Raw genomic sequence first — 107,316 nt, 5'->3', positions numbered from 1 at the left:
CCAAAGCACACTGTGCGGAAGGTTTTAATATATTATCAATGATGGCACCTAGATCCCTTTCTTGGTTGGTGAACCTTGCATTACGTAGCTATAATTCAGGTTCCTCTTTCCCACATGCATCACTTTGCATTTGCTCACATTAAACGACATCTGCCATTTAGACGCCCAGTCTCCCAGTCTTGTACGGTCCCCTTGCAATTTAACAACTTTGAATAACTTTGAGGTCAGCAAATTTAATTACCTCACTAGTTATTCCCATCTCTAGGTCATTTATAAATATGTTAAAAAGCAGCGGTCCCAGCACAGACCCCTGGGGAACCCCACTAACTACCCTTTCTCCATTGAGAATACTGACCATTTAACCCTACTCTCTGTTTTCTATCTTTTAACCTGTTTTTAATCCACAATAGGACACTACCTTCTATCCCATGACTCTCCAATTTCCTCTGGAGTCTTTCATGAGGTACTTTGTCAAACGCCTTTTGAAAATCCAGATACACAATATCAACTGGCTCACCTTTATCCACATGTTTGTTCACCCCTTCAAAGAAATGTAGTAGATTGGTGAGGCACAATTTCTCTTCACTAAATCTATGTTGGCTTTGTCTCATTAATCCATGCTTTTGAATAAGCTCGTAAACAGCCAGTCTCGAGACCTCAAAGGCACTGAAGCAGCACCATCTTCCCACAGCACAAGCACTCTCAAAAAGAACCGCAGTGGCAGGAGAAAAATTGAGAAGGGAAAACTGAGATAAAGACGTAGAAAGTAGCAACGGGGGAGCAGGGGAGGGACCTAGACCAAGCGAATGCTACATACCTGTAGAAGGTATTCTCCGAGGACAGCAGGCTGATTGTTCTCACTGATGGGTGACGTCCACGGCAGCCCCTCCAATCGGAATCTTCCTAGCAAAGTCCTTTGCTAGCCCGCGCGCACCGCGCAATGCGCGGCCGTCTCTCCCGCCCGAAACCGGCTCAAGCCGGCCAGTCTCGTATTGTAGCAAAAGAGAAACAAGGGAAGACTCAACTCCAAAGGGGAGGCGGGCGGTTTGTGAGAACAATCAGCCTGCTGTCCTCGGAGAATACCTTCTACAGGTATGTAGCATTCGCTTTCCTCCGAGGACAAGCAGGCTGCTTGTTCTCACTGATGGGGTATCCCTACCCCCAGGCTCACTCAAAACAACAACCATGGTCAATTGGGCCTCGCAACGGCGAGGACATAACTGAGATTGACCTAAAAATTTACCAACTAACTGAGAGTGCAGCCTGGAACAGAACAAACAGGGCCCTCGGGGGGTGGAGTTTGGATCCTAAAGCCCAAACAGGTTCTGAAGAACTGACTGCCCGAACCGGCCTGTCGCGTCGGGTATCCTGCTGCAGGCAGTAATGAGATGTGAATGTGTGGGACAGATGATCCACGTCGCAGCTTTGCAAATTTCTTCAATGGAGGCTGACTTCAAGTGGGCTACCGACGCAGCCATGGCTCTAACATTATGAGCCGTGACATGACCCTCAAGAGCCAGCCCCGCCTGGGCGTAAGTGAAGGAAATGCAATCTGCTAGCCAATTGGATATGGTGCGTTTCCCTACAGCCACTCCCCCTCCTATTGGGATCAAAAGAAACAAACAATTGGGCGGACTGTCTGTGGGGCTGTGTCCGCTCCAGGTAGAAGGCCAATGCTCTCTTGCAGTCCAATGTGTGCAGCTGACGTTCAGCAGGGCAGGAATGAGGACGGGGAAAGAATGTTGGCAAGACAATTGACTGGTTCAGATGGAACTCCGACACTGACCTTTGGCAAGAACTTAGGGTGAGTGCGGAGGACTACTCTGTTATGATGAAATTTGGTGTAAGGGGCCTGGGCTACCAGGGCCTGAAGCTCACTGACCCTATGAGCTGAAGTAACTGCCACCAAGAAAATGACCTTCCAGGTCAAGTACTTCAGATGGCAGGAATTCAGTGGCTCAAAAGGAGGTTTCATCAGCTGGGTGAGAACGACATTGAGATCCCATGACATTGTAGGAGGCTTGACAGGGGGGCTTTGACAAAAGCAAACCTCTCATGAAGCGAACAACTAAAGGCTGTCCTGAGATCGGCTTACCTTCCACATGGTAATGGTATGCACTGATTGCGCTAAGGTGAACTCTTACAGAGTTTGGTCTTGAGACCAGACTCAGACAAGTGCAGAAGGTATTCAAGCAGGGTCTGTGTAGGACAAGAGCGAGGAGCTAGGGCCTTGCTGTCACACCAGACGGCAAACCTCCTCCACAGAAAGAAGTAACTCCTCTTAGTGGAATCTTTCCTGGAAAGCAAGACGCGGAGACACCCTCTGACAGACCCAAAGAGGCAAAGTCTACGCTCTCAACATCCAGGCCGTGAGAGCCAGGGACCGTAGGCTGGGATGCAGAAGAGCCCCTTCGTCCTGCGTGATGAGGGTCGGAAAAACACTCCAATCTCCACGGTTCTTCGGAGGATAACTCCAGAAGAAGAGGGAACCAGATCTGATGCGGCCAAAAAGGAGGCAATCAGAATCATGGTGCCCGGTCTTGCTTGAGTTTCAACAAAGTCTTTCCCCACCAGAGGAATGGGAGGATAAGCATCAGCAGGCCCTCCCCCCAATCCAGGAGGAAGGCATCCGATGCCAGCTGCCGGGGGCCTGAAGCCTGGAACAGAACTGAGGGACTTGGGTGGATCTCTTCGCATCTCGAGTGAAACCACAAAGGGGGGTGCCCCACGCTTGGAAGATCTGGCGCACCACTCTGGAGTTGAGCGACCCACTCGTGAGGTTGCATAATCCGCTCAGTCCTGTCGGCCAGAACTGTTGTTTACGCCTGCCAGATATGTGGCTTGGAGCACCATGCCGAGACGGCGAGCCCAGAGCCACATGCTGACGGCTTCCTGACACAGGGGGCGAGGATCCGGTGCCCCCCTGCTTGTTGACATAGTACATGGCAACCTGGTTGTCTGTTTGAATTTGGATAATTTGATGGGACAGCCGATCTCTGAAAGCCTTCAGAGCGTTCCAGATCGCTCGCAATTCCAGGAGATTGATCTGTAGACCGCGTTCCTGGAGGGACCAGCTTCCTTGGGTGTGAAGCCCATCGACATGAGCTCCCCATCCCAGGAGAGACGCATCCGTTGTCAGCACTTTTTGTGGCTGAGGAATTTGGAAAGGACGTCCCAGAGTCAAATTGGACCAGATTGTCCACCAATACAGGGATTTGAGAAAACTCGTGGACAGGTGGATCACGTCTTCTAGACCCCCAGCAGCCTGATACCACTGGGAGGCTAGGGTCCATTGAGCAGATCTCATGTGAAGACGGGCCATGGGAGTCACATGAACTGTGGAGGCCATTGGCCCAGCAATCTCAACATCTGCCGAGCTGTGATCTGCTGGGACGCTCGCACCCGCGAGACGAGGGACAACAAGTTGTTGGCCCGTGTCTCTGGGAGATAGGCGCGAGCCGTCCGAGAATCCAGCAGAGCTCCTATGAATTCGAGTTTCTGCACTGGGAGAAGATGGGACTTTGGATAATTTATCACAAACCCCAGTAGCTCCAGGAGGCGAATAGTCATCTGCATGGACTGCAGGGCTCCTGCCCCGGATGTGTTCTTCACCAGCCAATCGTCGAGATATGGGAACACATGCACCCCCAGCCTGCGCAGTGCCGCTGCTACTACAGCTAGGCACTTTGTGAACACCCTGGGCGCAGAGGCGAGCCCAAAGGGTAGCACACAGTACTGGAAGTGGCGTGTGCCCAACTGAAATCGCAGATACTGTCTGTGAGCTGGCAGTATCGGGATGTGTGTGTAGGCATCCTTCAAGTCCAGAGAGCATAGCCAATCGTTTTGCTGAATCATGGGGAGAAGGGTGCCCAGGGAAAGCATCCTGAACTTTTCTTTTACGAGATATTTGTTCAGGGCCCTTAGGTCTAGGATGGGACGCATCCCCCCTGTTTTCTTTTCCACAAGGAAGTACCTGGAATAGAATCCCAGCCCTTCTTGCCCGGATGGCACGGGCTCGACCGCATTGGCGCTGAGAAGGGCGGAGAGTTCCTCTGCAAGTACCTGCTTGTGCTGGAAGCTGTAGGATTGAGCTCCCGGTGGACAATTTGGAGGTTTTGAGGCCAAATTGAGGGTGTATTTGCAGGGTGTATTTGCCGGACTATTTGCAGAACCCACTGATCGGAGGTTATGAGAGGCCACCTTTGGTGAAAAGCTTTCAACCTCCCCCCGACCGGCAAGTCGCCCGGCACTGACACTTGGATGTCGGCTATGCTCTGCTGGAGCCAGTCAAAAGCTCGCCCCTTGCTTTTGCTGGGGAGCCGCGGGGCCTTGCTGAGGCGCACGCTGCTGACGAGAGCGAGCGCGCTGGGGCTTAGCCTGGGCCGCAGGCTGTCGAGAAGGAGGGTTGTACCTACGCTTGCCAGAAGAGTAGGGAACAGTCCTCCTTCCCCCAAAAAATCTTCTACCTGTAGAGGTAGATGCTGAAGGCTGCCGGCGGGAGAACTTGTCGAATGCGGTATCCCGCTGGTTGAGATGCTCTACCACCTGCTCGACTTTCTCTCCAAAAATATTGTCCGCACGGCAAGGCGAGTCCGCAATCCGCTGCTGGAGTCTATTTTCCAGGTCGGAGGCACGCAGCCATGAGAGCCTGCGCATCACCACACCTTGAGCAGCGGCCCTGGACGCAACATCAAAGGTGTCATACATCCCTCTGGCCAGGAATTTTCTGCACGCCTTCAGCTGCCTGACCACCTCCTGAAAAGGCTTGGCTTGCTCAGGGGGGGAGAGCATCAACCAAGCCCGCCAACTGCCGCACATTGTTCCGCATGTGTATGCTCGTGTAGAGCTGGTAAGACTGGATTTTGGCCACGAGCATAGAGGAATGGTAGGCCTTCCTCCCAAAGGAGTCTAAGGTTCTAGAGTCTTTGCCCGGGGGCGCCGAAGCATGCTCCCTAGAACTCTTAGCCTTCTTTAGGGCCAGATCCACAACTCCAGAGTCGTGAGGCAACTGAGTGCGCATCAGCTCTGGGTCCCCATGGATCCGGTACTGGGACTCGATCTTCTTGGGGATGTGGGGGTTACTTAATGGCTTGGTCCAGTTTGCAAGCAATGTCTTTTTCAGGACATGGTGCAAGGGAACAGTGGACGCTTCCTTAGGTGGAGGATAGTCCAGGAGCTCAAACATTTCAGCCCTGGGCTCGTCCTCCACAACCACCGGGAAGGGGATGGCCGTAGACATCTCCCGGACAAAGGAAGCAAAAGACAGACTCTCGGGAGGAGAAAGCTGTCTTTCAGGAGAGGGAGTGGGATCGGAAGGAAGACCCTCAGACTCCTCGTCAGAGAAATATCTGGGGTCTTCTTCTTCTTCCCACGAGGCCTCACCCTCGGTGTCAGACACAAGTTCACGGACCTGTGTCTGCAACCTCGCCCGGCTCGACTCGGTGGAGCCACGTCCACGATGGGGGCGTCGAGAGGTAGACTCCCTTGCCCGCATCGGCGAAGCTCCCTCCGCCGACGTAGTCGGGGAGCCCTCCTGGGAGGTGGCCGCAGTCGGCACCTCACCCCGGGCGATGGGCCAGCCGGCGCCACGCTCGACGGTACCGGAGGCGCAAGCACCGCCGGTACCGGAGGGGTAGGGCGCAACAGCTCTCCCAGAATCTCTGGGAGAACGGCCCGGAGGCTCTCGTTCAGAGCGGCTGCAGAGAAAGGCAAGGAGGTCGATGCAGGCGTCGACGTCAGAACCTGTTCCGGGCGTGGAGGCTGGTCCGGGCTGTCCAGAGTGGAGCGCATCGACACCTCCTGAACAGAGGGTGAGCGGTCCTCTCGGTGCCGATGCCTGCTGGGTGCCGACTCCCTCGGCGACCCAGAGCTCTCGGTGCCGACGCGGGGAGGAGACCGGTGTCGATGCTTCTTCGACTTCTTCCGAAGCATGTCACCGGAGCTCCCCGGCACCGACGAGGAGGACGTAGAATCCATCCGTCGCTTCCTCAGGGCCGAGGTCGAAGCAGGTCGATCCCGGGGGGGCTGTACCGCAGGAGCCCTCAGGGTAGGGGGAGACCCACCCGAAGGCTCACCGCCACCAGCAGGGGAATGGACAGCCCTCACCTGCACTCCACCCGATGCACCACCGTCTGACGACATCAGGAGACGAGGTCCCGGTACCACCGACGTCGATGCAGCTATCCGATGTCTCGGCGCCGATGCAGAGGGCCGATGCCTCGATGCACTCGATGCACTGGCGGCCAAGGATGAAGGTCTGGACGCTGATGACGTCGATGCACACGATGACCCCGGTGCCGATGCCGACAAAGAGCCCGAGAACAAAACGTTCCACTGGGCCAATCTCGCTACCTGAGTCCGCCTTTGTAACAGGGAACACAGACTACAGTTCTGAGGACGGTGCTCGGCCCCCAGACACTGAAGACACGAAGAGTGCCTATCAGTGAGCGAGATTACCCGGGCGCACTGGGTGCACTTCTTGAAGCTGCTGGAAGGCTTCGATGTCATGGGCGGAAAAATCACGCCGGCGAAATCAAAATCCGAAATGACGAATTTGGAGCACCAAAACTTTAAGGGAGAAAAATCTCGACCGAGGCCGAAAAGAGGCCTACCCCGACGACGAAAGAAAACTTACCGGGGCGAAAACTGGAAACACGGGAAGGGGCAAACGAAACCCAAGGGGGTTTCCGGAGCACTTCCCGAACAAAGTTAGAACTTTTCCGAAGAAAAAAAACACGTCTATTTTAAAACGGACGCGCGAGGTCGACTCTCCGGGGCTCGACACGACAAAAACACAGCCGTACCGAGTGCGGACGAAAGAAGACTGGCCGGCTTGAGCCGGTTTCGGGCGGGAAGACGGCCGCGCATGCGCGGTGCACGCGGGCGCGCGAGGGCTAGCAAAGGACTTTGCTAGGAAGATTCCGATTGGAGGGGCTGCCATGGACGTCACCCATCAGTGAGAACAAGCAGCCTGCTTGTCCTCGGAGAACTAGGTTTACACCCGAGGCACAGGATATTCTCAACTTCAAACTCAACTGAACCTGCAAGCACATAGGACAGGAAGCCACACAGAAGTCACCACATTGCACAGGAGCTGCTATCCTGTCTGCTGGAGATCGAGAATACTGGCTTGGTTGCTAAGCGCAGGAGCTTACAGAGCTGGTGGATGGTCACAACCCATTTGTCTGGACTGATCCTTGGGATGTAACGGAATGAGCCTCTATATGTACTTGTTATTTCTTAGTCCTGATGAAGCAGCACTAATATAATCAGAGAACACAAGCATGGACCCAGTTCTAATTGCATCAACATATTTTTGGCACGTAGTAAAGGCTACAAGAATATGCCTGTGATTTCATGGTTTGTTTGTTTTTTAACACAAGGAGGAGAGGGTCAAAGTACACAGCACACGCATCAAAAACCAGCACAAAGGGCTTTCAAGACCAAAGCAGACAATGTAACTTTAATTCAAAGACCTTCAAGTTACATTGTCTGCTCCAGTCTTGAAAGCCCTTTGTGCTGTTTTTTGCTGCATGGTTTTTTTTATACAATGATTACTATATAGACAACAGATTCTCACCAGTCATCTGGTTTGACAGCGGTGACATCAGGAATCTTGGCTCTTTCATCCCATTCCTCAGGCTTCTTATCAAATGGATCACTGATCTCGCTAGCTGGATTTACAGGAGGAACCATATCTTCCAAAAGATTTCCCTTGCTGACGACGGTCTGGTCAACTAATACTTCAAATGTGTTATCTGGCTGCAATACTAACCAAACAGAAAAGTAGATTTAGAGTGCTCTTAATAAGGGTTTTGTATAAACAGCTGGGATGTTCATTTGTTAGTCCATATTCACATTTTAGGCATTTTAAAAATGAGTGTACAATCAACTTAATATGCATTAACCTACAAAATAATGGGCGTAAACTCAAATTACATGTGTTCATATTTTGAAAGAAATTATGAAACTAATGAGTAAAATGTTCCAAAATTGGATAAAAGTTTAAAAACAAACTAAAATGATCCAAAAATGATTTCTATACATATTTCTAGTGTACAATTATGGAGAAATTACATCTTATCTGATAATTTTGTCTCCTTTAGTCCTACCAGATCGGTCCAGAATGAATAGATATGTCCATCTATCAACAGAAGACAGAGAAAAAAATGATAAAGGGGATGGGATGACTTCCCTATGAGGAAAGGCTAAAGCGGCTAGGGCTCTTCAGCTTGAAGAAAAGGCAGCTGAGGGGAGATATGATAGAGGTCTAGTAGTAGTAGGTCTATAAAATAATGAGTGGAGTTGAACGGGTAGATATGAAGCGTCTGTTTACGCTTTCCAAAAATACTAGGACTAGGGCGCATGCGATGAAGCTACAATGTAGTACATTTAAAACAAATTGGAGAAACTTTTTCTTCACTAAACATGTAATTAAACTCTGGAATTCGTTGCCAGAGAATGTGGTACAGGCAGAGTTTAAAAAAAGGTTTGGACGGGACAAGGGGTGGCACTGGAAAGAGCCAGGACTTATGCGGGAGCCAGCAATATTTAGCAGAGGCCAGCATAAGGTAAGCGGGTGAAGTCAGCACAGCTCAAAAACGTTCACAGCCACAGGCTGAATATTGGGGGGAGAGAGATGTTTTATCTTCAATCTGTTCTCTGCTCACATCTTATGCAGCTTTGCTCTGTATTTCTTTTGCTATAAATTTTCATTGTACAGGCACTGATAAAAATGCATCAGTGTTGGGTTTACCTCTATCCGTATCATTTATTATCGTGACAGAGTTTCTGGTCTCTTTTATTCCTAGAAAATTTTGGTAACAATGCGGGCTGGAGGGATACTGAGGTACTACCGGTAAGATTGTCATTGTATATGTTGTTGGTTTATGTTTATTAATAGTACTAGATATACCACAATTACCAACAAAGGAACATAATGATTGGTGAGATTAAGGGGGAGGATTCATCAAGGTGCTGTAAAAGTTTGCCCTTTACCGTATTTTGATCCCCCGCAGGATTCAGCAACCAGCGGGACCCAGGTACCACAGGTTGCTGAATCCAACCTTAGGAATAATGCTGTTCACGAGCCACCTCACGAGAAGCGTTATTTCAGCAGCCCGATGCTCCCTAGCCACTGAGCAAAAGCACCCCCCACCCATGCCATACCCCCTCCCCGGCAAAGACTTCCCACCCCCACTCAAAGACACCCACGACCCCCATCCTGTACTAGCACACTGTCAGGAGGGGTAAGGGTCTTTGAGGGGGGGAGAGTCTCTACCAGGAGTCGACCCTCTGCTCAGTGGCCCAGGAGCATCAGCCTGTTGTTTTGCGGCTGGATGCTCCCAGATGGTAAAATAACCCCAGCTTTTTACCGTGGAGCTGAGGCTCTAATGCAACTTGCAGTGCTTGATAATTCCCCCCTAGGTGTTCTCTTCTGGCCATTTTGGTGTATTGATTTTGTTATGTGTCATTCACTTGTACAATAAAGTATATCACGAAAGATTTGCAGTTCTTGGAATTGCAACAGCTAGTGTTTAACATACAAGGTGTGATGGGGAGAATAATTCATTATGTTAAGAACAGAAATGGATTTTTACTTTGAATACAGTTCACCCTCTTAGTTTGAATCAGAAGATAGACTAGGGCTTCTTTTTCTATTTTCTGTAAAATCAGGTTCTATTTTAAGACCAGGATCTTGAAAGCAATATTTTTTTCAATGAGTTGTTTGTTGATTGAAAATAATGCCATTATGTGGTTTAAAATAATTGGTTCTTGAGAACAAACCTCAGAAACGGTAGGTCCAACAGTGCACAAGAGACCACTGTGAATGCCTAGAAATGTTTTCTAGGACACTCTGAAAACACTGCCTGCACCGACATCAGATACAACCTCTCTATGTAGCAGTGTGGCTCTGTTGTGTCTTACTTATCATCAAAGAATAAAGGGTAAAGCTTTGCAGTGGTTTAAAAACAAAATGCAAATAAATATTGCCTTTGAAACAAACTGGATCTTTTTCCACAATTTTAAAACCATCAACTCTTAAAAAAAATTATATAAAGGATACCCAAGGTATAAAGATGAGTCCTCATATCTGTGAAAAACGTTTTTAAGTCAACTTCAGGGCGCTTGGCATGTTTTTCCTCATAGACTCCACTTTTAGGGTTCTTATGTCTGAAGATGAAATGAAGTTTGTAATCCTCCCCACATTTATCTGGTCCAAACATAATTGTATATGGTGTTTTGTCAAAAAATTGTTCCTGTAAGAGGAAAGATATGTTGGAATTGAATACATCATAAATTAAATGAACTTCTAATTATATCCCTGACAAATGTGTTTGGCAAGCGCCGTTATTTTTGCTAGACAGTTCTAGATCCTGACCGACATCCAGTTGATACAAATGTTTACAATCACTCATTTTTTTAAATTAGTACCAAAAGAAGAGCACACAAAGCCGTTCTAGCCATGAATGGGCTGTGTCAGCATTAGTGTGTAGATTAGTAAACAGGGGGTGGGGGAAGGGGGTAGGTACATTTTCTTTACAGCACAATTTATTTTTAAAAATCTTCTATCCCACGCTATCTAAAAGCCTGGGTGGTAAGTTCAACATAAAAGTCTTCAAAAACAATTTAAAAATGCAAAGAAAAAAAACAAAAACAATGCTGCCACAATATACAACAAATTGCAATCAAATACAACCAACATAATCAAACAGAGAGCTTCAATGCTGTAAATAACACCACAATATTTAAGGCAATACATAACTCTCCCATCTTTTATCTACATGCTTAATAATCGAATCACCAACTACATTTCAATCTTGCTCAGCAGTTGACAGTGATAGTCTGCAATCTTGAAAATCTGTCTGCTTTTTATTATAAGGAAGCCTGCAGGCTCATTTTCAAAAGAGAAAAACGTCCAAAAAGAGACATAAGTCTGCATTTGGACATCTATCTCACAAAAACGTCCAAATCAGTATTTTCAAAACCTCTTTTTAGACGTTATTCTCTGAAGTCCGTCTGAATCTCAAGGGTGCATGCCAGGGGCGTGTTCAAGGCAGGACCTGGGCATTCCTAAGACGTAGATGTTTTTCAGCCATAATGGAACAAAACAAAAATGTCCAAAACTAAAACTTAAGACGTTTTGAGCTAGACCTTTTGAGCTAGACCTGTTTTTATAATGAATAGCTGCAGTGGGAATTGAACCCACTTCCCCAGGATCAAAGGGATTGAACACACTTCCCCTGCTGCACTAACCACTAGGCTACTCCTCTACTCCACACATGAGGTGCCCCAAATGACCAGATGACCATTGGAAGGAATCGGGGATCACCTCCCTTTATTCCCCCAGTGGTCACTATACCCCTCCACCCAAAAAAATGTGATTAAAAATATTACATGCCAGTCTCAGATGTTATACTCGGGTCCATTAGAATAGCATTGATCCAAGATGGTGACTGGAGCAGACGTTACCTCATGAAGCTCCTGAATACCTTAGTAGTTTGACTGGAACTTTCCCGCTGTTAACATGGGGAAAAGGAAACCAAGGATACTAACCTCCTCGAGCCCTGTGGAGACCCCATCTGTCAAACTACCCTGGAAAATTTCGGAATTTGGAGGCAAGGGGAGCCGGTGTCCGCTTCGACGGAATCCGTGACCTCGGAAGCAGACTGTAGCGTTGAGGGTGTTTCTCTTAGTCCTCCCTCTTGCACAGCACCTCCAATGCTGGGTAGTGGACGTATGCCGATGGGGACGCAGTGTGCAGCCTGTTCCCACCCTTGTTAAGCTGGAGCCCATCATTCCGGAATAGGCCCTCCCCAGAATGTGTGGCGAATCAACTGAAAAGATTTTACTGCATACTAAGCTGGAGAAACTTTCCCATGCAGGCTCAGTCGATGTCATCACCAATTCTGTGGGAACTTGCTGTTCACCTTATCTTGCTGCAGTAATCCAAGGAAAGACAACCACTACCTGCATCATTTGTTGCAGTGAAACACAACGGAATCTGTTTAACCTGTGAAAGTTGTTATCAATCGCTTTCCAAGCTATTTGTAACAGCCAATCCTCGCCAGGGAGGTCAGACTCAAAGATCACTTGACCTACACATGGTATTTCAAAAGGGTAATTTTACCTCACATACATAAATGTCATCATGAGGAAGATGTTTGCTTTATTCACTCACCCATAAAAGTTTGTTGAGCACATTTTCAGATGGCTACTACCCAAACAAAATGGATCTAAAAAAACAGCTGCCCAAAACTTGAAAGTCACACCCACAATACTCTGAATTGGAACAAATAATTGAATGTTTTCTGTAAAGGAAAAATGAGTAGCCCCAATTCCTCCGACTACTGGTCCCAAAAAGCATAAAAGTGTTGAAAGAAATAAAAGGGATATTGCGGAGCCCTGCGGAACACAGCACAGGACATTAGCCAGGTTTTATATATATTTCAAGCATTAATTTACATATTTTTCATCACATTCTGTCCATGAAATAAGGTTTCCTAATGTAGAAGATGCTCAAATACTGAAAAAGGACATACCAGATCCAAATTGTCAGTGTTAGATAGAAGTTTAACGTATGCGCCACCACAATCAATACCATCTTGAAAATTGACTTCATATCTGCATAGAGGAAAAATTAAATACTACTCATAAGAATTTATGAAATTAAAACCCAACTTAAATTCTAGCCTTTACTTCAACTTTTAGATTATGAAACACATTTAGCTGTAGAAGCAAGTTCATCTGACGTTACAGCTTCAAAATACATTCCAGTAATTATTTTCAATAATACAAAACTGCTTTCAATGGGAAAATTTAAGATAAACATTTGAGGTTGCTTTAAAGTCTTGTATATTCCTTCCTAGGCTAGGCCTGTTACAAAAGCCTTTACACATTGCTCTGTTTGGCTCTCATAAATTAGCCTAATAGGTTAGCATCTTTGTAAACATACAGTGCTTTCTCAGGACTGAGGTATGACACTTCAAGGATGCAAATTTGGCTGGAGCTGAGCAGGCCTTTCATATAAGCTGGATATAACCTTGGGACGTGGTGAGAGACTGAAGATACAGTGAGCATAACATGTCTAGAATGTTTCAGTCTTGGGGGGGGGGGGGGGGGGGGGAGAGGACACAAGGCAATTGTTTTAGTTTGCACGCAGAACTAATAGCTAATTAGCCAACGGCCACAGACTGTGCACGTGCACACATATCAGGAGAGACTGATAGAATACAGGAACATCCATATATGGCATAGGCTACCTAATGATTCTAGTTTAGGAGAAATCACATGATTTAGGAGAAACGAAACTTATGAAGGGTATATATATGTGATAGCTGGGACAGTGTTAGCTGAGCAGTCTTTGTTATTCAGGATTTACGTCTTGCTTTGCTGTATGACAACTTGCTCCAGAGAGAACAATTATTTTGTATTTTGGCTTAGTGATTATACCAATAAAGATTTTTACTGGTTGCGCCTATATCTAAGTCTGATTGTCTCTCTTATTTTTTTTCAGCCCACGGGGCTGAAGTGTTCCCCCCTCCCAAGGGGCCAGGGGTAACACATCAGTCTGCCTACCAGACATAGCCATGTAACGACATATGTAATAACTGGCACAGGTTGGAACATGGAATACACTTTGAATCAGTCAAGTAAATCAGGAAAATAGAGGGAAATTGAATGCCCAAATGTTATCTATCCATACCTATAAAAATTCTATGAATACAGAGATCACTAAACTGAAAACTAAAGAATATGACATACGGCACATTTCTATGCATGACACTTTGAAGATGAAATATATTTTGAAGTGTGTATTTTTTCTGAAAGATTGTTATCAATAATGAGGACTCTTCAAAGAAAGAAAGAAAAAAATCAGACACAAAACTGAGTATCATCCAATGGAGATACTCAGAGCTCAGAAAAAAACGAAGGTTTTCTAAGGGCCCTGTTTACAAAGGTGCGCTAGCATTTTTAGAATGTGCTAACGCTAGAAACACCCATAGAAAATATATGAGTGTCTCTAGCATTAGCGTGCACTAGCACTCTTACAGCACAGCTTAGTAAACAGGGCCCTAAATAAGCACAAGCACCCCAGCTAGTGGTGAGAAATACTTCACTCTCATAGCTAACTTGCAGCAATTGTCTGGAGAAGGCAGGAGGGGTTGTGTGGCTGATTTCTCCTGTTGCCTATGCAAATCTCCCACTGCAGGTAAATAACTGTGATCTCTTAATCGACAAGCAGGATATAAACCAGCCACACAAATGTGGGACTCCCAAGCTGAGAAGTACGACACAGTACTAATACTTATTACAAGTCAGAAGTAGCCACACTGCAGGATGAATGGGAATTTGAATCTATTAAGAAGAATTCTGAAGGACTGATATTGATTCTTGGTCTACACCAGTATTTCCCAAATCTGATCCTGGAGTACCCCTTGCCAGTCAGGTTTCCAGGATATCCTTTGAAGGGGTGAACAAACATGTATATAAAAATGAGCTGGTTGATAATGTGTATCTGGATTTTCATAAGGCGTTTAACAAAGTACCTCATGAAAGACTCCAGAGGAAACTGGAGAGTCAAGGGATTGGAGGTAGGAAGACACAAGACATAAGCATTGCCACACTGGGACAGACCAAAGGTCCATTGAGCCCAGCACCCCGCCTCCGACAGTGACCAATCCAGGTCACAATCACCCAACAAGATCCACTGAGCAAAGCATTTTGTACTGCTTGTCCCAGGAATAATGGATTTTTCCCTACGTCCATTTAATAACGTTCTATGGCCTTTTCCTTCAGGAAGCCGTCCAAACCTTTCTTAAACTCTGCTAAGCTAACCGCCTTAACCACATTCTCCGGTAACGAATTCCAGAGTCGAATTACGCGCTGAGTAAAGAAAACTTTTCTCTTATTTCTTTTAAACTTACTGCACTGCAGCTTCATCACATGCCCCCTTGTCCTAGTATTTTTGGAAAGCGTAAACAGACGCTCCATATCTATCTTTTCCACTCCACTCATTATTTTATATACCTCTATCATATCACCCCTCAGCCACCTTTTCTCCAAGCTGAAGAGCCCTAGCCGCTTTAGCCTTTCCTCATAGGAAAGTCGTCCCATCCCCTTAATCATCTTTGTCGCCCTTCTCTGCACCTTTTCTAATTCCACTATATCTTTTTTTGAGGTGCGGCGACCAGAATTGAACACAATACTCTAGGTGCGGTTGCACCATGGACCGATATAATGGCATTATAATATCCTCATTTTTGTTTTCCATCCCTTTCCTAATAATACCTAACATTCTGGCTTTCTTAGCTGCAGCAGCAAACTGAGCAGAAGATTTCAACATATCATCAATGATGACTCCCAGGTACCTTTCTCGTTCCGTGACTCCTAACGCTGAACCTTGCATGATGTAGCTATAGTTTGGGTTCTACTATGCAGGGCCGTGCCAAGGGTCTCTGGTGCCCCCCTGCAGACTATCGGTTGGCGCGCCCCCCCCACCCCCCCTGTGTGGCACAAGATGCAAAAGAAATAGGAGCTGAAAGATGGAGTGCATCTTTTTGGGATTGCTCAACAAATAGAGGGTTTACAACCACTTAGCTTTTCGTGCTTTCATGTTCTCGAAATTAGTAATTAAATCTTAGATATCTAACTGGGCACATATATCATTCTCAATAGCAATCATGGCAAGGCTTACAAGCCTTTCTTGCAAAATACTTGATCGCAAATAATTTTTTATGATTTTTAACCGTGAAAATGATCGCTCACCACTTGCCACACTGACTTTCCCAGGTCTAGAACCTGAATATAGAACAGAATTTTCTGATGCAATGCATTGGCTGTTTACATTACCAGAACAAAATTCCTTTAGGGCTATCGTTATCTACAAGAATAAAAGCAGATTTCAACATACTACTCTGTAGTTCTTTCCAAAGAAACCCCAAGAAGTGCCAATGATGTGATGCTTTACATAACATATTACCAGAAATGATTTAAAAAAATGATTGTGCTGTAGAAGACACAACTCTCTTCTTACAAAACGAACTGCATTCCTTTCCTCTGTGTTTAAGATGGCATTGCTCGTTATTGTTGAACCAGGCAAAACAATGAAAAAGCAGCCCAAAGTCTGATTGGACAACCCAGCGGATAATGAGCCATCCTATTTCATCATGACATCATTCCAAACAATGCAAAAAAATTAAAAAGGGAAGAGTATGGTTTGTGCTCCAAATGCTGTTTCCATTTGCTCTTAGTCAGTGCTGGATATGCAAAGAATTCTCACAGTCTTCCATGTTCTATTTTAAGCAAAGGACATTTTTAAAAACATAGAAAAAAAACTTGACTAAGTTCAAATTTGTCCTCTCTATGGGACACTTTCAAAAACAAACAAAATCTAGGACCCTTTAAAGCCTTGAGAAGTTCAACATAACACTCCAGAAAGAAACTGTTGCAGAAGTGGAGAGACTTCTGCTCCATGATGCAATGGGCTCTGTTTAGCATTAATGTTATCTATTTGTTTTACAACCGAAAGAAAAGTTACACTTGCTCTTACCTCTAACTGCTTAAGATGCACCAGTGGTCACTGGAGATCCCCCAGCACTGACAAATTAAACTGGGAGACACTCAGAATACTGCTGATCCCCCAGCACTGACAAATTCAACTGGGAGACACTCAGAATACTGCCATTAATTTTACAACTAACTCCAGCTCACCAGAACAGGCTAAGCCGATCCTGTCTTTTATCCTCCTATATCTAAAGACTTCTAGTATCAGCCCCTCTTCAAAAAGCGCCTAGGAACAGTGGGAAGAGCTGGGCATGCCAAAGAGCGAGCACTGCGCGCGGGAAGGCTGCAGCAGCGCATGCACATAGGTGCCGATGCGGTACGTTTTTTTTTTATACAGTTGGTCCGGACAGCGTGGCGCCCTTGAAGGCAGGCGCCCCCCTGCCGTGCTTACCCCGCTTACCGGGTTTGCACGGCCCTGCTACTATGGATTAAAAAACTGGTTAAAAGATAGAAAACAGAGAAGGGTTAAACGGTCAGTATTCTCAATGGAGAAGGGTAGATACTGGGGTTCCTCAGGGGTCTGTGCTGGGACCACTGCTTTTTAACATATTTATAAATGATTTAGAGATGTGAGTAAAAGTGAGGTAAGTTATTCAAAGTTGTTAAATCTCAAGAGGATTGTGAAAAATTACAAGAGGACCTTATGAGTCTGGGAAACTGGGTATCCATATGGCAGATGACGTTTAATGTGAGCAAGTGCAAAGTGATGCATGTAGAAAACAGAAACCCAAACTATAGCTAAGTAATGCAAGGTTCCATGTTAGGAATCGCCAACCGGGAAAGGAATCCAGGTGTCATTATTAATGATACGTTGAAACCCTCTTTGGCAGCAGCTAATAAAGCAAATAGAATGTTAGGTACTGTCATGAAACACCTAGCCACCCGCTTGGGATTACCACACAGCCACTTAGAGGGTCTATCCCCAGCACAGCCCAGGCCCGCCTGCACCTGCTGCTTATGCTCTCACTAGCATCCTCCTCTCACCCACTGGGTCACAACCACCTCTGGGCAGGTCACCCACTCTCAAATTATTCCCAGTGATTTCTAGGTTACTGGGACCACACTCCCAGTGGTGCCACAGTTCCCAGAAAGCACTCACAGAAACCACCAAGATTCTTTATCAGTCCAGACAGGCGAAGCCAATAAACAATTGTTTTAAAAATATATTGAACAATGAACAAAAAATGTGCAATCAGCAAATAATAACAGGCAACTGAAATATGGATCAATTATAACACTAACTAAACATTTGTTTACAATCTAAAAAGTACCTGAGGAGATCAGGACATATTGCTGCTCACCAGTTATCAAATATAACTGTTTTTTACAGGGCTTCCGCAAAGAGCTTTCTCTCTCTCTCTTCTCCTGGGCTGAAACCAGGGAAAAAGCCAGTAAAGTCCAAAAGAAAAAATGAGTTCAGAGCCCAGAAGACAAGTTTCAGAAAAAAAAACAAAACACCTTATTATATCACTAAAGGCATTTCATTTATCTGTGTGCTAACTAAAAGAACAAGAGGTCAGTCCTCTCTAATAGCATTAAGCATAAACACGCACCACCTGCTGGCCAAACTAGAGAAATACACTTCCAAATTAATTTAGGCACTTTATAGGCTGAAAACACACTGTTCTGTCACAGGTATTATTAGGAAAAGAATGGAAAACAAAAATAAGGACGTTATAATGCCTTTGTATCGCTCCATGGTGCAACCGAACCTCGAATATTGGCGGCTCTGAGAACCATCTTGTTCTGGACGGTCCATGAGATAGCAAAAGAGAGTTAAAAAGTACATAAATACAAACAAAAAAAGAAGGACAAATGAGCCTTCAAGACTGGAATAGAGGTCCTTTAATTGATCTATTAAAGAACTCTATATTGTTTCAGTCTTGAAGGCCCTTTTGTCCTTCTTTTTTTGTTTGTATTTATGTACTTTTTAACTTTCTTTATGTTTCTTTTTTTTTTTTTTTGCTGGATGGCCCATTGCCACATTTAGACAGTCTCCTGACACAGACAGTATGATCCGGTACCCCCTTACATGTTGGTATAATACATTCTAATCTGATTGTCTGTTTGAATGAGAACAGTTTGGTTCAACAGCCAATCTCTGAAAGCATTTAGAGCATTCCAGATTGCCTGTTGCACTAGAAGGTTGATATGAAGATTTCTTTCCTGAGCTGATCAAGCACCCTGAGTGTGAAGCCCATCCAAGTGATCTCCCCACCACAGGCGGGATGCATCTGTCGTCAGCACCTTTGGGGCTGAGGAATTTGGAATGGAAGTCCAACGGTTTGGATTGAAGTGTCATCAAAAGGAAGGACTGAACAAACTCCAGTGTTATCCGAATGACACCTGCTAGATCCCCATAGGACTGACACTACTGGGAAGCTAGGGTCCATTGGATGGTTCTCATATGAAGACGTGTCAAGAGAGTGACATGCACAGTGGAGGCCAGTGGCCAAGCAACCTCAACATCTGCCAAGCTGTGATCTGCTGGCTAGCTGTAACCTGAGTGGTGTGTGCAAATTCAGTGTCCACCCTCACCATAGGGAAAAAGGTTCACACCTGCTGCGTAAGCAGGACTCCAATGAACTCCATTTCCTGATAAAAGCTGGGAAACACTCAGGTGGAGTGATATTCCTGGTGCCGACAGTTCTCAGGGGCCAGATCACTCTGTGCTACCAGCACCATGCGTTGAAGGGGATTGATGCTTGTGTTTCTTGGACTTTGCCTGATGCCGACCATCAACATCCCTTGGTGATGACAAACATGATACTACTACTACTTATCGTTTCTATAGCACTACTAGATGTACGCAGCGCTGTACACTTGAACATGAAGAGACAGTCCCTGCTCGACAGAGCTTACAATCTAATTAAAACAGAAAACCAGGCCAAATAAGAGATAATGCATATGCCGTTGCATATGTCAATCGTCAAGGGGGCACGAAAAGTCGGGCGGTCGCTAATGTGTTGGGCGGAAGTTCATCTGCAGCGTATCTCAGCAGGTCATGTGGCCAGCGTGGACAAAGTGAGCGCGGATTTTCTGAGCAGACACACATTGGACCCCGGAGAGTGGTCGCTTCATCGTCCGCTGTTTCATTGTCTGGTGATAGAGTGGGGTCTGCCTATGATGGACCTCATGGCAACATCCGCCAATGCTCAGGTGCCCCGGTTTTTCACTCATCGTCGGGATCCGCAGTCCGAGGGGATCGACGCCTGTACATGCTTCCTCCTTGGGCCCTGGCAGGTCGTGTAGTTCAGAGAACAGAGCGGCACTTAGGCACGGTGATTCTGGTAGCTCCGAATTGGCCTAGTCGGCCGTGGTGCGGAGATCTAGTGCGTCTGGCAGTTCGGGGTCTGCTGTCTCTGGAGGAGTTAGTGTTGTTAGTGCAAGGCCCCACAGTGATGCCTGATCGTTCTCGCTTACGGCTTGGCTCTTGAGAGGAACAGGTTGCGGAAGAAGATAACCTATGCATCCAGCTTTTCTTATATAGGTACAAAACTATGGAATGCGTTACCTAAAACCGTCAGATCAATTCATAACCATATCAACTTTAGGAAGTCAGTGAAAACCACACTGTTTAAGAAGGCATACCCCTCAGACCACTACTACTACTACTACTTAACATTTCTAGAGCGCTACTAGGGTTACACAGCGCTGTACAAATTAACGAATAAAGACGGTCCCTGCTCAGAAGAGCTTACAATCTAAAGGACGAAATGTCAAGTTGGGGTATATGAGAAGAGATGTAGTGATTAGGTGCCGAAGGCGACATTGAAGAGGTGGGCTTTGAGCAATGATTTGAAGATGGGTAGGGAGGGGGCCCGACGTATGGGCTCGGGGAGTTTGTGCCAAGCATGGGGAGAGGCGAGGCAGAAGGGGCGAAGCCTAGAGTTGGCGGTGGTGGAGAAGGGTACTGAAAGGAGGGATTTGTCTTGAGAGCGGAGGTTACGGGTAGGAACGTAAGGGGAGATGAGGGTAGAGAGGTAAGGAGGGGCTGCAGATCGAGTGCATTTGTAGGTGAGTAGGAGAAGCTTGAACTGTATTCGGTATCTGATCGGAAGCCAGTGAAGTGACTTGAGGAGAGGGGTGATATGAGTGTATCGGTTAAGGCGGAAGATAAGACGTGCGGCAGAGTTCTGAATGGACTGAAGGGGGGATAGATGGCTAAGTGGGAGGCCAGTGAGGAGTAGGTTGCAGTAGTCAAGGCGAGAGGTAATGAGAGAGTGGATGAGAGTTCGGGTGGTGTGCTCGGAGAGGAAGGGGCGAATTTTGCTAATGTTATAGAGGAAGAAGCGACAGGTCTTGGCTATCTGCTGGATATGCGCAGAGAAGGAGAGGGAGGAGTCGAAGATGACACCGAGGTTGCGGGCAGATGAGACGGGGAGGATGAGGGTGTTATCAACTGAGATAGAGAGTGAAGGGAGAGGAGAAGTGGGTTTGGGTGGGAAAACAATAAGTTCAGTCTTGGCCATGTTCAGTTTCAGGTGGCGGTTGGACATCCAGGCAGCAATGTCGGATAAGCAGGTCGATACCTTGGCCTGAGTTTCCGCAGTGATTTCTGGTGTGGAGAGATAAAGCTGGGTGTCGTCAGCATAAAGATGATAGTGGAAACCACGAGAAGAGATCAGGGAGCCTAAGGAAGAGGTGTAGATTGAAAAAAGAAGGGGCCCAAGGACAGATCCCTGAGGAACTCCAACAGACAGCGGGATAGGGGAGGAGGACGAACCATGAGAGTGTACTCTGAAGATACGATGGGAGAGATAAGAGGAGAACCAGGAGAGGACAGAGCCCTGGAACCCAAAGGAGGACAGTGTGTCAAGAAGTAGGTTGTGATTGACAGTGTCAAAAGCGGCGGATAGGTCGAGGAGGATGAGGATGGAGTAGTGACCTTTGGATTTGGCGAGGAACAGGTCATTGCAGACCTTAGATAGTGCCTTTTCTGTCGAGTGTAGGGGGCAAAAGCCGGACTGAAGCGGATCGAGGATGGCATGAGTGGAGAGAAAATCAATGCAGCGGCTGTGGATGGCGCGTTCAAGTATCTTGGAGAGAAAGGGTAGGAGGGAAATGGGGCGGTAGTTGGAGGGACAGGTAGGGTCAAGTGATGGTTTTTTGAGGAGTGGTGTGACCACAGCATGCTTGAAGGTGTCCGGGACAGTTGCAGTGGAGAGAGAGAGAGGTTGAGGATATGACAGATGGTGGGGGTGATAGTAGGAGTGATGGTGATAAGTAGGTTGGTGGGGATGGGGTCTGAGGAACAGGTGGTGGATTTCGAGATGGAGAGGAGATGGGCGGTTTCCTCTTCGGTGATAGCAGGAAAAGAGGAGAAGGAGGCCTGGGTAGGTTGGTTGACAGAGTGGGTTATAGGATGAAGAGGAGGAGAAGGTTTGGTGGTGAATTCGAGGTTGATCTTCTGGACCTTGTCACGGAAGTAGTCGGCCAGAGATTGAGGAGAGAGTGAGGGGGGGGGGGGTGGGAGTGGAGGGCACTTTGAGGAGGGAGTTGAGGGTGGCGAAGAGACGACGTGGGTTAGAGCTGAGGGAATTAGTTAGTTGGGTGTAATAGTCCTGTTTAGCGAGGAATAGGGAGGATTGGAAGGAGGATAGCATGAATTTGAAGTGAATGAAGTCAGTATGGGCGCGAGATTTCCTCCAGAGGCGTTCAGCCGAGCGGGCGCAGGAGCAAAGGTAACGGGTGCAAGGGGTCAGCCAGGGCTGGGGATTGGTACGCCTTGTGGGACGGGAGATGAACGGTGCAAGGGTGTCTAGGGCAGAGGAGAGAGTGGCATTGTAAGTGGAGACAGCTATGTCGACAGATTTGGAGGACATGATGGAAGGGAGGAGATCAGAGATACTAGAGGATAAGGTGGGGGGGGTCAACAGCCTGGAGATTTCTGGACGTAGTAGTTAGTGTTGGGCGAGATTGAGGGGGAGGGTGCTGAAGTGTGAATGTGATTAGGTGATGGTCAGAGATAGGAAGAGCTGAAACGTAGAAATTGGAGGGTGAGCAAGTAGAAGAGAGGACGAGATCAAGACAGTGGCCAGATTTGTGAGTAGGGGTGGTGGGGCTCAGTTGGAGGTTGAAGGAGGAGGTAAGAGTGAGGAACTGAGAAACATATGAGTCGGATGGGTTATCAGTGTGAATGTTGAAGTCACCAAGAATGAGGGATGGGGATGAGGGCTCAAGAAAAACGGAGAGCCAGGCATCGAAGTCGGTAAGGAAGGAAGGGAGGGATTTATCAGGGGGGCGGGTAGATGACTGCAACTCTGAGTGGCAGTGGGTGGAATAGACGGATGGAGTGAACTTCAAAGGATGAGAAGCAGTGAGACTGAGGTAGGTGGAGAGGTTGAAAACTGCAGGAGGGTGAAAGTAGTAGCCCGACGCCGCCACCGCGGCCAGTTGGGCGGGGCGAATGGGAGAAGAGATAACCTCCGTGGCATAGGGCTGCGATTGAGGCAGAGTCGTCAGGGGGTGAGCAGTTGAAGAGAATGGGAGATGAAGAGATCATGGGTGAAGGGAAGTTTGTTGCAGATCGAGTGGGCGTTCCACAAGGCGCACGAGAAGGGGAGGGAAAAGGGGGGGAGGAGGGGAATAGAGATGAGATTGGAGATATCGCGGGGACGTTTGCATAGATGAGATGAGGACGAGGACAGGTGTGGGGGACCTGGGTTGGGATTGATGTCACCCGCGGATAGCAGGAGAAGGAGCAAGAGAGTGCGGAGAAGGGTGGGTGAGGAAGGGCGACGAAGGCGACGAAGACAGAATGCGCTGAGGAGGAAAGGGGAAGGGTTCATGGTAGGAAGGAGGTATTGAAGGTTGAGAGCTAGGAAGGAGGAGGACGACAGTAGGGATGGTGAGGTGGTGGGGTACAGGGGTAGGTAGGGTATTGCAGTAGTGAGCGGGACGGAGGACAGGGATGGGTAGTGAGATCGTGTGGTATACAGCGGTGGGAGGGGGAAAAGATTAGGGAGGGACAGGGCAAGGAATAGGATGTGAATGGGGGCCATGAGTAGTGACTGAGGTGTTCACAGGGCAGGTGGGTGGGCTGGGAGACAGGAAGGTGAGGGTGAGCAGTTGGGCAGGGGAGTGATGAGTTGGTAGGAAGATGGGCTGGGAAGCAGGCAGGTTTCAGGGTGGGTGGTAGTCAGTCAGTCAGGTGATTGGCTAGTAGGCAGGTTGAGTGGCAGGAGCAGGTGAGTGCAGTGGAGAGCACAGTTGGGTGAGAGCACAGTAGCAGTACTGGAACAAGCTGGAATGGTTTGAAGCAGGAGCTGGCGGACTAGAACAAGCTGAAGCAAACAGACTGGAACAGGCTGGATCAAGCTGAAGCAGACGGACTGGAACAGGCTGAGTCAGGCAGTCTGGAGCAAGCTGGCTGGAGCAGAAGGCCTGGAGTAAGCAGGGAGAAGCTGGATCAGGCGGACTGGAACAAGCTGGAGCAGAATGACTGGAGCAAGCAGGGAGAAGCTGGATCAAGCGGACTGGAACAGGTTGGAGCAGATGGACTGGAGCAAGCAGGGAGAGCAGGATCGGGTGGACTGGAACAAGCTGGATCAGGTGGACTGGAACAAGCAGGACGAAGCTGGAACAGGCGGACTGGAGCATGCAGGATGACGCTGGGACAGGTGGACTGGAGCAAGCAGGACGACGCTGGATCATGCAGACTGGAGCAAGCAGGGTGGACTGGAGCAAGCAGGGAGAGCAGGATCGGGCAGACTGGAGCAAGCTGGATCAGGCGGACTGGAACAAGCAGGAAGAAGCTGGAACAGGCGGACTGGAGCAAGCAGGAAGAAGCTGGATCAGGCGGACTGGAGCAAGCAGGAAGCTGGATGAGGCGGACTGGAACAAGCAGGAAGAAGCTGGATCAGGCGGACTGGAACAAGCAGGAAGAGGCTGGATCAGGCGGACTGGAATATGCAGGAAGAAGCTGGATCAGGCGGACTGGAGCAAGCAGGGAGAAGCTGGATCAAGCGGACTGGAGCAAGCAGGGAGAAGCTGGATCAGGCGGACTGGAGCAAGCAGGGAGAAGCTGGATAAGGCGGACTGGAGCAGGCAGGGAGAATCAGGATCAGGCAGACTGGAACAAGCAGGAAGAAGCTGGATCAGGCGGACTGGAACAAGCAGGAAGAAGCTGGATCAGGCGGACTGGAACAAACAGGAAGAAGCTGGATCAGGCGGACTGGAACAAACAGGAAGAAGCTGGATCAGGCGGACTGGAACATGCGGGCAGAAGCCGGATCAGACGGACTGGAACAAGCAGGGAGAGCCGGATCAGGTGGACTTGAACAAGCAGGAAGAAGCTGGATCAGGCGGACTGGAGCAACAGGGAGAAACTGGATTGGATGGCTGGAAGAGATGGACTGGACAGGCAGGGAAAAGCCGGGTTGGGAGACTGGAACAGACCAGTGCTAGTGGAACTCTGCCTCACCTCGGCTACTGTCTCTTACCCAGTCGGCCCGGTCGCTGGATGTGCGGGCTGGAACAAGCTGGGGCTGATGGACTCTGCCTCCTCTCGGCCTCCTTAGCTCCTGTCCCGCTCCTGTCGCACCCCGACACCACTGCAGGATGGATCCCGGTCCCGTGGTCCGCGATCCGCGCCCAGGCCGTTCCGGCAGGGAGCACGGCTGCAGCGCACAGGACTTCGGGGCGCGACTAGTGCAGCAGACACGGGCCGACGGATGGACGACGGTGAAGGGGATAGGCCGCAGCCATGCGGCAGCAGACAGCCAGGATCAGCCCCGGGCCGACCGCCCGCTCACCCGCGCCGGATCGGCAGGCATGGGGAAGGGCTAACGAGGAGGATCGGTGGGGAGCCCTGCCGGAGCATCTGCTGCTCCCGCAGCCCAGGACTCCCGCCGCGACCTGGCTGGTCGACCGACCGCGGCACTGCCACGAGGTGCTCAGTCTGGCCGCCGGCACCGTCAAGAGTCGACTGAGCCCGTCCGCGGACCACCGCCAGACCTCCGAGTCCTCCAGTGGGACGACTCAGCAACAGCCAATTCCTGGCTGTTGGGGTCGTCGGTGTCTACGGAGCTAGAGCTCCGAGACCTAACAGGTAGCGGCCATCTTGAATTTACTACTTCTTATGATATAGCAAAATTCATGGACCATTACTGTACTTTTTTAGTACATCTGTTGCTTTATATTCAAGTTACTTACAGGATTACTATTATATTGTCTATTTGCATTTTAATTTTTCGACACTGTGTAAGCCATATTGAGCCTGCAACTAAGAGGGAAAATGTAGGGTATAAATGTGTTAAATAAATAAATAAATAAGGGAATTATTAAGGTGTGGATGAGAAAATAGGGGTACTGAACAAGTAAGTAAGGGTTAGGATGATGAATAATCACTTCTCCTCGGTGTCGGGTCAAATGCTGACCTGTGCCGGGGGGGGGGGGGGGGGCTGCATAGCGGAGAACTTGAGGCACATGGAGACTTGCCTGATGCACATCCACTCCCAGTATCGTGAGCCTGAAGCCCGGAACAGAACTGAGAGACCTTGTGGTTGATCTGAGTGGCAAAAAGAAGATCTTGCGGGCTTTGCCCATACTGACAGACCACTCGTGTGGTTGCATTTTCCTGCTCAGTCTGTCGGCCAGAGTATTGTTTTTGCCCACCAGATAAGTGACTCAAAAGGAACATGCTCTGCTGGCGAGCCCAATGCCACATCCAGATGGCCTCCTGACACAGAAGGCGTGATCCGGTGTCCCCAGCTTGATGGTGTAATACATGGCAACCTGATATTCTGTTTGGATGACAATAATTTGATGAGACAGCCGATCTCTGAAAAAAGAGCATTCCAGATTGCCCAGAGATTCAGGAAACTGGTTCACACAGGAAACGAATCTTCAGATCAAACACCTTGGGTGTGAAGCCCATCTCTACATGAGCCCGCCCTCCCCCAATCTCAGGAGAGATAAATCCCTCATCAGCACTTCTTGAGCTGAGGAAATTGGAATGAAAGTCAAAGAGTCAAATTGGATGGAATGGTCCACTACTGAAGGGAGCGTACAAACTCTGGGGACACTTGGATGACATCTTCCAGGCTCCTCATGGATTGATACCACTGAGAAGCTAGGGTCCACTGAGCTGATCTCATGTGAAGGCGAATCATGGGTGAAATGTACACTGTGGAAGCCATTTGACCCAAAAACCTCAAAATCTGCTGAGCTGTGACCTGCTGAGAGGCTTGAATCTTAGATGAGAGTGGGACAAGAGTATCTCCTCTCATCTCCAGAAGGTAATCTCAAAATTTCTGTGTATCAAGCAGGGCTCCTATGAACTCCAATCGCTGGACAGGGTGAAGATGCGACTTGGGGTAGCTTAAAATGAACCCTAATAGCTTGAGCACCCGAATAGTCATTCGCATGGACTCCTGAGCATCACCCAGAGAAGTGCTCTTTGCCAGCCAATCATTAAGATATGGGAACACATGGACTCCCAGTCTGCGTAGCGATGCTCCAACTACCGCTAGAAATTTGGTGAAGACTCTGGGGGCTGACGCGAGGCCAAAAGGCAATATGCGATAATGAAACTGATGTGTTCTAAGCTGAAATCAAAGAAATTTCCAGTGGGCTGAAAGTATCGTGATGTGAGTATATGCATCCTTTAAGTCCAGAGGGTATAGCCAATCGTTTTCCTGAATCATTGGGAGAAGGGTGCCCAGGGAAACCATGTTGAACTTTTCTTGAACTAGGAATTTGTTCAGAGCCCTTAGGTCTAGGATGGGATGCATCCCCCGTTTTCTTTTGCAGAAGGAAGTACCTGGAAAAGAACCCCAGTCCTTCCTCCCCTGGCGGATTGGGCTCAACTGAATGAGCCTTCAGAAGTGCTGAGTTCCTCTGCAAACACCTACTTGTGCTGAGAGTTGAAGAAATGAGCTCTCAGTGGGCAATTTGGAGGTTTTAGATACCAGTTGAGTGCGTATCAGAGACAGACTATTTGAAGAATCAACCGGTTGGAGGTGATGAGCCACCTTTTGTGGAAAAATTTTGCCTCCCCCTAACCGGCAAGTTATCTGGGACAGACACTTTTACTGTGGCTATGCTCTGCTGGAGCCAGTCAAAAGTTTGTCCCTTGCTTTGCTTGGGAACCAACAGGGGCCTTTGGAGCACTCTGTTGACGTGAACGAACGCACTGGGGCTGAGCCTCAACAGTCTGGTGAGCCGAGGGGTTGTACCTACACCTCTGATAGTATTAGAGACTACTCCTTGGTATGACAACAGTCCTCCTAGCTGAGGAGGTAGATGCAGAATGCCCCCGGCAGGAGAGAGAAGAGATGATATCAGTATGTTTTCGGATTTGGTCAGAAACCTCCTCAACCTTCTCTCCAAAAAGGTTATCCCCCCAGTATGGTGCATCCACCAACCTCTGATAAACTGAATGTTCCAGGTCAGAAACACGTAGCCATGGAGAGTCTGTGCATTGCTACACTCTGAGCAGAGATCCTGGATGCCACATCAAAAGTGATAAATGTGCCCCTGGCCAAGAACTTTCGAACTCTGCTGCTTGACCAACCTGTGAAGTGACTTGGCCTGCTCTGGAGGGAGTGTCTCAGCCAGGTCCGACAACTTGTGCACTGAGTTTCGCAAGTAGACAGTCGTGAAGAGCTGGTATGATTGTATTCTGGAAATGAACATTGAAGCCTGGTACTTCTTCCTCCCAAAAGAATTAAGGATTCTAGCCTTTCTACCTGGGGGCACCGAGGCATAGTCCCTGGAATGCCTCGCTCTTTTGAGAGTGGATTCCACCACCACTGAATTGTGAGGCAAATGAGGCTTATCAAAATCAGGTGCACTGTGAATCCGGTACTGGGTGTCAATCTTCTTGGGCAGAGGAAGAGACGTGTAGTCCAGGACCTCAAGCTTCTTGGCCCTGGGCTTGTCCTCCACTTCCAAAGCAAAGGGAATAGCATAAGTCATTTCCTTAACAAAAGCTGGGAACGAAATGCTCTCCAGAGATGACTTTATCCTTTCAGGTGGAGGGGAGGGTTCAGACTGAATTCCACAAGACTCATCCGAGGAAAAGTACCTTAGATCCTCTTCTGAATCCCATGAGTGCTTTTCTTCGGTATCAGACAATACCTCCTGATGGGAGTATCAAGACTGAACCTGCCTCGATATGGAAGACCATGTACTAGAGAACAGCGTTGAGAAGTCGGTTCCTGCCTCGACTCTGGCGAAGCTTCCTCCACCGACATCGAGGGAGTGCCAGCTTGGGTGGCAGTGGACACTGGAGCTGTATGCAGAATTGGTGTCGGAAGCTCAACCACAGGCTGAGGGCCAAAGCAGGAATGCAACGGAAGGCAGGGTAGGCACAAGCCACCCTTGATGCCGATGCACATCGTTGCATGATGCAATACAGCAGCTCAGGAAGCAAGGCCCGGGTGCACTCATTGAGGATAGACACCGAGAAAAGCTGGGGTGCTGGTTCAGGCACAGGTTGTAGAACTGCCGGGGTCAATGCGGGAGCTGGATCTTGGCTGCTGGGAGACCGACACATCGGCACGTCTTGTATGGAGAGAGAACGGTCCTTCTGGTGTCAACACTTCGAGTACTGAATCCTTCGATGCCCCAGAGCTCCCGACATCATGTGTCAAGGGCGACCGATGACAATGCTTCTTGGCCTTTCCCCAAAGTGTGTCACAGAGGCTCCTCGTTGTCGACAAGGACGAAGTCGAATCCAAACATTGTCTCGGGGTCAGGTCTGATGATGGATGGTTCCGGAGGACCTCCACAGCAGGAGGCTCGAGGCAGGTGGCGACCCAATTGATGCTTCATTGCTCCCAGTGTCAAAGGGTCTAGAAGCAGCCATGCTTACCGACGCTCCTGAGGCCTCCAACCTCGATGTCGAGGAACCTGACTTGGCTCCAAAAATCTTCCCATGTGACGACAGATAACACAGTTAGTGGGGCTATGGTCGGGCCCAAGACACTGAAGACACCAAGAATGGGTGTCCTTCCCAGAGATCATCCAATTGCACCAGGCACAGCGCTTAAAGCCACTGGGAACCTTCGTGCACATGGAAGGAAAAACTTCCTCAGCTAAATTAAATGAAGCAATGGTGTCTGAAAAAGGGGCAAGGTACAGCAAAAGGAAAATTCCCCAGCCCAAGTCAAGGGCTAAAAGTGGCAGAACAATGAAAAGGAAAGGAAACTTAAAACAGGGCAAAATAAACAAAAAAAGGGAAAGACAAAAAAAGGGGGTTCCACAACTGTGAACACAATATTGGATGAAGAAAAATCACCGAAAGGCATGAAAAAAAGCTCTTTAGGACCAAGAGTTGTGAGGAGACGGAAGAAAAACACGACCTTTCCTCACCGCAGCAGAAAAAGAACCGAGGCGGCCATGTCACACGCGCATGCGCAGTGAAGCGTGTCCTGTGCTCCACAAAGTTCTACTTATTGATATAAGTCCGAGACTGGGTAACGTGGGTTGGCATCACCCACTTGTGAGAATACATAAGTCTGCTTATCCTAGAAATAAGCAGTGGTTTTCCCAAGTCCATCTTAGTAAAGGCTTGTGGACTTTTCTTTTAGGAAATTATCCAACCCTTTTTTAAAATCATGCTAACCTCACTGCTGTTACCACATTCTCTGGCAACGAATTCCAGAGTTTAATTACACGTTGAGGGAAGAAATATATTCTCCGGTTTGCTTTAAATTTATTACTTATTAGCTTCAATGCATACCCCTTGGTCATAGCATTTTGGAAAGAGTACAAAAAAATGTAATTCTACCCTTTCCACTCAGTATTTTTATAGACCTCTATCATATCTACCCTCAGCCGACTCTTCATCTAGTTGAAGACCCTAGCAGCTTTGGCCTTTCCTCATAAGCAACTCGTCTCAATCTCATAGGGAAATTGTCCCATCCGTTTTATTTTTGTCTCCCATCTCTTTAACTTCACTAATTCTGCTGCATCTTTTTTGAGATGCGGAGACCATAATTGCACACAGTATTCAAGGTGCAATTACACCATGCATAGATACAAAGGTATAACAACATTCTCATTTTTGATTTCCATTCCTTTCCTAATAATTTCTAATATTCTATTTGCTTTCTTAGATGCTGCTGCACACTGAACAGAGGGTTTCAATGTATCAACGATTACATATAGATTCTTTTCCAGGGCGGTGACTCCTAATGCAGAACTTTGTATCACGTATCTATAGTTTGGGTTCCTTTTTCCCACATGCATGATTTTGCCCTTGCTCACATTAAACATCATCTGCCATTTGTGTGTCCAGTCTCCCGGTCTCATAAGGTCTTCTTTCAATTTTTCACAATCCTGTTGCGATTTAAGAGCGTTGAATAACTTTGTGTCATTGGCAAATTTAATTAGTTATTCCCATCTCTAGATCATTTATAAATAAGTTAAAAAGCATCAGTCCTAACACAGACTCCTGGGGAAGCCCACTATCTACCCTTCTCCATTGAGAATACTGACCATTTAAGCCTACTCTGTTTTGTTTTTTTATCTATTAACCGGTTTTTAATCTACAACAGAACATTACTTTCTATCCCATGACTTTCTAATTTCCTCGGAAGACTTTCATGAGGTACTTTGAGGCTCATTTTCAAAGCACTTAGCCTCCCAAAGTTCCATAGAAACCTATGGAACTTAGCCTCCCAAAGTGCTTTGAAAATATGCCTCACTGTCAAATATCTTCTGAAAATCCAGATACACAATATCGACCAGCTCATCTTTATCCACATGTTTATTCACCCCCTTCAAAGAAATGTGGTACATTGGAGAGGCAAGATTTCACTCGACTAAATCCATGTTGGCTTTGAGGCTCGTTTTTGAAAGATAAAAATGTCCAAAACGTGTCATAAATCACCATTTGGACGGATTTCTTCTCAAAACACCCAAACCAGCATTTTAGAAATCTGTTTTGAAGAAATCTATGCATTCCATCTGCAGTGTGTCCAAATCACAAGCGGGATGTCTAGGTCGTTTCAAAGGCGGGATTTGGATGGGCTTAACTCTTGGATGTTTTACAGCCATAATGGAGCTAATTGAAAAAGTCTAGGGTGAAAACTTAAACGTTTTGGTCTAGACCTGTTTTTATAATGAATAACTCTAATAATATTTTGTCACTTATCCAACACCATCAAAACAGTCTAATAATTGTGAATAGAAAAAAATATGTATAGGTAAAAAAAGGACCTCAGAACACGCTGCATGATAACACTGTCATACCAAAAATATGGCATTTTGTATGTACGAGTCACAGCAATCATCGGTCCTATGATTTCGTCACTTATCCAACACCACCAAAACAGTTTACTAATTGTGAATAAATTTTTTTTTAAATTGTATTTATAGGTTAAAAAAAAAAAAGGCAGTCCTAAGGATAGAGGGGAGGCCTAAGATGGCGGACACAGCTTGATATGTCTCGTCAAGTCTCCATGGACTTTTTCCTTTTCTGGACTAAAATTAAAATTCTAGCTACCTGATATGCCTCACACTAAAAGGAAACGGGTGGTCAAAAGCTTACCACCCACAGCGACGACCACTCAAACGGTCCAACTGACCTGCGACGGATTTGCTACAAGTACACCACGGGTGAAGGAGGTGAGTAGTCCCGCTGTGGAAGCGTGCAGAGGAGCGACGACTTCCTTGGGACAAGATACCACCCTTTCCTCGCCTGATCTACACCCACCTCCATGTCCTGCGAGCTACCGTGATGCGGCAGAATCTTCAATAGCGTCCGAAGAAGGCGCTGAAGAATTTTCGGTGGTTGGTGTCGCGCCCGGAGTAAGCGGTGAAGATAATCAACAACAAGAGCTGGAAGCTCACACGGAGGTAACCTTAGAGACCATATAGGTAATGCTAAAAAATTTGAATAAAACAGTTACAAAGGCTGCAGCGGATACTGTTTCTCTAGTAACTAAGGTAGATTCTCTGCAGGACTTCACTGAAAAAATAAAGCAAGACTCTAATACACAAAATGCTATTTTTCACCAAGAAATTTCCTCTTTAAAAAATACAACTGAATGCCTGATTAAAGACAAAACTGTTATTCATAATAAAATAAATAAGCTGGAGAATTTCAACAGGAGACTCAATTTGAGAGTATTAAATTTCCCAAAAATGGTTGGATTGAGTGGTTTGGAACTATTTAAAAAATATTTATCTGAAGTTCTCAATTGCTCCCCCGAGATGATTCCTCCGATAAACCTTCCAATTCCACAAAAGATGGAGGAACAAAAGAGAAAATCAGAGGTTCAGGATTTACAAGGTCATAGATTACAAAACTTGACAGCATTTTTGGAAAATTCATTGCCTGAAATCCACACTCGCTCAACTTTGTTAATCTCTTTTGTTTTTGAGCAGGACTTAAATTCAATTATGAAATTGTATTTTAAAAATGCTCAAAACATTTTTTTTAGGGGCCCGAGTGTGGATCTACCCGGATGTTACTAGGTACACCCAAGAACAAAGGAGAGAGTTTCTCTTATTGAGAGACGAAGTCAAGGCATTGGGAGCTAGCTTTCTGCTAGCTTACCCATGTAAATGCCTGATAACATATTTAGATAACAAATATATTTTCTACGAACCTGAAGAATTGAAAAGCTTTGTTGAATTAAAGAAGATTGCCAAATGACTTCTTGGGTTTGGGGGTATAGTGTAGTAATAACTACCCGTGGGGCGATCCAGGTCCTATTGTCTAATAATGATAAATAATTTGTTTGTTCTCCTCAATTTATTCGACCCCCCCTATTGTGGTTTATTATTGTGGTCTAAGAATAGGGAAATAATTTTTCTGAAATGAGAATTTTACTTGTTTTTCCTTATGAGGTATGCTATTCTCTGTGTTGCTGTAGCAAGATTATCTTGTAATTATTTGTGAAATTATAAACAAATAAAAAAAAAAAAGGACCTCAGAACATGCTGCATGAAAACACTGTCATACTAACAGTATGGCAATTTTGTACGTACCATGTCACAGAAATCGGTCCAAAAAAACTATTACTTTTTATTTAAATCTTTATCCTATATTTTAATTTTTTTACCATAAAACCTCTCTCTATCTTCGTTGCCAACATTGTTTATAAACCTGCATTCAATATCATATCTCTTAATCTCATGAAGATCCTTAAAACTCTATCATTTCTTTATTGCTGCCATTTCTAGCAATGGCTTTAATCTTGCGTCAAATAACACTTATCTCAATCGTATGAAGATCCTGACAGGCACCCATTCGCTTGACTGGCTTCATTGGAGGATCTCACAAGGAATTTGCGGAAACACGTCACATTCTCACAGCATACTGAATGCTGGCATTTTCTATTCGGATTTTGGACGTTTAGTGCAAAACACCCAAAGTCCACCAGACATATCAAAAATGCCCCTCTTTGTCTCATTAATCCATGCTAACTTATATACTCTGTGATTTTGTTCTTTATACTAGTGTCCACCATTTTGCCTGGGACAGACACAAGGCTCATCTGTCTATAATTTCATGGATCACAACTAGAACCCTTTTAAAAAATTGGTATTACATTGGCCACCCTCCAATCTTCTGGTACAATGCTCAACTTCAAAGATAAATTACATTTTACTAACAATAGTTTTACAAGTTCATTTTTCAATTCCATCAGTACTCCGGGATAGATACCATCCAGTCTACGCAATTTGCTACTCTTCAATTTGTCAAATTGCCCCAATTACATCTTCCAGGTTTACAAAGATTTCTTTCAGTTTCTCTGAATCATCAGCTCTGAATACCATTTCTGCTACCAACATCTCTCCCACATCTTCCTTGGTGAAGACTGGAGCAAAGAATTCATTTAATCTCATCACTATAGCCTACTCTTTCTGAGTGCCCCTTTTACCTCTCAGTCATCTAGTGGTCCAAATTCTTTTACCACCTTCTTGCTTCTAATATACCTAAAAAAACGTTTTACTATGCGCTTTTGGCTCAATCACAATCTTCTTTTCAGTCTCTCTTTGCCTTCCTTATCAGCACTTTGCATTTGACTTACCATTCCTTATGCTGCTTCCTATTATTTTCAGTTGGATTCTTCTTCTATTTTCTGAAGGACTTTCTTTTAGCTCTAATAGCTTCCTTCACCTCCCCCTTTAACCATGCCAGCTATCGTTTGACCTGTCTTCCTTCCTCCTTTTTTTAATACAAGGAATATATCTAGTCTAGGCTTCCAGGATGGTATTTTTGAATAGCACAAAGACCAAACCCAAAGGTTAAGAAAAAGACCCCCTACATATAATCAAAGAAAAAAAAATCCACGTATTAAGGGTGGACCAAGAAATCTTTGCAGCCAGATGTAAGCTACAATGAACTTTATTCAGCAGCACTTGTGTACTTGACCCGAAACGGGGCCATGTTTCAATGGGACACACCCATCTGCTTCAGGGGTCTTACACTGTACATAAATAAAAATAATTAATAAAATCATAATAAAACATAAAAAAACATATGATAACCATGTTTAACAGAAATGCTGGTACCGAAATACATAATAAATAAAAAAAAAAAACAATGTCAGCAATAATTTAAAAAGCTAAAATAAAAAAACAAGAGATAAAAATGTTACATAGGAACTGACCTCACAGTTGAAGCACAAAAAGTATCGGTGCAGAACAATAAGACTTGTATTTGAGAAACCTAGGCACAATAGATAAAAAAGAAGGAAATAGATGGGTATATGCCAGTAAGCTATTTATAACAGAGCATCGGAGCTATCATGTGTCAAAAAAGCAGAACATTTGTTAATCAATACGTGCATAGTGGGCTAGTCAAAATTCAAACAGATATGTTGACCACCATATGTGTCTAAAAAACCTCAAACAGGCAACCTGAAAAAGATCGTAAGCATAGATGTATAAAAAAGGGTATATAAGAAGGAAAGTGTTTGCCTAAGTTTTAGGGCATTGAATTCTCCCCTAATTTAGAAATCGAAAGGGTCCACCATACCCCATCCAGGCCTCCACCAAATGCTAAATTCACTAGGCCTTTAGTGGCGCGGATCCTTCGTTATCCACAAACACTACAAGTGATCACAACAGCAAAAGGCAAGTCATCTCTTCTGTACCCTGGTTGAAAAATTTTAATAGTACCTGATCTGGCTGCTGTCTCTGCAATAAAACAAAAATCTTTCGTCGCTCTTCGACAAGATTTGAAGGATTTCAGAGCCCAATGCAGATTATTATATCCTGCCAAAATGAAATAACAAACCACAACTGTACGATCACCAACACGGAACTGGAGCTACTCCGAAAATGAATCCAGCAAACTAAGCTGGGCTGAATTTATCTTCCCTTTATATTTTTAACGATGTAATCTCACAGATAATATCGTCCTCACCTTTCACTTCTCTTGCAATGAATATAATGATTGACCTGGCAATGTGTTACTAATTTTACATTGTTAAATTATATTTATTTGTTACATTTGTATCCCACATTTTCCCACCTATTTGTAGGCTCAATGTGGCTTACATAGTGTCGGAGAGCTGTTTACGGACTCCAGAGTAAACAAATACAAGATGTTGTGGTAGGACAAGGTTCATGTGGTAGGACCACGTGAAGGAATCATACAACGGGAGAGTTGTGTGATGACCATTACACAACCATTTCTTTACTTTTATCATGTACTTTTCATATGTTTTTCAAAAAGCTATTGGGTTATAATTTATATATATATTATCTTTAATGGTTAACCTATATAACATTGATATTTCTACATTTCTTTAATCAGCGAGTAGTCATGTACTTCTTGTTGCGCCATTGCTGATTTCCCTGCTAGTCTTAATTTTCTATACTGGGTCTGTGGGGAGTATTTTACTTGTAATTTTCTGGCTTTTATCAGCATTTTCTTTATTAATATTTATAATATGCTTACAATCAATCTTTGCTTTACTAGTCTCATAATGGTTCTTAACATTTTGTTGATCTGGAATAAAAAGGATCAACAATACCTTGATGTTCTTATTTTCCTTAGCCTTAATCTAAAAGTGGCCACTTGAAAAGTCAACAGTTTCAATGATCCCATTAAAAGACATAAAATATCAGATTATGTTTTCAAGAAAAAAAAAGACGACAACCTCTTTTTTCTCTGAGGACAGCAGGATGATTGTTCTCACATGTGGGTCGACGTCCGCATCGGCCCAGGAATTGGTATTTTGCAAGCAAAATAAAACAAAGTTTTGCTAGAGTCTTCTAGGGTGCGAATCGCACACACCGCGCATTCGACTTCCCACCCGTCGCGTGAGCGTGCTTCCTCAGTTTAATCAAAAAGCATAGAAGCAACAAACAACAAGAACAACGCCAAAGGGGAAGAGGGTGGGTTTGTGAGAACAATCAGCCTGCTGTCTTCAGAGAATACCTGCTACAGGTAAGTATCTTCGCTTTCTCCAAGGACAAGCAGGCTGCTTATTCTCACATGTGGGGTATCCCTAGCAACCAGGCTCACTCAAAACAAGGAACATTGGTCAACTGGGCCTTGCAATGGCAAGGACATAACATAGATTGACCTGAAACCATAAAAAACTAACTGAGAGTGCAGCCTGGAACAGAACAAAAATGGGTCTAGAGGGGTAGAGCTGGATGCTAAACCCCAAACAGATTCTGCAGCACTGACTGCCCAAACCGACTGTCACACCAGGTATCCTGCTGAAGGCAGCAGTGAGATGTGAATGTGTGGACTGATGACCACGTTGCAGCCTTGCAAATCTCCTCAATTGAGGCTGACTAAATGAGTCACTGACGCAGCCATGGCTCTAACATTATGAGCCGTGACATGGCCGTCTAAAGACAACCCAGCTTGGGAATAAGTGAAAGAAATGCAATCTGCTAGCCAATTTGAGATTGTGCATTTTCTAATGGCAACGCCCCTCCTGTTGGGATCAAAAGAAGCAAACAACTGGGTGGACTGTCTGAAGGGCTTCGTCCGCTCCATTTTCTAATGGCAACGCCCCTCCTGTTGGGATCAAAAGAAGCAAACAACTGGGTGGACTGTCTGAAGGGCTTCGTCCGCTCCATGTAAAAGGCCAATGCTCTCTTGCAGTCCAAAGTATGCAAACTGCTTTCACCAGGGTGGGTATGAGGATGGGGAAAGAATGTTGGCAAGACAATTGACTGGTTCAGATGGAACTCCGACACCACCTTTGGCAGGAACTTAGGGTGTGCGTGGAGGACTACTCTGATGTGATGAAACCTGATATAAGGTGCAAGCACTACCAAGGCCTGAAGCTCACTGACCCTATGAGCTGAAGTAACAGCCACCAAGAAAATGACCTTCCAGGTCAAGTACTTCAGATGGCAGGAATTCAGTGGCTCAAAAGGAGCTTTCATCAGCTGGGTGAGAATGACGTTGAGATCCCATGACACTGGTGGAGGTTTGACCGGGGGCTTTGACAAAAGCAAACCTCTCATGAAGCGAACAACTAAAGGCTGTCCAGAGATAGGCTTACCCTCTACATGGCGATAAGCACTAATCACACTAAGGTGAACTCTTACGGAGTTGGTCTTGAGACTAGACTCTGACAGGTGTAGAAGGTATTCAAGCAGGGTCTTTGTAGGACAAGGAGGAGGATCTAGGGCCTTGCTGTCACACCAGATGTCAAACCGCCTCCATTTGAAAGAGTAACACCTCTTCGTGGAATCTTTCCTGGAAGCAAGCAAGACTCGGGAGACACCCTCTGAAAGACCAAAGGAGGAGAATTCTAAGCTCTCAACATTCAGGCCGCGAGAGCCAGAGACTGGAGGTTGGGATGCAGAAGCGACCCCTTGATCTGGGTGATGAGGGTTGGAAAACACTCCAATCTCCACGGTTTCTTAGAGGACAACTCCAGAAGAAGAGGGAACCAAATCTGATGCGGTCAGAAGGGCGCAATCAGAATCATGGTTCCACAGTCTTGCTTGAGTTTCAGCAAAGTCTTCCCTACTAGAGATATGGGAGGATATGCATACAGAAGGCCTGTTCCCCAATGGAGGGGAAAGGCATCTGACGCTAGTCTGTTGTGGGCCTGAAGCCTGGAACAGAACTGAGGGACCTTGTGATTGATCTGAGTGGCAAAAAGATCCACTGAGGGGGTGCCCCATGCTTGGAAGATCTTACGGATTACTCCCATGTTTAGTGACCACTCGTGAGGTTGCATTATCCTGCTCAGCCTGTCGGCCAGACTGTTGTTTACAACTGCCAGGTAAGTGGCTTGCAGAAACATGCCATGATGGCACGCCCAAGGCCACATCTGAGCGGCCTCCTGACACAGAGGGAGAGATCCGGTGCCCCCCTGCTTGTTGGTGTAATACATGGCAACATGATTGTCTGTCTGAATCAATATGATTTGGTTGGACAGACAGTCTCTGAAAGCCTTTAGCGCGTTCCAGATCGCTCGCAATTCCAGGAGATTGGTCTGAAGACCTGTTTCCTGAAAGGACCAGGCTCCTTGAGTGTGAAGCCCATCTACATGAGCTCCCCACCCCAGGAGGAATGCATCCGTCGTCAGCACTTTTTGTGACTGAGGAATTTGGAATGGACGCCCCAAGGTCAAATTGGATTGAATCGCCCACCACTGCAGAGAATTCCGGAAGTCGGTGGACAGTTGGATTACATCCTCTAGACTCCCCGCAGCTTGAAACCACTGGGAAGTTAGGGTCCATTGAGCCGATCTCATGTGTAGACGTGCCATGGGAGTCACATGAACTGTGGAGGCCATGTGCCCCAGAAGTCTCAACATCTGCCGAGCTGTGATCTGTTGAGACGCTCGAACTGTGGACACCAGGGACAGGAAGTTGTCTGCCCTTGTCTCGGGAAGATAAGCTCAAACTGTCTTCGTGTTCAACATGGCTCCAATGAATTCCAACTTTTGCACTGGAGTGGGATGGGACTTGGGGTAATTGATTACGAACCCCAGTAGTTCTAGCACCTGAATAGTCATTCGCATGGACTGCTGTGCGCCTGCCTTTGAGGCGTTCTTCACCAGCCAATCGTCCAGATAAGGGAACACATGCACTCCCAATCTGCGTAGCGACACTGCGACTACCACCAAGCACTTTGTGAATACTCTGGGCACAGACGCCAGACCAAAGGGCAGCACACAATACTGAAAGTGCTGAGTTCCCAGCCGAAATCGATGATACTTCCTGTGAGCTTGAAGGATCGAGATATGTGTGTAAGCATCCTTTAAGTCCAGAGAGCATAGCCAATCATTCTCTTGAATCATGGGAAGAAGAGTGCCCAGGGAAAGCATCCTGAACTTTTCTTGAACTAGAAATTTGTTCATGGCCCCTTAGGTCTAGGATGGGACGCGTCCCCCCTGTTTTCTTCTGCATGAGAAAGTACCTTGAATAGAATCCTAGCCCTTCTTCCCCTGGTGGAATGGGTTCGACCACACCGGCCTTTAGAAGGATGGAGAGTTCCTCTGCAAGTACCTGCTTGTGCTGGGAACTGTAACATTGAGCTCACGGTGGACAATTTGGAGGTTTGGATTCCAGATTGAGAGTGTATCCTAACCGGACTATTTGAAGAACCCACCGGTCCTCGGAGAAGTTTCTATTTCTCAGCAATCTACTGACTCTAAAGGGAGATGGGTGTTTGCCCTTTTTCAAACTGGTAATATTAACCTTGCTCTTATGAATATTTATGCTCCAAATACTGACATTGATTCTTTTTTACACCCTATTCATGATGTTCTAAGAGTGCGGGTGCTCTTTGCTTATTTTAGGAGATTTCAATGTGCCATTGGACTATACCCTGGACCGACAATCTAATTGCACATATCGCCCCTACAAAATGTGGCACCAACTACATTCTGTTATTAAGGACTTTGGTCTTTGTGATCCATGGCAGCCTTTGAATCCCACTCAGAAAGACTTCACCTTCTTTTCATCATCACATTAATCATATTCAAGGAGTGACTATTTTCTCATTTCGAAATCTCCATTACCTGCAACCTCTGAAACAGAGATCTCACCTATTCTGATCTTGGATCATGCTCTTATATCAATGAAGCTTAATCTTCGATTACCTAAACCATCGGCCTGTTGGAGAATGAATACATCACTTTTGAATGATGTACAGTTTAAACAAAAAAATCATTGATTTTTATCAACACTTTTTTTCAACTAATATTCCATTAATTAGTTCTTTTACCACCTTATGGGAAGCCTTTAAAGTGAGTTTATGAGGTGAGATTATAAACTACTCTGCCTGGAAGAAAAAAAGATAACAGTAAAATGGAATCTCTTGATAAAGAACTATCCTCTTTGGAATGGATTCACATTCAGCAGGGCTCTTTGGACATTTTGAAAAAACTACTGGTTCTAAAATATGAATACCATCAACTTGCTAGTATTAAATCCCAAAATGACTTTTTATTACATAAATCTGATCACTATACAGCAGCAAATAAAGCCAGTAGATACGTGTTTAGATATCTTGCTAATCAAAAACAGAGGTCTAGAATTGCTTCTATTGTAACCACTGATGGTTGTTCTGAGGATGTTACTATTATTAAGGAATTTGAAAGGTTTTACCAAAAGCTTTATACTTCTACTTTGCCTAACTCTAATGTTTGTCATGATACCTTTATGCCCTTTCTTCCTCATCTGACTTTATCTGATTCACAAAAAAAAATTTTAGATGCTCCTTTAACTGTAACTGAAATTTAATCTGCCTTCTCCTCACTTCACTGGCTCCCTATTCGTTCCCGTATACAGTTCAAACTCCTCTTATTGACTTATAAGTGCATTCACTCTGCAGTTCCTCAGTACCTTGCTACTCTCTGGGAACTCCGTTCACTGGGTAAATCTCTCTTATCTGCACCCTTCTCCTCCACCGCTAACTCCAGACTCCGTTCCTTTTATCTTGCTGCACCTTATGCCTGGAATAGACTTCCTGAGCCATCAAGCTCCATTTCTGGCCGTCTTCAAATCTAAGCTAAAAGCTCACCTTTTTTATGCTGCTTTTAACTCCTAACCCTTACTCACTTGTTCAGTACCCTTATTTTATCATCCCCACCTTAGTAATTCCCTTATCTCTTATTTGTCCTGTTTGTCTGTCCTAATTAGATTGTAAGCTCTGTTGAGCAGGGACTGTCTCTTCATGTTCCAAGTGTACAGCGCTGCGTATGTCTAGTAGCGCTATAGAAATGATAAGTAGTAGTAGTAGTACATATTTAGCTTCCCATAAAGCAACAGGTCATAATTTATTTATTTATTGCATTTGTATCCCACATTTTCCCACCTGTTTGCAGGCTCAATGTGGCTTGCAAAAACCTGTTATGGCATCGCCAGTCCAGGAGATAGATACAGTTGGTGTTACAAGATCATGGATGAAGAAAACAACAAAGATCTGAACAAAGTTAAAAAGAGATAATTATCAGAATAGAGTGGAGTGGTGAGGTATTGTAATTAAGCAATGGATTCCCATTGTAGGCCTTGTTGAAGAGATAGGTTTTCAGAGATTTACGAAAGTTGGTTATGTCGCTAGTCGTTTTCAAGTCAGTTGGTAGTGCATTCCATAGCTGCATGCTCATGTAGGAGAAGCTAGTCGCACGTGTTAGCTTGTATTTTAAACCTTTGCAGTTGGGGACGGGCAGATTAAGGAATTTACGGGCTGATCTTTTAGCATTTCTAGCATATCTAGCTGAGTTCTACAAAACTTTCTCCACTATATATTATCCCCATGGTTATGCAAGTTTTTTATTTATCGCCAAAAACATCCCTCTGACAAGGGAACATTGCTGAAGCCCATATTGCTATTCTTCCTAAACCTGTGTGAGATTGTTCCAAGGTTTCTAATTATAGACAGATATCTCTTCTAAACTTGAATTGTAAAATCTTGGAAAAGGTTCTGTCTTCTAGATTAGAAATCCTTATTTGTCATGTCACCAGACCAAGTGGGCTTTATGAAAGGGTTTTATAGGAGATAATGCTTGTACCTTTCATGCCCTTCTGGACTTAGCTCAAAGGTCTACGAGACTGGAAAGTATCATACCTTTGGATGCCAAAAAGGCCTTTCATACAGTAGAATGGTCACATTTATTTAATACACTCAAATGGTTTGGTTGTCCTGATACCTTTTGTAACTAGGTAAAATTATTATACACTTCTCCTTGTTCTAAGCTTAAGATAAATAATTCCTTATCACAACCTACTCAACTGCATAGAAGCACCAGGCAAGGTTGTCCTCTACTTTTTAACCTGGCCTTAGAACCTTTATTTATTGCTATTAGATCTTACACTGATACCGTATTAATTCGGATAAATCTGAAGTAATGCCTCTCAATGATTATACTACTATAAACGATATTGGTAAAAGTGATCTTAAATGGTCTCCCTTTCAATTAAAGTATTTGGATGTTCTATTTCATAAAAATCGTGATCATCCTATGAATATTAATCTTGATGCAATATCACAGAAAGTTGAAAACCTCATTAATAATTGGTCCCCCAGAAATTTATCATGGTGGGGTCATATGGAGGCTATTAAAATGTCTATCGTTCCTATTGTTAATTATCTTAGCATGTTACCTAAATTGGCTCCTCCATCTTTTTACAAAATACTTGAAAGCAAGATTTCCAAGTTTTTATGGAACAAATGTGCCCGTATAGCTTTAAAAATGCTGAAAGCTGCTTAGTTTGATGGTGGGTTTAATTTTCCAAATTTTTTTCTATATCAAGTGGCTGCAAGTTTGAGATATATTCTGGTTTAATTGTGATTTAGATTCATTGTAATGTCCAGCTTGGCTTACCACAGAAGCACACTTATCACATCCCATCCCACTAAATGTTTTGCCTTATTACCCTACTCATCACTCTCTTAAATTACCTGACACAATTTTTCCACCATACAAGCTATCCATAATCTAGATATTTCTTTATCTAAAAATAGGTGGCACTCTTTTGATGCTCCCATATGGTATAATTCCAAAATCTGGATTGATAAACACATCTATTGGCCTACTTGGATCTCTAAAGGCATTACAAATTTACACCATGTTTTTGACAAGAATAAGTTATTATCCTTTTCACAACTCATTGAATCTTTTCAATTACCTAGTACTGAATTTTACAGATGGTACCAATTAAAAATATTGCTTATCATCAGAAGCAAACTCCTTTTCTTCTTGGTCACCAGTCTCAGAATTACTTTAATTATTCCAAGTGGGTAATGTCCAAAGTCATATCATTTCTCTGTTTTTCAAAATTTTGCATTCCAAAAAATGCAGATCATCACACAAACTTGATTCCATTTGGTCAACAAAAGCTAATTTGAATTGTAATGAAACTGATTGGCATAACTTTTTAAAATTCGTATTACATCCTACAGCATCTACTTGTCAAACACAATCTTTCTTTCTTATTTCATAAGGCCACTTGGACTCCAAGTAAGTTACATCATGCCCAATTAAGTTTCTCCAAATCAATGCTGGCACTGTAATTCTCATTTGAGAGATTTACTACATATTTTATTTTCATACATTAATATTCCATCCATTTCGGTTGAGTATCTGGGAGTTAATCAAAAAGATTCTTCATATTTCAGGACCTATATTTCCTTCTATTATTATTTATCGCTCATTGAATGCCATTTATTCAGAGAATCATTGAAAATCTAAAGTATTTGATACTTTAATTGCGATCACTAGCCAAGTGATTCTTTACAATTGGAAATTTTGTTATCATTAAATACCACCTTTAAGGTGGTCAACACTTCTAATGATACACAAATTTGAATGAAAGGCCTCCGAATATTCCAATACACATAAAATTTACAGAGAAAATATGGTCACCATTTCTTTTACTAACTTATAATTTATATATTTTCAATCAAGTATTTTTGCTAACACTAGTATTAAGTCATTATAATGGTTATACAACAGCATATTTTTTATGTCTGTTAGATTTCAGTTATATATGCAGATATTGAACGTGTTAATACTGTCCAAATGCCCTGTTTTATGACATGTAACATAGTAGATGATGGCAGAAAAAGACCTGCATGGTCCATCCAGTCTGCCCAAGACAAACTCATGTGTATACCTTACCTTGATTTGCACCTGTCTCTCCCAGGGCCCAGACTGTACAAGTCTGCCCAGCAGTTTTTCCCGCCTCCCAACCACCTGTCCCGCCTCCCATCACCGGCTCTGGCACAGACCATACAAGTCTGCCCTCCCCTATTCTCGCCTCCGAACCACCAACCCCTCTTACCCCCACCTGCTCCGCCACCCAATTTTAGCTAAGCTTCTGAGGATCCATTCCTTTTGCAAAGGATTCCTTTATGCATATCCCACGCATGTTTGAATTCCGTTACCGTTTTCATCTCCACCACCTCCCGCGGGAGGGCATTCCAAGCATCCACAACCCTCTCCGTGAAAAAATACTTCCTGACATCTTTCCTGAGTCTGCCCCCCTTCAATCTCATTTCATGTCCTATCGTTCTACCACCTTCCCATCTCCGGAAAAGATTTGTTTACGGATTAATACCTTTCAAATATTTAAACGTCTGTATCATATCACCCCTGTTCCTCCTTTCCTCCAGGGTATACATGTTCAGGTCAGCAAGTCTCTCTGTTCTTGTTCTATCTGCTCACGTCTGCGTTGCCAGACACTGTTCCGTTATATAACTTTGTTCTAAAATCCATAAAAGGTTTGTGAACTTAAAAAAAAAAGTGTGTATATAAAACAACTAAATTCCCTAAACATAATCACTAATGTGAGTTGGACAAAGGAACATTCACTTAAGTCTAACGAACGCAATAAATAGCAGCGCTGTAAGTACTTAAGTATTGACATACTGGGAAAGACCAAAGGTGCATCAAGCCCAGCATCCTGTTTCCAACAGTGGCCAATCCAGGTCACAAATACCTGGCAAGATCCCAAAAAAGTACAAAACATTTTATACTGCTTATCCCAGAAATAGTGGATTTTCCCCAAGTCCATTTAATACTAGTCTATGGACTTTTCCTTTAGGAAGCCGTCCAAACCTTTTTAAAACTCCGCTAAGCTAACCGCCTTAACCACATTCTCTGGCAACGAATTCCAGAGTTTAATTACACGTTGAGTGAAGAAAACATTTCTCCAATTCGTTTTAAATTTACTACATTATAGCTTCATCGCATGCCCCCTTGTCCTAGTATTTTTGGAAAGCGTAACAGACACTTCACATCTACCCATTCAACGCCACTCATTATTTTATAGACCTCTATCATATCTCCCCTCAGCCACCTTTTCTCCAAGCTCAAAAGCCCTAGCCACTTTAGCTTTTCCTCATAGGGAAGTCGTCCCATCCCCTTCATCATTTTCGTCACCCTTCTCTGCACCTTTTCTAATTCGACTACATCTTTTTTGAGATGCAACGACCAGAATTGAACACAATATTCGAGGTGCGGTCACACCATGGAGCGATACAAAGGCATTATAACATCCTCATTTTTGTTTTCCATTCCTTTCCTAATAATACCTAACATTCTATTTGCTTTCTTAGCCGCAGCAGCAGCACACTGAGCAGGTTTCAACGTATCATCAACGACGACACCTAGATCCCTTTCTTGGTCGGTGACTCCTAACGTGGAACCTTGCATGACGTAGCTATAATTCGGGTTCCTCTTTTCCACATGCATCACTTTGCACTTGCTCATATTAAACGTCATCTGCCATTTAGACGTCCAGTCTCCCAGTCTCGTAAGGTCCGCTTGTAATTTTTCACAATCCTACCACGATTTAACAACTTTCAATAACTTTGTGTCATCAGCAAATTTAATTACCTCACTTGTTACTCCCATCTCTAGGTCATTTAAATATGTTTAAAAGCAGTGGTCCCAACACAGACCCCTGGGGAACCCCACTAACTACCCTTCTCCATTGAGAATACTGACCATTTAACCCTACTCTCTGTTTTCCAGCTTTTAACCAGTTTTTAATCCACAACAGAACACTACCTCTTATCCCATGACTCTCCAATTTCCTCTGGAGTCTTTCATGTGGTACTTTGTCAAACGCCTTCTGAAAATCTAGATACACAATATCAACCAGCTCACCTTTATCCACATGTTTGCTCACCCCTTCAAAGAAATGTAGTAGATTGGTGAGGCAAGATTTCCCTTCACTAAATCCATGTTGACTTTGTCTCATTAATCCATGCTTTTGAATATGCTCTTTAATTTTGTTCTTAATAATAGTCTCTATTATTTTGCCTGGCACCGACGTCAGACTCACCGGGTCTATAATTTCCCGGATCTCCTCTGGAACCTTTTTTAAAAATCGGTGTTACATTGGCCACCCTCCAATCTTCCGGTACTACGCTCGATTTTAAGGATAAATTAAATATTACTAGCAATAGCTCTGCAAGCTCATTTTTCAGTTCTATCAGTACTCTGGGATGAATACCATCCGGTCCAGGAGATTTGCTACTCTTCAGTTAGTAGAACTGCCCCATTACATCCTCCGGGTTTACAGAGAATTCATTAAGTTTCTCCGACTAGTCAGTTTAAAATACCATTTCTGGCACCGGTATCCCCACCCAAATCTTCCCCGGGGAAGACAGAAGCAAAGAACTCATTTAATCTCTCCACTACGGCTTTGTCTTCCCTGATCGCCCCTTTTACTCCTCAGTCATCTAGCGGTCCAACCGATTCTTTTGCCGGCTTTTTACTATGTGTTTTTGCCTCCAACGCAATCTTTTTTTCGAAGTCCCTCTTAGCCTTCCTTATCAGCTCTTTGCATTTGACTTGACATTCCTTATGCTGTTTCTTATTATTTTTAGACGGTTCCTTCTTCCATTTTCTGAAGGATTTTCTTTTAGCTCTAATAGTGTCCTTCACCTCACTTTTTAACCATGCCGGCAGTCATTTGGTCTTCCGTCCTCCTTTTTTAATACGCGGAATATATTTGGACTGGGCTTCCAGGATGGTGTTTTTGAACAATATCCACGCCTGATGTAAATTTTTGACCCTTGCAGCTGCTCTAAGTTTTTTTTTCACCATTGTTCTCATTTTATCAAAGTCTCCTTTTTTAAAGTTAAACGCTAACGTATTTGATTTCCTATGTATACTTACTTCAAAGCTAATATCAAATCCGATCATATTATGATCACTGTTATTGAGCGGCCCCAGCACCATTACCTCCCAACCAGATCATGTGCCCCACTAAGGACTAGGTCTAGAATTTTTCCTTCTCTCGTCGGCTCCTGTACCAGCTGCTCCATAAAGCTGTCCTTGATTTCCCTAGCGTGCCCCGATGTTACATTTACCCAGTCAATATCGAGGTAAATGAAATCACCCATTATTATCGTGTTGCCCAGTTTGTTTGCACCCCTAATTTCCTTTAACATTTCTGCATCCGTCTTTTCACCCTGGCCAGGCAGACGGTAATACACTCCTATCACTATCCTTTTCCCCTTTACACATGGAATTTCTATCCACAGTGATTCCAAGAAGTGTTTTGTTTCCTGCAGAATTTTTAATCAAGGCTCTCGTTAATATACAATGCTACCCCTCCACCAATTCAATCCACCCTATCACTACGATATAATTTGTACCCCGGTATGACAGTGTCCCACTGGTTATCCTCCTTCCACCAGGTCTCAGAGATGCCTATTATATAGCGAAAGATACATACCTGTAGAAGGTATTCTCCGAAGACAGCAGGCTGATTGTTCTCACAAGTGGGTGACGTCCACAGCAGCCCCTCCGATCGGAGATCTTCACCAGCAACAACATTTGCTAGCCCTCGCGTGCGCATGCGCGACTGTCTTCCCGCCCGAACACGAGCATGTTCACCAGTCCAGTAAATAGCAAAGACAAGGGAAAACACAACTCCAAAGGGGAGGCGGGCGGGTTGGTGGGAACAATCAGCCTGCTGTCCTCAGAGAATACCTTCTACAGGTATGTAGCTTTCTTTCTCCGAGGACAAGCAGGCTGCTTGTTCTCACAAGTGGGGTATCCCTCGCACTTGATGGGGGGCGTTTCCAAGATGGCGGCTCTGCTTTGATTGTGTGCGCCCGAGTTTCCTGGACTTATACCTTTACCACTTTTTTTGTTAAAAAATGCCTCATATAAAGAGGAAAGGCGTGGTAAAGAACCTGCCGCCAACAGTTCTTACCTCTTCGCCAGTCCAGACGACACTTGACCGCTTTACAACAAAGCCCACGTTGATAGCCGGCGAGAGTTTGTCCGCTGTGAGTGCCGACGAAGGAGCGACGGCCCACTTGGGCTCAGAGATCTCTTTATCCCCGCCGGATATTAATCTACCACCTTGTCCAGCTCGCAGTAGGCAGTGGATGTCGGATCCAGCCACATCGGAAGTCGAAGGTGACGGATCTGTAAGTGGCGGCTCCACCCCGAAGCGAACTGAGAAACTATCTTTGGAGCGACAAGCTCCCCAGGCGGTTACGCTGAAGCTGATTTGGACCGCTATCCAAGACTTGACTCAAACTGTTGCGAATACGGTAAAAGAGACTTCTTTGCTTGTGAGTAAAGTTGATGTTTTGACTGAAACCATGGATAACTTTAAAACAGATACTGTTCTAAACATAGATTCGATTCAATCGGAAATAGCGACGCTGAAACTGACTAACACAGGTTTGATTAAGGACAAGTTGATGATATTGAGAAAGACTGAACAACTTGAAAACTTTAATAAGCGATTCCGAAACAGGTCAATCCCGGGGGGGGGTGGGGGGGGTGGTGGCCTGTACCGCAGGAGCCCTCGAGACAGGCAGAGACCTACTCGAGGGCTCACTGCTACCAGCAGGGGAATGGACAGCCCTCACCTGCACTCCTGATGACAATGCACCCTCCGACGACATCGATACCGCCTATGACCTCGGTACCACAGGCGTCGAAGTACTGGACGAGGTTCCGAACAAAAGGTTCCACTGAGCTAACCTTGCCGCCTGAGTCCTCTTCTTCGGCGAAAGACAGAGAGTACTGGCCTGGGGACGATGTCCGGCCCCCAGACACTGAAGGCACGAAACGTGCCTATCAGTGAGCGAGATCTTCCGGCTGCACTGGGTGCACTTTTTGAACCCGCTGGCAGGCTTCGAGGACATGGGCGGAAAAATCACGCCGGCGAAATCAAAATTTGCGATGGTGACAAAAAGAGGCACCAAAACAAGGGAAAAACCCGTACAGGCGGCCAAAAAAAGGCCGCCTCCGACGACGAAAGGAAACTTACGGGAAAAACACTAGAAATATACACTTTTTTTTTTTAAAAAGAAGACTTTCCGGACACTTCCGAATGGAAGAACGCGGCGAAAAAGGCGCGAGGGGTCTCCTTGAGGCGCAGAACATCCGTAAACAGCCAACCTGAGCAGCGGAAAAAAGAAGACTGGCGAACACGCTCGCGTTCGGGCGGGAAGACGGTCGCGCATGCGCACTGTGCATGCGAGGGCTAGCAAACGTTGTTGCTAGTGAAGATCTCCGATCGGAGGGGCTGCCGTGGACGTCACCCACTTGTGAGAACAAGCAGCCTGCTTGTCCTCGGAGAACTAATTTTTCATTTAGTGCAATATATTCTAACTCTCCCATATTATTTCTTAAGCTCCTGGCATTCGCATATAAACATTTCAAACTATGTTTGTTGTTCCTATTTACATCATGCTTAGTACTTGACAGTATTAATTTGCAATCTTTGATTTTTATTTTTATTTAAGGACACCTGATCTACTACGGTCTCTTTTGCAACCTATCAGGATACCCTATCTTCCCTGTTTTGGTGATATCTTTGAAAGATATCGTATCCCGAACCATGCACTTTTGAGCGACTGTCGGCCTTCCCCCCGTTTCTAGTTTAAAAGCTGCTCTATTTCCTTTTTAAATGCCGATGCAAGCAGTCTGGTCCCACCCTGGTTAAGGTGGAGCCCATCCTTTTGGAATAGGCTCTCCCTTCCCCAGAATGTTGCCCAGTTCCTAACAAATCTAAAACCCTCCTCCCTGCACCATTGTCTCATCCACACATTGAGACTCCAGAGCTCTGCCTGTCTCTTGGGCCCTGTGCGTGGAATGGGTAGCATGTCAGAAAATGCTACCCTAGAGAATCTGGATTTGAGCTTTCTACCTAAGAGCCTAAATTTGACTTCCAGAACTTCTCTCCCACATTTTCCTATGTCATTGGTACCCACATGTACCAAGACAGTGGACTCCTCCCCAGCACTATCTAAAATCCTATCTAGGTGACGCATCAGGTCCGCCACCTTCGCACCAGGCAGGGAAGTCACCAGGCGATCCTCACGTCCACCAGCCACCCAGCTATCTATATGCCTAATGATCGAATCGCCAACTACAACAGCTGTCCTAACCCTTCCTTCCCGGGTAGCACTTGGAGACATATCCTCGGTGCAAGAGGATAGTACATGCCCTGGTGGGCAGGTCCTGGCTACAGGAGTACTTCCTACTTCACCAGGGTGATGCTCTCCTTCTAGGAGACCTCCCTCCTCCAAGGTAGCACAGGGACTACCAGACTGGAGGTGGGACTTCTCTACAACATTCATGTAGGTCTCCTCTATGTACCTCTCTGTCTCCCTCAGCTCCTCCAAGTCTGCTACTCTAGCCTCAAGAGAACAGACATGTTCTCTGAGAGCTAGGAGCTCTTTGCATCGGGCACACACATATGACATCTCACCAACTGGGAGATAATCATATATGTGACACTCAAAGCAAAAGACTGGATAGCACCCCTCTCGCTGCTGGACTGCTGACTCCATCTTAGTGTTATTGAGTTTTTCAATAATTTAAAACTTGCTACAGTATTAAGGATATTAGATTAATATAAAAGTGTCTTTTAGTTTATACAGTATATTGTATAATTTATTTAGTGTTTCCTTCTTAGATGGTAATGAAATATATTTAAAACTCTGTAAGAGCACTTCTTTTTTTTGTTACATTTGTACCCCGCGCTTTCCCACTCATGGCAGGCTCAATGCGGCAGGCAACAGAGGGTTAAGTGACTTGCCCAGAGTCACAAGGAGCTGCCTGTGCCGGGAATCGAACTCAGTTCCTCAGTTCCCCAGGACCAAAGTCCACCACCCTAACCACTAGGCCACTCCTCCACTCTTGCTTGTTACCCTAATTACAATAATTGACTATAAAAGAAGAGTTGTCCTGGGGGGGGGGGGGGGGGGGGGGGGGGTTTGAGAAGAGTTGTCCTGGGGGGGGAGGGTGGGCGAGAAGAGTTGTCCTAGGGGTGGGTGGGAAGACTAAACTAGATCCTGCAGTGCATAGATTCTATCTGTTAATGCTGTGGTACAAAGTTTTTAAAACAAAGTGGAAAAGATTATGGAGATTAGTTAATAAAATTTGCTTTTTATATTTTTATTTTGCCTATCACTAACCTACAATTCCTCCTTTAAACCCCAATCTAAGTTCCCAAAGCACAAAGCAAAATAGTGTTCACTTACCAGAGAAATGACCTCTTCTCTCGGAACTTCTCAGAAAGAGTGCTCTCTTGGTTTACAGGCTTTTTGGCAGCACATAGTTATATGGTGAAAAGGGTAGAAAGGGTAGATTGTTGGAGGCCCGGTTGTGTAGTGCCGTGGAGATCTGCACTGTCTCCCACTTTGTTTAATCTGTTTTGCTCCAACCTTTGGGAATGGAGCTTGGGCAGCTAAAAATACCATTTTATATTTATGCGGATAAAGTCACTTTATTGCTAAAGATTGGGCCACCACCTTGAATAGAATGATGGGTTGTGTCAGACATTGATAAATGGATTATTACTAATTCTTTAAAACTAAACTGAGAAAAAACTAAGTTTCTATGGCCAGGACCGAGTGTCTAAATTTTCCACATTATTTTCATATAGAAACTGATTCTTTTGATGGAACGGGTTCGACTGCATGGGCCTTTAGAAGGGCCTCTGCAAGTACCTGCTTGTGCTGGGAGCTGCAAGATTGAGCTCCTGGTGGACAATTTGGAGGTTTGGATTCCAGATTGAGGGTGTATCCTAACCCGACTATTTAAAGAACCCACCGGTTGGAGGTTACAAGAGGCCACCTTTGGTGAAAAAATATTAACCTCCCTCCAACCGGCAAGTTGTCCGATATGGACACTTTTACTGAGGCTATGCTTAGCTGGAGCCAGTCAAAAGCCTGTCCCTTGCTTTTGCTGGGGAGCAGCAGGGACTTTAGGTAGACGCTGTTGACGAGAACAAGCGTGCTGGGACTGAGCATGGGTTGGCTGCCGGGAAGCTGGAGTGTACCTATGCCTAGAATAGGAATAGGGAGCACTCCTCTTCCCCCCAAAATACCTCCTAGATGAGGAGGAGGTTGTAGCAGAAGGCGCCCAGTGGGAGAGAGAATCCATAGCATCATTATGCTTCTTGATCTGATCAACAAGATCCTCTACTTTCTCACCAAAAATGTCTCCCCCCCCCCCCCCCCCGCAAGGTACATCCGCCATCCGCTGCTGGACCGAATGATCCAGGTCAGAGACACGCAGCCATGAGAGTCTGTGAATCACTATACCTTGGGCAGCGATTCTGGATGCCACATCAAAAGAGTTGTAAGAGCCCCTGGCCAGGAACTTTCGACACGCCTTCTGCTGCCTGACCACCTGGCGAAAAGGCTCGGCCTGCTCCGGAGGGAAGGCATCAACCAAGCTAGACAGCTGCCTCACCGAGTTCCGCAAGTGTACTTTTGTGAAGAGTTCGTAGGACTGGATACGGGCAACGAGCATAGCGGCCCGATACGTTTTCCTCCCCAAACAATCCAAGGTTCTAGTTTCTCTGCCTAGGGGCGCCAAGGCGTAGTCTCTAGTACTCTTGGCTCTTTTGAGGGCGGAGTCCACCACCATGAAATTGTGTGGTAGCTGAGACCTACTCAACCAAGTTCATCGTAGATCTGATACTGGGATTCGGCTTTCTTCGGGATCACGGGACTAGACAACCAGTTCCGCATAAGGACTTCCTTCAGTACCTTATGTAGAGGAGCCGTCACAGCCTCCACAGGTGGAGAAGAATAGTTCAGGACCTCGAGCATCTCAGCCCTGGGCTCATCCTCAACCTCCAAAGGGAATGGAATAGCCATAGCCATTTCCCGGACAAAAGATGTGAAGGAAAGACTCTTAGGAGGAGACAGTCTTCTTTCAGGAAGAGGGGAAGGTTCAGGGGGAATCCCATAAGACTCATCGGAAGAAAGGTATCTGGGATCTCCCTCTGACTCCCACGAATGCTACTCTTCAGTATCGGATAATACCTCTCTTAGGGAACTCTGAGACTGAACCTGCCTCAATGTCGAGGATCGACGTCCTCAATGACGATGTCAAGAGGTCAACACCCGCATGGACTGCAGCGAAGCTTCCTCCACCGACGTCGAAGGGGAGTCGACCTGGGTGGCAGCAGACATCAGTGCCGCGAGGACGGACACCTCACCGCAGGCGAAGGGCCAGATGCTGCTGTAGCAGGTATGAAAGGCGCAAGCACCCCCAACACCGAAGCAGACTGGCGCAGCAGTCCTTCCAGAAGTTCTGGAAGCAGGGCCCGGATGCGCTCGTCGAGAGTTGCCATTGGAGAAGACTGCAGGGTCAGTGGAACAGCCAGTGGCAGAATCTGCTGAGGCTCAGGTGCAGGTACCAGACTGCTAAGAGACCGTCGCATTGGCACCTCCTGTATAGAGGGGGAGTGGTCCTCTTGGCACCGAACCTTCCCAGGTGCCGAATCCTTCAACACCCCAGAGCTCTCGGCACCGTCTGTAGAAGGCAATCGATGATGGTGCTCCTTCCCCTTTGCTCACTGTCCGTTATCGAGACTAATCGGTACTGACGAGGAATCCTCATGTCTCCTTGGGGTCGGGGCCTGCATAGCAGGAGGCCTCAGAGGCAGGTGGAGATCCACTCGATGTTGATAACATGGAAGTAAAAACGGCCTCGGCGAAATCAAAAGACATGATTGTGCCAAAATAAAAGGGGCACAAAAAGGGAGACAAAACCCGACCGCGCAGCCTAAAAACTGGCCGCGTTGAAAACAAAGAAAACTTAGAAATAGGAAAAAAAGACTAAGGAGATAAGATAAGCTGTTTTTTTTTTTTTTTTTTTTAAACAAACCAATGCTAGTAAGCGAAACACTCACAAAAAAAAACACTCACAAAAAAAAAGGAAGACTTATTTCCCGGGCCTCAACGAGGAGCACAGGCGGAACCTGACGCACCTTGTTGTAGAAAAAGAAAAACTGAGGTACGCGCTCGCGTGGCAGAAAGTCAGTGCGCACTGCACGCGCACCAGAAGACTCTGGCAAAACCTTTTTGGTTTTGCTACTGCAAAATGCCAATTCCTAGGCCGACGCGGACGTTGACCCACATGTGAGAATAAGCAGCCTGCTTGTCCTTGGAGAAAACATTTATCCAGTCAATTGAAATCACCCATTATTATAGTGCTGCCCACTTTGCCAGCTTTCCTAATATCTGTAAACATTTCTTCATCCGTCTGTTCATTCTGTCCCGGCAGACAGTAGTACAGCTCTACAAGAACACTCCTTCCCTTCACACATGGAATTCCATGCTGCTGTTTCAAGTGGAATACTTACTTTATTTGACTCAATTCCCTCTAACATATAGCGCAACCCCCCCTCCAATTTGATCCTATCATTGTGATACAATTTGTTCTCTGCTAACACAGTGTCCCATCGATTGTCCTTTTTCCACCAAGTCTCAGATGCCTATTATATCTACCTCTGCATTTAATGCTATATACTCTAACTCTCCCATCTTATTTTTTAGACTTATTTGCATACAAGCACTTCAAATTGTGTTTTTTTCCTTGATCTACAAGCTGCTTAGAAAGGGATAGTGTGTATCCTTTATCCTGCTCTATCATTAAGCACACCTAGCTTACTTTCAGCATTGTTGAAACCTCTCTATTGGGATTCCCTAAATGTCCTGTTTCAATAGCATCTTCAAGGGTACTCCAAACTGAACCATGCAACTGTCGGCTTCCCCCCATTCTAGTTTAAAAGCTGTTCTATCTCCTTTTTACAAGTTAGCGCCAGCAGCCTGGTTCCATCCCAGTTAAAGTGGAGCCTATCCTTTCTGAACAGTCTCCCCCTTTCCTAGAATGTTGCCCAGTTCCTAACAAATCTAAATCCCTCATGCCTACAACATCATCTCAAACATGCATTGAGACTTCGGAGATCTTCCCATCTCTTGGGTCCTGCGCGTAGAATGGGGAGCATCTCTGAAAATGCCACCCTGGAGAATATGGACTTCAGCTTTCTACATAAGAGCCTAAATTTGGCTTCCAGAACCTCCCTCCCACATTTTCCTATGTCACTGGTACCCACATGTACCAAGACAGCCAGCTCCTCCCCAGCACTAGCTAAGATCCTGTCTAGTTGATGTGTGAGGTCTGCCACCCAGCTATCTACAATATCTAATGATCAACTCACCAGCTACAAACAGCTGTCCTAACCCTTCTCGCCTGGGAAGAGGTTTTCAAAGACTTATCCTCAGTGCGAGAGGATAGTGCATCCCCTGGTGGGCAGGTCCTGGCTACAGGAGTACTTCCTACTTCACCAAGGTGATGTTGTCCTTCTAGGAGACCTCCCTCTTCCAAGGCAGCAAAGGAGCTCCCAGACTGGAGGTGAGACTTCTCTACATGTCCCTGTAGGTCTCCTCTATGTACCTCTCTGTCTCCCTCAGCTCCATCAAGTCTGCTACTCTAGCCTCAAGAGAACAGACCCGTTCTCCGACAGCTAAGAACTCTTTGCATCGGGCACACACAAACTGCTCACCAACTGGGAGATAGCTGTGCATGTGACACTCAGTGCAAAAGACTGGATAGCACTCCTGTCGCTGCTGGACTGCTGTCTCCATCTTAGTATCTTGAGTTTTTCAATAATTTAAAACTTGTTAACATATTAATAATATTAGTCTAATATAAAAATGTCTTTAGCTTATATGGTATATTGTGTAATTTATTTAGCGTTTTCTTCTCAGAAAGTAATGAAATTTAATTAAAACTCTGTAAAGAGCACTCTTCACTTGTTATCCTAATTATTATTTATTATATTTGTATCCCGCACTTTCCCACTAAAAGCAGGCTCAATGCGGCTTACATAGTAATAGGTAACACAGAATTTTGTTATGTAAAGTAGGAAATTAAGTATCTATATATATAAAAGGCACCACCAACGTTCTAATGAAGCCTCACTTCCGTTTGCATGGTGGTGTAGATATCCGGTTTCACGAATCACAGGCAGGAGTAAGGAGTAGGGAAACATAGCCAGCAAGCTCCGATCTGCTCCTCTCCTGCTGACCGGGTTGCTCCCCTCCCCTCCCCCCCCCCACCCCCCGCTGTATCCTCAGGGCATGGCTGAGGATCTCAAAGCACAGAACACCCTTCCTCTCAGTTGCAATGTCAGAGAAAATGAGTGCAGGGAAGGTCAACCACTCCCTCCCTCCCTTTACATTTAAAGCAACAACAGGGACTTGCATCTCTGCCTCTCTCTGCTTATTCTCTCCCTTCGCTGGAGAACTAGCATTAAATAGTCCTTGCGAGTGGAAATCGTAAAACTGGTGTACAGAGAAATGGGAGTTACTTGATGCTTTTCTTGACAACTGACCTCTTCTGTATGCCCTATTTTCCAGACTGCTGCTGCTGCCACTTAGATATAAAGCGCAGGACTCAGATAGGTTTGCCACTGTCAGAAGCCAACAACACTCTCTACACATTCACTCTGCAGGGCACAGGAGAATCGATGGATGACAAAAGGGGGGGCAGGGGATAGAGGAGAATCTCTGGGTAGCTGGAGGGGGCGCAGGGGAGACAGGAGAATAGCTGGGTGGATGGAGGGGGGCAGGGGAGAGATAATCACACACACATTCACTCTCATAGACACACTTGACACCCAGACTCAATCTCTCTCACTCACACACGGTGCTGCCAACCACGCAGAGGGGGGGGGGGGGGGGGGGAGGCAGGGGGTTCTGAGACCACAAGGGAGGGGAGGGGAACACAGAGGGGGAGGGGGTCCTGAGACCTGAGAGGGGGTCCTGAGGGGACAGGTATCTCTGTCACACACACACTCTCACAGTGTCTTCCTCTCTCTCACTCTCACACTATGTCTCACACTGTATCACATTCACTGTCTATGTGTCACACAGTCACTCACACACACTCTCGGTCTCATACACTCTCTCGGTCTCACAGAGAGTCTGTGTATCGCACACATACTCTCTCACACAATGTATCTGTGTGAAACACACTCTCTCACACTCACTGTATCTCACATACTCATTCAAACAAACACACTGTCATCCTCACACACATACTCTCTCAAAGACACACTCGCACCCAGACTCACTCTGTCACACACACACTCGCGCATTCACTCGCTCTCTCTCACACAGTCACTCCCACACACACTCTCACAAACATACACACTCCGAGACCAAGCTTGCTAGCGCCCGTTGCATTTGTGTCAGAAACGTGCCTTTTCACCCTACACCCCTCTCCCTCCGCCCAGCAACTTTCCCTCCAGTCCCGCCCACACACACACCCAACAGACCTGCCGTGCCGCTCCGATCTCTGCCCGAAGCTGCAGTACAGCTCTGCAGCCGCTCTTCTCGCCTCACATCGCTCCTACAGGGCCCTTCTCCAGGGGTACTGATGTCCAGGCGTGAGGACCAGCTGCACAGCCAACTGCCAGTCCTGATGGCCTCCTGCTGTGCCTCGCCTGCTTCGTTAAAACACCTGCTGCTGATTTTGGACCGCCGCACCACCTCTGTGGATGGAGACAGTTGCTGGCCGCACGGAGAGGGGGGAGCAGCGGCGGCGACTTGGTGAGGGCGAGGGGGACAGTGGCAGCGCAGACATCGGGGGGGGGGGGGGGGGGGAAGCGGTGCTAGCGCCCGTTTCATTCCTCTCTGAAACGGGCCTTTCACACTAGTAACATAATAATAGGATGGATAGGTAGTAATAGGACGGATAGGTAGGTAGAATAACTGATTACAAATGAGTTGTGCTAGGGGTGGGTGGGATGAAGACTAAACTGGGTCCTTCTGTGCCTGCTAGTAGAGGCTATCTGTTAATGCTGTGGTACAAAGTTCAAGTTTTAAACTAGGGAGAAGAGAATATGGAGATTAGTTGATAAAGTTTGCTGTTCTATAGTTTTATTCTATCACTAACCTACAATTCCTCTTTTAAATCCCCTATCTCTAATCTACAATTCCTCCTTTAACTCCGAATCTTTAAGTTCCCAAAGCACAAAGCAAAATAATGTTCACTTACCAGGGAAATGTCCTCTTCTCTTAGAACTTCTCAGAATGTTAAAACTTTATTTCAGCTTAGAGTTAATGCCAACAATAATGTTAATGGGAATGGAGACACTTGCTAATTTTTAGCACTCTGCTCCACTGGAAGTAATTCAATATGCAGGCATTTCCCAAGTATTTGCATGGAATGTGAACTAAAATAGGCCACTATAGCATATTTTTTAAAGACTAAAATCCATATTTACTGGGAAGTAATTTTAGCGCTAAACCCAAAGTAAAGCCTAATATACTTTATTATAATATGTACCTCAGTTATTGTGTTCTGTTAATGTGTACCAAGTCGGACACAAAAGGTACCTGAAGGTTTTGATTGCACAGTTAAATATGTACTAACAAATGTGGATACTTACTGAATAATCAAAGGTTTGTCATCAAAAATAAAGGGCTTCTTTAACATTGCTGATATTGCATGATGCTTTGCTACTGACTTTAACACTAATCCTTTATCCCCGGGTATTTTGTTCTCCTTCAGGTCTTCTATTTCCCACCTGCCTAAAAAGAGGCATATGAACAACACAAAAGATATGGAACAAAAGACAAAGGCAAGGATGATGGTTCTTTGAAGACAGTAATACCTTTTATTGGACCAACAAAAGATTATTTAAGATACTGTACTTGAGAACACCTATGCCCTTCTGCTATTATAACGCTTAAAGCTCTATTATATGTGTTATAAGCTACACTATCCAAATATGAGAGATCACTAAACAAAACAAAACAAAAACTATCCCGCTACATTAATAACTGTCCCGTAGTTGGAATGTAAGGACACTGTCGAGCATACTTCTACTGTCTATGTCCCAGAACCAGGATCAACTATTTTATACCACATCCACTGTTGGTTTTTAACCATGAATTGATAAGTGCAAATGTTGAACAGACTGGATGAACTATTCAGGTATCTGTCATTATCTACTATGTTATTATATTAATTGATATGTGAAATTGGATACTCAGATGGTGAAGCTGATACAAATGATATGTCAGCCACTCACCATGTTCTTCACAGGTCCAAACTTTTCAATTTATGAAAATCTCTGTCTCTTATCATGAAACCCTTGTACATTTATCGGGAAACACTTATTTATCACAGAATCTTCTCATTACAAAAAACTTATCTTAAAAATATCTTGATAGAACTAACCCTTCCCGACATATGTCTCGTAAATGTGCGTCAGGATCGAGGCACCTATAAAATATAAAATTATGAGAATACAAACTCTGAAAACATATTCAAACTTTTTCATATTTCAACAGCACTTATAACATTTAATATTAGCATAAAGTATTAGATAATCAGAACACCTATGTTGCTGTCCTTCCAACAATGGTGGCAGCATCACATTGGTTTCCTTTACATTAACTCCTTCTGACCTCCACCTAAGGTCAGAATAACATGGACCAATCAGAAAGCTCAGATTAATGACAGCTATTCTAGTTCCTCATTTAGACCTTCCAAGGTATAAGATTGAAGCTCAAAGATCCACTTCTGTTCCTTAAAATTGAGATATTGCTCATAATTACTACCCTCTCTCCAAGTTTTCACTTCATCTAATACTCACCATTTGATATCTACTATTGAATGGCTTTTAAGAAATTCAAAGTGTAACAAGAGGTGCCATTTTATCACCCTTATGAATTTTGGATTTTATGTTCATTCAGGTGTGATTTTACAGACCACCTAATCCTACCCACATAAACCAGAGGACTTACAATCTAAGTTTATACCTGAGATAATGGAGAGTTTGAATGATTTGTCTAAGATCACAAGGAGCTTTGGTAGGATTTGGACCAGGCTTCCCTAGTTCTCAGCCTGCTGCTTTAACCATTAGACTACTTCTCCACACCCAAAGGCTAGGAAAGGGCTATAAAATTCATTTCAATGTTGAGTCTCACTGGGCATTGAATCAAATAAACTAGATAAGCAGTCACAAGTAGCCGTAATCTATGGAAGGACAACATGAGTGCTCTGCTTATCTGATACTTTATACAAATATTAAGTGATACACATGCTGCTGAAATCGGAAAAAGTTTAAATTTTGAGTGTTAGGATTATCATACGTTTACATTTTATAGGTGCCTTGACCCTGATGCAGACTTTTAAAACATATCATGTCGGGAGGGGTTACTTCTACCAAGAGATTTTTAAGATCAGTTTTTGTAATGAGAAGGTTCTGTGATAAACAAGTGTTTCACAATAAATGTATAAGGGTTTCAAGATGAGAGACATTCACAAATTTAAAAGTTTGGACCTGTGAAGAATGTGGTGAGTGGCTGATATACCATCTGTATCAGCTTCACCATCTGAGGATCTAATTTCACATACCAATTAATGTGAAGGGATAAAGTTGATTTTTTAAAAGTTTCTTCTGGCATTATAAACACTAACTTTATTCATATTTATAAGAACTCATTTCTCTGAGACATGCTGCGGTAATACAACAGCAGCAGCTTTAACTGTGCTACTAGAGAACAGCTCCAACTAGACTGGCTCCTATATATACCATAATACTATAACCTGTTGCTTATAAAAGATATTCAGTTCAAGTCAAATGTTTTTATAAGCAATAGGTTTAATCCTTCATTCTTTGGAATCCAGTGGTAGGTCATTAACCCCTCATTTTGCGCAGATTCTCAATCTAAGCCAAATAGCCAGGAAGGAACCATTTCTAGCTCTATTTGAGACCCTATATTTGGACCTTGGCTAAAAGGAATGCAACTGAATATCTACACTAACTGGAACAATTTAAACCTTTGTTCTTCTGTTTTGTTTTACTGTGCTTTAAGGCATCATTTCTTTTTCATTGGCTTAATCTGTGGTCAGCTAATAAACAGTCTTCATCACACCATGCGAGTGCTATTCTCTAAAGCAGTGATTCCCAAACCTATCCTGGGGGAATCCCAGCCAATCAGGTCTTCAGGATATCCACAATGAATATTCATGAGATTGATTTGCATACACTGTTGGTATGCAAATCATCTCATGCATATTTGTTGTGGATATCCTGAAGACCTGACTGGTGTTAGGTTTGATCGTGAGCCCTCGGGCCTAGGCTTAGTTCTAGGACATATCTAGGCTGAGGCCTAGGGCAGACCAAGCACACGCTATACAGAGATAACAGGCTATGAAGCCCGGCACACTCAGGGAGACTAGTGAGCACCACCAGAAAGGAAAATAGACCACTCGTATAGGCCACAAGGCTGAACTGGAACCCACATGTACAGAGTCCAAACGTATGGGCCGCAAGGCCAAACTGGAACCCAAAACACACAAAAGGGAAGGGGGAAAGAACAGAGAGAAGTTCCGCAAGGGACTGGCACATAGGCAGCGCACACTGTGTCACACAGAGTCACCAACAAAAGGTCACAAGACCAAACACACGGATACTAACAAAACCAGAATAAGGGAACCAATGCAGAGAGGCTGCTCAAGCTGTGCCACACTGTTTAAATGAACAAGCGGCCTTCACAGGATCCAAACAAGAGCTACAGCAAAAAGGAAAACCACACAAAGAAGCAAGGCTGTGCCACACAGCCGCTCAGATCAGATACAGCAAGTAAAGGGTAAAGAGGAACCACACAAATAAGCAAGGCTGTGCCACAAAGCCACTCAGATTCAAACATCAGATACAGCAAGTAAAGGGGAACCACACAAAGAAGCAAGGCTGTGCCACAAAGTCACTCAGATTCAAACATCAGAAAGGTAGTTCACACAGGTTCAAACAGGAACCACACCCAAAGAGAAACAGTACAAGGAAGTCCTCACAAGAGCCAAACAACAGACAGCAGGTAAAGGGTTAAGGCAGACTACACAGAAAAACTGCTCAAGCTACACAGCTTAGACGAGAAGCAGTCCTCACAAGAACCAAGCAACAGACACAGCAGGTAATGGGTTAAAGGGAAACCTAAACGAAGGAAGAAAGCTCCCATGGACTCACCCAGCAAACAGGGCAGGAAAGAGTGAAGGCAAAGCACACAGGGAAGCAGCACACAGCTGAACAGCAGCAAAGCAATCAGAGGGAGCAGATTCCTACAGAGTCAAAGTACAAACACAAAGAAAGAAACAATGGCAGCCACACAAAAGAGAATTCACACTGTGCCACAGTCACAGACTATGCAGAAGCAAGGTAAGCTCACAGCTGAAGGAAATAATGCTAGAGTGTCCTATGCATGCAGAGGTAGGCTTAAATAGGGTGTGGCATCTGACGCCAGCTGCCTCAGATGTCAGCCCAATCCTTGACATGACCAACCAGGAGCAAGACCCAGTCGCTACCATGCCTGTCCCTACCCGTCCCAGTAGGATTATAACAACTGGCTGGGGCTCCCCCAGGATAGGTTTGGGAACCTCTGCTCTAAGAGTGTGCAAGGGGATTATATGACAGCAATGTAAAAACTAAATGAGAATTGAAAGAGCAACCTTACAAGGTTAAAAAAAAAACCAGGGCTATGAAAAAATATATGTTAATTCAAATACGTGTTCAAAATCTTACCATCATATTTAGCAATGTCATCATCTGCACCATCTTTCTTCATTTTAGAGAACAGCCACCTACAAAGAATACATGTTTAAAAAGTAAAATTTCACCATAAAAGACATAAATCCTCAAGCATCTACACATTCTTTATAATTTTTACAGGGAAAAGATGGGATTTTGGATTAGGTCTCATTTTTTCAGCTCAAGGCAAGTTAGATTCAGATACAGTAAGTATTTTCCTGACCCCAGAGAACTTACAATCTATCTGAGATAATGGAGAGTTTGAGTGATTTGTCTAACATCACAAGGAGCTATGGTAGGATTTGAACCAGGCTTCCCTAGTTCTCAGACTGATACTTTAACCATTAGACTACTTTTCCACACCCACAGGCTAGGAAAGGGTTATAAAATTCATTTCAATGTTGCATCTCACTGTGAAAAACTGACTTCAAAGTGAACAGGAGAGTGGTTTATTTGCACATATCTGAATACTGATGGGAGTTCCAAAAATAATTCTTAAAATCTTTTTTCAGTCTACATAAAATCTGTTGCACAAATAAAGGTTTACCTAAATTTGAACATATTACTCCAACTTCAGTTGCTCTTCATTGGTTGCCCATTGAATTTCATATTCAATATAAAATACTAATGCTTGTTTTCAAAGATCTATGTGACTAGCTTTCTAATGTAATTGCATCTACTTTACATCTTCACCAATCTTTTCAAGCTTTGCGATTACGATCATTGAATATATTGGATGCACCCTCATTTTGTTTAGTTTTTCTTGAGGAATATAGGAATTCTATTTTATATATAAGAGGTCCACAAATGTGGAATGAACTTCCAGATAAAATCTGATCCCTAAGAGATCTAAAATAATTTAAATCCTCAATAAAGACCCTATTATTTCAAGAAGCCTAGAACACTGATGCAGAGAACTATAAAATTGATTTGTAACTATCATACCCTCTTGGTGTTGTTTTGATTTAAGATTTTTGTTTGTTTTAGTCTATTTTATATTGATTGTGTTTTATACTGTTTTTATGATTATGTATAATGTAATTCCCATAGAATTTTACATAATGATGTAACCCCCCTAGAATTAATGCAGGATATAAATGTTGAGAAATAAATATACATTTTTATTTTCTTTTATTAAAATCGCAATTTTTCTGACATTTTTTATATGTCCAGTTAACTTATTGGGGCCCCCAGAGCTTGTACGCTCTCTTCAATGGTGGACACTTTGTTCCAATTTGACCTTGGGACTTCCATTCCAAATTTCTCAGCAGCAAAAAGTGCTGATGATGGAAGCATCTATCCTGGGATGGGGAGCTAATGTAGATGGGCTTCACACTCGAGGAGTTTGGTCCCTCCAGGAAACGAATCTTCAGATCAATCTCCTGGAGCTTCGAGTGACCTGAAATGTTCTAAAGGCTTTCAGAGATCGACTGTCCAATCAGATCATACTAATTCAAACAGACAATCATGTTGCAATGTATTACACCAACAAGAAGGGGGGCACCAGATCTCACCCTCTGTATCAGGAAGCAGTCCAGATGTGGCATTGGGCTCACCAACATGGCATGTTTCTCCAAATCACTTATCTAGTGGGCGTAAACAACAACCTGGCCAACAGGTTGAGCAAGATAATGCAACTACATAAGTGGTCTCTAAATATGGGCATAGCCTGCAAAATCTTCCGGAACCCCCTTAGTGGATCTTTTAACCATTCAGATCATCCACAAGGTCCCTCAGTTCTATTCCAGGCTTCAGGCATACGACAGTGTCAGATGCCTTCCTTCTACATTGGAGGACAGGCTTTCTGTATGCATATACTCAGACACCTCTGGTGGAAAAAACTTTGTTGAATCTCAAGGAAGACCGCGGAACCATGATTCCGATCGCCCAGTACTGGCTGCGACAAATTTGGTTCCCTCTTCTTCTGGAATTGTCCTACGAAGAACCATGGAGATGGGAATGTTTACCGACCCTCATCACACAGAACAAGGGGGTTGCTTCTACATCTCAACCTCCAGTCTATGGCTCTCATGGCCTGGATGTTGAGAACCTAGAAGTTGCTTCCTTGGGTCTTTCGGAGGGAGTCTCCCAGGTCTTGCTTGCTTCCAGGAATGATTCCACTAAGAGGTGTTATTCTTGTAAATGGAGGAGGTTTGCCATCTGGTGTGAAGCAAGGCCTCAGATCCCCTTTCTTGTCCTACACAGACCCTGCTTGAATATCTTCTACACTTATCAGGGTTCACCTTGGTGCAATTAGTGCTTATCAACGTGTAGAAGGTAAGCCCATCTCTGGACAGCCTTTAGTTGTTCACTTCATGAGAGGTTTGCTTTTGTCAAAGCCCCCTGTCAAACCTCCACCAGTGTCATGGGATCTCAACATGTTCTCACTCAGCTGATGAAAGCTCCTTTTCAGCCACTGAACTCCTGCCATCTGAAGTACTTGACCTGGAAGGTCGTTTTCTTGGTGGCTGTTACTTCAGCTCATAAGGTCAGTGAGCTTCAGGCCTTAGTAGTGGATGCACCTTATACTAAGTTTCATCACATCAGAGTAGTCCTCCGCATGCACCCTAAGTTCATGCCGAACGTGGTGGCAGAGTTCCATCTGAACCAGTCGATTGTCTTGTCAACATTCTTTCCCCGACCTCATGCCCATCCTGGCAAAAGCAGCTTGCATACCTTGGACTGCAAGAGAGCATTGCCCTTTTACATGGAGCAGACAAAGCTTTTCAGATAGTCTGCCCAACTTTTTGTTTCTTTTGGTCCCAACAGGATGGTGGTTGCCATCTGAAATGCACCATATCAAACTGGCTAGCGGATTACATTTACTTTGTTTATGCCCAAACTGGGCTGACCTTGGAGCGTCATGTGATGGCTCAATGTCAGAGCCATGGCTGCATTGGTAGCCCACTTGAAGTCAGTCTCCATTGAAGAAATTTGCAAGGCTGCAACGTGGTCTTCAGTCCACACATTCACATCTTGAGAAGGATACCCGACGCGACAGTCGGATTGGGCAGTCAGTGTTGCAGAATCTGTTTGGGGTCTAGAATTCAACTGAACCCTCCTAGGCCCATTTTATTCTGTTCCAGGCTTTACTCTCATCTAGTTTGTATATAGTTTTAGGTTAATCTACGTTGTCCTCGCCGTTGCAAAGCCCAATTAACCAATCATCATTGTTTTGGGTGTTTGGGTGAGCCTAGATTGTAGGGGTTCCCCATTTGTGAGAATAATAGAGTCTCTTTGTCCTCGGAGAAAGTGAAGATACTTACCTATAGCAGGTATTGTCCTAGGACAGCAGACTTCTGTCCCGCCCATCTCCCCTTGGAGTTGTCCTTTTCCGTGCTTTTATTTGTTTTGGTTTTTTTGCTTTTCTATTAAACTAAGGCAGCACGTTTGAGCAGTGGGCAGGAAGGTACTTGTGGCTCACGCTCCTAAAAGCTCTGGAATTTTCTTTGGCAAATTTGCCGAGCCATACAATGCAGGATGGCGTCTACCAACGTGAGAATAACAGAGCCTGCTTGTCCTCTGAGAAAAGCAGATAGCTTAGCGGGGTTTAAAAAAAAAAAAGGTTTGGACAGCTTCCTAAAAGAAAATTCCATAAGCCATTATTAATATGGACTTGGGAGAAAATCCACTGCTTATTTCTACAATAAGCAGTATAAAATGTTTTGGGATCTTACCAGGTACTTGTAACCTGGATTGGCCACCGCTGGAACCAGGATGCTGGGCTTGAAGGACCTTCGGTCTGTCCCAGCATGGCAACACTTATGTACTTATTGTCCCAAGCTCTCTGGAATTCAAGATACTGTTTTCACCTCTATCACTTCCACCGGGAAGATGTTCCACAAATTTACCACCCTTTCCGTGAAGCAGTATTTCCTCAGGTTACTTCTAAGTCTATCCCCTTTCATCGTCATCCTATGCCCCTAGTTCCAGACCTTCCTTTCAATTGAAAAAGACTTGCCTCCTGTGCATTTATACCACACAGGTATTTAAATGTCTCCATCATATATTCCCTCTCCTACATTTCTTACAAAGTATTCATATTGAGATCTTTAAGTCTGTCCCTATATGCTTTAAGATCACTGACTATTTAAGTAGCTGCCCTCTAGACCAACTCCATCCTATTTATATCCTTTTGAAGATGCGGTCTCCAGAATTGTACACAATATTGTAAATGCGGTCTCACCAGAGTCTTACACAGAGGCATCACCTCCTCCTTTTTCCTAGTGGCCATTCTTCTCCCTATGCACCCAAAAAAAAATTATGTTCTTACCTGATAATTTCCTTTCCTTTAATCATACCAGACCAGTCCAGACTAATGGGTTGTGTCCATCTACCAGCAGAAGGAGACAGAGAAAATAGTTCCAAGTAAACCGCCCCTTAAGGGTATCGTGCAGCCTGGAATGTTCAGTATTTCGAATAGCCAAGCAATGGTGCCCTGAAGTCTAGAAGAAAACACAGTTAATACCAAACAGGCAAACTCTTGGAGCCAATATACAGAGCCTCACTGTTCCTGCTTGGCCAAAGGCAACTGCAACCTCCCCTCACAGTAAAGTAAGCAGGAAGGAATGGTCCATACTGAGCTTGCTCAAGCACATAGAGATCTACCCCTGAATCCGGAGAAAGAATTCCCTGATCCCAAGTAACAGGAGTCATACAGAGCTGGCACAACAACAAGTGGCAGGAGATTGAATAGAGAAGATGAAGTAGGCAGTGCTGTAGGACATTCCAGCGTACTGAAGCGTCGTGCAACCCTGGCAGGACAAAGACTAACTCCCAAACCTGCAGATCTGCCTTGAGTCCAAGATGGTCGGATGAAGCGACCCTAACAAGTATTAGGAGTACGCAACCCCAAACAGTGCACCACACTTCATAGAAGGAAGCAAGGCCCAGGAACCACCCAGACCCGCGCCTAGTGACAGAATCAAACTCCACAGAACAAGAAGAGACTCCAGAGTCGAGAGAACCAACTAACTGGAGTGCTAGTCTCTTCAGGAGAACTATGAAGAAAAGGGCAGCAGCATACCAGGGTACAACCATAGAAAGAATACTCCTCAACCAGCTCGCTCTGGACTTAGGGATGAAAGAACAGAGCCAAGAGAACAAAAGGAGACAAAAAAGAAAGAGAATTGAGGGACACACTGTGGAGAAAAGACCCCCAAGGTGCCAAGTAGCCACAAAAGGAGCAGAGACTAATTCAAACTCCAGCAATGGAGAAGCTTCTCATCAGCCACCAAGAGGCTACGGCAAGAAAAGGTGCCACAGGAATGGTTGCTAACAGGAGACAAGAAAGTCTTGTCTAACAGTCTAAACTGCAGTATGCCACAGTTGCTGAGAAGTTACTGTATCCAACCCGCAGAAAAAAGCTGGGGCTGACCGACAAGGTGAAACAGTGCCCAACAGGCAAAGGTGAAAATATGCTCCACAGTCAGAGACTGAACTGTGTTCAAGGGACAGAAAAGAAGCTGCGCTCATCAGGCAGAGTAGGATCCGTGCTCAATGAGAACAAACAGATTTGCACTCAAAGCACACAAACTGAGCCACGCACCACGGGCACAGAAAGAGTTGCACACCTCTGGCAAAGATAGAAATGAACTGAACAAGCAGAGAAGAAGCTGAGAGTAACAGGCAGAGGATAAGCAGTGTCCCACTGAAAGAACTGGATGTTAGAGGTACCTGCAGAACTGAAGCTGTGGTAGCGATGGAACTGTGTATAAAATACACTGCACCCACCACTAGGCTACTTCCAGGAACCTGACTGATGTTCTAATAGACCTGGTCATAACATCTGAAGCTGTTATAGAACTTCGTATGTAATTTTTCTTTCAAATCTTTGGGGGGGGGGGGATGGGAGATGGGAGGGGGTTAGTGACTACTGAGGGCAGTGTCATGCTTTAATCCCTCCAGTGGTCATTTGGTCTTTAGGGCACCTTTTTGTGGCTTAGTCATGTTTGAAACAGGTAAAGGCCAAAACATCTCACTTAGCCTTGGACATTTTTACTTTGCTCCATTATGGCAGAAAAATCCCACCCTGACATGCCCCCTTGAGATCTGAATGCACTGCATACGAACTGCATAGAAAGACATCTTTAAAATGGGTTTTGAAAATAGCGATTTGAACGTTGTGGCAAAAAAAAAAAGTCCATCTGCTGCTTTGTGCCGCTTTTGGGACGCTTTTCTGTTATGAAAATGAGCCCCAAAATGAGTCAAAAACTTGGGGACACATCATTCAATGTTTTAAAAACTTACCAAAATTAATCTAAATAACATTCATTCCTTCACTAGAAGCCTGTGTAATGTAATCAAGAATGGCCTGTGAGGCAAAACATTTTGCGCCGCCTATGGCAGCAGTACAAATACACATGCCTGGCTGTCAAATGTATAGCACCAGCCTCGGGTGCAAAACATAGAGGTTGGTAGAGCATAGTACTTCTCCCTTCTTAAAAGCAAAGCTCTATTAAATATTGAGTGTCAGCCCCAGATGCAAAATATGCAGATCCTGTCTGTAGCACCAAAACTGTAGCTCTGCAGTACACATATACATGCCGGCAAAGTTCGACACACTACCTCACCCTCCTAGTCTTCCAAAATGAGGAGAAACTGTACAAAAAGGGTAGGCATAGGGTGAGTGTAGCGCAAGATCCCCAGGACCCTAGCAAGATGAGCTTACAGAGTCTGCAGAACAGTGTGCATACCCACACATCTCTGATACAGAAGATCAACCTCGAATTTACTACCAAACCACCTCCTCCTCTAACCCATCCCCTCAACCAACCAACCCAGGCCTTCTTCTCTTCTTTTCCTAATATCACCGAAGAGGAAACCGCCCGCCTTCTTTCCTCCTCGAAATGAACCACCTGTTCTTCTGACCCCATCCCCACCAACTTACTTAACACCATCTCTCCTACCGTCACCCCCTCCATCTGCCATATCTTCAACCTCTCTCTCTCCACTGCAACCGTCCCTGACACCTTCAAACATGCGGTAGTCACACCACTCCTCAAAAAACCATCACTTGACCCTACCTGTCCCTCCAACTATCACCCCATCTCCCTCCTACCCTTCTTCTCCAAGATACTTGAACACGCCGTTCCCAGCTGCTGCCTCGATTTTCTCTCCTCTCATACCATCCTCGATCCGCTTCAATCTGGTTTTCGCCCTCTACACTCGACAGAAACGGCACTCACTAAAGTCTGTAATGACCTGTTCCTTGCCAAATCCAAAGGTCACTACTCCATCCTCATCCTCCTCGACCTATCCGCCGCTTTTGACACTGTCAATCATAACTTACTTCTTGCCACACTGTCTTCATTTGGGTTCCAGGGCTCTGTCCTCTCCTGGTTCTTCTCTTCTCTCTCCCACCGTACCTTCAGAGTACACTCTCATGGATTTTCCTCTACCCCCATCCCGCTCTCTGTTGGAGTTCCTCAGGGATCTGTCCTTGGACCCCTTCTTTTTTCGATCTATACCTCTTCCCTGGGCTCGCTGATTTTATCCCATGGCTTCCAATATCATCTCTACGCCGACGACACCCAGCTTTGTCTTTCCACACCAGACATCACTGCGGAAACCCAAGCCAAAGTATCGGCCTGCTTATCCGACATTGCTGCACGGATGTCCAACCGCCACCTGAAACTGAACATGTCCAAGACAGAGCTTATTGTCTTTACACCCAAACCCACCTCTCCCCTCCCTCCACTCTCTATGTCAGTAGATGGCACCCTCATCCTCCCAGTCTCATCTGCCCGCAACCTCGGAGTCATCTTCGACTCCTCCCTCTCCTTCTCTGTGCATATCCAGCAGATAGCCAAGACCTGTCGCTTCTTTCTCTATAACATCAGCAAAATTCACCCTTTCCTCTCTGAGCACACCACCCGAACTCTCGTCCACGCTCTCGTTACCTCTCGCCTTGACTACTGCAACCTACTCCTCACTGGCCTCCCACTTAGCCATCTATCCCCCCTTCAATCCGTTCAGAACTCTGCTGCAAGTCTTATCTTCCGCCTAGACCGATATACTCGTATCACCCCTCTCCTCAAGTCACTTCACTGGCTTCCAATCACGTACCGCATACAGTTCAAGCTTCTCCTACTAACCTACAAATGCACTCAGTCTGCAGCCCCTCACTACCCTCTCTACCCTTATCTCCCCGTACGCTCCTACCCGAAACCTCCGCTCACAGGACAAATCCCTCCTCTCTGTTCCCTTCTCCACCATCGCCAACTCCAGGCTCCGCCCTTTCTGCCTTGCCTCTCCCTATGCTTGGAATAAACTTTCTCAGCCCATACGCCAAGCCCCCTCCGTGCCCATCTTCAAATCCTTGCTCAAAGCCCATCTCTTCAATGTCACCTTCGGCACCTAACCATTTCACCTCTACCCAGGAATCTAGACTGCCCCAATTTGACTGTCCGCACATACTGTCCATTAGATTGTAAGCTGACTTCACATGTTGTCCATTAGATTGTAAGCTGACTTCACATGTTGTCCATTAGATTGTAAACTCCGTTGAGCAGGGATTGTCCTTCTTTCTTACTTGTACAGCACTGCGTAACCCTAGTAGCGCTTTAGAAATGTTAAATAGTAGTAGTAGTAGTAGTAATAGAAGGCTGCCAGGGTCCACATATTGATCCGTACTACAAACAGCTACAAGACCGGTATACTAGTGGTCCCCTGCCACTATCCCCAGAGACCTGGAGATCCGTATCTACCTGAACCCAGTGGCTGCAATAAACACAATACAGCTTTAAATATCACATTAAGCCACTCCCCACCACAACCCCAAATGTCCACATTAAATAACTGTTCATTCCCCCACTCCAGGATGTATGACACCAGCCATGTCAACAAAGAAAGGGTCACCAGGGACAGAATATACAGCATGAGTAGCTGCACCACATAGCACAGTAATGGACTATTACTTGGATAATACGGGCCTTGCAACAGAGCAAGGGCAAATGCTACACCAAATAGCCACTGGTCTATCAACTGTGCCAAGAGATGACTGTGGAGTCCAGCCCCTATATGATACCCCTGTTCTGCCCAGGTCTCCCTGAGGAGGGACATCAATAAATCATTCTCATGTGAGTGATACAGACACCTTAGTGTTCACAATGGAATCAAGGGTCTTGCATACCCTCATATCATATACATTCTTTGCCGCTGCCTCGAGGCATACAAGGCTCACTTCCAGGGTGTCCACTGCATCAACCCTTCATTGGTCCAGAGGCTAAAAAATTGAATCCAGCGGTGGAGAGATCTGAGGTATAGAGTGTCTGCGATGTGGTGGCTGAGGAGGTACCATATACACCATGACTGATGTGGAATGGAAGATAGCAAGTAACAGAGATGTGTAACTGGTCTATTGATATGTAGATGAGACGTGCAGAGGTGTTAACAACAAAACTATATAACAATTTCAAGAAAACCAAGACTGTATAACAATTTTAAGAAAACATCAGGTCTTAGGTATATGACAGGAAATTCTAACTGTATAGAAAATGTGTGATAACTTAAAGCAAAGATACTTACCTGTAGGAGGAATTCGCCAAGAACAGCAGGCTTTATATTCTCACAAGTGGGTGATGTTGATATGCATGGCTCGGTCCGGGACTTATGAAAAGCATAAGCAGAGCTTTGTGGACTGCAAGACACACTCCACTGCAACAATATGGTCTCCTCAGTTTTATACTACAGCAAAAAAGTAAAAATAATAAATGACACAACTTCAAGGGGAGGTGGGAGGGACTGAGAGATTATAAAGCCTGCTGTCCTCGGAGAATACCTGCTACAGGTAAATATCTTCGCTTTCACCAAGGACAAGAAGGCTTATGTATTTTCAAGTGGGGAATCCCTAGCATCCAGGCTCACCAAAAACAACAAACATTGGTCAACTGGGCCTTGCAACGGCGAGGACATAACGCAGATTAACCTGAAACTATATACAATCTGAACGAGTGTAGCCTGGAACAAAATAAAACAGGCCTAGGAGGGTGGAGTTGGATTCTAGACCCCAAAAAGATTCTGTAACACTGTCTGTGCGAACCGACTGACACGTCGGGTATTCTGCTCAAGGCAGTAACGTGATGTGAATGTGTGGACTGAAGACCACGTTGCAGCCTTGCAAATTTCTTCAATGGAGGCTGACCTAAAGTGAGCTACTGACGCAGCCATGGCTCTAGCCGTGACATGACCCTCTAGGGCCAGTGCAACCTGGGCTTTATCTCGGCTATCCTTCGAGGGTCTTGGGAGGGTTCTAGTGGTGCTGGGCGTGGCTACACTGGTAGGGGTGTTTCCTACGGCCTTCGTGACGGCCAGTGTAACCGGGGATTTAAAAGTCTTGGCCGTGGCCTGGGCTTTCAACTTGGTCTTATGACCCTTTCTCTGGCCTAATACCATAAGGGCGGCCTTTTCTACCTTACGCTGGGCCCAGGCCGGAGGGTTCCGGACCACCTTAAGCCACCCCTCCACATATGGGATATCCTCGGGACAGCCTGGGTTTCCCTCAACTATAACAACATCCATAACTGCAGCCACTTTCTCATATTCGAATGAGCCCTCCGGTGGCCAGTCGACAAACCTCCCTAAACCAGGCCACATAAATTGACATCGCTGTATCATCCCGGCTCTACTGCATTGTTCCTGGTCGAACACTTCGCTAAAGTGTTCAGTCATTAAATCTAACAGAGTAGATCCACCCCCGCCCATCCTAACCTGAGTGCCAAAGGATAGCAGACAGACAGAGGGGGAAAGGGATGGTGGAGGAGTAAGGGGTCTCGCTCCACCGGACACAAAAGGGTCAACAGTCGGCCTGACCGGAATGCGGTCGCCCGATCCGAAACTGCAGGCCCACTCACTCAACTTTCACACGCCACAAGAAACCCTCCCGTTCGGTTCCTTCGCAGAGCCTAGTGGATTTCGGGACCTAGTCCGTACTAACTGGCTAAGAGGGAGATCAAGCCTCTCTTTGACCCTTTACCGGGTCGGTCACTACCCAGAGTATACTCGCCTGTCCGCCGTCTTCGGACGTGGCCTGCTGGCTCACTCTCCTCCGGAGTTCTAGAAAGGTGTCTTGCTGGACCCACACAGCCCCGCCGCCAGCCAGCCGGCGTCTATCCGCCCTCCCTCGGAGGTGGACGCTGAACTCAGCGGTGGCCACTCACCACCCGCTCGGGGGGGGAGCCGACCACCCGACCCACTGCGGCGGGGGAGGGGAAAGAATATAATCCGTTTCCCTCTATATACTCCTGGCTGGCTCACCAGATGTAACAGGACCCTTAGCTGAGTAAATCAGGAGACAAGAGGCAACTGGTTCCAGCAAGACAGCTTTATTGCTAGCAATGTACAGCACTGAGTTCCGTCTCAGAATACTGTGTGTCAGAAACCAGCTGACACTTACATTTATACTTCCCCTCTGGGCCTGCGCATTAGGCCCCTTATACATCACAGTTGTCATGCGCAGTAAACGTTTGTAGTTCTTACAGTACATACACACGTCATAACACTGAAATGATACTGGCAGGGAAAACGAAACTTATCTCCCCGTTCTAGCACACACACATAATCACACAATGCTTCTTTCACAGAGTTGATAAGGCTCAATGGAGCTTAAGGCTCAGAGATGCAGGGTGGGGGTGGCTACACTCCCAGATTATCTTTTATTCATGTAGCGACTAAGTGCAGGCTGATTTTGTGTACAAGCCTTGGCTACTAAATGTTACAAGCGATTATCTATTGCCCTGCATCCTGTCTCAAACAGTTATTCCAGCATCTTTGGTATATTGCAAGCAGAAGCTGACAGTTTGTAGTTAAGGCACAGTGCAAGAGAATATAAAAGTTCTATAAAAAGCTCTGATTTGAACTGTAGTATAAAGAAGCCAAAGTCCTTGATTAAATATGCACAGGTCTTGAGGTAGTCCCATCAGTCCTGATCCGGCACCGATGCAGGCCAGATCCAGCCGTCACTCCTACAGGCGTAAGTGAAAGAAATGCAATCTACTAGCCAATTAGAAGTGGCGCGTTTCCCAATGGCAACCCCCATCCTGTTGGGATCAAAAGAAACAAAAATGTTGGACAGACTGTCTGTGGGGCCTTGTCCGCTCCATGTAGTAGGCCAATGCTCTCTTGCCATCCAAGGTGTACAAGCTGCTTTCGCAAGGAAGGTCAGGGAAAGAATGTTGGGAAGACAATCGACAGCTACAGATGGAATTCTGCCACCACATTCGGCAAGAACTTAGGGTGACTGCGGAGGACTACTCTGTTGTGATGAAACTTAGTATAAGGTGCATCCACTACTAAGGCCTGAAGCTCACTGACTATGAGATGAAGTAACATCCAGCAAGAAAATGACCTTCCAGGTCAAGTACTTCAGGATGGCAAAAAATCAGTGGCTCAAAAAGAGCTTTCATCAGCTGAGTGAGAACGACTTAAGAGCCCATGACACTGGTGGAAGTTTGACAAGGGGCTTTGACAAAAGCAGACCTCTCATGAAGCGAATTAAAGGCTGTCCAGAGATGGGCTTACCTTCTACACGTTGATAAGCACTAATTGCACTAAGGCAGTGATGGCGAACCTATGGCACGCGTGCCAGAGAGGGCACACAGAGCTCTCTCTGTTGGCACGTGCGCCGTCGCCTCAGCCAGAGTCGTTTCCTCCCTCCCTCCGAATTTTAAAAGTCATCTCTTGATTTACCTCGTCAGGGACGGGTTACGGCGGCCGGCAGCAGCGGTAAAATGCGTGCAGGCTCAGCCCTTCTCTCTCAGCTCTGGTCCCGCCCTTGCGGAAACAGGAAATGAGGGTGGGACCAGAGCTGAGAGCGAGAAGGACTGAGCCTGCATGCATTTTACCGCTGCTGCCGGCCGCCGTAACCCGTCCCCGAGGAGGTAAGTCAAGAGATGACTTTTAAAATTTGGAGGGAGGGAGGGAGGGGGCCTGGAACTCGAAGGGAGGGAGGAAGGAAGGGAGGGAAGACGACCCTGGAACTCACGCCGGCCGCTGTAACCCGTCCCTGATGAGGTAAGTCAAGAGGCCTGGAACTCGAAGGAAGGGAGGGCGACGACCCTGGAACTCGGAGGGAGGGAGAGCGGAGGGAGGGTGGACCCTGGAACTCGGAGGGAGGAGGGAGGACCCTGGAACTCAGAGGGAGGGGGGGACCCTGGAACTCGGAGAGAGGGGGGGGGGGGGGAAAGGAGAGAGAGAGGGGAGGGAGGGAGGGGGAGGGGGGAATGCACCACCTGTAAAAAAAAAAAGTTTCAGCACTCCCAATCATTTTGAAAAGTTGGCTCCTATGCCTGTGATGGGGAATCTCATATCTATCTTTCTGTTTATCTATATAATATTCTGCATTTTTTTCTATATAGATAGATCAATCCAACTGCTGAGTCTGGAAAAGGCAGTGGGAGTGGCTCAGCTTCAATGTGTAGTAGACATACATGAGCTTGATGCCACCCTGCTGAAGAGAAGACTGCAATGTTAAGTAGGAGTAGGTAAGTTTAAAATCAATTAATTGTTTACATAATAGAATTGATCACAGTGTGGCATAGCTGCAGGGAAGCAGAGCGCTCAGGCCACAGCACAGGCATTGTGGCGCTGTCCCTGCCTTGTTCACTGGAGGCTTGTCTGTAAGACTATCATAGTGTTAGCTATTTTTGGTATAGGGATAGATTTGTATTGGGAGTTTCATATTTTTATTTTATTTTTTTGTAGACTCAGTCTTGAACACTCAAAAATGAGTGCAGCAAACAAGGTTTGGACAGAGTCATTTGGAGTTATTGAATGCAATGGAAAAGCGTTATGTATTCTGTGTAATGAAAGTGTTGTGTGTCGCACATCAAGTGTCAGGTGACACTGACACCAACCACAAAAATGTTACCAAACTAAGTGAAACTAAAAGAAAAGAGTTTATTGAAGGCAAATTGAGGAAATATAATTCCCAGTATCTTAGTTTTTGCAACTATCTTTCTAGAACAAATCACCTGACAAATGCCAGTTTTCAAATTTCACTGTGCATAGCAACACATGGTAAACCCCTCTCTGATGGGGATATTATCAAAGCGGCCATGTTGTCTGGGTTTAATTCTCTTTTTCATGATTTACCAAACAAGGATAAAATTATTCAACGCATCTCTGAGATGCCACTTAGAAGAAATTCTATTAAAGATCGAGTCCAGCGTATGGCAAGTGATGTTAGCAGCTCACCACTGACTTACAAAAGGCAGCCTGTTACTCCATGTGCTTGGATGAAAGTACAGATTTAAATAATCATGCAAGACTAGCAGTAATTTTGCGTTATGCTGTTGGTGACATCATGAGAGAAGAGCTGGTGAAACTGTTGTCTTTGCCTGAAAGAACACAAGGGATAGATATCTACAATGCTGTGATGGAGGCTTTTTTGTCACAAGACATAAGACCAGAAAAAGTGGTTTCAATTACTAGTGATGGGGCACCTTCTATGGTGGGCACAACATCTGGTTTCATACAGTTCTTTGTTAAAGAAATAAAACATCAAGTCATTCAGTTCCATTGTATTATACATCAAGAAGCTCTCTGTGCCAGGGAAAGCAGCAAAAAATTTGAGGATGTTCTCAAAGATGTCACAACGATGGTTAATTATATCATAGCTCGTGCTCTGAATTTTCGACAATTTCAAGCAATTCTTGATGAGGTTCAGGCACAGTATAAATGTTTACTTATGTACATAATGCCCGGTGGCTGAGCAAAGGACGAGTCCTGGAGAGATTTGTAGCTTGCTTGGATGAAATTAGGCTGTTTATGAATGAAAAAAGGCAGGAATATCCACAGCTCACTGAAGTGGCCTGGCTTACCAACCTCATGGTTTTTTGTTTTTTTACAGATTTTACACTACACTTCAATGTACTGAACGAACAACGACAAGGTGTAGCTGTAGGGAAAACAGCAGAAAGGATGTTTTGTGATATCAAAACTTTTTAGAGAAAACGTCAGGTTTTTGAAAGAGATCTTGAAAGTGGGCAGCTAAAATATTTTCCAAATCTAAAAATGCATTTAGAAAATTCTAAAACATTTGCAGACAGTCCTACAAGCCATCAGGAAACCTACATAGAATTCTCTAGCGTTGTACGAGCTGCAAAGGTGAATTTTAGTAGTAGATTTTTTACAGTTCCATAAAATGACAACCCTGTGTTTTCTAACTTCTCCAGAGAGAGCCAAATTTGAAGAACTTGATCTTTCCTGCTTATAGGGGTTAGATTTAGGAAATCTGGAAATGGAGCTATTGGAATTTCAAGAAATCTTTATTTGGAAAAATAAATTCTGTGACCTGCGCGTAACACTTGAGAAGATAGAAGGGATGACAAATGACAGCACAGTTAGTTCTGAAAATGAAATCCTTAAAGTGTGGAATTCTCTGCCAAATAATTTTAAGTCAATGAAAGCACTTGGGATTGCTTTACTTACTCTGTTTGGGTCATCATATTCTTGTGAGCAGCTGTTTTCAGCTTTAAATTATATAAAACTAGTAAAAAAAGGCCCGTTTCTGTTTGAAAGGAAACGGGCGCTAGCAATGGGTTTTTGTTTTTGTTTTTGGTAACTATAGAGTTGTTAGAAAAGTATTATAATGAGAAGGAATATTTGTTAAATTTGTAAATCATCTGTTGCTGTGTTGTTCCGTCATGTGAAGCAACTGTCTTCCCAGGTGCAGTATATGTTTGAGAGCGTGTTTGAGAGTGTCTGTGTGTGAGAGAGAGAGTGAATGTGAGAGTGTGTATGTTACAGTGGGCATTGAAACAGAGTGTATGCCTGTGTGAGAGTGTGGGTGTGACAGTGAGACAGAGAGTGTGTGTGTGTGTTTGACAGAGTGTGTGTCACAGTGACACACAGAGAGTGAAAGACTGTGTGTGTGTATGTGTGCATGTCCCCCTCCTTCTGTGTGAAGTGCAGTCCCCCCCTTTCTGTTAGAAGGTTTACCCCCTTCCCTCCTGTGAGTGGCAATGTAAGGGTGCCCCCCCCCCCGTGTTTCGTTTTTGAATTCCTTTTCTTTCTTTTATCCAGCGATTGTGCTCTCTTTCTCATGCCCTCCATTCATCCATGTGCATCATTTTTCCTCTCCCCTTCTGTTCTCTCACCCCCTCTCCATGTGTTTGTCTGTCTCCCCATCAAGTTCCATGGCCTCTCCCTTAAAGTTTCTGCCCCCTTAATTGTACCTGTTCGTTTACGTTGCACTGCTGTCTGCAGGATCGGTGTCTGTGAACCTCGTCCAGCTTGCCCTGTTGTTAGTGCTGCAGTATCGGGAGAGCAGTTCAGGGCGGCGTGAACCTCGTCCAGAGAAGGCTGCAGTTTGTTTTATCTTCTTGCGCAGCCTGCTGAAGTCTTTTTGCTTTTTTTGACGTCCCCTGTTGAGGCGGCTGGAGGCTGTCTGTTGACCTTGTTTTTTTTGTTAGTGCGGGTCCGGAGGGCTGCTGGAGGCTGTTTCTTTACCTTTTTTTTTTTGTTAGTGTGGGTCCGGAGGGCGGCTGGAGGCTGTTTCTTCGCCTTTTTTTGTTTGTTGGTGCGGGTCCGGACGGCGGTATTCTCCTCAGCTGGGCGGCAGTCTCGTGCGGTGCGAGCGTTGTGGATGGCGGTTGTTGATTTCGTTAGAGCATGGCAGGGTCGGGAGGGCTTCTCGAGCCTTTTTTTCCACCTTTTCTTTTTTTTTTTGCACGTGCCAGCAGCCAGTTCCTGCGATCTGCTGGGTTTGGTGACGATTTTTTTTTGCGCTTGCCAGCAGCCAGTTCCTGCGATCAGCTGGGTTTGCTGACGTCATTGAGTTCGATGCTGCCTCGCAGACCACCTCCGTGCTGAGGGAGCCACGGTCCCAAGCACTTTAGAACGTTGGAGGTGAGTTTTATTATATAGGATCTGACATCAGAAACAGACTAACAGATGACCTTAGTGTTGCATGTGTTGTTCTCAAATTTACAAAGTATGAGCCAAGGTTAGACAAGTTATCAGCATGCATGCAACAGCAAAAATCACATTAATTATTCAAAAGCTTTTAAAGTTCTGTTATTCAGGTTAAATTGCCCTGTTGGCACTTTGCGATAAATAATTACATTTGGGGTTGCTGTTTGGGCACTCGGTCTGGTTCGCCATGGCTGCATTAAGGTGAACCCTTACGGAGTTGGTCTTGAAATCAGACTCTGATAAGTGTAGAAGGTATTCAAGCAGTGTCTGTGTAGGACAAGAAAGGGGATCTATGGCCTTGCTTCACACCAGATGGCAAACCCCCTCCATTTAAAAGAATAACACCTCTTAGTAGAATCTTTCATGGAAGCAAGACCTGGGAGACACCCTCCGAAAGACCCAAGCAAGTGAATTCTAGGCTCTCAACATCCAGGCCGTGAGAGCCAGAGACTGGAGGTTGGGATGTAAAAGCGAGTCCTCATTCTGCGTGATGAGGATCAGAAAATGCTCCAATCTGCATGGTTCTTCAGAGGATAAATCCAGAAGAAGAGGGAACCATATTTGCTGTGCAGTATGGCACAATCAGAATTGTGGTTCTGTGGTATTTCTTGAGTTTGTAAAGATGAAGCACCTCCCGTTGTCCTCTAGGCCTCACTGGCCCCTTGACTCCTGAGCAGGACTCTGGCCAGTCTTCTCCCAGTAACCTGCACACACCAACCTCAAGGTTCTGGGCTCCTTCTTCACTCAGTGTGATCGTCTCCTCCCGCCTCCAGACTGCTGAAAATCCTTCCCAGTTATATCCTCTGTTCCCCGGCCACTCCTCTGGCTCTCCTGCGATGCCTCTCCGCCTGTTTTCCGGAACTATAACCTTGATTCTTCAGCTCTCACCAATATGCAAATTAGACCCAGTCCACAGATGCAAATACCCTTTATTAGTACTTAGCTGCAGTCTGGTGGGGAAGCAACTTCTTTCCAGCTTATTATTCCCCTACAAGTTCATTCACTGAGCCCCTTTACTTTGGGAGACCTAATGTCAACAGCCTCCTCCCCTGGACAGGACTTTCTTCATTCACCACAGTTGTAATCACAGTCCTGTCCTCCACCCTACGGCTGTTAGTCCATTTCAAATAATACACAAGTCCATCAATAACATAGCCTGGTAAGTACCTTCCTGGTTTTTAGAGTCTCCTTCTCCCCCCATCCTCCATGGAATCTCCTCCATTAGGCTTCAGGCTCCTCCAAGTGGCTTCAGGTCCCCCATTTCCTCTCCCTTTCCTTTTCTCAAGTGAGAGTCTTTATAGGGTGGCCAATAATCCTCCCCACCTCTTTAGACCTCGCACCCCCTGGCTCCAGAAAGATCTGGGTCTAGAACTCTCTCTCACTACCTTTCCCTCTCCCGCTCTGACAGCTCTCCCCGGTGGCTACTTTGGGGGAAAAACGGTCCTATGACTTGAGCACCCTCTAGCTGTCTCTTCGGGGAATCACCCTAATAGCACCTTGGAGCTCCCTCTACTGGCACCTTCAGGTCATTACCCAGCTATCTCCTTGGAGCTCCCTCTAGGGGCCGTATCATGGCATTTTCCCGATTTCCTATAGGAGAGCGCCCTCTGACGGCCACCACAGGGTAGGGCAGTCACTGTATCACAAGTTCCAACAAAGTTTTCCCCACAAGAGGTATGGGAAGATACGCATACAGAAGACCTGTGCCCCCAATTGAGGAGAAAGACAAATGACACTAGTCTGTCATGGACCTGAAAACCTGTGGTTGATCTTAGTGGCAAAAAGATCCAGTGAGGGGGTGCACCATGCTTAGAAGATCTTGTGGACATATGCCCATACTGAGACAACTCATTTGGTTACATTATCCTGCTCAGTCTGACAGCCTGGGTATGATTTTTGCCCGCAAGATGACGACACATCCGGACAGCCTCCTAACACAGATGGCATGATCCGGTGCTCCCCACCTGCTTGTTGGTGTAATACATTGCAACCTGATTGTTTGGATGAGTACAATTTGATGAGACAGCTGATCTCGGAAAGTCTTTAGAGTGTTCCAGCTTGCCCAGAGTACCAGGAGATTGATCTGAAGATTCATTTCCCGGGTGGACCAAACACCTTGGGTGTGAAGCCCATCTACATGAGCCCCCAGCCTAGGAGAGATGCACCCGTCATCAGCACATTTTGTGGCTTAGGAATTTGTAATGGAAGTCCCACAGTCAAACTGAATTCAATAGTCCACCACTGTTGGGAGTGTACAAACTCTGGGGACACTTGGATGACATCTTCCAGGCTCTTCTTGGCTTAATACCATTGAGAAGCTAGGTCCAATGAACTAATCTCATATGAAGATGTGTCATGGGTGCAATATGCACTGTGGAAGCCATGTAGTACAACAATCTCAACATCTGTCAAGCTGTGACCTGCTGAGAGGCTCGACTTTGGAATCGTGTGCAACAAGAGTGTTACTCTTGTCTCCAGAAGATAGGTTCAAACCTGCTGTGTATCAAGCAGGGCTCCAGTGAACTCCAATCATTGGAGAGGGGGTGAACCCAGGTCAGGGAAAACGAAGGAGAGAGACGTCCTGAAGACTGCAGCGATCTGATGGTCTTCTTGCTCGTGCAGTGCCTTCATACAGAGGTGAGAGGCGCTGCACAGGCCCGGTAATGCAGAGGGGGGGGGGGGGGGGCTGTGTGGAGAAAGAGTTGAGAGACAGGAAGGGAGGGGGGCCGGGGCTCCTAAAGCTTTGATTTATGTTTTGTTTTTTAATTTAATCCTGGGGGAAGAAGAAGGGAGCAGCGGCGAACAGGGGCGGGGGGAGGGGGGGGGGCAAAGCCGTACATACAGGACGCTCCTGACGAGCGCCTTTGCTCCCTCCCGATCCATGTTTGTGGTTTTTTTGTTTTTTGATGTTTGTGACATGCGCAGAGCAGCCAGCATAAGGCTTGGCTGCTCTGCGCATGCTTTAGGGGCCGATTACCGACGGGGATTCCACCAGTTTCATTCATTGTACTTTCAAATACCGCACCGAACATGTGCGACTTGTTTTTTTGGTGCATTGTTCATTTTTAAAAATTCGTTAAGGACTTTTACGTTTTTGATTTTTTAACGTTTGGTTGATGCATCTGGCCCTCAGTGTGCTTGCTGCTTCCAGCGTGTGTCTGATTACCCCTCTTCCCTCACCTATGATTTCCTCTGTTTGACTGTGGTGCTTTGTGGTAAGCTCGTTTATCATTCTGTTCCAGGTTGTTTTGTTTCCCTTTGTGCTGTGTTTGTATTTTGTCTTTGTGGCAGACTCGGGACCTTTGTTTCTTTCCATGGAGGTTGTTTGTTTGTTCTTCCCTGTGTTTACGTTAACCCTTGTCAGCAGTGTTCCTGCATCTGGCAGCTGTGTTTTCACAGCCTGGTTAATCCTTTGACTGCAGTATTTTGCCTGCCTCTAGCAGCTGAGTGTTTGGAGCAGTCTTTCCCTTGTGACTGTTTTAATTCTTTTTTGCTGTCACTACCCTCGCTATTACTGTGTACTGCTCTTTCTGAGCGGGGTGCATCTCAGGCCCAGCTATTTTTTGCTGGCTTTTCACTCTCCTGTCTGCTGGAGGTCTCTGCTCTCTGTATCCATATTTCTCAGTCCCTCATTTCCTTTGTGTGCTGTGAGGTACAGTCTGACGTGTTTCCTATAGTTACCTCTCTTAGTTCATTTTTCCCTTGTGTCCTTAGCGAGCACAGCTCTTGTTCCCGTGGGGACCCCTCGTTTTTTCTTTCTCCCTTCCCTGGGTTTGAGTCGGTTCCGGTTAGGCCGTGAGGCCCGTATGACTGTATTCTGAGCAAGTGGGTTCCCGATAGGGCATTCAGGCGGGCCTCACGGCCTATCTTCCCCTTTCTGGTACTGCAAGTTGGTCGCGTGTGTGTGCAGGGCTTGGTAGCTGGGGTGGCGTATAGTACCTGTTCGGTCCATCCTAGGCCTTGGCCTAAAAGCTATACTAGGCCTCGGCCTAGGCTCAAGGGCTCACGACCAGCCTGACACCTTGCTTTCGCTGTGAACAGGGCCCCCAGCTGATAAGAGCCTGGATGTAATGATCAGTGATGGACGTATGTATAATAAAGTGTATTATTGCTTCTTTTCCTGGTCTAGGAACTCTTAGCATTGCAGCTATATAACTAAAAAGAAACAATACCTAATTATTGTGTGTATATTAATCATTGTATATATCTTAATCATTGTAGATTTTAGAACCTAACATAGTAACATAGTAGATGACAGCAGAGAAAGACCTGTACGGTCCATCCAGTCTGCCCACAAGATAAACTCGTATGTGCTACTTTATGTGTATACCTGACCTTGATTTGTATCTGGAAAAACAAAAGAGCAGATCGATAAGAGAGAAATATCAATTTATTATATGACAAAAATATTCAGAATCAGCCCGACACTGGCCATGTTTCACCCAGCAGGCCTGCGTCAGGGGCTACAAAACAAATCACATGACATTTAAAAACTTGTATAATCACAAACAAGATGTGTCTAGATTTACAAAGATTCTATACAAATTTTATATAAAATTTGTATATAAAAATTTCTACATTAATTTATATATGTCGTTTTTACAATATATATATCATTTTTTATTGGTTGTTATTGAGTATATTAATCATTGATTTTTATGGACATCAATAAATGTTTTTAATTTTGTATATCTAGACACATCTTGTTTGTGATTATACAAGATTCTGAATATTTTTGTCATATAATTGATATTTTCTCTCTTATCGATCTGCTCTTTTGTTTTTCCATTGTGGAGTTTGCAGACCAGTTGCCCTGTTGTTTTCTTGTACCCTCCCTTGATTTGTATCTGCCATTTTCAGGGCACAGACTGTAGAAGTCTGCCCAGCACTAGCCCTGCCGCCCACCACCGGCTCTGCCACCCAATCTTCGCTAAGTTTCTGAGGATCCATTCCTTCTGAACAGGATTCCTTTATGTTTATCCCACGCATTTTTGAATTCTGTTACCGTTTTCATCTCCATCACCTCCCGCGGGAGGCCTTTCCAAGTATCCACTACTCTCTCCGTGAAAAAATACTTCCTGACATTTTTCCTGAGTCTGCCCGCCTTCAATCTCATTTCATGTCCTCTAGTTCTACCTCCTTCCCATCCACGAAAAAGGTTTGTTTGTGGATTAATACCTTTCAAATATTTGAATGTCTGTATCATATTACCCGTTTCTCCTTTCCTCCAGGGTATACATGTTCAGGTCAGCAAGTCTTTCCTCATAAGTCTCGTAACACAAATCCCATACCATTTTGTGGCTTTTCTTTGCAGCGCTTCAATTCATTTTACATCCTTAGCAAGATACGGCCTCCAAAACTGAACACAATACTCCAGGTGGGGTCTCACCAATGATTTATACAGAGGCATCAACACCTCCTTTCTTCTGCTGGTCACATGTCTCTCTATACAGCCTAGCAACCTTCTAGCTAAGGCCACCTCTAATAAAGGTCTCATTTACCTAATACGATTCCAAAAGAATCCACAGTAATTACTGAGTAGTCTGTGTCAGTGAAGCAGGCTGTAAATCCATAGTAGTACAATACCTGAATAGTCATTCGCATGGATTCCTGAGCACTATCCGAAGAGGTGGTCTTCACCAGCCAAGCGTCGAGATATGGGGAAACATGCACTCCCAGCCTGCATAGCAATGCTGCAACTACCGCTAGACATTTGGTGAAGCCCCTGGTAGCTGATGCGCGGCCAAAAGGCAACACTTGGTACTGGTAGTCCCAGCCGAAAAGCGAAGATATTTACCTGTAGCAGGCCGCATCGAAAAAGAAAGAAAACTTAAAACAGGGGATAAAAAAAGAACTGAGGAGATAAAGGAAAACTCCTTTTTTTTTAAAAAAACAAAATAAAGAGAAAACACATGATCAAAAAAAAAAATCACTGAAAAAAGAAGGCTCTTTTTCCTGGGCAAAAACTAGCAGCACAGGAGGAACCTGCCACACCTCGTTGTGGAAAAAAAAGAAACTGAGGTACGCGCTCACGCGGCGGGCAGGAAGTCAGTCCGCGCATGCACGCCAGAAGGCTCTAGCAAAGTTTTTTTTCTATTTGCTTTTGCCAAATGCCGGTTCCCGGGCTGAAGCGGACGTTGACCCACTTGTGAGAATAAATCAGCCTGCTTTCCTCGGACAAAGATAATTCCGGTGGGCTGGAAGTATCAGGCTCGGGATGTGAATGTATACATCCTTTAAGTCCAGAGAGCATAGCCAATCATTTTTCTGAATCATTGGTAGAAGGGTGCCCAGGGAAACCATCCTGAACTTTTCTCGGACTACAAATTTGTTCAGGGCCCTTAGGTCTAGAATGGGATGCATCCCCCCCCCCCCCCCTCGTTTCCTTTTGAACAAGGTAGTACCTGGAATAGAATTGCCGCCCTTCCTCTCCTGATGGAAAGGGTTCAACCACATGGGCCTTCAGAAGGGCTGAGAGCTCTTCTGCAAGTACCTGCCTGTGCTGAGAGCTGAACAAATGAACTCTTAGTGGGCAAGTTGGAGGTTTGAGATACCAACTGAGTGCGTATCCAAGATAGACTATTTGAAGTACCCACCAGTCGGAGGTTATGTCACCTTTCGTGGAAAAACTTCAGCCTCCCCCTGACCAGCAAGTCATCCGGAACAGACACTTTTACTGAGGCTATGTTCTGCTGGAGACAGTCAAAAGCTCGCCCCTTACTTTGCCTGGGGAGCAGCAGGGGCCCCTTGCATACACTGTTGAGATGAATGAGCACACTGGGGTTCAGCCTCAGCAGGTTGGTGAGCTGAAGGCTTCTACCTACATCTTTGATAGTAATAGGAACTCCTCCTTGGCTTGCCAAAAATCCTCCTAGCTGAGGAGGAAAATGCAGAAGGCAACCAGCGAGAGAGACAATATATCAGTATGTTTTTTTGATTTGGTCAGTGACTTCTTGAACCTTCTCTCCAATAAGGTTATTCCCCCAGCATGGGGCATCTGTCAACCTCTGCCGAACAGAATGCTCCAAGTCAAACACACAGCCATGAGAGTCTGCGCATTGCTATCCTCTGGGCAGAGATCAAGGACGCCACATCAAAAGCCAAAGGTGCCCCTAGCCAAGAACTTTTGACACACCTTCTGCTGTATGACCAACTTGTGAAGTGACTTGGCCTGCTCTGGAGGGAGCGTTTCAGCCAGGTCCGACAACTTGTGCACCAAGTTTTGCAAGTAGACAGTCATGAAGAGCTGGTATGACTGTATTCAGGAGATAAACACTGAAGCCTGGTACATCTGTCTCCCAAAAGAATCCAGGGTTCTAGCTTCTCTACCTGGGGGCACAGAGGCATAGTCCCTGGAACGCCTGGCTCTTTTGAAAGCGGATTCCACCACCATGGACTTGTGAGGCAATTGAGGCTTATCAAAACCAGGTGTACTGTGGATCCGGTACATGGTATCGATCTTCTTGGGCATGACTGGGACCGACAGAGGGGACTTCCAATTCCTAATGAGGCCTTCCTGGAGTACCTCATGGAAAGGGAGAGTCACAGACTCCCTAGGAGGAGACAAGTAGTCCAGGACCTCAAGCATCTTGGCATCAACCTTTTCCTTAACAAAAGAAGGCAATGAAAGGCTCTCCAGAAGAGACTTTCTCCTTTCAGGTGGAGGGGAGAGTTCAGAGGGAATTCCACAGGATTCATCTGAGGAAAAATACCATGGATCCTCTTCTGAATCCCATGAGTGCTCCTCTGTGGTGTCAGACAATACCTTCTGATGAGAGTGTCAAGACCGAACCTGCATCTCCATGGAGGAACCACGTCATCAAAAATGGAGTTGAGAAATCGGCTCCTGCCTTGACTCTGGCAAACCTTCCTCCACCGATGTCGAGGGAGTGCTGGCTTGGGTGGCAGTCGACACCAGAGCCGCGTGGGGCTTTAACATCGGAGGCCAAACCGCAGGATGAGGGCCAAGTAGGGCTGCAATGAGAGACAGGGTAAGCGCAAGCACCTCCAATACACACCATTGTATAAGGCCATCCAGCAGCTCAGGGAGCAATGCCCGGGAAAAGTTGGGGTGCCGGTTCAGGCGCAGGTTGCAGAGCTGTCGGGGTTGATAAAGGAGCTGGATCTTGGCTGCTGGGAGACCAATACATCAGCACCTTCTGTATGGAGGGGAAGCGGTTCTCCAAGCATCAACGCTTCTCAGGTGCCAAATCCTTTGACGCCCTGGAGCTCCCTGCACCATGTAACGAGAGCAACCGATGACGATGCTTCATGGCCTTCGCCCGAAGTGTGGCACAGATTCGTTGTCGGGTCCAACAATGGACAGTCCCAGGGGCCCTGCACAGCAGGAGGCCAAGAGGCAGGTGGAGACGGTGCTTCACTGCTCCCAGTGTTTAAGGGTCTAGCAGCAGCCATGCTTACCGACGTTTCTGGTTCGATTCTTAACATCGATGCCGACGTAGAGGAGCCGGTCTTGGATCCAAAAATCCTCTTTCGTTGAGCCTCTCTGGAAACCTAGGTCCTCTTCTTCATGTGAAGATAAAGTGGGGCTATAGTCAGGTCCGAGACACTGAAAACACCAAGAATGGGTATCCTTCCCAGAGACAGTCCGACTGCACAGGTTACAGCCACTGGAAACCTTCCTGGACATGGAAGGAAAAACTTTGGCTAAATTAAACGAAGCGATGGTGCCAGAAAAAGGGGCAAAACACGGCAAAAAATGAAAGGAAAAATCCCAGCTGAAGTCAAGGTCTAAATGCGGCTGACAACGAGAAAAAGAAAAGGACCGTCTTCCGCAACCTGGTACAATCATTAGTACTTAGTCATCTAGACTATTGTAATGCACTCTACGCGGGATGCAAAGAGCAAATACTCAAAAAACTCCAGACAGCCCAGAATACTGCAGCTAGACTCATATTCGGAAAATCAAAATATGAAAGTGCTAAACCCCTACGAGAGAAGCTACATTGGCTCCCACTCAAAGAACGCATCATGTTTAAAATATGTACCCTAGTTCACAAAATCATTCATGGCGATGCCCCAGCCTACATGTCAGACATGATAGACTTACCACCCAGGAATGCTAAAAAAAAAAATCATCTCGCACATTCCTTAATCTTCATTTCCCCAACTGTAAAGGTATAAAATACAAACTAATGCACGCATCAACCTTTTCCTATATGAGCACACAATTCTGGAACGCACTGCCGCACAACCTAAAAACGATCTATGAACTAACCAACTTCCGCAAACTACTGAAGACCCATCTCTTTGACAAGACATACCACAAAGGAGAACACATGTGAACTCCCCCACATGTATTAAGAAATGTCCTATAACGTACTCTTGTTATATTACTATCATGCTTTATCATTATCATGTAACCCAAAATCCTTCTGTAATACCAAATGTCTATTCTCTTCTTACTTCTACTATTCATGATTGTAAGCCACATTGAGCCTGCAAAGAGGCGGGAAAATGTGGGATACAAATGCAATAAATAAAATAAAATAAACTTAAAATTGGACAAAAATTAAAAATATAACGGAAAACAAATGAAGGGGGTTACACAGCCAAGAACACAATGCAAGGATGAAAAAAATTGCCAAAAGGCATAAAAAAGCTCTTTTGGACCAAGCGATGTAAGGAGACAGTAAAAAAAACAAACAAACCATCCTCTCCTCACCATGGTAGAAAAAGAACTGAGAAGACCGCGTTCTTGCAGCAAGTGGGAGGGCAATTGCACATGCACGGAGGAGCATGTCTAAAGCTCCACTTAGCTCTGCTTATTTTTTTCATGTATCCCGCACTGGGCAATGCGGGTTGGCATCACCCACTTATGAGAATACATAAGCCTGCTTTTCCTCAGAGAATAGGACAGCAGGCTGTGAGAAATGAAAGGACTGAATAAGGTCATTCAGTATACAAAAATCACCAGCCTTCCAAGAACACTAACTAGCAGCTTGTCCGTCTAAATGTTGAAAAGCAATCCTTTTTTATTATTTCAAAATATATCCAAGTAACAAAATGCATTCCTGAAGTACTAAAAGAATGCATCTGCATATTTTTTGTAACTTTTTTTTGTCACAGAACTCAACAAAAACTGAAGAAAACACGATAGCTGGGATGGGACGACTTCCCTATGAAGAAAGACTAAGGAGGCTAGGGCTTTTCAGCTTGGAGAGGAGACGGCTGAGGGGAGACATGATAGAGGTATATAAAATAATGAGTAGAGTGGAACAGGTGGATGTGAAGCGTCTGTTCACGCTTTCCAAAAATACTAGGACTAGGGGGCATGCGATGAAACTACAGTGTAGTAAATTTAAAACAAATCGGAGAAAATTTTTCTTCACCCATCGCATAATTAAACTCTGGAATTCGTTGCTGGAGAACGTGGTGAAGGAGTTTAAAAAGGGGTTAGACGGTTTCCTAAAGGACAAGTCCATAAACCACTACTAAATGGACTTGGGAAAAATCCACAATTCCAGGAATAACATGTATAGAATGTTTGTACGTTTGGGAAGCTGGCCAGGTGCCCTTGGCCTGGATTGGCCGCTGTCGTGGACAGGATGCTGGGCTCGATTGACCCTTGGTCTTTTCCCAGTGTGGCATTACTTATGTACTTAGATAAAGGCCTATCACAGCTGTCTAACTACATCTTTTTGAGATGTCACTATAGACTACATCAATTTTGTACTTCCCTTCATTCCTAAAAGATGCTTTCATTAGATTATTTTGGTTTTCTTCTAGTTATGTCAAAACATTGTATTTTACAGAAGAAAAGTAAAGGACATATTGTTGCCTAAAAGACAAGTGTCATATTGGCAATTTTTACATGAAATGAGAGACATTTCAGTATACTACTGGAATACTTTAACCATCACCTTAACCACTGTGTTAATACTTTACTATGTTACCGTTTAAAAAAAACATTTAATTTTATATAGCATTATAAAAAGCACACTAAACGTTATTTCTCATTTTCAGTTTTGCATCACACACACAACACTTGCTTTTAGGCGAGGATATAGAAATAAAATATATTCCTCCTTTCTTGCTGAAATACTTTCTTGCAAAGGTACACTTACCCAGTCAATGTTCCATCATCAAAGGTTTCTTCAAAATATATTTCCCCAATAGGCACTGGGGTCTTATATTCAACCTAAAGACAGTTACAAACATAAATGAATAAATATGCTACATATTTTTCACAACATCTTGTTTCTTACATTTTAAATATTGTTTTAATTTTTGTAGTAGTTTGCATTTTTAAACGGCAAAAATTTAAAAACTCCATGTTATTTTCTACCAATTTACGGTGGTTTACTAATAGCTTTTTCACTCATGACCTAAAAGTAACTTGTGAGGACTAACTATGAAGACAGCAGTGCAATGAGTTACTTATGGTTCACAAACTATCACATCAACTCATATGATACTTTGAAAAAACTTTGTTAGAAAGCTTCCAAGCAGCTTTCTAGAATGATAAATGAGTGCGTAGTGCAGGCTGAACTCTGGTCCATGGCTCCTCAAATGTTTCTAAAAAAATAATCAGAAAGCTTATTTTAATGGGAAAAAGCATAAAAATGGAAGGGAACCGGTTTATGAAAAGACTAGGAAAAAAGGCCTGTTTTGGAAACCAATGAAACAGGCGCTAGCAAGGTTTTCCTTGGAGTGCGTATGTTTGAGAGAGTGTGTGTGTGAGCGACTATGTGAGAGAGTGAATGTGCGAGTGTGTGTGTGTGACAGAGAGTGAGACTGTGTGCGAGTGTGTCTGTGAGAGAGAGTGTGTGTGAGAATGAGAGTGTGTGCCATGGGCCCCCCCCTCCCTCCCTCTGAGTTCCAGGGTCGTCCCTCCGAGTTCCAGGGTTGTCCCCTACCTCCCTCCCTCCGAGTTCCAGGGTCATCCCTCCCTCCCTCCGAGCTCCAGGGTCGTCTCCCTCCCTCCGAGTTCCAGGGGACCGAGTTTCAGGGTCCCCCCCTCCCTCCCAGTTCCAGGGTCATTGTCCCTCCCTTCCTCCCTCCCTCCCTTCCAGTTCCAGCACCCCTCCCTCCGAATTTTAGAAGTCATCTTCACTTACCAAGTTGGGGTTACAGCAGCAGTCAGCAGCGGTAAAAGGCGTGTAGGCTCGGCCCTTCTCTCTCGCTCAGCTCTGGTCCCGCCCTCATTTCCTGTTTCCGCAAGGGCGGGACCAGAGCTGAGAGAGAAGGGCCGAGCCTGCATGCCTTTTACTGCTGCTGCCGTCCGAGTAAACCCGACTTGGGAAGTTAAGATGACTTTTAAAAATCGAAGGGAGGGGGCCTGGAACTGGAAGGGAGGGAGGGAGGGAGGAAGGGAGGGACGACAACACCCTCATGCGTGTGACGTCACTTTCATTTTCCTGGCAACTCTGCAGCGTTCCCTTCCAGTGATTGGTCACTGCTGGTTGTGACGAACCAGGAAGCACGCAAATGTCAGGACAGGAGACGGATACAGCAGCCAGCACGAACCCTTCACTGCCACGGACTCAGCTTCAGAATGTTGGAGGTGCTTTTTATTATAGTAGATAGGACAAAGTGCAGCACTGGGTGACACTCATCTTAACAACTGGTTTTTCTCCTCATTTTGCAATTTAAAATAAACAAATCTGAATACTTTCTCACTTGCCTCAAAAATCTAAATAATTTAGCTAAGAAAGCCAAAAACTCATCAAAAAGGGCTGGGCAAACAAAAGCAAACAGACCCTAAAATGGAAAACTACAGAAAAGCTGAAGATGATGCTCAACAGGATGAAGATACTCATTGCTGACTCTACCAAGCCAATAGCTTGGCGGGCAGAATTGAAAAACTCTGAAAATCACTGCATAGATGCTCTTCTTCAGCCATGGCTGTCAGAGCAGGACTAGAGAATGATGCGGGGGACAAACTCTGTCCCTAGCCACAGAAGACTGTTTAACCACCCTTAAGACTTACCTTTGGGTTTAAAAAGCAAAAACATGTGCATGTAAGGACTGCATAAACGAATTAAAACAAATGCCCTAAAAAATGTAATAATACAGTGATGGAATATTCATTGACAGGAAAAGGGCAACGAGAATGCAGTATAGGCTAGAGTTAAAACTCGTAGTGTGATACCAAATTATACAAAACTCTAGCAAACAGTCTTCAAAGAAAGTGCTTTTGAATGGAGAAAAAGCCCTCAGAAACCTTAGGCAAACAGCCACAGGTTTTAAGCAAGGTTACTATCAATAAAAGTAACATAAGTACATAAGTACATAAGTAGTGCCATACTGGGAAAGACCAAAGGTCCATCTAGCCCAGCATCCTGTCACCGACAGTGGCCAATCCAGGTCAAGGGCACCTGGCACGCTCCCCAAACGTAAAAACATTCCAGACAAGTTATACCTAAAAATGCGGAATTTTTCCAAGTCCATTTAATAGCGGTCTATGGACTTGTCCTTTAGGAATCTATCTAACCCCTTTTTAAACTCCGTCAAGCTAACCGCCCGTACCACGTTCTCCGGCAACGAATTCCAGAGTCTAATTACACGTTGGGTGAAGAAAAATTTTCTCCGATTCGTTTTAAATTTACCACACTGTAGCTTCAACTCATGCCCTCTAGTCCTAGTATTTTTGGATAGCGTGAACAGTCGCTTCACATCCACCCGATCCATTCCACACACGCTGGGTTTCAATCATCGGGCATAAAAAACTCCACAGAACAGCTGAGCGCCTTTCTTGCTCTTCAGCTGAGCGTATATCTTGCTCTTAGCAATTACTTGTCCAGATTTCTGCTCTTAAATATTGAAATAACTTTTTGATCTAAAGCATCAAAAAAATAGAGGCACTTAACTTAGTCGCGTTAATGAAGAACTCGTATCTTAATGTTCAACGGGGGCCACCGTTTCACCCCGGCAACAAGGCTTCATCAGGAACCAGTCCCCATTTCATGACATCATCATTGAATGGTGGAGATACATCGATGATGTTTTCATGCTTTTGGGTGGCTCATTGTTAGACTTAAGTAATTTCATGATATGGCTCAATAGCTATAACAGCGGCATTCAATTTATGGAACAGCACTCCTTTGAATGTATTCATTATCTAGACGTGGAAGTAAAGATCTTTCAAAACCACTTTGTTACCAAAGTTAATAAGAAACCTACAGACAGAAATACATTCTTACAGAATTCCAGTTGCCATCCAGCACAATTAAGGAACAGCCTCCCGTTTTCTCAAATGCTAAGATTGAGACGCATCTGCACAGATTTGTCTACTTTTAAACAACAAGCCACAAGTCTGACTACTGATCTGGCTGATAGAGGATATTCAAAAACAGTACTCAAAAAGGCTTATCGCAGAGCTAAATATAACAACAGAGAATTACTTCTGTCCAGCACTACCAAAGGAAAAACTGACGAAAAAATGTTCACGATGGTAATGCAGTACAATGAGACCAGCCCACACTAGCTCGACTAGTCAGAAATAGATGGGAGATCATACAATCTATTCCCGCTTTCAAGAATACTGATTTACGCATTGCGTTCTCGAGGTGCAACAATTTGAAAGAAATGATCAGTCCAGCTGATTTAAGAACTGGCAAAAAATACAATGCCAAACCGATCTATGGCCACTTCAAGTGTGGTTTTTGCCAGATTTGTTCCATCACGAAGCAAATTAAACGATTTCTTAACCCTAAGACTAACAAGCTCCACATCTTACATCATTTCACGAATTGTATGTCAGATTACATTGTTTACGTAATCAGCTGTCCCTGCACAAAATCCTATGTGGGGATGACTACAAGAGCATTGAAAACCAGAATCTTAGAACACAGATCCAATATCTGCAGACAAGCGTTTGAACAGCCATTGGTTGAACATTGCATCATGAAAAATCATAAATTTGAAGAATTACAGTGCTACATGATTGACAGAATTGACCCCTCTAATAGAGGTGGTAATCGTAAATTAAAATTGCAGAGGAAAGATGCCCAGTGGATCTTTGATCTAAATACATTGGAACCTAATGGTCTTAATAGTTCTATTGATTGGCACATTTTTTATTGATTTCATCAGTAGACCATGATAGTCTGTCAGCAGTATCTTAATTGATTATTCTATTTATATCAGCTGGTCTATTGATGACGCTGAGACGCTATCTTTAATTTTTTGGTGCTCCCTTTAGAAGTAAGCGGATCCATGTGTGACTTTATTTGTGCTTATTTTGATCTCTAATGCTCAGCATAATCTTTCTAACTTAAATGTTTTTTCATATTTCCAGCATCACGCTACAGCGCTCCGTTCCTGATAAAGCCTTGTTGCCGGGGTGAAACAGTGGCCCCCCGTCGAACATTAAGATAGGAGTGCTTCATTAACGCGACTAAGTGCCTCCATTTTTTTGATGCAACCTTAAGCCCACTGTCCGGCGTATCCCATTGCGCCGAAATAAGGATCTTCATGGCCTCATACACATGAAAGGAACGAGGTGGGCATTTGGTGCCAGACATAATAGAGGGCACCAGACCTGTTCCCCCTGATGATTCAGGGGGGAAATGGCCAAAACCTCAAAAGCCCCAACAATCAGGGAGGGAAGCTCTTCCTTGCGAAAAAGGAGGGCAGCCGTCGGATCATCCCCCTCCTCAGAGGGCAGGGTGACCTCATCTGCCAAATCCAAAGATTCTGAGGGAGAGCCCAGAGACAAAACCGGGCCATCTGTGTCAGATAGCTCCTTGGGATCCAAAATCTCCACCCGGGGACGTTTTGGCAGGAAAGACTGAGAGGCTGCAGCAACCGAAGTTTGCTCAGCAAGAGACAGGGCTGCCTGAAGAGAAGCTCCTGACTTCTTCAAAAGAAAGGCACTGTGCATTAATAAAACAAAATCTGGGGAAAAAGGACCTTCAAGTGATTCCCCTACTCCCTGTACATTGCTTCCCTCCATCAGAGCCTGTGCCACAGAAGCGCGCTGCGCCTCTTGTCTATCAACCGCCACGTGCGCAGCAGGTTGCGGCTGAGAGGAAAAAATGGCACCCGCCAATGTGCGCTGCACTAAATGCCCTGAGGAAAACTATCCCCTGCGCTTCCGACCCACTGGACGCCTGAGGGGAACCCCTGTCGCGGGCTCACGGTGGCAGGACTCACACTCCTCCGATGCTGCTCTCTGGCCCCCACACCGGGAGCAGCGCTTAGCCGCCTCAGAAGGCATCGAGATGCTCCACAAACGCCTGCCCCAAAACTGACTCGGCAGAATGTCTAGTTCCTCCGTATGATTAAACAAAAACAAAGTCTCTTTCCTTTTTCTTTTTTTAGTCAGGAGAGAAAGGAAACACCCGATCAGGCCCACAGCCCCAGGTGACGGAGGAAAGGTAGGGTGAGACCGGGAGGGACCTGGCACCACCAGGTGTACACCACAAGCTACAAACAGCCACTCAACCCCTGACTGTGCTAAACTAGGCCCAAAGGACACCAGTAGCAAACCAGAGTTGCATAGAGATAAAGAGAATACTGAGGTTCAGCTGGCTGCACAGGTCCACATATAGCAAACCTCGGAGGTTCTCTCTATCTACCTGCTGGTAGAGGGACACAACCCACAAGTCTCTGGATAGATCTGTGGGACGCCATGGAAGAGGAATTTTTCCATTGTTTGATATTTATAAATTACTAGTAAAAAAGCCCCGTTTCTGATGCAAATGAAATGGGGGCTAGCAATGTTTTCTTCTGTGTGCATGTGGGAGTGTGTGTGTCCCTGCCCTCTGGCCTCTCTCCCCTCCCCCCTCTGAGTCCTTCACTGTTACAGAGCCAGCGATTTGATTTCGTGCTCTGCTGTTTTCCTTCACTGACTGTGTTACAGAGAGGGCGGGGCAGACACTCATAGGGAAACCGGATATCTCGCCCCCTTCACACTTCCGGCTGGAGGCTTCATAGAACGTTGGTGTTGCCTTTTATATAGAGAGATAAGGAGTTTATTATTACACCATTATATTTAGAGATCTTATTACAAACCATATAATTAAGTAAAATTCAGCAGAACCAATCTGACCCTGAAGGATTTTTCAAATTTCAGCCCAGAACCCATCAATCCATACTTAAAGAGGAATCAAATAGCACTTCCAGTACTTTAGAAATTTTATCTATTTTAAAACAAGAGCCCTCCAACATTTTAACTGTGTCTATAGCACCCAAGAGAGCTGGAGCACTCCCCGATAAGCCTCCTCAGGGACAAAATCTTACAAAACACCACTCTCCACCCAGGGGGCCGTAGAAGCTCAAGTGCCATTTTATCCAGGGATGATAGCCATTTTAGATAAAATGGCTATCATCCCTGCATTTTCTGCAGCATATGAGGAGACACTTGCTCCTGCTACAACTGGCAAGGGCAGGCTCCCTTCCTGCCTCAGATCGTGCTTCTGGCTGTCCTGGTGCACATTCCTATTAGTCCAGTGCCCCTCCAATGCAGAAGTTGCACTACTCGGGTGGTCACCACAGTGTAAGCAGCATTTGGGCACACTTTAGTGGGGCCTCAATTCTCTTTCCTCATTGCTACAGATGCTGCTAGCAAAAACATTACTAGCACACAGTGCTTCCTGCTATGAAGCCACTTCCATATTGCCACTCCTGATGTAAGCCGACTGCCAAAAAATGCTATTGGGAGTGAAAGCTGACTGCCAAAAAATGCTATTGGGAGTGAAAGCTGATGCTCCCATCCACTATGCTGGGGTCTGCTCTCAAGCATCTACCTTCCTCCAAAGGAGACCAGGAAATCCTACTAAAGGTAACAGCTCCTCAGAAACCTTTGTTTGTTTTTTTTAATGTGAAATCCAGGGAGAAGGGGGGGGGGAGGGAAAGTTAGCACCTCAGGTACATTCAGAAAAACAAGAGAAGTCTAGCCTCCTCTAGGTATCCCTCAGCATATGGCTACTCAGAGCTGGACCCTAGATTTCACCCCCCCCCCCCCCCCCCCCCCACAATCAAAAAAAATGTTGGTTATGGTCAACTGAGTGACCAGTTTGCCAACAGGGCCCAGGAGCAGCAGCTCATCAGTTAAGAAAAACAACTGCATGGTATGCTTATCACCATCTGCTGGACACAGATGATATATATATAGGGCTGTGCTCACAAGTCTGTTCACAGACTACATCTGCTGGTTAATGGCATAATCCACTGGTTCTGGGCTGGGCTGGTTAACAGTAGGAATATTTATACTCAATCATTACTTATACATTTTAGTCGACAAAATAATGATACTATATTCATGTACTATACAGTAGTACCTGTGGAGAAACTCCAACATCTTCATCAATATCAGTTACTTCAGAGTTGTCAAAATTCACCTCAGAATCAGCTTCATTTTCTGCCTCTGTACTTACTGAGCTGCACACTAAAAACCCCAGACATATCCATTCCCATTTGAATTTCATATCCTTTATCTGAAAAAAAAAAATAAAAAGATATTTCTACAAATATAATTCCTACAGTTCACAAAAATAGCGCATAACATGAACTTCAACACTTTGAAGTTATGAAGTTAACACTTATCAATGTTAGTTTTGGTAATTTTGGCGATTATTTTGAACTTTTTACTTTAGTTTATTTTTATTTTGTTTTCTTCTATAAATATAAGGGTTCTTTTACTAAGCTGCGATAAGCATTACTGCAGCTAAAAAGGGCTTACCACAAGATGCGCTCAGGCATGCTGAAGTTGCCAAATCAGTGCACACTATTCATGCACAAAAAAAATTTTTTTTTACATTTTTGTGTGGAGGGGGCGTCTGGGAGAGGCAAAGAGTAGGTGTTTCAGCACTAATCAGTTAACATGTCCACATTACCACATGCTGATTAGTGCAGGATTACCGCTGGACCCCTAACCGCCTACAAATAGGGCACACAACTCTCAAAAGCAAGTTACAAAATGTGAAAACTGGTTATTCTCTCAATTTTCAAGGTTAGAGCAAAGAATCTTATCTTCTAAAAAGAAGGAAATAACATCCTATCAGCAGATGGAGGCAGAAAACTAGTCTGCTGATATCACCCTATACAGAGTCCTCTGCGGTCCTCAGACACCCAGTATCAAAGCAATCTTAACTAAATCTCTTTAAAAAAAAAAAAAGGCTTTGGACATAAGTTAACAGAATCAGCCTCCAACCCTGAGGCTTTAAAATGCCAGAACAAGAGAAATAAAAAACAATATAAATCTAGCAGGGTTGACCCTACCTTGTATCCAGATACAAATGTCCAAGAAACAGGCTAAAGATTTGTTAGGCAAGTTTCTGAAATGGTCAGGAAAGGAGTCAAGGAAAGAAAATTAGTGGGTAAGTTCCAGCTTTCCCTTCATCTGCCCTCCAGACCAGTCCAGATGCACAGGATGTACTCAAGCAGTATCTTACTTCCAACCTGCTGCCCCAAAAGCTGTGTGCTCTCCACCCTGTGCATTCAACTATACTTCATGAAAGAATGCAAAAAGGACCAAGTGGCCACCATATTAATCTCTTCTGGGGGAGCCGACCTTTGGTCTGCCCAACACAAGGCTCAGGCCCTAGCAGAATTTGCCCACAGCCCTGACCCCTAGATATGTAAGATAAAGTGATGACCTTAATCCAGTGGGCTACAATAGCCTTTCTTCTTTCCTAGGAATGCCAAAAAAATATAGAGGTGATCCAATCTGTAAAAAAGCTAGTCATATTTAAATATCATCTCAAGATTCTATGAGCATCCAGTCAGTGGATGTCTTCATAACCCTTACAAAAGGCATGCAAGAAAATGGCCTAAATGTCATAGAACAGAGGCAAAAAAAAAAGGCATCCTAAGTGATGTTCCCTGTTCCATCATCACCAGGAAAGGCTTTCAACATGAAAAGGCTTGCAACTTTTGATCTTCTTGTGACTGAGCAACCAACCACCAAAAACATTGCTTTTGAGTGTTATATCCTCAATCATCATCCCCCTAATTAGTTTGAATGATGGTTTCACTAAAGCCTTCAGAACCAAGTTCAGATTACCCAGAGGACTAGCAGGTGCCAAGGAGGCAGCAAGCATTTCACCAAAGGCCCCTATACAGGGGTTGTCTACAAGGATTGTCCCTGACTCCAACTCACACAGCAAGAAAGAGCCAACATCAGAACCATTAGAATTTAGGGCTGACCCGTTATCTAATCCCTCTTGCAAAACCAATAGAGATGCCCCAAAAGGGCCTACCCTGCACTCCCATCATCAGGCCACAAAAAATCTTCCACACATAGACATGTGTCAGGGGGTTGACCTTTTCCTGGCTTGTCAAGACCTTAGTCGAATATCCTCTCTTTCTCAAGATGCAAGCCATAAGACAATATGGAGTTGAATCCAGTGTCAGAATCAGATCCCAACCTGAAGCTATGATGACCTATCAAATTTACCAAAACCAAAGATTCATTTCACTGCTGTATTATGTAATAGCTGCAGGCGTTTCTGCAACCCAGCTCAAAAGTTATGTAGAGAGTTACAATAGTCCAACTGGGGAAGGAGTACCACCTGACAGGACCGCTGCGAGACACAGCCAGGCCCAGGGCAAACACCCCCCCGGGCCCACCCCCTTCTGGGCCGGCCTGCACCCCCGACACCACCTCACTTACTTGTCCTGCTCGTCGTGTGCACAGCAAACTTCCCCAGAGCCCAGCACCAGCACTGCTCTCCTGCTCCTGTGCACATCAGCAGCACCACAGAGCAGAGTCCTTCCTTTCTTCCTGCCATGTCCAAAGAGGCTGTTTGGACGCAGCAGGAAGTACTCTGCGCTGTGGCACTGCCGCACACAGGAACAGGAAACTAATGCTAGCGCCGGGCGGGCCCCCCTTGGATGCTGGGCCCTGGGGAATTTTGCTCCCCCCACACCCCCCTCTCGGCAGCCCTTCCACCTGAACTATAGATCTGAAATTATGCTAAAACAATGAGACTCTGAGCACTTATAATTGCCTAAGCCTGAAAAATAATGTTCTACTAAAGGCATTAATTTGTTGCTCATGTGATAGTTTAGATATCTAAAATGTAGTTTAGATATTTAATATGATGCCCAAGACTTTTGAATGGTCATCAATTTTTAAACTTTCACCTGATGTTGATATTACTGTCCTGTCTGGAAGATGATCAAAATCCCCAAACCACAGAATTTTTTTTTGTTCAATTTTTAAAAAATGGTTGGTGGCCCATTTATCTATAATCAAAATATAATTTTGTAATGTAAATACGGCATCAGAGAATTTCGCAGAAGTACACAAAAGATGTCATCTGCATATAAGCTTTCCCACTCATGGCAGGCTCAATGCGGCTTACATGGGGCAATGGAGGGTTAAGTGACTTGCCCAGAGTCACAAGGAGCTGCCTGTGCCTGAAGTGGGAATTGAACTCAGTTCCCCAGGACCAAAGTCCACCACCCTAACCACTAGGCCACTCCACTCCTGAATATAAACAATCATGAGAAGAAAAAAGGAATATGTACTTCAAGGATAAGATTAAAGTTTCCCTAAATAAACCCAGAGAACTATTTCACACAGTGAACTACTTAATCAAGGGAAAGAAAGAAGAGTCAGCACAATATGTTGATCCTCAGGATTATGCAATTTAGGTACATCAGAAACTTAACACGAAACATTCAGACTCAAAATCTAATGCTTTAGTTTTTTGTTTTTTTTTAAATATCTTTATTATTAGAAGAAAGGACATTTAACATTAAACATCACATCTGTATTATGTCACGGTTGCACAATCAGATGCGTAAGCTGATACATGTAGTCAATGTATTCACAGTATTTACAGGTTAGTACCGGCTGATAGATATTGGAAATCTAATGCTTTAGTTCTGCTCACATCAAGGGAAGAAGTAGAGGATAATGCTTGACATTCATTCCACATGGTAGATGACAACATGATAGAGAAATTGGTGAAGAGCCTATCTCTCACCAGAGCTCAGGTTGACTCCTGCTCGTTGATATTTAGATCAATGCCGGAGATAATTGCTCCTTTTTCTAAAAAAAAATTCTAGTGAATAAATCGCTGCAGGAAGGTGTACTGGTAGACTCACATAAGAAGCAACTGGTAAACCATTACTAAAAAGTCATCACTTGATAGAAGTATAACGAATAACTACAGAGCAATTTCAGTTATACCGTTCTTAGCAAATATTATTGAGAAAACTGTGTTGCACCAACTAATGGAGTTTTTGTTAAATGACTTTAGGGTTACCATATGGCTCCAGAAAAGGGGGGACACATTGAAAGCAATGGAAGTAAAACCCAGACTGGCTCAATCAATGATGGAAATGGCATAGCCAGAATGCAATTTATGGGTGGGTTCATGCATTCCCTCTCTGCTCCTTGGCTGCCCACCCATTGAATGTTAAAAAATAGTACCTTGGATGGCAGGAAACCCTGTGCTCCACCAGGTGAAAGACCTCCTTCATTGGAACCCTGAGGCTATCTGAACACTATGGCAGTCATGACACCCCCCCCCCCTCACGCTTAGTTCTCATGCATAACCTGAGAATGGCTGGGGGAAGGGGATGTCACAGTACAGACTGTGGTGAATGGGAGCGAGGTCGCCAACTACCAGTGTTCAGATGGCCTGAGGGGGTTCCAGTGAAGGAAGCCTTCAGCTTGCAGGGCTTGGGGGTCCCCACTAGTCACACAGATTTGTGCCATGCTGGGTGGGCCTCATGGACTGGCATAGCAACCTGGGCATATTTGGAAGACAAAAATGTGAATAACTAAGTATCCATAATATCATACATTCAATTCAACAAAGGTTGCGGAGGCTGCCAAAATGTAGGTCAAAATTGTTAATATAAAATATTAGTGCAGAGATCTGCAACATGAAACTCTTTGAAGGCCTCAATGCAAATCTATCATGGGAGCACTAATACGCAAAAGCATGAGCCAAACAGGAAAAAAAAAAAAAGTTAGGGGTGGTGAAAGGGGGAATAAGAAAACGTGACTACTAAAGACTGGGGAAGGGGAAAATGAAGATAGACTGCTGAGGATTAAGGGTGAACAGAAAAAATAGCTGATGGGCATGAGGGGAATACCAGAATTACTGCTGAAGGGGGGGTGTTGAGAAAGAGCAAGAGACTGCTGAATATGGGGGCAACAAAGAAAGATTACTGGGATAGAATGATTACAAGAGACTGATTAGGATAAGAGGATTAAAGACTAATAACTGCTGGGAATGGGGGGGGGGGGGGGGAGAAATACACACTCTTGCTCTAAGTGACTGCTCATGATAGGGGAAAGATTGCCAAGGATGAGAGGAATTGACAGCATGCAAGAGAGATACTAACTGCTAAGAATTAGAGGGGATGGAGCTAGTGAGCACGGCCTCTGTGGATGGGGGATGGAGAGAGGGATAAAAGGCAGCAATCTGAGTGACCCATTTATGATAGAGTTGCTAATTTAAAAATATTTTGGACAAAATAAAAAAACCTTGCTATGGTTCTATCTGGATAAGTTACAGACCCTTTGTCCTTGTGGTAACACTGGTATCCATTTCAACAGGGTTAATATGATTAATATGCCTGGCACTTTACAAGTTCTATAATAACTAGAAGTCCTAAAAGAAATGCAGTTGTTCACATATGTTTGTCTAGTTTGGGACAGGCATAATCAGAACCAGCAGTACCATGATACAACTGTGAATTACTTCTACTCCCATCTGGATTTCAAAGACTATGGGGCCCTTACATAGAAAAATGTCAGCAGATAAAGACCTGTATTGTCCATCTAGCCTGCCCAACAAGGCGGCCAGAGTCTGGTACTTTGAGCAGGTTCTACTTCTTCATGATTAAACACTGGCATCATAAATAGGGCAGTTGGCAACATGCCACCTTGCCAACCTCATGTAGGCAGTTATATGATGCAATCTTGGAACATAATGCCACAATACCATTGCTTTCACCCTAAGATGTATTTCCTTCCCCCACCGCTAAGTAGCATAATTTATTCACCACTATCAACTTGATAAATTCTCCCCCCCCCCCCATAGAGATACACAGCACATGCAATTATAGTATATGCTTTGAATACGATATAACATAAGCATGCTTAATTGCTCTCTCTCGCTGCCAAGTTTGGGGCACAGACCATATAAGTCTGCCCAGCACTGCTCCTACTTCCCATCTACTGGAGTTGCTGTCCAAGCACACTCCAGCCTTAATCCTGATCTGTCTTTTACAGGACCCAGATCGTAGAAGTCTGCAGCACTGGTCTTACTTCCTGTTCCCAACCTCTGGAGTTGCAGTCAAAGTTCACCATCTCACCCTTTGCCCCTTCTTTTTTTGTATAAGGGGTGAGGTAGAGGCCGACCAACCCAGCAGAAGACGATCTCATTCCTTCGGCCGCCTGCCCCCCCCCCCCCCCTTACAAGCCCTGTTGATCTACTGGCCTCATCAAAGGCAGGAACAACGCCCACTCATTCCTGCCTGGTGACACTGTTCAATGGAAATGGCCACTGTGACTGTCACAGGAGGTCACAGCAGCCATTTTGAGACTGGCATTGACATAATCAAGGAAGAGTAATCGCAAGTCACTCCTGCTTATGCCAGTGCCAATCTCAAAAGAGCTGCCAGGACCTCCCGCAGCAGTCTCGGCAGCCAGAAGAGGCCACTAGACCACCAGGGCTTCTTAAAGTAAACCTGGGGGGGGCCAGGTCTCTGCCAAGAAGGGACTCCTTTTCTACAGCAGGATGGAAGGAAAAGGGGTAGTGTGTCTTCTGCCATCAGGTGGCCCAAGGGGGGGGGGGGGCAGAGAGTGATCGCAGGTGGGGGTTGGGAGAGTTTCAGTTTCTGCCAAAAATGCACTGGCATTTTCAGCAGAAACCCGAACCCGGATTCTGGGACAGCTTTGGTGCCAAATCCGAAACTGTCTCCCTCTAAGGTAGGCTTATAAAGACAGTCCACTCAGCCATCAGGTATTTAACATGGGACATAAAGCACCTTTAAAAGCTGGCTACTGTATGGAGAGAAGTGTCTTCCCTGTATTCTCACTGCTAAAAATATGCAAAGCTCCCAGCTGTGGTAACACCAGATAAGATATGTGAAATTGTATGCAAGATGTGGATGCAGATGATCTCCTACCTTATCTACAGCATACCTCACACAAAACAGCCATAACTTGAGCAACTCTTGATGTTGCAGAATATAGAAGAGGAATACAAAAAAAAAAAAAAAAGAATGTCCTGGACAAAGCACACACTATGATTGGCAACTGAGAAGTATTCTTAGCTTGTGGAAAGGATACTTTTCTGTCATTATTTTACTGTTTTTCTGTGTATGTTTTACAGTGTCTTGACTGACCTAGAGGTATTACACATTTTGATTTGTTTATATACCTGTATTTATAGGACAACTAAAAAATAATTAGTAATATTATTGCTAAGCCAAAAATACCTCCAAGTAACCTGAAGCCACAATTTAAAACATTGGAAAAATGCTTAGCACATAGACACCCATGCACCTTACCTTGTTTCCAAAGTTACCAGAGTAATAACATCCACTGATTATTATTATACTATATAAACACTGAATTTTTCTCCTTAGCATCTATAGTTTACAGAGAGCTAATTGCTGTTGATCTCAATTGAACTTTCCCTCAGGGCACCACTAGAGGCCCTAAGGGAAAAATGACAACTAAAGAAACGGCTATTACTCCATTTCTTATTAGTACAGACAAAACATTAACTAAATTATATGCAATAAAATGAATAGCGAAGTATGCAGAGAAACAAGAGATGCATGTGGGGGGGGGGGGGGGGGCACACTGCAAGTAAAAGTGGCTGTATTATACATGGATGCCCAGGAAATATGGGACAAGTAAGAAACTCTCAATACTGAGTGGGAGCAGCAAGTTTATTTATTTATTGCATTTGTATCCCACATTTTCCCACCTCTTTGCAGGCTCAATGTGGCTTACAATACATCATGAATGGTGGAAATATATAAGACAGACATTTAGTATTACAGAAGGAAGTTGGGTAACATTATGATGAAAAAAAAAACATGGTAGTAGTATAACAAGAAGATATAGCAAGGCAATTCTGGATGTTATGTGGAGGAGTTCACATTTGTTGCCGATAACATACCTAAAAGTGAGGAGACCTTAAGTTACCAATAGGCTGACGCCAAAGGAAACAACTTGCAGAAAAGTAAGAAGCTTAATAACTGCCGGGCACTGAAAAACAAAATAATGTCGTGTAGAAAAGCTGTGGGGAAACATTCACACAGGGGCGCGAGAAACTCGTTAGCCACTAGTTTTCTAACAGGCAGATGATCTGTAAAGAGCAAATACAGCAGGACGTGCCCAAGAATAACGGACACGATCAGAGAGAGACGCGCTCATCAACCAAGCGGGTCTAAAGCATCCTCTTACCACCACCACATCTTTATTTCTAAAATTAAACAGGCACCGCGTGGGACGGACGACCAGCGCGCACCCACCCGTACAGCAAACACCACCCCGAAGAGCACCGACCACACCCACCTCCTCCTCCTGCTGGGAAAAAAAAAACCAACGACCGGCTTTTATTCTCCAGAAGAAGAGGAGAAACACCGGCCGGTGCACACGTCATCGCGCTCTCACTAGGCAACCAACTAACCAATACCACAGAAACTTCGAAACCGCTTAATTAGGACCCAAAGTAGGTCCGAGAGTCCTCTCTCTCTACCTCGGGCGATGGAGGAGAAAGGACACTCGTGCAGATGCTCCTTAACGCGACTAGAAGAGGTCTGCCTAAGGGGGGAAACAGGTGGATTGTGCGGAGGCACCGGTTTCCTTACTGACGCACCTGTGGCGGGCTCCAGAGCCTCCAGCATTAACGGTAAACAAATCAGCGAGGTGGCGGGAACACACACCGTTACGCCTCAACAAGCAGACTCCGCCGCGCGAATCCCGCCTCACACCCCCTGGCTGTGCAAATGCCTAGAGAGGAGCGAAAAAACGCGCGCAAGCCCAGTGCGTTGGCTTCCGCCTGCCCGCGCAGGCGCACTCGGTTTCACTAGTGAGTGATTAAAGCGAAGCGTCGTCGTCGGTCTGAGCTCGTGCAAAGTGGCACAGGTTCGTAAAGCTGCTACGCGCTGAGTTTACGGTTAAGTTTCCCGCCCTGCTTTAGTCTACGAAAT

At 45.1% G+C, this 107,316-nt stretch overlaps 1 protein-coding gene across 1 annotated transcript; it reads right to left on the bottom strand.

The window, feature by feature from the left end:
• Window positions 1-7,579: 7,579 nt before the first annotated feature.
• LOC115459572 (calmegin-like) lies at window positions 7,580-107,084 on the bottom strand (the record flags this gene model as incomplete). The annotated part of the gene is made up of 8 exons (XM_030189383.1): window positions 106,983-107,084; window positions 98,460-98,615; window positions 91,299-91,372; window positions 63,292-63,350; window positions 59,152-59,293; window positions 12,543-12,624; window positions 10,067-10,259; window positions 7,580-7,769 (listed from the first exon to the last, which is right to left on the bottom strand). Coding segments are annotated over exons 2-8 (887 nt in total), but the record flags the coding sequence as incomplete, so codon positions are not given.
• Window positions 107,085-107,316: the final 232 nt, after the last annotated feature.

The sequence above is a fragment of the Microcaecilia unicolor genome, unplaced genomic scaffold (assembly GCF_901765095.1).
Source record: "Microcaecilia unicolor unplaced genomic scaffold, aMicUni1.1, whole genome shotgun sequence".
In the NCBI taxonomy this organism is placed as follows: Eukaryota; Metazoa; Chordata; class Amphibia; order Gymnophiona; family Siphonopidae; genus Microcaecilia; species Microcaecilia unicolor.
Note: the sequence above shows the minus strand (reverse complement) of the source record. Positions and strands in the feature narration are given on the sequence as shown.